The sequence below is a fragment of the Salvelinus fontinalis genome, chromosome 36, assembly GCF_029448725.1.
Source record: "Salvelinus fontinalis isolate EN_2023a chromosome 36, ASM2944872v1, whole genome shotgun sequence".
In the NCBI taxonomy this organism is placed as follows: Eukaryota; Metazoa; Chordata; class Actinopteri; order Salmoniformes; family Salmonidae; genus Salvelinus; species Salvelinus fontinalis.
Window position 1 is genome coordinate 21,869,551 of NC_074700.1, and position 140,831 is coordinate 22,010,381.

The window sequence follows — 140,831 nt, forward strand, 5'->3', positions numbered from 1 at the left end:
CAAGGTCCTTTGCTGTTGTTCTGGGATTGATTTGCACTTTTCGCATCAAAGTACGTTTATCTGTAGGAGACAGAACGCGTCTCCTTCCTGTACGGTATGACAGCTGCGTGGTCCCATGGTGTTTCCACTTGCATACTATTGTTTGTACAGGTGAACGTGGTACCTTCAGGCGTTTGGAAATTGGAGGTCTACAATTTATTTTCTTAGGTCTTGGCTGATTCATTTTGATTTACCATGATGTCAAGAAAAGAGGCACTGAGTTTGAAGGTAGGCCTACATCCACAGGTACACCTCCAATTGACTCAAATTATGTCAATTAGCCTATCAGAAGCTTCTAAAGCCATGACAAAATTTTCTGGAATTTTCCAAACTGTTTAAAGGCACAGTCAACTTAGTGTATGTAAACTTCTGACCCACTGGAATTGTGATACAGTGAATTATAAGTGAAATAATCTGTCTGTAAACAATTGTTGAAAAAATTACTTGTGTCATGCACAAAGTAGAAGTCCTAACCGAATTTCCAAAACTATAGTTTGTTAACAAGAAATGTGTGGAGTGGTTGAAAAACGAGTTTTAATGACTCCAACCAAAGTGTATGTAAACTTCCGACTTCAACTGTAGATGGCTGAGTGGCATTTGGAATCAAGCCAGCAGCTGCAGAATACCAGTGCAGACAAGCCCTACAGGGACAAAAAGGAGTGTGTGTGATCGCAGATAACATTCTACTTTATGGATGTGGTGACACACACAAAGAGGCGATGGCAGATCATGACAGATACCTTACAGCTCTCTTGCAGAGAGCAAGAGATGTCAGCCTGAAGCTGAACAAAAAATAAACTGGTTAAAGCTGCCTAGTGTGACATACATGGGTCATATTCTCACCACAAAGGGTCTTTGTCCTGAACCAGCTAAAATAACAGGTTTGGGCACAGCCCTTCTACAGAAAGGACAACCTCTTGCATTTGCCTCCAAAACATTGACTCAGACAGAACAAGGATATGCACAGATTGAGAAAGAATGTCTCTCCATTGTTTTTGCATGTGACAAGTTTGATCAGTATCTGTCAGAGAGTTCTTCACAATACACAGCGAAAACAAACCGCTTGAGACAATCTTCAAGAAATCCCTACTCACAGCACCCAAGCGACTGCAGAGAATGTTGCTAAGCCTACAAAGATACCAACTCTGCGTGCAATACAATCAATGCAAATAACTACATGTAGCTGACTTCCTGTCCAGAACAGCTCAATCAACCACAGAGCACAGACAAATGCAAACACCAGCCACGGTCTACGCTATGTGTTTAGCCACAACTGACCTGTAACAGGTGGATCACACCAGTGATGTCAACATCTCACCTAAGACAATGGAGTCAATTATTACTTGATTATTACTCGGACTACTGAGAGCTCAACGAGCTGACACCACATCATTGAATGCTGCAAAAAGCAGTTCAGCAGACATGGTGTTGCCCACACTGTTGTTTCTGATAGTGGCCCCACCTTCTCTGGAATGGACTTTCAAAAATGTTCTGATGAGTGGGACTTTAAACATGTGACGTCATCACTGTATCACAGCCAAAGCAATTGCAAAGCTGATTCAACGGTGAAGATTGCCAAAACACAGACCCATGGCTGTGATAGATGGTGAAGACCCATGGCTGTGATGGATGGTGAAGACCCATGGCTGTGATGGATGGTGAAGACCCATGGCTGTGATGCATGGTGAAGACCCATGGCTGTGATGGATGGTGAAGACCCATGATGTGATGGATGGGGAAGACCCATGACTGTGATGGATGGTGAAGACCCGTGGCTGTGATGGATGGTGAAGACCCATGGCTGTGATGGATGGTGAAGACCCATGACTGTGATGGATGGTGAAGACCCATGACTATGATGGATGGTGAAGACCTATGGCTGTGATGGATGGTGAATACCCATGGCTGTGATGGATGGTGAAGACCCATGACTATGATGGATGGTGAAGACCCATGACTATGATGGATGGTGAAGACCCATGGCTGTGATGGATGGTGAAGACCCATGGCTGTGATGGATGGTGAAGACCCATGGCTGTGATGCATGGTGAAGACCCATGGCTGTGATGGATGGTGAAGACCCATGATGTGATGGATGGGGAAGACCCATGACTGTGATGGATGGTGAAAACCCGTGGCTGTGATGGATGGTGAAGACCCATGGCTGTGATGGATGGTGAAGACCCATGACTGTGATGGATGGTGAAGACCCATGACTATGATGGATGGTGAAGACCTATGGCTGTGATGGATGGTGAATACCCATGGCTGTGATGGATGGTGAAGACCCATGACTATGATGGATGGTGAAGACCCATGACTATGATGGATGGTGAAGACCCATGACTGTGATGGATGGTGAAGACCCATCTCCCTTTCCTCCGCTGACACTGACCAAAAAGGGACACCGTCTTGCAGCTGATGGCGAAACTCGAGTCGTACTGTGTTATTTCTGCCTCATGCACAAATTCATGTTGTTACTCTTATGAACAGAGAAAGTGAAACATTCCTTGAAATTAAAAAAGACCCAAGCCCCTAATAATAACAACAACGCAAGCCTATAGATACACATTCCTACTCATTCATTACTGCTGCACTGCTTGTTGTAGCGCTGAGTGGAAATAGGAAGAACACACATTTTATGGCTTATAAAAGTGTTGAGTACAAAGGGTTGACAGTGCTGAGTAAGAACTTAAACATGAACTCAGTCAAACACAGCATCTCTTTGCTGTATTCATTGACAGTTTCTCTCTAGTCGTGGTTTTCAACGTTTTGAAATCTCACAGTATCAACTTTGATGTAGATTTATTTTATGCCTCCTATGTGACTGCAGACAAGGTCATCTGAGCCATCAGATTGGCCAGTGGTTGACCTTAGAGTGCACTTGATTTGTTCTCTGGGCCCACCGGGAAAGCAGAGTTAGTACCTTCAGGCACATGCAATGGTTGAAAATAGCAACAGTTAGTCTACCCGGTGCGTAAGGCAGCTGAATCGGGTGCACCTGCCGCCAACAGCCTATTACGAATAAATCAAAATAGGAGCACAAGGCTTTATCGTTGGGTTTTTACATAAATGTTTAGTGATCGACTAGTAATGCCTTGGAGATCGACCAGTCGGTCGCGATCGTCCGGTAGGTGACCGCTGCTCTAGAAAGTTGAGTGAAGTGTACGCGTGCAGTTTAGATGGAACTTTGATGGGGATGTGTATATCTGAGGTGTATTCACTAAGAAATCAAAAGGAACAAAATGTCCGAAATGGGGAGTGACTAACCTAAACTAACCTGCCAAACGGTTTCAGTTGCAAAACATATTACTACAGTGTGCACTAATGAATAAACCTGTCTATTAAATCTGTCTCTGTCACTCAAACAGACGTGCAGTTGGGAGGAGTGGCCACTCAATCTTTCCTTTGGGATTTATGGTGTAGTCCAAGCAAAGTCATCGATGGAAACCGCAACTCTAACTTTAACAGTGGTGGATCCTGCAGCAGCACTGTGTTTAACACCAACCCCTGGTGGAGAGTGGACCTGCTGTATGTGTACAGAGTGACAGCTGTCAGCATCACCAACAGAGGAGACTGCTGTCCTGAGAGGCTGAATGATGCTGAGATCCGCATCGGTAACTCTCTGGAGAACAATGGCATCAACAACCCCAGGGGAGAAATAGACATCAGTACATTTTTACATCCATACTTCTGTAGCTATTCAGTGGTTATATATTTAACACAATGACTGTATTCTCTACTCTCTCAATTCAATTGAATTTCAATTTAAGAGCTTTATTGGCATGGGAAATATATGTTTACATTGCCAAAGCAAGTGAAATAGACAATAAAAAATTAACAGAAAACATTACACTCACAAGAGATCAAAAAGAATAAAGACATTTAAAATGTCATATTATGTCTTTACACAGTGTAAATGTGCAAATAGTTCAAATAAAAAAGAGAAGATATGTACACATAAATATGGGTTGCATTTACAATGATATCTCTCTCACACCCTTCTCTCTGTTGCCCCACTCCTCTTCTCTTCTCTTCACCCCCTCTCTCTCTCCCTAACCCTCTCTCTCTGTCCCCCCACCCCACCTCTCTCTGTCCCCCCACCCCACCTCTCTCTCTGTCCCCCCACCCCACCTCTCTCTCTGCCCCCCCCCCACCCACCCCATCTCTCTCTGTACAATAATCACGTCCATTGCTCTCTCCCCCATCCCATTCTCTCTCTCTCTCTCTCTCCCACCCCCTTTCGCTCTCTTTTACACCCCACCCCCCTCTCTCTACCCCACCCCCTTCTATCTCTCTCCCCAACCTTCTATCTCTCTACCCACTTTTCTCTCTCTCCCCCTACCCATCCCCCCTCACTCTCTCCCCCCCACCCAACGCTCTCTCTGTCCCTCCACCACCCTCTCTCTCCCCACACAAACTCATTCTGTCCCCCCACTCCCCCTCTCTCTGTCCCCCCACTCCCCCTCTCTCTGTTCTCCAATACCCCTTTCTCTGTCCCCCAACACCCCCCCCTCTCTCTCTCCCGCACTCCCTCACCCTCTCTCCCCCCACCCCCTCTCTCTCTTTCAGATGTGTTGTCATCTCCCACATCCCAGCAGGAGACCAACACGTTCCAGTGTAATGAGACGGAGGGTTGCTATGTTGTTGTGGTCATCCCAGAGCTTTCCACAGAAGGTACTTCTTTCCCGGTACATGTATTTATTGTAAGTGAAGGTATGCCAAATAATAACTTTAATGACCAGAATTTTTATCCTGTCGGACATTTTCACAATGCAAACTACTCCAAATCTGTGTAAAAAATAATGTAATACTCATTATAATCTGTCAGTATGATTTAATAAGAAATGTTTCTTCTTCAACAATGTGCGTTATAAAAATACAACTATGTATGCATTGCTCAGCTTACTAAACTCTAGTAAAACAATCACCTTTTTGTACAGAGCATTGTTAAAGAAATATGTCAGATTAAAGCATACTCTCAGGTGTGTGCGTACTGGTAGCGAAGTCAGGTGCAGGAGAGCAGAGAGTTGTGAACAGGCGCACACTTTATTGAGTCAGGAGAAACCAACAGACGGACGCAACTGCGTCAAAACCTCCAGCCAATAGGCAAAAGTGCAAAACGCGCAAAACAGTCCCAATAATTGATGTTTAACAATAAACATCTTCGTGAACAACACGGTATAAGCAAACCAGTCTGGCGCGTCAACAATTAACACGTAACACAAACAATTCCACACAAAGACATGAGGGGGAACAGAGGAATAAATACATGCAGTGGGATTGGGTAATGAAAACCAGGTGTGCAGGGAACAAGACAAAACAAATGGATCAATGAAAAATGAGCGGAGATGGCTAGAAAGCCGGTGACGTCGACCGCCGAAACGCCGCCCAAACGAGGAGAGGAGCCGACTTCGGCGGAAGTCGTGACACATACAGTCAAGTCCTAATTATTTTGGGGGGTATTTACAGCCTCCAAGTCAAAGAGAACGGTGGTGAAGATGAAGATCCAATCAGATGCTGATCTGACAAACCAGGTGGTCGGTGACCAGCTCCTACAGCAGGTGAGAGAGAGGGAGAGGGAAAGGGAAGGGGGGAGGGAGAGAGAAAGACAGAAATAGAATGTGTCTTTGTTTATGAACATTTGTGCGAAAGAGAGTAATAAAATCAAAATACTTGTGCTTTCATCTAGCTGCATGTAGAATTTCTGAAGCAGGGTGTGTCTTACCTTCAACTGCGCTGGAGGCCTCAACCAGATGGACAGCTAGCTAACTGGCAAGCACAAAACCAGTCAACAACTTTGGGAGTAAAGACCCACGGAAATCGTAATAATTGACTAAAATGTACAGTCAAAGTTGCCCTGCAGAAATGTAGTTAACATAATAAAAAAAATCCCCATCAAAATCAGAGATATGTTTTTTTTTCATGGCCTACGTCTCAATCCACCATATCCGCCAATATCGCCCTTCCGCATCTCACGAAACATCTGTAGCACACTAACGGTTTGGGCCACACACTAATATGACCCCTCTGTGGAAAGCTGATACCATGGTGTTTGCTCTAGGATGCGCACAAGCCTCACGAGACGCGTCTGAAGGTCCCCATTATCAGTAAAAAACATGAATGGAAGTATAATTTAAATAGTTTCCTGATCTTTCTTATATCTCTCAGATATAGGATAGAAACTTCAGAACAAACTCCCTTTATATTTTCTTCAATCTGTTATTCAATGTGTTTCTATTGGGTAACAGCATTGATGCCAAATTCAATGTATGTTCAAATATATATATTTTTTGACACCTTAAAGGGGCTTAAATTCAAAATCAAATAGCTAAATGATCCTTGGTATGACTGTCTTAAAAACAATTCCATATGTTAGCTTAGTAGACCCCCTCCCATTGAATATGAATAAATGCAATAACCTTAGAAATATCACAGTGTATTGTCTGCTCTTGGAAGGTACCTGCTGTATTACAATGGATATTCACTCATTCATTACTGTATTTCAACTGATATTCAGATATTCATGTTTTATTTAAAATTTATTGTATCAGGGAGTCACACTGAGACCAAGGTCTCTTTTAGAGCTGAGCCCTGAATTACATCATCAAGTATAGAAAATACACACATCAAAATGTAAATAGAAAATGTAAACAGGAAGAAAAACAGGGTCATAAAAAACAAACAGATCCGTCAGTAATAACGTCCTCAATCAGCTTTATGAATTTCCCAGAGGCACCAAAACATCAAATGTAAGAACATTTCGAAGATTGTTCCACAAATATGGTTCAAGAAAACGAATAGCTGATTTACCAAGCTAACTCATGAGAGACCAAATTAATTTCCAGAGTTAGACATCCTTGTGGTAACTCCTATGTCTAAAGTTTAGCAAAGACGTTAGTAGCCTACAGTGGGACTTTTTGTAAAAAGGCTTTATAAATGAAAACATAGCAATGTATCAACCTATATGACATCAAAGAAGGCCAACAAACGTTCTGGTAGAGAATACAATGATGAGTACTACAATTCTTGCCCATAATGTTAAAATGTGCTCTTAACATTCCTATTACATCATAATGACTATGATTTAGAAGTTTCCACTTATGTGGAAGTGATGTGAAGATGAAGAGAGGTGGGTTGGGAATGTGAACTTGGCACGTACTGCAGTGTTCTTTCTGTCATACCATTTCCTGGAACATGTACTTCTGCCACAAAATAATATGTAAAACATATTTAGTCATATTAGATGGCTAACCCACTGATCCTGCTTTGTTGTAAACCCCTCAGGTCTAAATTCTGTATGTGCATTTTATACAACAGAATAATTGGTTTGTTAATTTGAATATGTCACAATAGGGGATAATCTTCCAAGTCTATGAAAAACACAGAAAATACAGTATTATAACAAATTGATCAGGGAACCATATTTTGTACCCTTGATATGGCTGTGGAGGAGTCCAGTAAGCTATACAGTCAGGAACTTTCATATCTTCGTTAGAAATACATGTATACCTTCATGCATTTCCTGCGATACTGCTGCACAGTCTACATTTCCTGCGATACTGCTGCACAGTCTACATTTCCTGCGATACTGCTGCACAGTCTACATTTCCTGCGATACTGCTGCACAGTCTACATTTCCTGCGATACTGCTGCACAGTCTACATTTCCTGCGATACTGCTGCACAGTCTACATTTCCTGCGATACTGCTGCACAGTCTACATTTCCTGCGATACTGCTGCACAGTCTATATTTCCTGCGATACTGCTGCACAGTCTACATTTCCTGCGATACTGCTGCACAGTCTACATTTCCTGCGATACTGCTGCACAGTCTACATTTCCTGCGATACTGCTGCACAGTCTACATTTCCTGTGATACTGCTACAGTCTACATTTCCTGTGATACTGCTGCACAGTTTACAGGAAAAAGAAAGAAAGCACCATTTACAACCATCCAACTCGGTATCATTTACAGTGAAATGTAACTTAAGTTAACAATGACATGTTAATCATCACTGGCATCTAATCTGTCCAGTTCATCCAGTTTACCTTGGGAACCGACTGATGCACAGAGTGATGCACAGAGACTAACTACATAGGGGGAAAACATCAACCTGAACCGGTTTGAATGTGGGTGGCTCAACTCAAATTTGACTATAAAAAGGACACTCCCTCCCTCCCTCCCTCCCTCCCTCCCTCCATTCAGGCCTTTAGTGCTGATGTGATTATATCCTGCTGAGAGCTGGCCAGCCATGAAATAACGTGTGTGTTTGTGTGAGTGAATTAGTGCATTTGTGTGTGTGTGAGTGAATTAGTGCATGTGTGTGTGTGAGAGTGAATTAGTGCATGTGTGTGTGTGTGTACATAAAGATGGCTTATGAAAAATGCATGATGTCAGAGCCCACTATGATGTCAGAGCCCACTATGATGTCAGAGCCCACTATGATGTCAAACAGCATAAAGACAGGAGTTATAATGAATAAGTCACATAGTTGACAGGGAGAGGTCAACAATGGAGGGATGGCGAGGAAGAGAGGGGAGGGAAGAGGTGCAGAGAGAGAGAGAGTCAGAGAAGACATGAGAATTAGAGTAGGATAAGCGTAGATAAACTTTGATTTTATACAGGATACTATCCTTTACATCCAAACCAAATCCTTGATTTTTTTGACAAAATTACCTGAATTGACTATTACTACCAAGGACAATCATGAAAAATCTTCTAACAAACCAAAACCTGCAGAAGAAACCTGGAAATACCATCCAACACATCACTGAGTGAGTAATGTTCAGTCTGAAGCTACTTCTGAAGCCAAAAAGTAAAAGACAATCATCTCTAGGTCATTTTGTTATATAAAGTAAATAAGGCTACTAAGCTACCAAGCTTCTAGAACAGAACAGACCTGGCTGCATCTTCAATTAGCACTGAAGTGTGAAGTGAAATGTGTGAACTCTTGAGCCCAACAATAGCAGTAGAGTTTCAATGCCCCCCCACCCAAATACAGAGTAAGCTCCCTGCACCATGGCTTCCCCCTGTGCAGATGTCACCACAGTGCAGATGTCACCACAGTGCAGATGTCATCACATTACATCACATCCCTCTTCTGGCCGTTCTGCCTACACACACACACAACCCATCCTTCCTTTCTTCCTAATGTTCTATCTTTACACAGATCTACTCATTTCTTACAACATTATCATTCATCCTTTTATGTTTCATCCGTTCATTCAATCCCTTTGTTTTTACCTCAAAACAACTCAGTCTTTCTTTATTGACTTAATTCACTTTCTCCTACATAAGCCTAGACTTCTAGGATTTCTACAATATGACGAGACTACTGTCTAATCGGATCAGCTTGTCTTCATATTCTATTCACCCCCCCAATACTGATCTTTACTTCTATTATTAGAGTAGTATTGTGGCGTGACCGACTGAATTACAAAACCCTGTTAGCTAGACAGAACGGTTTTTTATTCGCAGGATTTCTTTTGCATTTGAACGCCGCACAATCGGGCAAACGTTCTAAATATTCATCCGTACAGTCCTCCTTTCAGAGCGTTAACCATGAAATATTTATTTAACTACTGATTTATGTTTTGACCATATAAACTACTTTTGCAGTTGAACGCCGCACAATCGGGCAAACGTTTTTCCTGCGTCCTAAATATTCATAAGCTACTTTTGCAGTTGAACACCGCACAATCGGGCAAACGTTTTTCCTGCGTTCTAAATATTCACCAACAGACCCTTCTGCCGCAAATATTCCACCCAATCAGACCTCTTTAACAATGTTCCTTTTTTTTAAAGAGCGGTATCGTGGCTTCCTAACTACTTATTTACGCAGTTCTCTGTTATCTTTAGAGCCGTTATTCATAATTAACCTGTCCAAGCATTCCTTCTACTAATTTTATTGAAGAGGTATCACAGGATTTTCTACCTACATTATCTGTTTTTACCGTATGGGCTGTCCCACATTATAGCCAGCCATCTCAGCCAGATGGCGCAAACAAGCACATAATTTAAGCTACACATTCGAACGGTCTGATCAGAACGAGCGCATGCTCCGCTAAACACCTAACACAAGCAAAGTTCACATCGCCTATTCACTCATTCTCTATACATGCGCATGCATTTATATTTAATACAATTCCCCAAATTACACATACATGCAAATTTATTTGAATTCAAAAGTTCTTTCGTTTTTACTGGTTTCTTTTTAGGAAATTTGAAAGAGAGACTTACATGGCGCCCCTCTCGCTGAGACAGGATCTCTGAAGCAATCCATACAAACTTTTCAACTATGTAAGAACAAGCTTACCTTTTTATAGTTGTGGCCATAGTGTTTGCAAGATTGTCCAAAGAAACTATCTCCAGCCCTGGACGCCATTCCTCAGTCCCTGTCCCTCCTGGCTCAGCTCGCCAAATCTGTCGTGGAAAATCATCTCAGAAATATAACGCTTTATCAGAACTTGTGAAATCAAAACATGCTTTTATTTACAATTGTATAACCATCTGGAATGTCCCGCGGAACACACATCCTCCCAGAGCACTGGTTCGCTCTTTATACCCAAATAGCATCTAGTGTGTCAAAGCTTTTTCCATACATGCACTTTAAAGCACGTATGACTTTGGCCATCTGCTAATCTTTGGTTTCCTGTATTTACCAGAATGGCAAATGCACTCACATCTGCCTTCTTATACTATTTTCTAGTATACTCCTGTCTATTGTTTAATAGTGTGATATCTACCTACATATGTCAATTACTCCTACAGGATCTGGAGAGTGAGCTGCGTTCAGGGGATCTATGTGTTTGAGAGTGTGAGTTGGAAGCAGATGTTACAGCGCCACTCGGAAGCCATGGTTGCTTCTATTTCAAGTATTTATTCAACCAGGATTATCCTCTCTCCGCAGCACACAAAACGTTAAAACAAATCCGATCAGACACACATAAAACAATATTAATAATAAAACGGAATTGAAAGTATACAGTGTACATAATAATTCTCAGGACATCCTGTCCTTCTGATGGTGACCATTCTGAAGAGCCTTCCGTACGGTATGAAATCCTATCGAAAATGTATGAAATCCAAAACAAGATAGCAATGTATCCAGAATAAACTAAGAATTATCAGAAATGTAAATAACCTTGTGTCAGAAGAAACTGTAGGCTCCATTTCAGTCTTCAGCTATAGTTGTATAGTCTCTCTTTCTCATTCTCTCTCTTTCTTTCTCTCCTTCTCTCTGTCTCTCTGTTAAATCTGTTGTCTCAACAGGAAATAGTCCTGAGATATGTCAATCTACCAAATGTATTTAAAGTGTTTATAGAAGATGCAGATTTTTACTTCAGGATGGAACTACTCCCTAAACTGAAAGGGGTAAATCACACGGGTCCATACAATATGGAAAGGTTAGAATAATATTATCCAGTGATTTGTATACAGTACTCAGATATCATTTCAATGTGTGTTTAAGGTCATACAAGTCATATGTAAAAGGAATAGTCATTTATTTGTTTATTTGCATTGTTTTTGCATAAGTAATTTTTTAACTTATTTTGTACATAATGTTGCCGCTACCATCTCTTATGACCGAAAATATCTTCTGGACATCAGAACTGCGATTGCTCACCACGGACTGGAAGAATCCTGTCCAGTTTTCTAGCAAACATGCAATCTATGGACAATAAAATGATGACTGACGTGGAAGATTAAACTACCAGCAGGACATTCAAAACTGTAATATCTTCTGCTTCACAGAGTCGTGGCTGAATGACGACACTATCAGCATACAGCTTGCTGGTTATACGCTGCACCGGCAGGATAGAACAGTGGCGTATGGTAAGACAAGGGGCGGCGGACTATGTATTTTTGTAAATAACAGCTGGTGCACGATATCTAAGGACGTCTCGAGCTATTGCTCACCTGAGGTGGAGTATCTTATGATAAGCTGTAGACCACACTATCTACCTAGAGAGTTTTCATCTGTATTTTTTGTAGCTGTTTTACGTACCACCACAGTCAGAGGCTGGCACTAAGACAGCATTGAAAGAGCTGTATTCCGCCATAAATCGAATCAAATCAAATCAAATTCTATTAGTCACATGCGCCGAATACAACAGGTGTTGATCTTACAGTGAAAAGCTTACTTACGAGCCCCTAACCAACAATGCAGTTTCCAAAAAAATATGGATAAGAATAAGAGATAAAAGTAACAAGTAATTGAAGAGCAGCAGTAAAGTAACAATAGTGAGACAATATACAGGGGGTACCGGTACAGAGTCAATGTGCGGGGGCAGCGGTTAGTTGAGGTAGAATGTACATGTAGGTAGAGTTATTAAAGTGACTATGCATAGATGACAACAGAGAGTAGCAGTGGTGTAAAGAGGGGGAGAAGGGGTGGGGGGGCAATGCAAATAGTTTGGATAGACAATTGACTAGATGTTCAGGAGTCTTATGGCTTGGGGGTAGAAGCTGTTTAGAAGCCTCTTGGACATAGACTTTGCGCTCCGGTACCGCTTGCCATGCGGTAGCAGAGAGAACAGTCTATAACTGGGGTGGCTGGGGTCTTTGACTATTTTTAGGGCCTTCCTCTGACACCGCCTGGTGTAGATGTCCTGGATGGCAGGCAGCTTAGCCCCAGTGATGTACTGGGTCATACGCATTACCCTCTGTAGTGCCTTGCGGTCGGAGGCCGAGCAATTGCCGTACCAGGCAGTGATGCAACCAGTCAGGATGCTCTCGATGTTGCAGCTGTAGAACCTTTTGAGGATCTCAGGACCCATGCCAAATCTTTTTAGTTTCCTGAGGGCTAGGCTTTGTCGTGCCCTCTTCACGACTGTTTTGGTGTGTTTGGACAATTCTAGTTTGTTGTTGATGTGGACACCAAGGAACTTGAAGCTCTCATCCTGCTCCAATGCAGCCTCGTCGATGAGAATGGGGGTGTGCTCGGTCCTCTTGTGAGCGACGTTCAGAATCAAAACGCCAAACGTATGGTCGCAAACAGAGTTCAATACATGACAGCCAATACAGTGTCACCTGTAAAGCATGTGGCAAACAAAAACACTTTGCCTAAGTTTGTAAACAAGCACAACACAACCTAAACTCAATCTATTAGAGGAAGATAATGAGCCAGATGACCGAACAACAGATGCAATATGTTACATCTCACAGGTTAATTCTGTGGAAGACAAGGCAAAACATTTTTTCATTAACCTTAAGCTAACTCCACTCAGTGATGAGCTATAGACATATGACCCCAGCCATACAATTAAATGTCAACTAAACACAGGATCAACAGCGAATGTCATAAGCTAGCTACACACAGCAAGTCATGGAAGACAGCAATCCAGTTCTCCTACCAAGCAAAGCTACACTCAAGCTAAATGACGGCACACTGATAAAGCCAACAGGTCATGGAGGCATCCCAGCTTCCTCTGCTGACAAGTGTGAAAGACTCAGCCTAATACATGTGAACCCCAGCCACGTGTTACATCACGTCAACACCCCAAGCACCACATCCACTGTGGTCATCATGACAACTGAGGAGATCCTCTCTAAGTACAAGGACATGTTGGATGGGCTTGGCTGCCTTCCTGGAGAGCTACAGCTGGAAGTAGACAATGCAGCCCGGCCTGTGTAGCAGCTACCAAGACGGATACCTATTCCACTGAAGGAAAGGATCACAAATGCCATACATTCAGGGGACAATGCAGACATCATCACGAAAGTCAAATCGGCCAACACCGTGGATTAGCAACGTGGTTGTCATGCATGGACCCCAGTGCACTCAACGAAGCCTTACTGAGATCTCACTTCCAGATGCCCACAATAGAAGAGATTCTACCAGAGATATCCAATGCAAAGGTATTCTCAGTACTCATTGGCAAAGATGGATATTGGCAAGACAAAGCTGATGAAGTGAGCAGCTATCTAACAACTTTCTAGACAGCTGTAGGTAGGTATACAGTTGAAGTCGGAAGTTTACATACACCTTAGCCAAATAGATTTCAACTCAGTTTTTCACACTTCCTGACATTTATTCCTTGTAAAAATTCCCTGTCTTAGGTCAGTTAGGATCACCACTTTATTTTAAGAATGTGAAATGTCAGAATAATAGTAGAGAGAATTATTTATTTCAGGTTTCATTTCTTTCATCACATTCCCAGTGGGTCAGAAGTTTACATACACTCAATTAGTATTTGGTAGCATTGCCTTTAAATTGCTTAACTTAGGTCAAACGTTTCAGGTAGCCTTCCACAAGCTTCCCAAAATAAGTTGGGTGAATTTTGGTTCATTCCTCCTGACAGAGCTGGTGGCTTTGTGATGGCCTCTCCAATACCTTGACTTTGTTGTCCTTAAACCATTTTGCCATAACTTTGGAAGTATGCTTGGGGTCATTGTCCATATGGAAGACCCATTTACGACCAAGCTTTAACTTCCTGACTGATGTCTTGAGATGTTGCTTCAATATATCCACAATTTTTCTTCCTCATAATGCCATCTATTTTGTGAAGTGCACCAGTCCCTCCTGCAGCAAAGCACCCCCACAACATGATGCTGCCACCCCCGTGCTTCACGATTGGGATGGTGTTTTTTGGCTTGCAAACCTCCCCCTTTTTCTTCCAAACATAACGATGGTCATTATGGCCAAACAGCTCTATTTTTGTTTCATCAGACCAGAGGACATTTCTCCAAAAAGTACGATCTTTGTCCCCATGTGCAGTTGCAAACTGTAGTCTGGGTTTTTTATGGCAGTTTTGAGTAGTGGCTTCTTCCTTGCTGAGCGGCCTTTCAGGTTATGTTGATATAGGACTCGTTTTACTGTGGATATAGATACTTTTGTGTCCGTTTCCTCCAGCATCTTCACAAGGTCCTTTGCTGTTGTTCTGGGATTGATTTGCACTTTTCGCATCAAAGTACGTTTATCTGTAGGAGACAGAACACGTCTCCTTCCTGTACGGTATGACAGCTGCGTGGTCCCATGGTGTTTCCACTTGCATACTATTGTTTGTACAGGTGAACGTGGTACCTTCAGGCGTTTGGAAATTGGAGGTCTACAATTTATTTTCTTAGGTCTTGGCTGATTCATTTTGATTTACCATGATGTCAAGAAAAGAGGCACTGAGTTTGAAGGTAGGCCTACATCCACAGGTACACCTCCAATTGACTCAAATTATGTCAATTAGCCTATCAGAAGCTTCTAAAGCCATGACAAAATTTTCTGGAATTTTCCAAACTGTTTAAAGGCACAGTCAACTTAGTGTATGTAAACTTCTGACCCACTGGAATTGTGATACAGTGAATTATAAGTGAAATAATCTGTCTGTAAACAATTGTTGAAAAAATTACTTGTGTCATGCACAAAGTAGAAGTCCTAACCGAATTTCCAAAACTATAGTTTGTTAACAAGAAATGTGTGGAGTGGTTGAAAAACGAGTTTTAATGACTCCAACCAAAGTGTATGTAAACTTCCGACTTCAACTGTAGATGGCTGAGTGGCATTTGGAATCAAGCCAGCAGCTGCAGAATACCAGTGCAGACAAGCCCTTCAGGGACAAAAAGGAGTGTGTGTGATCGCAGATAACATTCTACTTTATGGATGTGGTGACACACACAAAGAGGCGATGGCAGATCATGACAGATACCTTACAGCTCTCTTGCAGAGAGCAAGAGATGTCAGCCTGAAGCTGAACAAAAAATAAACTGGTTAAAGCTGCCTAGTGTGACATACATGGGTCATATTCTCACCACAAAGGGTCTTTGTCCTGAACCAGCTAAAATAACAGGTTTGGGCACAGCCCTTCTACAGAAAGGACAACCTGTTGCATTTGCCTCCAAAACATTGACTCAGACAGAACAAGGATATGCACAGATTGAGAAAGAATGTCTCTCCATTGTTTTTGCATGTGACAAGTTTGATCAGTATCTGTCAGAGAGTTCTTCACAATACACAGCGAAAACAAACCGCTTGAGACAATCTTCAAGAAATCCCTACTCACAGCACCCAAGCGACTGCAGAGAATGTTGCTAAGCCTACAAAGATACCAACTCTGCGTGCAATACAATCAATGCAAATAACTACATGTAGCTGACTTCCTGTCCAGAACAGCTCAATCAACCACAGAGCACAGACAAATGCAAACACCAGCCACGGTCTACGCTATGTGTCTAGCCACAACTGACCTGTAACAGGTGGATCACACCAGTGATGTCAACATCTCACCTAAGACAATGGAGTCAATTATTACTTGATTATTACTCAGACTACTGAGAGCTCAACGAGCTGACACCACATCATTGAATGCTGCAAAAAGCAGTTCAGCAGACATGGTGTTGCCCACACTGTTGTTTCTGATAGTGGCCCCACCTTCTCTGGAATGGACTTTCAAAAATGTTCTGATGAGTGGGACTTTAAACATGTGACGTCATCACTGTATCACAGCCAAAGCAATTGCAAAGCTGATTCAACGGTGAAGATTGCCAAAACACAGACCCATGGCTGTGATAGATGGTGAAGACCCATGGCTGTGATGGATGGTGAAGACCCATGGCTGTGATGGATGGTGAAGACCCATGGCTGTGATGGATGGTGAAGACCCATGGCTGTGATGGATGGTGAAGACCCATGACTATGATGGATGGTGAAGACCCATGACTGTGATGGATGGTGAAGACCCATGACTATGATGGATGGTGAAGACCCATGACTGTGATGGATGGTGAAGACCCATGACTGTGATGGATGGTGAAGACCCATGACTGTGATGGATGGTGAAGACCCATGACTGTGATGGATGGTGAAGACCCATGACTGTGATGGATGGTGAAGACCCATGACTATGATGGATGGTGAAGACCCATGACTGTGATGGATGGTGAAGACCCATGACTGTGATGGATGGTGAAGACCCATGACTGTGATGGATGGTGAAGACCCATGACTGTGATGGATGGTGAAGACCCATGACTGTGATGGATGGTAAAGACCCATGACTGTGATGGATGGTGAAGACCCATGACTGTGATGGATGGTGAAGACCCATGACTGTGATGGATGGTGAAGACCCATGACTGTGATGGATGGTGAAGACCCATGACTGTGATGGATGGTGAAGACCCATGACTATGATGGATGGTGAAGACCCATGACTGTGATGGATGGTGAAGACCCATGACTGTGATGGATGGTGAAGACCCATGACTGTGAAGGATGGTGAAGACCCATGACTGTGATGGATGGTGAAGACCCATGACTGTGATGGATGGTGAAGACCCATGACTATGATGGATGGTGAAGACCCATGACTGTGATGGATGGTGAAGACCCATGACTGTGATGGATGGTGAAGACCCATGACTGTGATGGATGGTGAAGACCCATGACTATGATGGATGGTGAAGACCCATGACTGTGATGGATGGTAAAGACCCATGACTGTGATGGATGGTGAAGACCCATGACTGTGATGGATGGTGAAGACCCATGACTGTGATGGATGGTGAAGACCCATGACTATGATGGATGGTGAAGACCCATGACTATGATGGATGGTGAAGACCCATCTCCCTTTCCTCCGCTGACACTGACCAAAAAGGGACACCGTCTTGCAGCTGATGGCGAAACTCGAGTCGTACTGTGTTATTTCTGCCTCATGCACAAATTCATGTTGTTACTCTTATGAACAGAGAAAGTGAAACATTCCTTGAAATTAAAAAAGACCCAAGCCGTTTATAATAACAACAACGCAAGCCTATAGATACACATTCCTACTCATTCATTACTGCTGCAGTGCTTGTTGTAGCGCTGAGTGGAAATAGGAAGAACACACATTTTATGGCTTATAAAAGTGTTGAGTACAAAGGGTTGACAGTGCTGAGTAAGAACTTAAACATGAACTCAGTCAAACACAGCATCTCTTTGCTGTATTCATTGACAGTTTCTCTCTAGTTGTGGTTTTCAACGTTTTGAAATCTCACAGTATCAACTTTGATGTAGATTTATTTTAATGCCTCCTATGTGACTGCAGACAAGGTCATCTGAGCCATCAGATTGGCCAGTGGTTGACCTTAGAGTGCACTTGATTTGCTCTCTGGGCCCACCGGGAAAGCAGAGTTAGTACCTTCAGGCACATGCAATGGTTGAAAATAGCAACAGTTAGTCTACCCGGTGAGTAAGGCAGCTGAATCGGGTGCACCTGCCGCCAACAGCCTATTACGAATAAATCAAAATAGGAGCACAAGGCTTTATCGTTGGGTTTTTACATAAATGTTTAGTGATCGACTAGTAATGCCTTGGAGATCGACCAGTCGGTCGCGATCGTCCGGTAGGTGACCGCTGCTCTAGAAAGTTGAGTGAAGTGTACGCGTGCAGTTTAGATGGAACTTTGATGGGGATGTGTATATCTGAGGTGTATTCACTAAGAAATCAAAAGGAACAAAATGTCCGAAATGGAGAGTGACTAACCTAAACTAACCTGCCAAACGGTTTTAGTTGCAAAACATATTACTACAGTGTGCACTAATGAATAAACCTGTCTATTAAATCTGTCTCTGTCACTCAAACAGACGTGCAGTTGGGAGGAGTGGCCACTCAATCTTTCCTTTGGGATTTATGGTGTAGTCCAAGCAAAGTCATCGATGGAAACCGCAACTCTAACTTTAACAGTTGTGATTCCTGCAGCAGCACTGAGTTTAACACCAACCCCTGGTGGAGAGTGGACCTGCTGTATGTGTACAGAGTGACAGCTGTCAGCATCACCAACAGAGTAGACTGCTGTCCTGAGAGGCTGAATGATGCTGAGATCCGCATCGGTAACTCTCTGGAGAACAATGGCATCAACAACCCCAGGGGAGAAATAGACATCAGTACATTTTTACATCCATACTTCTGTAGCTATTCAGTGGTTATATATTTAACACAATGACTGTATTCTCTACTCTCTCAATTCAATTGAATTTCAATTTAAGAGCTTTATTGGCATGGGAAATATATGTTTACATTGCCAAAGCAAGTGAAATAGACAATAAAAAATTAACAGAAAACATTACACTCACAAGAGATCAAAAAGAATAAAGACATTTAAAATGTCATATTATGTCTTTACACAGTGTAAATGTGCAAATAGTTCAAATAAAAAAGGGAAGATATGTACACATAAATATGGGTTGCATTTACAATGATATCTCTCACACCCTTCTCTCTGTTGCCCCACTCCTCTTCTCTGTGTCCCCCACCCCTGCTCTCTCTCCCTACCCCTCTCTCTCTGTCCCCCCACCCCACCTCTCTCTCTGCCCCCCCCCCCACCCCATCTCTCTCTGTACAATAATCACGTCCATTGCTCTCTCCCCCATCCCATTCTCTCTCTCTCTCTCTCTCCCTCTCTCTCTCCCACCCCCTTTCGCTCTCTTTTACACCCCACCCCCCCTCTCTCTCTACCCCACCCCCTTCTATCTCTCTCCCCACCCTTCTCTATCTCTCTACCCACTTTTCTCTCCCCCCCTACCCATCCCCCCTCACTCTCTCCCCCCCACCCACTGCTCTCTCTGTCCCTCCACCACCCTCTCTCTCACCCCACACAAACTCATTCTGTCCCCCCACTCCCCCTCTCTCTGTCCCCCCACTCCCCCTCTCTCTGTTCTCCAATACCCCTTTCTCTGTCCCCCAACACCCCCCCCTCTCTCTCTCCCGCACTCCCTCACCCTCTCTCCCCCCACCCCCTCTCTCTCTTTCAGATGTGTTGTCATCTCCCACATCCCAGCAGGAGACCAACACGTTCCAGTGTAATGAGACGGAGGGTTGCTATGTTGTTGTGGTCATCCCAGAGCTTTCCACAGAAGGTACTTCTTTCCCGGTACATGTATTTATTGTAAGTGAAGGTATGCCAAATAATAACTTTAATGACCAGAATTTTTATCCTGTCGGACATTTTCACAATGCAAACTACTCCAAATCTGTGTAAAAAATAATGTAATACTCATTATAATCTGTCAGTATGATTTAATAAGAAATGTTTCTTCTTCAACAATGTGCGTTATAAAAATACAACTATGTATGCATTGCTCAGCTTACTAAACTCTAGTAAAACAATCACCTTTTTGTACAGAGCATTGTTAAAGAAATATGTCAGATTAAAGCATACTCTCAGGTGTGTGCGTACTGGTAGCGAAGTCAGGTGCAGGAGAGCAGAGAGTTGTGAACAGGCGCACACTTTATTGAGTCAGGAGAAACCAACAGACGGACGCAACTGCGTCAAAACCTCCAGCCAATAGGCAAAAGTGCAAAACGCGCAAAACAGTCCCAATAATTGATGTTTAACAATAAACATCTTCGTGAACAACACGGTATAAGCAAACCAGTCTGGCGCGTCAACAATTAACACGTAACACAAACAATTCCACACAAAGACATGAGGGGGAACAGAGGAATAAATACATGCAGTGGGATTGGGTAATGAAAACCAGGTGTGCAGGGAACAAGACAAAACAAATGGATCAATGAAAAATGAGCGGAGATGGCTAGAAAGCCGGTGACGTCGACCGCCGAAACGCCGCCCAAACGAGGAGAGGAGCCGACTTCGGCGGAAGTCGTGACACATACAGTCAAGTCCTAATTATTTTGGGGGGTATTTACAGCCTCCAAGTCAAAGAGAACGGTGGTGAAGATGAAGATCCAATCAGATGCTGATCTGACAAACCAGGTGGTCGGTGACCAGCTCCTACAGCAGGTGAGAGAGAGGGAGAGGGAAAGGGAAGGGGGGAGGGAGAGAGAAAGACAGAAATAGAATGTGTCTTTGTTTATGAACATTTGTGCGAAAGAGAGTAATAAAATCAAAATACTTGTGCTTTCATCTAGCTGCGTGTAGAATTTCTGAAGCAGGGTGTGTCTTACCTTCAACTGCGCTGGAGGCCTCAACCAGATGGACAGCTAGCTAACTGGCAAGCACAAAACCAGTCAACAACTTTGGGAGTAAAGACCCACGGAAATCGTAATAATTGACTAAAATGTACAGTCAAAGTTGCCCTGCAGAAATGTAGTTAACATAATAAAAAAAATCCCCATCAAAATCAGAGATATCTGTTTTTTTTTTTCATGGCCTACGTCTCAATCCACCATATCCGCCAATATCGCCCTTCCGCATCTCACGAAACATCTGGAGCACACTAACGGTTTGGGCCACACACTAATATGACCCCTCTGTGGAAAGCTGAGACCATGGTGTTTGCTCTAGGATGCGCACAAGCCTCACGAGACGCGTCTGAAGGTCCCCATTATCAGTAAAAAACATGAATGGAAGTATAATTTAAATAGTTTCCTGATCTTTCTTATATCTCTCAGATATAGGATAGAAACTTCAGAACAAACTCCCTCGATATTTTCTTCAATCTGTTATTCAATGTGTTTCTATTGGGTAATAGCATTAATGCCAAATTCAATGTATGTTCAAATACATATATTTTTTGACACCTTAAAGGGGCTTAAATTCAAAATCAAATAGCTAAATGATCCTTGGTATGACTGTCTTAAAAACAATTCCATATGTTAGCTTAGTAGACCCCCTCCCATTGAATATGAATAAATGCAATAACCTTAGAAATATCACAGTGTATTGTCTGCTCTTGGAATGTACCTGCTGTATTACAATGGATATTCCCTCATTCATTACTGTATTTCAACTGATATTCAGATATTCATGTTTTATTTAAAATGTATTTTATCAGGGTGTCACGATCGTGTGGCGGATTGATGGACCAAAACGCAGCTTTTGGAAAGTAAGCCATCTTCTTTTATTTTTAAAGATGACGAAAAATAAACACGACACGAAACACTTTAACAAAACGAACAAAACGACCGTGAAGCTAAATAACGTTGTGCACTACACACTCAGGCTACAAACGTTCTGACATAGACAATTACTCACCACCAATGAGAGCCTATGGCTACCCTAAATAAGGCTCCCAATCAGAGACAACCGAAATCAGCTGTCTCTAATTGGGAACTCATTCAGGTAACCATAGACTCTCCTAGATAACTAAACATACATAGACAACGCTAGACATCTGAACTCAACACAAACCCATATACTACACCCCATAACCCCTTTACCATAGAAACACCCAAAACCAACAAAACATAAACATTCCCCATGTCACACCCTGACCTAACTAAAATAATAAAGAAAACAAAGAATACTAAGGCCAGGGCGTGACACAGGGAGTCATACTGAGACTCTCTTTTAGAGCTGAGCCCTGAATTACATCAAGTATAGAAAATACACACATCAAAATGTAAATAGAAAATGCAAACAGGAAGAAAAACAGGGTCATAAAAAACAAACAGATTCATCAGTAATAAGGTCCTCAATCAGCTTTATGAATTTCCCAGAGGCACCAAAACATCAAATGTAAGAACATTTCGAAGATTGTTCCACAAATATGGTTCAAGAAAACAAATAGCTGATTTACCAAGCTAACTCATGAGAGACCAGAGGAATTTCCAGAGTTAGACATCCCTGTGGTAACTCCTATGTCTAAAGTTTAGCAAAGACGTTAGTAGCCTAGTGGAACTTTTTGTAAAAAGGCTTTATAAATGAAAACATAGCAATGTATCAACCTATATGACATCAAAGAAGGCCAACAAACGTTCTGGTAGAGAATACAATGATGAGTACTACAATTCTTGCCCATAATGTTAAAATGTGCTCTTAACATTCCTATTACATCATAATGACTATGATTTATAAGTTTCCACTTATGTGGAAGTGATGTGACGATGAAGAGAGGTGGGTTGGGAATGTGAACTTGGCACGTACTGCAGTGTTCTTTCTGTCACACCATTTCCTGGAACATGTACTTCTGCCACAAAATAATATGTAAAACATATTTAGTCATATTAGCTGGCTAACCCACTGATCCTGTTTGTTGTAAACCCCTCAGGTCTAAAATCTGTATGTGTATTTTATACAACAGAATAATTGGTTTGTTAATTTGAATATGTCACAATAGGGGATAATCTTCCAAGTCTATGAAAAACACAGAAAATACAGTATTATAACAAATTGATCAGGGAACCATATTTTGTACCCTTGATATGGCTGTGGAGGAGTCCAGTAAGCTATACAGTCAGGAACTTTCATATCTTCGTTAGAAATACATGTATACCTTCATGCATTTCCTGCGATACTGCTGCACAGTCTACATTTCCTGCGATACTGCTGCACAGTCTACATTTCCTGCGATACTGCTGCACAGTCTACATTTCCTGCGATACTGCTGCACAGTCTACATTTCCTGCGATACTGCTGCACAGTCTACATTTCCTGCGATACTGCTGCACAGTCTACATTTCCTGTGATACTGCTGCACAGTTTACAGGAAAAAGAAAGAAAGCACCATTTACAACCATCCAACTCGGTATCATTTACAGTGAAATGTAACTTAAGTTAACAATGACATGTTAATCATCACTGGCATCTAATCTGTCCAGTTCATCCAGTTTACCTTGGGAACCGACTGATGCACAGAGTGATGCACAGAGACTAACTACATAGGGGGAAAACATCAACCTGAACCGGTTTGAATGTGGGTGGCTCAACTCAAATTTGACTATAAAAAGGACACATCATCCAGGGTCAGCCATTGCATTACAGGAACCAAGACAGGTAATAAAATAGCAAACTACGATTATTAACCAGAAAATGCATGCAATACAAAGGTTGTACCTTTAGATTAACCTTATTTCAGATAAAAGTAATTGATTCTCTGAAGTTTTACAGATAATGTAACTGTGATATCATGCGTTCCTTTGCAGATTCGGCTGTGATTCCCACAAAAAGGTAGAACCGTCTTCAAACAGACAAAGGTAACGACAATGCCTATATTTTCCATTTTGTATTGGTATATATCTGTATTGCCGAAGTTCAGTGCTATAGCGCACTTGAAATGTAAAGGTCATTTGTGGTTGAGCCGAGTCATGCAGCATTTACTGTGAATGTAGTCTCCACGAACACGGGAACATTGCCTTTAAATTCAAATCATGCTGTAACGCAGAACTTCAGCATTACGGATTGAATTGAGCCATTAGTCGACAACATGCAGAATTATAAGATGATTGATTAACTTTACACTGGAGGGAATTGGCATATATGGACAGGGCCAAACTTCTAACAGAATCAATGTATTTATGTATCAACTAACCCCTACAAGTCTAATGGGAGTTCTGCTAAGCTAACATATGGAATTATTTTAAGATGGTCATACCATAGATCATTTTGCTATTTGATTTGAATTTTTAGGACCCCTGTAGGGGGGGAAAAAAAATGATTTTTATAAAACAATTATTTGATTAAACATTGAATTTGGCCTTAGTCCATAGAAACGCATTGAATAACATGTTCATACATGGCAAACTATACTGAGCAAAAATATAAACACAATATGCAACAATTTTAACGATTTTACTGAGTTACAGTTCAAATAAAGAAATCAGTCAAAATAAATGAATTAGGCCCTAATCTATGGATTTCACATGACTGGGCAGGGGCGCAGCCATGGGTGGGCCTGGGAGGGCATAGGCCTAACCACTTGGGAGCAAGGCCCAACCACTGGGGAGCCAGGCCCAGACATTCAGAATGAGTTTTTCCCCACAAAGGGGGTTTATTACAGACAGAAATACTGTCAGGGTGGCTGGTCTCAGCCACCCTGAAGAAGCCGGACGTGGAGGTCCTGGGCTGGCTTGGTTACAATGCCGGTTGGACGTACTGGCAATTTCTCTAAAATTTTGTTGGAGGCAGTCTATGTTAGATAAAAAAAATGTATTCTCTGGCAACAGCTCTGGTGGACATTCCTGCAGTCAGCATGCCAATTGCACGCTCCCGCAAAACTTCAGACATCTGTGGCATTGTGTTGTATGAAAAAACTGCACATTTAGAGTGGTATTTTAGTGTCCCAAGCACAAGGTGCACCCGTGTAATGATCATGCTGTTTAATCATCTTCTTGATATGCCACACCTGTCAGATGGATGGATTATCTTGGCAAAGGAGAAATGCTCACTAACAAGGATGTAAACAAATTTGAGAGCTAAATTTGAGAGCAATACACTTCTTCTGCGTATGGAACATTTTCTGGGATTTTTTATTTCATCTCATGAAACATGGGACAAATACTTATTTTTCTGTAAAGTGTATTTAGGCCTAATTACCACTAAAATTACATGAAAACGATACAATGACAAATGTAATATTTATGTGGGCTATAGCAGCCTATTGGTAGGTAGCCGAAATTGTGGTTTCTTCCCTGTATTCTTTGTCTATGGCCCTGGCCTGAATGATTTACTGTAGGCGTGTGTGCAGAGGCCCGTCCATTGGAGGCGTGACCAGATAGTCAAAAAACAAACAGGAAATTTGTTTTGAAGTGTCTGAGTGATATAAGAAAGATCAGGAAATTATATAAAACATTTTGTGACCCATATGTCACCCATTTTTTGGCACTAAACTACTTCCATATATACAGTGCATTTGGAAAGTATTCAGACCCCTTGACCTTTTCCACATTTTGTAACGTTACAGCCTTATTACTGTAAAATAGATTCAATAGTTTTTTCCCCTCATCAATCTACACACAATACCCCATAATAAGAAAGCAAAAACAGTTTTTCAGAAATTGTTGCAGATATATAAATCAATTAAATATCCCATTTACATCAGTATTCATCAGGCTGAGCTGGACCCAAGGAAAGAAAGAATAAGTATCCAAAAACAACCCTAAACTAGACTAGCCTATTTCAAAAACAGCTAACTAACTAACCAAAAATACAGTGGGTGGTCCACCCAGTTCTAACTAGTGTATTTAACAAAGTTTACCTACGGGTAGTGTATGCCCATGGGCGAACTGTCTGGTTACCCCCTTTTCCCACTATCAAACAAACACTCAAACACCATAACAAACACAATACTCACAGGTGGGGACAAAGTGACATGTAGATGCTAAACCACACAAGAGCTCTACAGACATATGGCATTTACAGAGAGATTGCTCTAGACAAAGAGATTGAGCTCCAGAGAAAACAACGGACAGGGTTTTTAAACCAAGGGAAGGGGAATGTGATTGGGTAGGAGAAAAGGAGCAGGTGTCTTCTGATTAGCGACTGATTGATGACTGATTGGGTTAATGATGATTGTCACCTGTGAGTAGGGGAGAAGGAGAGAAAAGAAATACACACAGAATACTTGTATCCGTAACAGGCCTGGCCTGTAGTCGGCATTCCAATTCATCCCAAAGGTGTTCAATGGGGTTAAGGTCAGGGCTCTGTGCAGGCCTGTCAAGTTCTTCAACACTGATCGCGACAAATCATTTCTTTATGGACCTCGCTTTGAGCACGGGGGCATTGTCATGCTGAAACAGGAAAGGGCCTTCCCCAAGCTGTTGCCACAAAGCTGAAAGCACAGAATTGTCTAGAATGTCCTCGTATGCTGTAGTGTTATGATTTCCCTTCACTAGAACTAAGGGGCCTGGCCCGAACCATGAAAAACAGCCCTAGACCCTCCACCGAACTATACAGTTTGCACAATGCATTTGGGCAGGTAGCATTCTCCTGGCATCCATCAAACCCAGATTCATTTGTCGGACTGCCCAATGGTGAAACGTGATTCATCACTCCAGATAAGGCGTTTCTGCTCCAGAGTCCAATGGCAGCGAGCTTTACACCACTCCAGCCGATGCTTGGTATTGCGCATGGTGGTCTTAGGCTTGCCCATGGAATCCCATTTCATAAAGCTCCTGACAAACAGTTTGTTGTGCAGACGTTGCTTCCAGAGGCGGTAGTGAGTGTTGCAACTGAGGACAGAATCGATTTTTACGCGCTTCGGCACTTGGCGGTCCCGTTCTGTGAGCTTGTATGGCCTACCACTTTACAGGGTTCAATTCTCGGGCCGACTCTTTTCTCTGTATACATCAATGATGTTGCTCTTGGTTCTGGTGATTCTGTTATCCACCTCTACGCAGACGACACCATTCTGTATACTTCTGGCCCTTGGTTGGACACCGTGTTAACAAACCTCCAGACGAGCTTCAATGCCATACAACACTCCTTCCAACTGCTCTTAAATGCAAGTAAAACTAAATGCATGCTCTTCAACCGATCACTACCCGCACCCGCCCGCCCGTCTAGCATCACTACTATGTACGGTTCTGACTTAGAATTTGTGGACAACTACAAATACCTAGGTGTCTGGTTAGACTGTAAACTCTCCTTCCAGACTCACATTAAGCATCTCCAATCAAAAATTTAATCTAGAATCGGCTTCCAATTTCGCAACAAGGCATCCTTCACTCATGCTGCCAAACATACCCTCGTAAAACTGACTATCCTACCGATCCTTGACTTCAGCGATGTCATTTACAAAATAGCCTCCAACACTCTACTCGGCAAATTGGATGTAGTCTATCACAATGTCATCTGTTTTGTCACCAAAGCCCCATATACTACCCACCACTGCGACCTGTATGCTTTCGTTGGCTGGCCCTCGCTTCATATTCGTCGCCAATCCCACTGGCTCCAGGTCATCTATAAGTCTTTGCTAGGTAAAGACCCACCTTATCTCAGCTCACTGGTCACCATTGCAGCACCCATCTGTAGCACGCGCTCCAGTAGGTATATTTCACTGGTCATCCCCAAAGCCAACTCCTCTTTTGGCCGCCATTCCTTACAGTTCTCTGCTGCCAATGACTGGAATGAATTGCAAAAATCACTGAAGCTGGAATCTTATATCTCCCTAACTAACTTTAAGCATCAGCTGTCAGAGCAGCTTACCGATCATTGCACCTGTACTCAGCCCATCTGTAAATAGCCCACCCAACTACCTCATCCCCATATTATTATTTTTTTTGCTCCTTTGCACCCCAGTATCTCTACTTGCACATTCATCTTCTGCAGATCTGTCACTCCAGTGTTTAGTTGCTAAATTGTAATTATTTTGCCACTATGGCCTATTTATTGCCTTACCTCCCTAATCTTACTACATTTGCACACACTGTATATAGATTTTTCTATTGTGTTATTGACTGTACGTTTGTTTATCCCATGTGTAACTCTGTGTTGTGTCGAACTGCTTTGCTTTGTCTCGGCCAGGTCACAGTTGTAAATGAGAACTTGTTCTCAACTGGCCTAAATAAAGGTGATTTTTTTTTAAGCTGGTTGAGAGAATGCCAAGAGTGTGCAAAGCTATCATCAAGGCAAAGGGTGGCTACTATGAAGAATCTCAAATAAAAAATATATTTTGATTTGTTTAACACTTTTTTGGTAACTAAATGATTCCATATGTGTTATTTCATAGTTTTCATGTCTTCACTATTATTCTACAATGTAGGAAATAGTACAAATAAAGAAAAACACTTGAATGAGTAGGTGTGTCCAAACTTTTGACTGGTACTGTATGCTTGGCCATGTAGTTTAGTTTTAACCATATTATAAGGGTATTTGTTTGTTTACATTTACTTAGTTGACAAACTTTGGAGTAAAACAAGCTTATATTCTGGGTTCTGAAGGAGTATGACAGTTGAACTAAACTCATAATTCATTAAGTCATATTCTTCAAGAATCAATGGGTGTAGATCATTCATTTACAAGTCCAAAACTGTATGTAGCAACTGCTGATTGCCCCTTTAAACATACTTTTTTATTATGATTTAGCCAACTGGCTAGTATTAATCTGTAGACTCTGGGCAGATAGAATAAACATTGAGGAAAGCGTCATAAACATTTAACATAACAAATAATAGAAGTGAAAATAAATATGAAAAATTAAATATAAGCCCCCCCCTCTCAACTTTGAATGAGATTACAACCTATATTCACCCACTCAAAAAGACAACCAACAGTTTATTGAAAACCCAATGTGTTACCACTATGCTATCAACAGTCTATAAACATAAATTCCGATGGGAAAGCAATGTCAGATTTTTGCTCTACCTAAATGTGTTATCACTGCACTTTATACCATTTAAAGGTGTAACAAAGTTCAAATGGGATTACAATGTTGATTGGGACACAGCCATTGTCAGATATTTTGTTTATTTATACAACAACTAAGGGCCAGATTCAATCAGATCCGCTTTAGCCGGCAGCCACATAGCTGATGTTTTGACAGAGGTGGAACTGCTTTAGACCGATGTGAAGCTAGACACAATAAGGATTAGCCACAATTGTGGAATTTGTGGTTCGCCTTCTAAATAAAAGTCACTCATTGAAAGTGATGCAAATGTTTACAAATAGTGGACTCATGCCATATTTTGACTAGTTGTCAGTTGAAATCGCAATGTGGATTAATTAGACTTAAGAAATGCATTGGGGGCATACATATATATTTCACTGTACAGCCTTACCTATGGATTGTGGATCAATGAAATGGGTATCAATCTACTCAGTGTCACACACAGAACAAAATGGTGAGGAGATAACACAAATATTAGCTTCATAGCTCATATTGCGGGACTCTGAAGCCACTGTGAAATGAGCCACATTAAATTACCAGTAAACCTAATATGTGTATTGGACACTGATATTGCAGTGTACAGCCTTAATACGAGCTATTGCACGAGTATTTGTGTAAACTCTTCACAGTTGTGTTGTGTGGGTGTCATTGAGTGGTCTGATACCCCCTTTCATTGATCCATTATCCATAGGTGAGTCTGTATTAGTATGCCCCCAATGCTATTCTAAAAGTCTAATACATCCACAGTGCGGTTTCAACTGATTTGTAACAACATTCCAACTTTGTTTAGCATTATCGAGTCCAAATATGGCATGATTCAATCCACTATTTGTATCCATGTGCCTTTACTGAGGGACTTTCATTTGAGAGAGGCAGAGTTGGACCTTTATTCGTGCCTAAAGTTGACCTTTAAGAGAAATAAATCCTCTTTATTTACTTTATTTCCGTATAGCCTACACTTTCTCGTTCTGAACTTCTAGCAGGAGTGGAACGGGTATGGCTTCGTGACAATGATCACAAGAGCAGCTACTCACCGATTTGACAGCTCCAACGCAGTTCCAAACTCAACATAATACATACACTGCACATTACACTTATCATACACATTGTACACTTCTCATATAGACACATACATAATACTTGACACATTTGCTTATTCTGTCAGTGGCGTACTAACACAGCTTAGCTTTACTGATTGCTGTTTAGGTATTTGATGGAGAATGAGGGAATACTTAAACCTGTTTAGCTTATAACTAGATCTCTACAGACCAATGACGACCTATAAACGCTCTCTTTTAACATGCATGTTTTATAGAAAAGTATAGTTATTGTAACCGCAATTTGGCCATGGATGTGTTACTCATTCTAAGGTTAAATGTTACATTAGTTTTTAAGATAGCCTTGGGAAGCAGAAGCTTCAGGGGGAAGCAGAGGCTAAATGGCGGACTGAACACAGCAGTGTAGATCACCTCAATATCTGTAAGTTCGACTAAATATTAGCACTTCACAAACTGGTTGGTAATAACCTTCCATCTGGATTACAACACACAACAAATCATAAGGCTAGAGCAAGGTTTGTCAACTAGGTTTGGCATTGGGACAAAATACATTCTGAGCCAATAGTTGGCAGACCAGAACATAAGTATATAATATTAACACAATAAAATGGCCTACACTACAAATAGAACATGTTTAACACATCTGATTAGTACATAATACATTCAGTGACATTAAGATAATATGTTGTATCTGATTTGGCTCATAAAATCGCCGTACCTTGATTCAATTATTATTTTAGTCTATTTCTCTGTGCGTTGATTGGTGGGGGAAAACAGGTCTACGTAGCCTACTGTAGGCTACACCACTTTAACGTCAACATTTGTTCAGAACATTTAAAGTGTCGCTCTCAAAAAGTATCAAGAAGAAAGGTGGATAATAAATATGGAAGTTTCAGGGAAGAATGTACAGAGAGATATGCGTTCATCATTCCATCTCTTCCCAATGCCAAGCCAGTGTGTCTTATTTGCAATGAAAATATCGCTGTTTGCAAAATAAATCAATCTCAGACAGCATTATGAATCTAATCATAGAACTTTCAAAGTGGCCTTCCAGCCCCAGACAGAGGCCCGACGCAGAAACATTGAAGCGTTACCTGCAAGCTGCACACACAGCTTTTTTGCGGATATATTCTGTAACTCACATCTGCAGTTACAAGGAAGAGGGAAAACAGTCATGGACATGGTGGCGAAATGTGAGGCCTTTACTAGGAATCTTGAGTTGTTCGATATGGACTTGTCATCTGGAAGGCTGCTACACTTCAGCACACTGAAGAAACGACAGGCAGAGGGACCAGGCCGCAGCGTTGTCACAGAGGTGATGCAAGATATCATCAAGCAGCTGAGGGACAACTTCTCCACCAGATTGGAAGACTACAGCGTGCCCAAGGACATCATTGTGTTTGTACATGATCCTCTCACAGTCCTCCCAGGTGGAGAACTCTCCTTCCTTGCTAAGAAAACGATATTCTCGCTGGATAAGGCCGCAATTCAAACTGAGCTGATTGAATTACAGACATCGAGCCAAATCAGGAATGCGCTCAGGAGTGCCGAGTCCTTGTGTGCGTTTTGGGTGGCATGCTCAGAGGAATACAGCACAATAAAGATACTTGCATGTTATGTGCTAACAATGTTAGATTTGACTTACACCTGCAAGTACTCATTTTCCTCTATGCAGGAACCGGCTTTCACATAAGTCAATCGAGGACTGCCTGCACATCAAAATCAAACCCGACATCCACAAGATTGTGTCCAAGGGGAAATGCAACTTTTCCAATTGCATAAGTAACTTAGTGGCCTATATGACCGTATTTAGTAAATACTAACATTATTGTGAGAGGTTGTCCAGGGATATTTAGGTCTTAAGCTGACAGTATGTTCTGTTTGTTCAGCCGTTACAGGAGCAGACTATCACCATACATACATTCAGACACAGACATCACCTTTTTTTCTTTAAGTAATTGTTTTATGTAGGATGCTACATTTTTGACCAGTTGCAATTGTAAGTAGACCTAATAAAAAAAATGCCACTTCTATTAGGCTGTTAAGGCTGTTAAGGCTCATAGCCTACCTCAGCCAGTTAACTTATTTTATATAGGTCTAGGCCCCAAAGAAATAGACTCCAATTAAGCCCTCTTGTTGTTTGTAAAGTCAAATTAAAGTCCCGGAGCTGCCCCTCAGTCCGGAGCTGCCCCTCAGTCCGGAGCTGCCCCTCCGTCCAGTGGCGCCCTCTAGGATGGTATTCAGTCCGGGACTCGCTGAAAGGGTCCTCGCTCCAGAGGCGCCACCAAAGCGGGTATTGACTATGGTGGAGTGGGGTCCACGTCCCGCCCCCGAGCCGCCGCCGTAAGAAGGCCCACCCGGACCCTCCCCTTCTGTGTCAGGTTTTGCAGCCGAAGTCTGCACCTTTGGGGGGGAGGTACTGTCACGCCCTGGCCTTAGTTATCTTCGTTTTCTTTATTATTTTAGTTAGGTCAGGGTGTGACATGAGGGATGTATGTGTTTTGTATTGTCTAGGGGTTTTTGTATGTTTATGGGGCAGTGTCTAGTCTAGGTGTATGTATGTCTATGGTTGCCTAGATTGGTTCTCAATTAGAGACAGCTGTCTATCGTTGTCTCTGATTGGGAACCATATTTAGGCAGCCATATTCATTGGGTATGTCGTGGGTGATTGTCTATGTCTATGTTGCATGTTAGCACTTAGTTTGTATAGCTTCACGTTCGTCGGTTTGTTGTTTTGTTAGTTTGTAAAGTGTTCTTCGTTTTCGTCTTCAATAAAGAGAAGATGTATTGTTATCACGCTGCGCCTTGGTCCTCCTCTCTTCCACCATACGACGATCGTGACAATATGAGTCCATCCCACATGCAAATGAAGTTCCTTCCCTCAGTCCATCTGCCACCATTATCTTTTAGTTTAAGATTCCTGCTTGTTCATGCCCAATAATGCCCATATCTGCTTTCAGTTAGGTTATAATGGTGGCAGGGCCCCTTCATGTCCTAAAAATAATATATGTCCATCTATCCTATGGGCCTATGTCTTTGGCCTTCGTACTTATATTTAGCTTGGTGTGCTCTTCGGTATGTTTGCCCTTATTAGGACTAGTACACTATGTGTCCCTCTAACATTAGTATGTCCAGCTGTCCTATGCACTTAAGTGTCGCCTTCTCCTCCTGTGGTCTGATGTACACATGTTTTTGCTCTATAGTATTATATCTGTCCCTATATGTGACAAAAACTACCACAGTCTGTACGGATGTGTTGTGATGGAAGGTGTTGTGTGTGTTTTTGTGTTTGGAAAAGTGTGGAGCTAAGTGAGTGAAAAAGGATGAAGGTTGCAAATCCCAGAGCCAATGTGTGTTTGTGAGAAGGGGTTGTGAGAGAGAGCTTTCAATTTTGTGCAGATATGGGATATACATTTGAAAATAAATTATAAATATAGTTTATTAATTTATTGTCCTGTCATGATGGAATGGTCCCCAACCCTATACCCTAGACACCCACCTCAGCGAACCACACACTAAGGAGAAGTCTTATCTGTTTCATGGGCCTACTGTAAGTTGCCTATATGCAGCAAAATCAGAAGGATTAATGTGGTCAGAGACCCACTAAACAGCACCGCCCCTTCAAGATTCTGAGCCTGCCTGGCAGGGTTGGTCCTACAAAGCCAAAGGACCCTGATGGGAGAGCATAATATACAAGGAAATTCTCAAAGCTGCTAATGAGGACCTTGACAACCTTATACCTAGCCGGTAGGGATTCCAGTGGGGTGCCCCCAACCAGGAAATGGCAGTGCTGGCAACACTAGCTGCAGTAACCCATGGGGAGGGGGTCACACTCTGACATTCAGAGAGGGGGCATATTATTGTGGCCCTGGTGGCACAAAATCATCAAAGGTCTGACTGCACAGAGATGCTTGGGGAAATGGTCACAACGGGGACCAGCATGTTTGTGTTTCAGGGGAAGGGGGTGAGTATGATCTCCATCACCTAGGACTTGATAATGGTTTATGAAATCTCCCCATTTTTGCTGAATTTTGCATGCTTTTTCATACAGCTGCAACTGTATATGCATTTGTAAATCAAGTCCTTTCTTGAGTTGGGTTCTGGGATGGAACAACTGTTGAGCATCTGAGTTATAGTTGTTTGTGGGGGAGTGTGTAGGAGTGTTTGTGTGTGTGTGTATGTATCCCACAAATGTTGAATGGGAGTAAAGATGTTCGGGACAATATAAGATTAATCACAATAATTGTTTGCTAAAATAATAATTCTTGCCAAAAATGTAATTTTTGTAATGACAATCCTTGTAAGAAGTACCAATCTTTTGCATGAACTGCCTACATTATTACTATTATTACTACTATTATTATTATTACATTATATTTATATATATATATACATACATTTTTTTTTACTATTTATGATGCAAATCGAGGTGTGGGCTATGGAAAAGCGGCTGATCTGCTTCTGTTCTGTGGGTGGCACTGTGTGCTCTTTTCGAGGGATGGGTCCCAATTTCTCGGGGGACCTGGGATCTGGGGGGACAGGGTTGGTTTGCTGGTCACTGGGATGACAACCCAACTTGGGATGGGGAGGGGTTTTAACAGGTGGAATATTGGGGACCAATTGAAGGTTTACTTAGTAGCAATGCAAATGTCATGGTACAGCTATATGGACACTCAAACACTGTAGTACTTTTTAATGGTGAGTTTACAAACAAATACTATGATAAATAGATTTGAAACTTGTGTTTCATTATGCTAAATGGTGAAATAAGCATAGCCAGTTATAATTGTAATGGCTTAGCAGATAATAAGAAAAGACGGTCAGTATTTACCTGGCAAAAAGAGAAGGAAAATAATATCTATTGTTTACTCATTCAACCATTTTAGACGAAGTTGTGTGGATAAAGGACTGGGGGGGCTTAATATATTTCTCCCATGGGAAAAGAAATTCAAAATATCAAAGTTGTTTTCAATTTCAGTTTAATCCACCAGAAAAGACAGAACAAATAATACAACAAATATTGTAGTTAAACTCAAATATACTAATTTTTTTTATTTTTTTTAAGTATCTTATTTGATCTACTTTTAAAAAAGTATAATTTTTCAAAATTATATCATAAATAGAACTGGTGGAGTAATGTCACACATGCAGCTAACACACATATATGGAAATGTCTGCTCTACCCAAAATTACAACCAACTGATTGCAGCAATACAGCAACAATGGAAGAGGCAAGTGGAAGGGGAAAAAGTAAGGAACTTATCTGTCCTCCCTGCATTAAAGACCAAAATTGGTTGTGATAAATATACCAGTTTCATTTAAGAACCCAATAATTGACAGCTGTGCCATATAGATTGCAAAATAGTTGGGAAGATATTTTCGATGTACCGATTCCATGGCACATGGTTTATGAACTGACACGAAAAACGACGCCGGATTCAAAACGTAGAATTTTTCTATTTAAATTACTATACAAAATTCTTGCAACCAAGACATTGTTATGTATATGGGGGATACAACCTTCCCAGATCATTTATTTTGGTACACTCTATATGTAGCTTGTTTTTGGTCACAGGTCCAGAAATGGTTGAAGAATTGCAACATTTACCTGGAGCTAACGCTGCAGATAGCAATACTGGCTGATTTGAAAAGCCGTAGTCAATCGATCAATAATATAATAATAATTTTAGCAAAAAAGTGTATCTTTGTTCATTTACAATCTGTAGAAACTTTGAGAATAGAAAGGTTCAGAACTTTTGTGAAACATCACAGGACAGTTGAAAAATATATGGCAAATAGAAATCCAATATGGATGGTGTTAAGAGATATATGGGAGGGGTTGAACTAAGCTGAAAGGTCAGACAAATAACAACAAGATAGCAAATGTAAAATATACTGTGTCTGTAAAATGTATATAGGTTCAGAACTTTTGTGAAATAGCACAGTTAAAAGTAAATGGCAAATAGAAATCAAACTGGATGGACATTAGCAATAGATGGGAGAGGTGGAAGTTAGAGGAAGAACAGGACTAAAAACAAACAATATATAACTATTAGAAAATAGATTGTTCAAAAGTTTGGGGTCACTTAGAAATGTCCTTGTTTTTGAAAGAAAAGCTCATTTTTGGTCCATAAAAAATCATCAAATTGATCAGAAATACTGTGTAGACATTGTTAATGTTGTAAATGACTATTGTAGCTCGAAATGGCTTTGTGGAATATCTACATACGCGTACAGATGCCCATTATCAGCAACCATCACTCCTGTGTTCCAATGGCACGTTGTGTTAGCTAATCCAAGTTTATCCTTTTAAAAGGCTAATTGATCATTAGAAAACACTTTTGCAATTATGTTAGCACAGCTGAAAACTGTTGTTCTGATTAAAGAAGCAATAAAACGGGCCTTCTATAGGCTAGTTGAGTTTCTGGAGCATCAGCATTTGTGGATTTGATTACAGGCTCAAAATGGCCACAAACAATGGACTTTCTTCAGAAACTCGTCAGTCTATTCTTGTTCTGTGAAATGAAGCCTATTCCATGCGAGATATTTCCAAGAAACTGAAGATCTGGTACAACACTGTGTACTACTCCCTTCACAGAACAGAGCAAACTTTTGCCCATCTTAATATTTTATTTTTATTGGCCAGTCTGAGATATAGCTTATTCTTTGCAACTCTGCCTAGAAGGCCAGCATCCCGGAGTCGCCTCTCCACTGTTGACGTTGAGACTGGTATGTGCGAAATAATAAAGGAAAATATATTTTAAAAGTGTATATATATATATATATATATATATATATGTATGTGTATAAATGTATATTTATATATGTGGGTATGTGTGTGCATATATATATATATATAAAAGTATTTAGTATTTAGTCAGCCACCAATTGTGCAAGTTCTCCCACTTAAAAAGATGAGAGAGGTCTGTAATTTTCATCATAGGTACACTTCAACTATGACAGACAAATGAGAAAAAAAATCCAGAAAATCACATTGTAGGATTTTTTATTAATTTATTTTCAAATTATGGTGGAAAATAAGTATTTGGTCACCTACAAACAAGCAAGATTTATGGCTCTCACAGACCTGTAACTTCTTCTTTAAGGGGCTCATCTGTCCTCCACTCGTTACTTGTATTAATGGCACCTGTTTGAACTTGTTATCAGTATAAAAGACACCTGTCCACAACCTCAAACAGTCACACTCCAAACTCCACTATGGCCAAGACCAAAGAGCTGTCAAAGGACACCAGAAACAAAATTGTAGACCTGCCCCAGGCTGGGAAGACTGAATCTGCAATAGGTAAGCAGCTTGGTTTGAAGAAATCAACTGTGGGAGCAATTATTAGGAAATGGAAGACATACAAGACCATTGATAATCTCCCTCGATCTGGGGCTCCACGCAAGATCTCACCCAGTTGGGTCAAAATGATCACACGAACGGTGAGCAAAAATCCCAGAACCACACGGGGGGACCTAGTGAATGACCTGCAGAGAGCTGGGACCAAAGTAACAAAGCCTACCATCAGTAACACACTACGCCGCCAGGGACTCAAATCCTGCAGTGCCAGACGTGTTCCCCTGCTTAAGCCAGTACATGTCCAGGCCCGTCTGAAGTTTGCTAGAGAGCATTTGGATGATCCAGAAGAAGATTGGGAGAATGTCATATGGTCAGATGAAACCAAAATATAACTTTTTGGTAAAAACTCAACTCGTCGTGTTTGGAGGACAAAGAATGCTGAGTTGCATCCAAAGAACACCATACCTACTGTGAAGCATGGGGGTGGAAACATCATGCTTTGTGGCTGTTTTTCTGCAAAGGGACCAGGACGACTGATCCGTGTAAAGGAAAGAATGAATGGGGCCATGTATCGTGAGATTTTGAGTGAAAACCTTCTTCCATCAGCAAGGGCATTGAAGATGAAACGTGGCTGGGTCTTTCAGCATGACAATGATCCCAAACACACCGCCCGGGCAACGAAGGAGTGGCTTCGTAAGAAGCATTTCAAGGTCCTGGAGTGGCCTAGCCAGTCTCCAGATCTCAACCCCATAGAAAATCTTTGGAGGGAGTTGAAAGTCTGTGTTGCCCAGCAACAGCCCCAAAACATCACTGCTCGTGAGGAGATCTGCATGGAGGAATGGGCCAAAATACCAGCAAAATACCAGTGTGTGAAAACCTTGTGAAGACTTACAGAAAACGTTTGACCTCTGTCATTGCCAACAAAGGGTATATAACAAAGTATTGAGATAAACTTTTGTTATTGACCAAATACTTATTTTCCACCATAATTTGCAAATAGATGAATTAAAAATCCTACAATGTGATTTTCTGGATTTTTTTCTCTAATTTTGTCTGTCATAGTTGAAGTGTACCTATAATGAAAATTACAGGCCTCTCTCATCTTTTTAAGTGGGAGAACTTGCACAATTGGTGGCTGACTAAATACTTTTTTGCCCCACTGTATATGTATATGTATATATATATATATATATATATATATAAATACTTATATTAACCCCAAAAAGATATGGGGGATTGGAAATGATGCAGACAATTACATTGATGGAAGCTACAATCTATCTGCAATATTAAAGCTGATCTACACCCCAATTTTGATCTGACCTTCATCTAAGTCACAACAATAGACACACACAGTGTGCTAAAACTGATAACACACCAATGATTGTATTTCTCTTGTCTATTTTGAATACATAATTTAAAATGTCACAGTGTACGTTGGAAACCAAAACGCTAATGACTTCTCCAAAGCTAATTGGAGTCAGGAGTCAGCTAACCTGGAGTCCAGTCAATGAGATGATATTGGAGATGTTGGTTAGAGTTGTCCTGCCCTATACAAAACACTCACAAAATTTGAGTTTGCTATTCACAAGCATTGCCTGATGTGAACCATGCCTCGAACAGATCTCAGAAGACCTAAGATTAAGAATTGTTGACTTGCATAAAGCTGGATAGGGTTACAAATGTATCTCTAAAAGCCTTGATGTTCATCAGTCCAATGTAAAACAATTGTCTATAAATGGAGAGAGTTCGGCACTGTTGCTACTCTCCCTAGGACTGGCCGTCCTGCAAAGATGAATGCAAGCGGACAGCGCAGAATGCTCAATGAGGTTAAGAAGAATCCTAGCGTGTCAGCTAAAGACTTACAGAAATCTCTGGAACATGCTAACATCTCTGTTGACGAGTCTACAATACAAAAAACACTAAACAAGAATGGTGTTCATGGGAGGACACCAACGGAAGAAGCCACTGCTGTCCAAAAAACCCATTGCTGCATGTCGGAAGTTCGCAAAAGTGCACCTGGATGTCCCACAGCGCACCTGGCAAAATATTCTGTGGACAGATTAAACTACAGTTGAGGTGTTTGGAAGGAACACACAACACTATGTGTGGAGAGAAAAAAGGCACAGCACACCAACATCAAAACCTCATTCCCACTGTAAAGTATGGTGGAGGGAGCATCATGGTTTGGGTCTGCTTTGCTGCAACAGGGCCTGGACAGCTTGCTATCATCAACGGAAAAATTAATTCCCAAGTTTATCAAGACTTTTGTCAGGAGAATGTAAGGCTACCTGTCCGCCAGTTGAAGGTCAACAGAAGTTGGGTGTTGCAACAGGATAACGACCCAAAACAAAAATACGCCTTCTGGAGTGGCCCAGTCAGAGTCCTGACCTCAACAGGTTAAGATGCAGTGACATGACCTCAAGAGAGAGGTTTACACCAGACATCACAAGAATATTGCTGAACTGAAACAGTTTTCTAAAGTGCAATGGTCCAAAATTCCTCCTGATAATTGTGCAAGTCTGATCTGCAACTACAGAAAATGTTTGGTTGAGGTTATTGCTTCCAAAGGAGGGTCAACCAGTTATTAAATCCAGTTTAAGCACACTGTGTGTGTGACTTAGATGAAGGTCAGATCAAATTTTATGACCAATTTATTCAGATATCCAGGTAATTGCAAAGGGTTCACATACTTTTTCTTGCAACTGTATGGCACGGAGCTAAAGGAGTGGAACTTTAGCACAAAACATGTCTGGATTTCTGGACAGTCACATGGCTGTCAACCCAGCTTTCGTTGGATGTTGGTTTAAGTTCACAACACTTACCCGTTCCTTGGGAGAGTGTGTCCCCATGCTTCCCTATACCACGTCCCTCATGTGTACACGCCCCTCCGATGGCCTCAGGTGCCATCCAACTTCTGACACCAATGCACAGAATTCGGGGGTAGCCCTGCCCGGGACATGACCCCGGGTCCCACAACTTTCAACCCAACACCTTAGCCATTACATGAAGAGATCCAAACCTCTTCACGAGGTCGCTAGGTGTTGGGTTGCTACAATAGATGCCTATTTATTAGAGAGGGTAGCAACAAGAAGCAAAACACAGTCTGTATTTGTCAGCACCATGCAGTGTCAGTAGATAAATCCAACCAATGTCCTGCTTATTTCATTTATTTATTTTATTTCACCTTTATTTAACCAGGTAGGCCAGTTGAGAACAAGTTCTCATTTACAATTGCGACCAGGCCAAGATAAAGCAAAGCAGTTCGACACATACAACAACACAGAGTTACACATGGAGTAAAACAAACATACAGTCAATAATACAGTAGAAAAATAAGTCTATATACAATGTGAGCAAGTGAGGTAAGATAAGGGAGGTGAAGGCAAAAAAAGGCCATGGTGGCGAAGTAAATACAATATAGCAAGTAAAACACTGGAATGGTTGATTTGCAGTGGAAGAATGTGCAAAGTAGAGATAGAAATAATGGGGTGCAAAGGAGCTAAATAAATAAATACAGTAGGGAAAGAGGTAGTTGTTTGGGCTATTTATAGATGGGCTATGTACAGGTGCAGTAATCTGTGAGCTGCTCTGACAGCTGGTGCTTAAAGCTAGTGAGGGAGATAAGTGTTCCCAGTTTCAGAGATTTTTGTAGTTCGTTCCAGTCATTGGCAGCAGAGAACTGGAAGGAGAGGCGGCCAAAGGAAGAATTGGTTTTGGGGGTGACCAGAGAGATATACCTGCTGGAGCGCGTGTTACAGGTGGGTGCTGCTATGGTGACCAGCGAGCTGAGATAAGGGGGGACTTTACCTAGCACTGTCTTGTAGAAGACCTGGAGCCAGTGGGTTTGGCGACGAGTATGAAGCGAGTGCCAGCCAACGAGAGCGTACAGGTCGCAGTGGTGGGTAGTATATGGGGCTTTGGTGACAAAACGGATGGCACTGTGATAGACTGCATCCAATTTATTGAGTAGGGTATTGGAGGATATTTTGTAAATGACATCGCCGAAGTTGAGGATTGGTAGGATGGTCAGTTTTACAAGGGTATGTTTTGCAGCATTAGTGAAGGATGCTTTGTTGCGGAATAGGAAGCCAATTCTAGATTTAACTTTGGATTGGAGATGTTTGATGTGAGTCTGGAAGGAGAGTTTACAGTCTAACCAGACACCTAGGTATTTGTAGTTGTCCACATATTCTAAGTCAGAGCCGTCCAGAGTAGTGATGTTGAACAGGCGGGCAGGTGCAGGCAGCGATCGGTTGAAGAGCATGCATTTAGTTTTACTTGTATTTAAGAGCAATTGGAGGCCACGGAAGGAGAGTTGTATGGCATTGAAGCTCGCCTGGAGTGTTGTTAACACAGTGTCCAAAGAAGGGCCAGAAATATACAGAATGGTGTCGTCTGCGTAGAGGTGGATCAGAGACTCACCAGCAGCAAAGGCGACGTCATTGACGTATACAGAGAAGAGAGTCGGTCCAAGAATTGAACCCTGTGGCACCCCCATAGAGACTGCCAGAGGTCCGGACAACAGACCCTCTGATTTGACACACTGAACTCTATCAGAGAAGTAGTTGATGAACGAGGCGAGGTAATCATTTGAGAAACCAAGGCTGTCTAGTCCTGCCGGTGAGGATGTGGTGATTGACAGAGTCGAAAGCCTTGGCCAGGTCAATGAATACGGCTGCACAGTATTGTTTCTTATCGATGGCGGTTAAGATATCGTTTAGGACCTTGAGCGTGGCTGAGGTGCACCCATGACCAGCTCTGAAACCAGATTGCATAGCGGAGAAGGTATGGTGGGATTCGAAATGGTGGGTAATATGTTTGCTGACTTGGCTTTCGAAGACCTTAGAAAGGCATGGTAGGATAAATATAGGTCTGTAGCAGTTTGGGTCAAGAGTGTCCCCCCCTTTGAAGAGAGAGATGACCGCAGCTGCTTTCCAATCTTTGGGAATCTCAAACGACACGAAAGAGAGGTTGAACAGGCTAGTGATAGGGTTGGCAACAATTTCAGCAGATAATTTAAGAAAGAAAGGGTCCAGATTATCTAGCCCGGCTGATTTGTAGGGGTCCAGATTTTGCCGCTCTTTCAGAACATCAGCTGACTGGATTTGGGAGAAGGAGAAATGGGGAATGCTTGGGCGAGTAGCTGTGGGGGGTGCAGTGCTGTTGACCGGGGTAGGGGTAGCCAGGTGGAAAGCATGGCCAGCCGTAGAAAAATGCTTATGGAAATCCTCAATTATTGTGGATTTATCGGTGGTGACAGTGTTTCCTATCTTCAGTGCAGTGGGCAGCTGGGAGGAGGTGTTCTTATTCTCCATGGACTTTACAGTGTCCCAGAACTTTTTTGAGTTTGTGTTGCAGGAAGCCAATTTCTGCTTGAAAAAGCTAGCCTTGGCTTTTCTAACTGCCTGTGTATATTGGTTTCTAGCTTCCCTGAAAATTTGCATATCACGGGGGCTGTTCGATGCTAATGCAGAACGCCATAGGATGTTTTTGTGTTGGTTAAGAGCAGTCAGGTCTGGAGAGAACCAAGGGCTATATCTGTTCCTGGATCTAAATTTCTTGAATGGGGATATGCTTATTTAAGATGGTGAGGAAGGCATTTAAAAAAATAACCAGGCATCCTCTACTGACGGGATGAGATCAATATCCTTCCAGGATACCCCGGCCAGGTCGATTAGAAAGGCCTGCTCGCTGAAGTGTTTCAGGGAGCGTTTGACAGTGATGAGTGGAGGTCTTTTGTCTGCTGACCCATTACGGATGCAGGCAATGAGGCAGTGATCGCTGAGATCTTGGTTGAAAACAGCAGAGGTGTATTTAGAGGGCAAGTTGGTTAGGATGATATCTATGAGGGTGCCCGTGTTTACGGCTTTGGGGTGGTACCTGGTAGGTTCATTGATAATTTGTGTGAGATTGAGGGCATCAAGCTTAGATTGTAGGATGGCTGGGGTGTTAAGCATGTTCCAGTTCAGGTCGCCTAGCAGCACGAGCTCTGAAGATAGATGGGGGGGGGGAAATCAGTTCACATATGGTGTCCAGAGCACAGCTGGGGGCAGAGGGTGGTCTATAGCAGGCGGCAACGGTGAGAGACTTGTTTTTAGAGAGGTGGATTTTTAAAAGTAGAAGTTCAAATTGTTTGGGTACAGACCTGGATAGTAGGACAGAACTCTGCAGGCTATCTTTGCAGTAGATTGCAACACCGCCCAATTTGGCTGTTCTATCTTGTCGGAAAATGTTGTAGTTAGGGATGAAAATGTCAGAATTTTGGTGGTCTTCCTCAGCCAGGATTCAGACACGGCTATAACATCCGGGTTGGCAGAGTGTGCTAAAGCAGTGAATAAAACAAACTTAGGGAGGAGGCTTCTAATGTTAACATGCATGAAACCAAGGCTATTGCGGTTACAGAAGTCATCAAAAGAGAGCGCCTGGGGAATAGGAGTGGAGCTAGGCACTGCATGGCCTGGATTCACCTCTACACCACCAGAGGAACAGAGGAGGAGTAGGATAAGGGTACGGCTAAAATCTATGAGAATTGGTCGTCTAGAACGTCTGGAACAGAGAGTAAAAGGAGGTTTCTGGGGGCGATAAAATAGCTTCAAGGTATAACGTAAAGACAAAGGTATGGTAGGATGTGAATACAGTGGAGGTAAACCTAGGTATTGAGTGATGATGAGAGAGATATTGTCTCTAGAAACATCATTGAAACCAGGTGATGTCATCGCATGTGTGGGTGGTGGAACTGAAAGGTTGGATAAGGTATAGTGAGCAGTTGAAATACAGTGAAATAAGCCAATAAACACTAACCAGAACAGCAATGGACAAGGCATATTGACATTAAGGAGAGGCATGCTTAGTCGAGTGATCATAAGGGTCCAGTGAGTAGAGGTTGGTTGGGGTCACGGCGATTCAGACAGCTAGCCGGGCCATCGGTAGCAAGCTAGCATAGGATGGATGTCTGTTTTTAGCCATCACGTGCGTTTCCGTCTGTAGATTAGTGGGGTTCCGTGTGGTAGAGGGGATCAATCCAATTGGCAAAATAGATATATTATCAGCTATATAAATGAAAGTCCAACAAAGTCAAAGATATACTGTAATCAGCCTTTTGTTTATAACCATTAATGACCTTCAACAGTCTTACTGAAACATTATTGTCTCCTTTCTCAGAGTCCATACCACCACATGAAGTACAACTAATATACAGAACACTGGTTAAGCTTGGGACCGGAGACAACAAAGATGGCACACAACAAGGGCTCATCCCTGTCCAATGCCCGTGGTCGTGAAATTTATATTGGAAGTCAAATCAGGGATTCCATTTCACTTCTGGATGTTTTGTACGCAAATGCATTTGAAGATGAGGACATAGACTCGGCAGTAGCTAAGAAGACAGAGGTAGATTTTTACAGAGGAGCCCCACCTCAATGGCTTAACTTCTACTGGACTGAAAGGGCAACGTCAGCTGATCAAACAACCCCCTTTATCAAAAGAGACGGGTACACTGAGCTGATACAAATTATTAAGAAACAGTGTAAGGGCGACCTGACTTCTACCATGAATCTGCTGCATCAGCCAGGCAGTGGAGGAACCACTCTGGCAAAGCAGGTGCTCTGGGATATGCGTAAAAAGCTCAGATGTGCTGTTCTAACAAGTCCTACCTCAGATATCACCGCTATCGCCAAGCAGGTGATTCACCTTTTCACTGCAGGCGATCAAGGCCAGCAGAACACTGTGCTCTTACTGCTGGATGATGAGCGTATTCTGGAGAATCTACACGAAGCCATCATCAAAGAGATTGCAGAGAGAAACATTAGGACCAACATGCCTGTGGTCATCATTTTAAACTGTGTGCGTAAGGCAGTTATCAAACAAGAGGACCGTAATAACTCAAGACATATTATTCTCAGGACGAAACTTTCTGAAGTAGAGAAACAACAGTTTGAGGAGAAACAGATTGAGATCAGTCGAAGCTACATTAATGAACACAAACAGTTTCATGGCTTTAACATAATGCAATCTAATTTCAGTGGAGATTATGTTAAAGAAACATGTGCCTTTTTAGATGTCAGGAAAAATAGAAGATCTAAAAATTCCCAGCTTCTTGCATTCTTATCACTGGTAAATGCCTACGTCCCTGGCTCCCACCTTCTGCAGTCTCAATGTCAGGCATTCCTTGGTCCTCCAGATCCCATTTATGGAGGTCCTTCCTTTGAGCAGCGAATGGAGCCTTTCACTCATCTGATAGTGACATTCCCTGCTCGACAGGGACAAGACAAACATGTCTGCATGGCTCACTCACTGATTGCACAGCAGTGTGTTAAGGTACTGGCTATGGCAGGTGTGACCAGGAGTGATACAGCAAGGAACTTTCTGACTGAATTTTGTAGAGAAGAGGTACAACAATTTTTAGTTCAAGACATGTTAACGAAAAGGGAAATTGGAGAAGAGCGAAAAGACACGTTTTCCAGGTTGATTCAAGATATTGAAGGCGAAGAATCCAAAAGCAATGTTGTATCTGTTTTACAATTAGCTTCAGAGATATTCAAGCAAAACCCATTTCTTCCTCAAAATCTTGCTCGTTTTCTTTACATTGAGAGAAAGGCCTATTTTAAAGCGGAGAAGTGGGCAAAAATAGCAAAAGAAAGAGATCCTAACAGTTCATTTGTTGCTGATACACTGGGGCAAGTATACAAGAACCATTTGAAGAGCAAGGTCCGTGATCCTTCCATCTCTGCACAAGACATCTTGGAACTGGCAGAAAAGGCCTTTGAGGCTTTCAAAGATGAGGAAAGGGCTGCTGAAAATGAGCAAGGAGCAGACATGCAAGATGATGGTATGACCAAAGTCACAAACATCTTTAACAACAGAGGACTATTTAGTTATCTACAGGTTGCCAACATTGTTTTTGAATCACTTGTCTCGCTTGATAAAAACTGGCAAAAGGTCCTTACCATGGAAATATCCGCTGACTCCTTCGTATCAATCGGACAGAAAAAGCTCTTCAAGTACAAGCCACTCATCATCAGCCTCAGGGATGAGGTGGAGAGGAAATGTGAGTTTTTTGACAGTTACTTGACTTACTCCAAGCACAGCATAGAGAAAGATGAACCACATTACTTTCAGACTGATGTCAAGAACTGCTACTGCAAATATGTGGGGACATGCACACCTATACACTCAGAGTCTTCAATAGATGTACCCCTCCAGAAGCTCAAAGAGGAAATGCTTCGCTGTCTTGACAAGGGCTATGATAAAATGCACTTTTGGGAGGAAATAAAAAAGGATTGGGAAAAAAAGAAAGATGGTGGTGGTGAGAATAACGCTTCCCAAAACTTAATCCTTGCCAACATCATCTTAAGCGAAGTGGAAACAGCATCTCCAATGCTTACCCCTTTGCCAATCCTAAGAAGCATTCTGGAGAGAAATCTTTTGGCTAATTTTGGTAACCAAACCCCAGAGTTTTACTTCTTAGTCCTTTTGCTGTTTTGGCCCGAGGAGCATAAGAAAATGGATTTCAATATGGACCTCAACAAATGTGTTATGGAGATGCAAGACTCCTACAAAAATACATACAAGAAGCATCTTCGCTTAAGGTACCTTCGCCCCCTTATTTTCCTGGGACGGGGTGAGGGTTTGAGCAGACTGGTTCATAGATCAAAAATAGACAACCTATTGGTAGAGGAGAGTGGTGAGGTGTGGAGAGAACCCAGTGTCCAGGACCTTCTTCTTCCAGTCAATGGAGTGGTTAGACAGCACAGGGTGTTTGCGCACGTTGATGGCAAGGAGATTGAAGTTTCTGCCGAAGAACAAAGCAAAGTTTGGAAGTCCGGAGGCGTCTGCTTCTACCTTGGCTTCACCATTAGAGGTCCTGTGGCCTACGGCATCCACTACCCATCCCATTCAGATAGGATTAAAGAGGAGGAGCCTCGTAAAATGTTGGAAGTACCGGACATCAAATTGATTAAAGACGGTAAGACAGTTCTTTTTCAAATGTGTATCTCTATATTCTCTCACTCATGTTCAAGTTCTTGATATTTTAATGTGCTAATACACAATATAATGACACGGGACGTCCAAACCCACCAATCTACACAGGGGAAACAGTGACGCTGGGAGTATTTGTGACTCATCTCATGGAGATCCTTATTAGCACTAAATATAATTGTTATGATATTTGTGATATCATTGATTTTAAAATGTTTTGTCTACCAGGAAATAAAGCCCACTGTATTATCACTGAGGTTAATGCTTGGTGTGGTTGATTTTCTGATTGATGTGTCTTTCCCCAGAGCCTGTGAGAAGTTGCCCAACATGTGATGCCAATGTGATGGTGAGCTAATGTTTGTTACAGTATTCATAGAGTGTATAATAGTAGTAGATAGGTTTTTGACAAATGAAACGTTTTACCACTAACTATGTTGACTGTGCTCTTTATTCATGAATATAACATAGTTTCCATGACAATAAAGAAATATGTTGGGGAAATTGTACATTTTATCTATTTTCACATGGAATTACCCAGCTGGCAGCTGCCCTCTTAGAAAAAATGATTACAAAAGCTTGCTTTGCAGAGGGATAGGGTTCTACCAAGAACCTTTTTCATCTGAAGAACCCTTTTTGGTAGACAAGGACTCTTTATAAGGCAAAGGGTTCTACCTAGAACCTTTAACATGCTTAGAACTGTTTTTGGAAGAAAAGTTTTTTGTTGTTGTTTTTTTTAAGGCAAGAAGGATTCTTTGGAAGGCAAGAAGCTTCTGAATCTGAATAAGCATATTTATTGTAATTTCTATAATTTACATAGTGCTTGAGCATTTGTGTTTAACTCAGTGTTTAAACTTTAACATCAGGAGTTTGAGTAATCTGAAAAGTTAAAAGAGATAGGTGAGCAAACCTATATGGGAATATTTGTGCATATATATATCTGGTATTCCCATAATAATTTTACATGTAACTGACATAGTGGTGTAAAATAACTCCAGTGTTGATATTAATAACCAGAGTGTGGTTGTCATTTTTACTCTATGTAGAGTATAACATTCAAAACCACGCCAATCATAATCATATTTCCCAGTATGCTCTATTGCAGGTTGATTTTCAGAATTGTTTGTTTAAATATCTGTGTTTTTGCATGTACATTGATTGGTTGATTAATCTTATGCTACACAAAGATTAATAACGTACATTTTCCTAAACTAATCCAATCTGTTAGTAGTTGGATTTATTGCACTCATTACTGGGATGGTTGTTAAAGTTTAGATTTAGATTTAGTCTCATTTATCAATCTTCACTACCTTTGATGTCATTCTGAATGCAGGTTGCAAGTGATAAAAATTATAATTGTTGGATATCCTCACTCTGGCTGGATTCCAATAAGAATTACACATCACTTTGAAAGTGAGCATAATGTGACTTGCAGGCCTAACGTGGCCTGTAAACCAGGAGTTTCCTACCACTATTCTAGGCCCTCAAAGAAAAGCCTTATGATATATGAAAAGGGTTCTTAGTAGATCCGTTCATAGAGGGTTCTAGGTAGAACCATTTACAGGGGGTTCTATGAAGAACCCTACAACACTACACTCTATGCAAAGGATTCTACCTATGACAAAAAAGGGTTCCCTTATGGGGACCAACCAAAGAACCCTATATGGTTTTACTTAGCAATTTTTTTTCTAACCAGAAACCATTCTTCATTAAATTGCAAATTAATGTATAGAATAAGCAGGTTTAAAAAAGTGTGAAGGCAAGTAAGGCAAAGAAACCCTTCAAAGTGCAAAGTACAACCTTCACACTACGATGTTTTAAAAAATGATGTCATAAATACAGTTTGATAATCTGTGATAATCAGAGATCAATGTTCCCTTATTCAGGAATCTACCAACTGGGTTCAGGTTGAACCTGCGGTCTTCACTGAAGAAGGCCCAATGTTCAGGTACACTCCTGGATTGGATTAGTCCCTCACCATATATCTATCGTATGATAAAAGCTTTAAGTTTTGCTACCCAACAATTCTATCTTAGGATAACAGTAACTAGATGGAATAAACCTCCGATCCATTATCCAGTAAGTCTGACTTCATAGCGTTTGTTGAACTACTTGTAAAAACTTAGGAAATACAGTATGTGAGGATCTACAGAAAAGTTTAACAAAGTAAAGTAACCATTATGATGTTTGTCAACTGCTGATAAACAATTAAATACATGACTTACTTACTAAATCCATTCTGTCTTCTTATCATGGCATCTCTAGCATGTCTCGCCTGGGGCGCTACGAGTGCAGAGTATCAGGGCTCCGGTGGGTATGTAAAGACCATGTCAATCTGAAGTATCAATTCAGCTCCTGGGAGCCTCACAGGGCAATGATGAAAAGCTTGGGGTACAAGCAAGGAGGCCCCCTATTGGACGTCACAGTCATTTCAGGAGAACTGGAAGAAGTGCAGCTGCCACATTTTGCCTGTTTCGGTATGGGCGTATATGTTTATAATTCAAATATAACTGATGCAAACTACTTTTAAAAAGCCCTGTTGTTGATGTCAACCTGATGTTTATGCAAATGTGCCTGTTTTTATCTCTGCAGGCGATGATCCCTCCTTTAAAGAGAAAGTGAGAGTTCTACATGTAGAAGACTGTGGTGTGTCCGTAAAACAAGTGGATGAAGTCACCCGCTTCCACGTCAAGATCCTCCATCCAACCTTCTCTCCAAAAGGAGTTCTCGTGAGATCTGGCTTTCCGGTGAAAGCCCACTGTGACTTGCTGCTCTACCAGGCCAAGGCAGCATTCCTCACTCTACATGCATATCTGGTGCCCTGTGATTCTTCTGTAGAACAGGTTATTTCCACTTATTGTTCTCCTCTGTGGTTAAATCATCTCTCAATGTTATCAATGCAGATAATACCAGTGGATTTAGAAAATTGACATTTAATATACAGTGTAGCCAAGCTCCTATTCAGTGTTTGACTTGTAAGGAGCTCACCGGAGCTGACTACCAGCACATCAAATGTTCTACTATTGAGATCCTGTTGCTCTTATAGAATATTAGCTCAAAAGTATTGTGGAGCTCCTGCACCTAAATACTGACTGTACCGGAACCCAAAATGAGTAAAGCACTGCCTATACAGTTCCTACAGGTGGAAAAACAGCTGTTTATTTTCCATCCAAAAGCAGGGAAATTTGGTTGACTTGTGGTGTTAGGAAACCTTAGGGGTAAGAGTCCGATATGGTGTTGCTGTGTCAACATCTCCCAGCAGTTCTTCTCGGGGTAGCTGGGTACTTTAGTTTACAATGTTATATAATTCATTCATTGAAATCTCTTTCAAACAACAAAATCTAACAAAATGTCATGTGTGAATGGTTTTGACAAGGACATGTTGGCTTATGCTTCTTCAGGCAATGAAGAAAAAGGAGCAGTCTTATGGATACAGGAGTATCAGAAAGCCGCAACCAGTCAAGTCCCTTCGGATGAAGGATTGGTTCAGCCTCACAACGTCGTCTCCTTCTGCTGAAGTTAAACCTCCTGTATGGTTTGAGCTCCCACAGAATGTTAATCTAATTAAAAAAGCAATAGCAATTTTAATATACTAACAAAAACTACCAAAAAAAACAACTCTCTCTCATCTACTGCCTCCACAGAATATGAAGCTGAGATATGACAACACTACACCAAACTTCTTTGAGGTGTTCATAAAAGATGCAGATGTTGACTTCAGTATGAAGCTAATCAGTGACGTGGAGGGGGAAATCGTTTGGGATCACACAATACGAAGAGGTCAGAAAAATATTATGCCAAAAAGATCAGTGTCTCAACATTGACTAAACATGCACCATGTCAGTTAAAGTCAAAGATAATAAAACATTTTAAATCCCCAGCCGACTACAGAGACGAAAGGACTCAATTCACAAAGTAAGCATTTTGTGGACCTCCACCGGACAGACCTGATCCAGAGACTGAGCGAGGTAGACCCCATCTTGGACAGACTCCTGAAGAGTGGAGTCATCACTGACAATGGCTACAATGACGTGAGATCTGAAAGAACCAAACAGAAGAAGATGAGGGAGCTCTTTGATGGGCCCCTGACAGGATGTGGCCCCAAAGGCAAAGATATTTTCTTAGAGATCCTGAAAGAGCAGGAGCCATTTCTAATCAGAGAATTGAAGGGTGAATGAGAAGCTGGGGAGGTGAATACATTTGAAGTTTAATTTTAGGGGAAAGGACATGGATGACAGACTCCTAGAGGGGAGTCATTGCTGACGAGGGCTATGATAAGTTTAGGGCTAAATGCACCACCCAGGACCAGATGAGGGCGCTCTACTCGGGACCAACAACGTCAAGGAGCACCAAAGACACTTTCTATGTCATCCTGGAGGTGCTGGCGTCATCCCTGATCGATGAACTATTCATGGACAAAACACCTATAATCAATGATAGCTGAATGAAGGGAGGGGGGGCGAAGTGTTTCTAAAAAGGGGCAGAAAACTTTCTCTTTGTTTCTTTGTGTGTTCATGACTTTGTGAAAATAATCACACATGTTTCAAATAAAACACATTGTTTTATGGAGGGTTGGAGTTTGATTAGAATTTTATTTATTTATTTAGAGACAAGAAAATATATAAAGGATAGATTTTTAAGAAAATACAATGAAAAGACGATAAAGAAAAATGTAATGACTTAATTTAGGCAACTATGTGAATGACAAGTCAGTGATGGTAAGGAATACCAGTGGTCAGCATGTCAATCAAAATACAAATATATAACATTGTAAAGCTTTATTCAACAGCTTAATGAAACGTTTGTATACAGTACCAATGTTGACAATCTCTTTTGTGATAGCAACAAATAAATGCACAAAACGCATTTATTAAAACAATGTATAAAGTATTACATAACACTTTGAAGTCTTTCTAAGGAAAGAAAAGAAAGGGAATAGATCCATGACAAAATCTGGACATGTTAAACAGTTGACAGCTGTATGCATAGAGAGACATAAGATATTATATGCTTTGTTATAATACATTATGAAGGCTCATAAATGCTTATAAGTTATAAAACATTGTTTCTGTCATCCGTACTGGGCAGGCATGTCCTCCCAAGCATCAATATGACTAACTCTTACGAGTGACTTTGTTAGTGTCTTGTAAAGTATTGCATTAAGGCAAACCCCCTGCCACACCTGTTGCATACAAACTTCATTTATTTCTGATGCCCTTTAATGTTACTTAGCTGGGTGAAATATTTCCTGCATATGTCACAATGGTATGGTTTCTCCCCTGTGTGAATTCTCTGATGGACTTCCAGCTCCACTTCAAATAAAAAAGGACTCCCAACACTCGTCACATTAGTGAGGCTTCACCCGTGTCTCTTCTCGTGGGTTCTGAGTGACAATTTGTCCACGGATCTGCAATCACACATGCAACACGCAAACGGTTTCTCTTCCATGTGAGTCAGAAAATGTCTCCGCAAACTCAACTCTTGACTGAATTGTTAACTGCGGTCAGGGAAACGTCAAAGCGCACGGCTTCTCCTTGATGTGTGTTTGCAGATGTGTTTTCATGTTACTTAGCTGGGCGAAATCTTTCCCGCATATGTCACAATGGTATGGCTTCTCCCCTGTGTGGATTCTCTGATGGATATTAAGCTCGTTTGGTACTAAAAAGGACTTTCCACACTCATCACAGTAGTAAGGTTTCACCCCAGTGTGTCTCTTCTCGTGGGTTCTGAGTAACGATTTGTCCGCGGCTCTGTAATCACATGTGGAACAAGCAAATGGTTTCTCTCCTGTATGAGTACGAACATGTCTTTGCAAACTCAATGCATGACTGAACCGTTTACCACAGTCGGGTAAACTGCAAGTGTATGGTTTCTCCTTGGTGTGAGTTCGCTGGTGCGTCTTCAAGGTGCCCGGACATCGGAACCTCAGCCCGCATTGCGAGCATTCCTGCGGTTTGTTGCCCGTGTGGATCTGTTTCTGTCTGGACCAGGTGGTGTAGTTGGAGAACTTGCTGCCACATACATTGCAGGAGAAGGGTTTGGCGCCCGTGTGAACCCGTTGGTGATCTTTCAGATGTGATTGGAGTCGGAAGCTTTTCCCGCACTCGGAGCAGCAGTGTGGTTTCAGTCTGGAATGAAGGAGCTTGTGAACATTTAACTCTGTAAGACTCATGAAGCCTCGGTCGCACGTGGTGCATCGGTGAGGTTTCCCTGCACCATCAGTGCTATGGAAGGCCATCATGTGTTTTTTTAAGTTGCCGGTCTGACTGAAGGCCTGGCCACATTGAGAACAAGGGTACGGCTTTTCACCTGTGCGTTCGCTGGTGGATCTGGCAGGATTTTGAGTCGATAAATGTTTTCCCACATATAGGACATGAAAATGGCTTCAGTCCTGTGTGTCTGCGCATGTGGGTGTTTAAATGAGATGACTGGGTGAACCGTTTCCCACAGAGTTTACAACCGTGTGGCCTCTCTCCCGTGTGCGTCAAGATGTGTAATTTTAAGTAAGTGGATTTCGTGAACGTTTTCCCACATGTGTCACATTTGTGTCTCCCTCGCATTCTAGTTTGCTGTTGTATTTTCAAAATGTCCGCCTTGCTTAGTCTTTTCCCACACTGGACATAACACCGGGGCATATCTCTGATAAATGGATGAGCGTTTGACCGCATAACACTCTCCTTGCCATATCTACCTGTACATTTCCTTTGACTTTGGTTACGTGACTGCTCCATTCTGACCCGCTTGTCCAGTTCAACAATCACAAGGCTGCTTTTGGTAACAACTGACTCACTTGAGTCACTCTGTTGTTGGTCAGTTCTTGCACAGTGTTCTCTGGAAGGTTTTATATTCACACGTTCACGATTGGACTTAGTGCTGCAGTTCCCATACTGGGTCAGGTCAGGACCCCATGTGGGCTTCTGTGTCTTAGGGCTTGTGTCCCCTCTACTGGTCCCTGTCTCTGAAGTGGAGACACTGTTGGAGACGCACTCGACGTCCGACAGCGATTCAGAATTATGTGGTTGGTCTTCAAGAAGATCCAATCCAGCGTCCTCCTCCTCTGGCATATTGATGCAAATGTCCAGAGATTTCCCAAACATTCCATCTTGGCGTTTTTGGTTTGTGAGGTACTCCTGCAGAAAACAATCCCATTCCGTTTCGCCATCCTCTGTTTTAACCACTAAACCTAATTGGTCACAGGTTATCTGCCCAGTATCCACCGTAGCAACAAGGGGTTCTGGTCCAGAGGCTCTGGGAGAATCCATCTCAGTGTCAGTGTGGGGTAGTTTACAGTGTAGATATTCTGCAAATACAAATGATCAACATATCAGAACAGAAACGACTGCTTATAGTAGAAAATGGACATCCATTTCTCAGGCAACAGCTCTGGTGGACATTCCTGCAGTCAGCATGTCAATTGCGTGCTCCCTCAAAACTTGAGACATCTGTGGCATTGTGTTGTGTGACAAAACGGCACATTTTACAGTGTACTTTTATTCTCTCCAGCACAAGGTGCATCTGTGTAATAATCATGCTTTTTAATCACCTTCTTGATATGCCACACCTGTCAGGTGGATGGATTATCTTGGCAAAGAAGAAATACTTACTAATATGGATGTATACGAATTTGTGCCCCAAATTTGAGAGAAAAAATTAAAATAAAATGTTTGCACATAGAACATTTTTGGGGGCTTTTATTTCTGCTCAAGAAACATGGGACCAACACTTAACATGTTGTGTTTCTATTTTTGTTCCGTGTATTTAGGCCTAATTAGCAATAAAATTAATTCCATGAAAACGATAGAATGACAAACGTAATAAGTATGTAGGCTATAGCAGCCTATTTGTAGATATCCTAAATCGTGTTTTCCCCCTGTATTCTTTCTCTATGGCTGTGGCACGAATGATTTACATGAGGCGTGTGTGCAGAGGCCGATAGAACGAAGTGAACCTCACCGATGCACCACGTGCAACCGAGGCTTGATGAGACTTAGAGTTAAATGTTCACAAGCTCCTTCATTCCGGACTGAAGCCAGACTGCTGCTCCGAGTGCGGGAAAAGCTTCCGACTCCAATCACATCAGACAGATCACCAACGGAACCACTTTGAGTGGGCCGAAAACAGTCTTGCACTCGCCCTACTGTCCGAGTGGTTGTCTTACAGAAACGTACCACTTCTATTGCATATGCAGACAAACCGATCCACCGCATGAACCTTATCATCAAATACATGATCACACCAACGATATTTACTATTCAAATGTACTGCGTGTCTGTCATGATGATCATTAAACTCCACGGACCCCCTCCCTCAGTGGAACCCAGAACGATACGTGACCACCGCTGTCCTTTCAGCACCACGATTCGAAGGGCGCTCAAATTGGTAAAAAAAGAGAAAGCTCGTCAAGATGTTGCCTACTAGTAGTTCTACGCATTATTTATTATTACAAATAGAAGATTATCACGTCTCGCAATGGTGTTCGTTTAGTAAAGTATGAATTAATGTCTTGCAAGATCACATAATGATTCATTAGTATTTTACATAGCAGATCAGAATGTAATAATCATACTGCAGCATAGTATGCCTTTAACATGTTACACTAAAAACACCTCAGTCATTTTTTATCTGAAGCTGAATAGTCAAATATTTTCAAAACACAACAGCGTGCGCGAAGGCTATGCTTTGATTGTAGAAGAAATATGCCTACAAGAAATGCCAATAGTTTGTTAACAGCACCTGCTTTAATTCGCCCGCAAAACAGGTTTTCAAGAACATCTGAATGCATATTCCCATGAAACTGATTAAGATCAAATGATTGGCATTCAGACGCAGTTTGGACATTTTACCGGTAAAATGTGAAGAATTGTCATTAACGATTGACAGTGAGGGTTCGGGAATAAATAATAAAAACTCCGGTTCACAGTTTTTTACATTTAATTTAACTAGGCAAGTCAGTTAATTAAGAACAACTTCTTATTTCAAATGACGGCCTACCCTGGCCAAACCCGGACGACGCTGGACCAATTGTGCGCCACCCTATGGGACTCCCAATCACGGCCGGTTGTGATACAGTCTGGAACCGAACCAAGGGCTGTAGTGACGCCTCTAGCACTGAGATGCAGTGCCAGACCGCTGCGCCATTCGGGAGCCCAAACTCATCTTCAAGCTCTCCCTCTCAAACCGAACAGGACATCAGTAGGCCTAGTCCGCCTGCACAGATATAGATTATTTGGGACAAATTGACTCGACTCCTGAAGTGCCACCGTACACAGCACAGTCTTTGATTAGGCAGCAGAAAGGGGCTTCCATCAGCAAGAGCAGGGTAGGCCGGGGTTCAGGATAAGGAACGCCTATCCGTTGCAGCGTGTAATGAAGTGTGGCCTAGTTTTATATAGCCTACACCATCAGTGCGCCGCAATCACTCGGAAAGGAAGTACATTTTCTTAGAAATATAACTTTGCCCTGTGTTTCTCTGAGCATGCGCCTTGCATAGCCTAGGCCGATAGCAGGGGTATTCAACTCTTACACTACGAGGTCCGGAGCTGGCTGGTTTTCTGTTGTATTTTGATAATTAATTGCACCCACCAGGTGTCCCAGGTCTAAATCAGTCCCTGAGTAAAGGGGACAACGAAAAATGGAGCGGAACTGGCTTCGAGGTTCAGGTTTGAGGGGCCTATAGCATAGGCTATGCATCATTTTATGGAGACCACACTAGGCGCAATTGATATTGTGCGCCCAGCAGATAATCAGGGGTGAGTGGCATAATCCGGCACACAGGAGATACTATAATAAGCCACTCATTCTCAAATGAGAAATATGACATTTAATCGATTACAAATTACATTACCCTCCCCTGGACTAAAAAATACAATAAAAATAAGAAACCCTCCCCTTGGCTGAAAATGAAAACGCATGACCCTGTCCTATTTTACTCGTGGTAAGTATTGTGCACATGTCGAGCTCTCCTTTACAAAGGTGCACATGGTTCAACTACAATGTAAGGTGGTAATAGGCACGTGCGTCTGGCAAACTGTATCCTAGAGTAGATTCGCTCCAGCGGCCGATATATTCCAGTCAACTCAACAGTTCGGAGGTTTTGATGACACAATTCAGTTGTAGGCTACTGACTAGTTTTAGCAAATAACGCAGAAAATCTACTTCCTCTGACTTACCATGCGAAACTTTCTCCATGTATCAGACCTCTATATTTCCTTCGCTTCTCACAAAAGACGTGTCTTTCTGTAAACTGAAAGAGGAAAGTCCCCTGGTTGCGCAGCCCAACCCAAAGTAGCTAAATATCCACCGATTATAAAAGATTATAATAAACACCACAGAAACGGAATTGGTGCTCGCTAGCTCTGCAAATGCAGCTAGTGTGGGAAGCCAGCAAATATAAAATGACAACATAAACTATATTAAAATTACAAAAGGTTGCAGTTTACGTTGTGTAAATGGTGAACTCATACAGCTGTCAACCATTGTTACAGCAATCCGTTCACATTTGCTAGCTGACCAGCTAGCTTCCTTGTAGATCGAAGCCCATTATAGAATGATAGAAGCTAATAGATGATAGAAGCCCATCTCCTACTGTAAATAACCTACACACTATGTGTGTATCCAGCCAGCCAGCCAGGTAGAAAAATGACAGAAAAAAGACGGACATCAGAGCATTTTTCAGTACACCAAAACGCAAGGTAAGAACCCTAGTAGCCTAATATCTCAAAGACTAGTTGATAAAATTTTCATAAGAAGTGAAATCCTAATGGAAATGTTTCACAATGATGTCATTAGGCAGAGCAGGCAACAGATGGCACACAGACAGCAGAGCTGGGGACAGATCGGCAGGGACAGACTGGCAGAGACAGTCTCAGGTAAGTTTGTTGAGTCTTTGTTTGGCAACATAATGAAAGGTTCTCTCTTTTTTAGACCTGTAAAATAGGGACATAATTGGAAAATACCATGGATACCCCCACTCAACTTAAACTGGTGACTGAACTAAGATGTGTTTAAGGCAATGGTATTACTATTGTGATTAATTGTGTAGTTTTGGGTACCGGTAGTTAGGAGTATGGCAAACACCTTATTTATTTTCTAGGAGACAGACAGTGAGAGTGGTGAAAGAGCCAGGGAGAGAGACTTCAGAGGACAGTGTCACAGCCATTGCAGGACCAGGTGTCACCCTTGTTGCCAGCAGCACCAGTATGGGGAACAGTGGCACAGCATTGTCCAGTTACCACAGTGATGGCACAAAACCATATCAATTTATAGAACCGCAAACTCTTGCCAACAGTGTTGATGTTTCAAGAGAAATGGTTTTGCGATTTCCCCTGGCTACACTATAATCCATCAGTAAAAGGAGTGTTGTGTTTTCACTGTAGCCAAGGGTTTTCAAGCCAGCCATCTTTTGACCAAAGAGAGGATGCTGCCTTCATTAGTGCAGGATTTAGGAACTGGAGAAAAGCCATTGAAAAATTCACAGCACATCAAAACTGCCAAACCCACCGCCACTTTGTAACTGTATCAGCACACCAGCTAAATCCAATCAGTGTCCAGTTATCCAGCGCGTGGGGTAAACAGCAGGACGACGCAAGGCATTGCTTGATGAAAATTGTTTGTTCGGTGTGTCGTAGAAATATTTGCTCAATAATATTTCTCAGATACCGGAACTTGTGAATTCAAATAGACTTTATTACAAAGTGACAAGCCAAACTGGTCCATGGATCAACTGTCTTCCCAGCTTCGGCACACACTTTTTATACAGTTCTCATCCTTACGTCACACACATTATCTCCTCTTTATGTTAATGATTCATCACCTCTGGTACTGGCCACTCATTTTAGCTTAGTTTCCTCATTCTTATTGGCACAGACATTAGGGCATAGATTCTATTGGTGGCGTAACCATAGCAATGACAGAAATAAACAGACATGCACAATCCTAATGCAGGTGCATGTCTAATGGTGCTTAAGCAATACAAACATTTACATTTACATTTACAATACAAACCCATGCTCTTCATGCACGTACATGTCTTATGGTGCTTGTAAATGATTAACTAATGATTATGTACAATGGCCTTCACAAGACCAGGCATGACCCAGAATCGTTAGGCCAGTGTTCATCCAGCTTTGCACATTCACATGGATTCTGCTTCCGCATGTCTAATGGTTAACCCTTATATTGATTCTGCTTACCAGCTTTACACATTCACATGGATTCTGCTTACGCATGTCTAATGGTTAACCCTTATATTGATTCTGCGTACCAGCTTTGCACATTCACATGGATTCTGGTTACGCATGTCTAATGGTTAACCCTTATATTGATTCTGCTTACCAGCTTTGCACATTCACATGGATTCTGCTTACGCATGTCTAATGGTTAACCCTTATATTGATTCTGCGTACCAGCTTTGCACATTCACATGGATTCTGGTTACGCATGTCTAATGGTTAACCCTTATATTGATTCTGCGTACCAGCTTTGCACATTCACATGGATTCTGCTTACGCATGTCTAATGGTTAACCCTTATATTGATTCTGCGTACCAGCTTTGCACATTCACATGGATTCTGCTTACGCATGTCTAATGGTTAACCCTTATATTGATTCTGCGTACCAGCTTTGCACATTCACATGGATTCTGCTTACCCTAAGATGCATAACATGTACTGGAATATCCCCAATAGGTGCGGCATGTAGTAAGACAGGGACAAGCCTTTAGATGCCACATGGATGACAGTGGGAATTTATACCAGCTTTTGAAACTTAGGGCAGAAGAGGATGATCCCATTTTACTTAAGTGGTTAACATAGCATACCACAATGTACACAGGCCCCAAAGCACAGAATGAAATTCTGAACATCATGGCCAATACAGTCATTCGAGGCATTGCAGCTGAGGTTAGGTCTCTTCCGATTGCACAATTTTCAGTAATTGTTGATGGTACTCAAGATGTCTCTGGTGCTGAACAGGAGAGTGTCTGTCTGCATTATGTTGACCATGACCTTGTCCCTCACGAGGAGTTTATTGGGCTATAGAGGGTTTCGGAGACAACAGGCGAGGGCATTGCGAAAGTGGCAACTGATGTGTTGATGAGGCTCAATTTGCCCATGTCTGACTTACTTGGGCAGAGTTACGATAGTGCCTCAAACATGGCAGGAAAATACACAGGTGCACAGGCAATTGTGAGGAGGCAGCAGCCATTAGCCCTCTATGTGCATTGTGGAGCACACTGTAAATCTGATTACACAGTCTGGCTGCTCAGCCTCTCCACTGATCCGGGATTCCCTTTCTTGGGTCCATCAGTTAGGTGTCCTCTATGGCCAGTCAGGAAAGTTTAAGAGCATGTTGGAATCAATTGCCACGTCCGGAGATACACATCTGACCACCCTGAAACCCCTATGTCCAACAAGGTGGACTGTGCGGAATACTGCTATTAGAGCTGTGCTAGGGCAGTATGAGCGGGTACTAAGCAGCCTAGAGGAGATGGCAAAATCTGCATCAAAGACAGCTTCAACTGTCAGTGGCTTATTTGAGCACTTCAGCAAAGGCAGACTGTGTTGGGCCTCACACTTGCCTCTGCTGTTCTTGGAGAACTTGAATGCTTAAACATTTCACTGCAGAAGAAAACTCAGACTGTCTCTGGTATGCAGGCTCCAGTCGAGTGTGTGCGGTCATCTCTTAGGGTTAAGAGAAATTACGAAAGCTACCTTTGATTGTATGAGAAAGCAACACCATTGATTGAATCCATTGAGACACACTCAAGATGATTTCCTCAGGAGACTTCCAGTGGAGGTGCGGGGATGTTTGACCAAGTTGAGGTGCTGATCAGAATTTTGTTTGTGGTGCCAGTGTCTTCATGTGAGGCTGAGAGGAGTTTCAGTGCACTCCGCGGGTTAAGACTTGGCTACGGGCTAGCATGGACCAAGAGAGACTGAACGGCGTAGTTGTCTGTAATGTACATAAAGACAGGCTGGACAGTCTGGAGGGAATATATCTGCCAGAAATTTGTTGGATCCATTGAAAACCGCAAACATGTTTGGTTCTTTTGTTCATTAGTTCAGTTGTGTGTGTGTGTATAGCAGTGGTTCTCAACTTTTGGGGGGTACTGGTACCCCTGCATATTTTGAGGCAAGGCAGGCAAGGTTTTGAGCGGTCCTCAGGGACCCCCACCCCCTCTATATTATATGTTACTGGAAACCTTGTGGTGCTGACTACGTTCATTACACTTTTTTATTTCACTGACCCCTTGCAATCACACCAGGGACCCCTAGGGGTCCACTGACCCCTGTTTGAGAACCCCTGGTGTATAGTATGATATTTGTTTTTTTCTTTAGTAGTTTTTAGTACATGACAGTACACTTACTAATTATTTATTTTATGTTATTTTATTTAAAATTGCATACTTTGTGTGACATACTTGTCCATAGCTGTTGTTTGAAGAGTTGAGACACTGACTGAACAATAAATACGTATTTTTGAAGGATATTTTGGTTGATTTATTTGGGTTATTCATTGAAGTAGTTCTTTCGCTTTTAGAACTGTACTTATTTTAAGCTTTTTGTTCTTGTAAAGATGTTGTAGTAGACTCAGGCCAGTGGCACATATTTAATACCTATATAAATGTATCAGAAAAAGGTACAAAGGTACAAATACCTACATACATACTGGACTGATAAGGAGCACTGCTATAACTATTATTAGTTGAAGTATTATAATGATTTGACAAGTTGGGACAACCCTTCAGTTAACTACTGTACCTATTAATTACCCAGTAATAGTAATTATGGTTCCTCAATATACATTTAACATATTACAACGTAGGCTATGTGTTACAGCACTACTTTTGGTGTCCCCCTCAGGAATTGCTCTTGAGAAAATGTCATGTAATTGTCCCCTCCAAAGTTGATATCAGATTTTCACCCCTGATCTAAACGTGAATCCATTCTCAAATGCGGTACGGTTCTGGAAACAGAAATCCCTCCACTTTCATATCACATCAAAATCATTTCACAAACGCAACAATTACTGTAGGCTACGCTGTTTTAACCGGTTTTAACAGTTGCAGCTAACAGTAGGCTATTTTACAATAACAACACATTTGTGGCGTCTTTCTTCCGTTTATACACGTGTTCAGAGATGCAGAGGAAGAGACAGGCCCAACTCTGCAAAAAATCTGTCTCCCTCCAGCAGGTGACTTTTTTGATGTTGTTGTGCCCAACAAGCAAGGAATTTTGTATGGAGGTCAATGAGTGGCGAATTTGGTTAACGAAAAAATGCATGGCTTATTTGCTACTTAATGCTTAAGTTATGAGTGTACTGATATAAGTAGCACATGTGACATCTGGGCAACTTTCAGAAAAATACTTTATAGGCCGATCAGAGTTGTCTTGAGATGGCTATGCATTTTCATACGTTTCATATGGCATGTAATAATTTGTGGATGTCCATCATACATTTCATGTGATATGTTACAAATTATGCTGAACAAAAATATAAACACAACATGCAACAATTTCTAAGGTTTACTGAGTTACAGTTCATATAAGGAAATCAATTCATTAGGCCCTAATCTATGGATTTCACATGACTGGGAGTAGAGAAATGCATATGTTCATCACAGATACCTTAAAAGAAAAAAGTAGGGGCGTGGATCAGAAAACCTGTCAGTATCTGGTGTGACCACCATTTGCCTCATGCAGTGCAACACATCTCCTTCAGATATAGTTGATCAGGCTGTTGATTGTGGCCTGTGGAATGTTGTCCCACTCCTCTTCAATGGCTGTGCAATGTTTCTGGATATTGGTGTGAACTGGAACACGCTGTCGTACACGTCGATCAGCTTCCAGGAATTGTGTACAGATCCTTGTGACCGTGCATTATCATGCTGAAACATAAGGTGATGGCAGCAGATGAATGGCACGACAACGTGCCATTCTCATCTCATCACAGTATATCTGCATTCAAATTGCCGTCGATAAAATTCAATTGTGTTCGTTGTCCGTAGTTTATGCCTACCCATACCATAACCCCACCCCCACCATTGGGCACTCTGTTCACAATGTTGACACCAGCAAACCGCTCGCCCACACGATGCCATACACATGGTCTGCAGTTGTGAGGCTGGTTGGACGTACTGTCAAATTCTCTAAAATGACAATGGAGGCAGCTTATGGTAGAGAAATGGACACTAAATTCTCTAGCAACAGCTCTGGTGAATATTCCTGCAGTCAGCATGCCAATTGCACACTCCCTCAAAACTTGCACATTTCAGAGTGTCCCCTTCCTGTGTAATGATCATCCTGTTTAATCAGATTCTTGATATGCCACTTTGTTGTGGCTAATGTTAGCTTGGTGGCTAGCGTTAGCTGGGTTAAGATTAAGGTTAGGGGTTAGGTTTAGGGGTTAGGTTCAGAACTGAAAAAGCGTGTGCGAGCAAGGAGGCCAACAAACCTGACTTAGTTACACCAGCTCTGTCAGGAGGAATGGGCCAAAAATTCACCCAACTTATTGTGAGAAGCTTGTGGAAGGCTACCTGAAACGTTTGACCCAAGTTAAACAATTTAAAGGCAATGCTACCAAATACTAATTGAGTGTATGTAAACTTCTGACCCACTGGGAATGTGATGAAATAAATAAAAGCTGAAATAATCATTCTCTCTACTATTATTCTGACATTTCACATTCTTAAATAAAGTGGTGATCCTAACTGACCTAAGACAGTGAATTTTTACTAGGATTAAATGTCAGGAATTGTGAAAAACTGAGTTTTAATGTATTTGGCTAAGGTGTATGTAAACTCCCGACTTCAACTGTATAAAACACAGGGAAAACACATTTTTGACTGTACTGGGCCTTTAGGTAACCTTCTTTCTTATGTAACCATACCAAACATAACATATTATACAAATAGAGTACCACAGTATGAGTCATAATACCCATAAAACCTAACGGTCAAACAGGGAAATGGTTCCAATCGTATTTCCACCATTCAAATACCATAGGGGATTTTAGAAACACTTAAATAAGGGCTGTGTATCATGTAGGCTTAGCCTGGTGTGATGTTTTGATAACCATGTAAATCTCTCTACGACAAGGTGATGTTTATTTTCCCTATTTACCCCCCAAAAATGAAATGCTAATTACCTGCTAATGTGGCTCTCATAAAGAACTACAAATTGATCTGGACGAGACTGCCGAATCGGGGCAAAAGTAAGAATCTCTGGATTAACTATCAACTGTTAGTTAAATGTAGTAATGGATAATTTGGCTGCATTTCTTTAAATGGACAATTCTGGGAACTGTCTTGTGCAAGTTTTAAATTGACACAATACCTGTTAGGTGTCAGCTAGAGATGACGTGCAGGAGCTTGCAGGGATTTGTTGTTTTACATGATGTCTACGCCGATGTGAATTAGCATTTTAGAATCTGAGAGTAAATAGAGCCGACTATATTGATAAAATTAATCTTGTCGGCGAAAGATTGACAACGTTACACCAAGGTAAGCCTACATGAAATACAGCCCTTATTGTGTTTCTAAAAATCCTTTATGGGAAAAAAGAACAGTGGAAAAACTGTTTCCCTGTTTAACCGCTAGGTTTAATGGGTATTATTTTTTAATTTAACCTTTTGTGTCACAGATTTGCATTTACTATGTTACATCTTTGAGGCCAGGCTGACATATTAGACATTTCTTGGAATTATAGTTTCAAGAATTCATAAAAGTGAAAAGAGGAAAATAATTAATAATGTAAAAGAATGTGGGGGTCTGAAAGAAGCCACTGAAATGTTATATGAATGCAATGTGCTATTATAATAACATTCATGCTGAGTTTATTGGCTGGATAGAATGACAATTTCACATTCAGAATCACCAGTATGAAAATCCCCCAAAATATTATAGATTTTTCAGATCACATTTTTTTAAATCCCTTGCAGGACAAAAAAAGCAATTTTTCACTATGTTCTTTGCAGAACTGTGCAAATTGATAACGATACAAAACATGTCTAAAGTAACAAGTTATCTATTGCTACAACCACTAGAAGTAGGCCTTCAAATATTTCTCAGAACTACAAGTCATGAGACATGGGTTGTGTTCATTAGTGCACACCGTTTCCAAACGGAAAAGGACAACAAGGGCTACTTATAGGACCAGTGCTGGTAGATCTCTCTCTGTTTCAGTCTGTTCCCCCCCCCATTTGGTGCCTAATGAATACAACCCAGGTATGCAACTGATGAAACATAATACCATAAGAACAATTAATTATTAAACGATAGACTGATAAACATATAGCTCACCAACTTTTACATAAATTTCAAACAGCTTTTGAAAAACACACCCACAAGTCTTCTATCATCTAACTTTCATTGGTATAAAATTCACATCAAACAGAATTAAGTCAGGATATGCACTCACATTTGTCTGGTTACACATCAACACCTAAATGCTAGCCTGGTCCCAGATCCATTTCTGCTGTCTTGCCAACTCTGATGGTCATTCATATTGGAGCTGGCAAGACAGCACAAACAGATCTGGGACCATGCTAACTAAATGCACTAATGGTGTATAATTAGTCAGGTAGCCCATTGTAGTTTATGAAGACATACATTTCTGCAAGTGGTCAGTGCAATACCTTTCAATTATTTATATTATGTATAATTATTTATCAAAGTGCCATCAAATAATAAACACCTTATAATACATCTTCCTGAGAATCAAAATAAATACTTAAGATGTGGCTTTCCCTGGATGTATAATACCTGGGTTCACCTGGGTTCAAATACTAGGTGAAATTATTACAAATACTTCTAGCAGTGCTTGATCAAGCTTGCCTGGCTTAATGGAAGCAATAGAATAGATCCAAAACTATATTACATTACAAAGCAAACGCAGAAAAGTATTTGAAAAAAATTATAATAATATTAATAAATCAAATACTATTTGAACCCAGGTCTACAAAAGAGAGGTTGGGCACAAAGTGCTTTAGTCAACAACAAAAAACGTATGAGGTTAGAATGAGAAGCCCAGTTTCAAGTGTTTAGTTATTACAGTATAATCTTGAACAACAACAAAAATTGTCTACGTTCCAAATGACACCCTATTGCCTATATAGGGCCCTGGTCGAAAGTAGTGCACTATATAAGAAATAGGGTGCCATATGCACTCAAACAGCTCATCTTCTAAAGATTGATGTATAATATTTAAAAGGTTTCCCAAAATGGTCATTTTGGTAATTGATGGAAAAATCCAAAGTATCCTTTTCACACATTCTCCCACTGACATCAATGCATGACCTTTTGACTGAAAATCAGACTTAAATGGAAGTAATTTCATCAGTCTGAATGAATCTCCTCTTCTTCCTCCTCTTCTTCTTCCTCCTTGTCTTCCTGCCCTTCGGGACTGTAAAGTTCGTCTGCTGACTCACTCTGGTCGTGTACAGCCTCCTCTTCCTCACTCCTCATCTCCTCCTCAGCTTCTTCTTGCTCATCTCCATCACTGCTTTCGTCATCATCTTCGTCCTCCTCCTCTCCTCCGTTGTCCTCCTCTTCCCGGACTACGGGACCTGGTAGAAGACAAAACTGTTAAAGGTAGAATCCACATTTGGTGAAACTGTGCCACTGTTCGCCTCAGCGCCTCTTGTTATTGGTTTTGTTGATGAAACAGAGGAGCGTCCGACATCGTAGTTGAAGACATGTTGCAGTACATATTCTGCTGTTCTATCATGCATGCAATCAAGTCTGAGGAGAAAAGTGTTTGTGGTTCAAGTACATTCTTTAGGTTGGTTTATTTGTTGAACACACAAAAAAAGACAACTAAAAGACAAACAGTTCAGATAGAAAAAAACAATGTAAAAATAAATGTACATGTGAACCTGGAAACCCAAAGGGCTTTTGTAAAACCCAAGCAAAAATACAATTACATTTACATTTAAGTCATTTAGCAGACGCTCTTATCCAGAGCGACTTACAAATTGGTGCATTCACCTTATGACATCGAATTGAAGTCGGAAGTTTACATATACCTTAGCCAAATACATTTAAACTCAGTTTTTCACAATTCCTGACATTTAATCCAATTAAAATCCCCTGTTTTATGTCAGTTAGGATCACCACTTTATTTTAAGAATGTAAAATGTCAGAATAATAGTAGAGTGATTTATTTCAGCTTTTATTTATTTCATCACATTCCCAGTGGGTCAGAAGTTTACATACACTCAGTTAGTATTTGGTAGCATTGCCTTTCAAATGTTTAACTTGCGTCAAACGTTTCTTGTAGCCTTCCACAAGCTTCCCACAATAAGTTGGGTGAATTTTTGGCCCATTCCTCGTGACAGAGCTGGTGTAACTGAGTCAGGTTTGTAGGCCTCCTTGCTCACACACACTTTTTCAGTTCTGCCCACAAATTTTCTGTAGGATTGAGGTCATGGCTTTGTGATGGCCACTCCAATAACTTGACTTTGTTGTCCTTAAGCCATTTTGCCACAACTTTGGAATTATGCTTGGGGTCATTGTCCATTTGGAAGAACCATTTGCGACCAAGCGTTAATGTCACGCCTTAGAGAGACGTTTTATGTCTCTATTTGGTTAGGTCAGGGTGTGATTAGGGTGGGCATTCTATGTTTCCTATTTCTTTGTTTTTGGCCGAGTGTGGTTCCCAATCAGAGGCAGCTGTCTATCGTTGTCTCTGATTGGGAATCATGCTTAGGTAGCCTTTTTCCCACCTGTGTTTTGTGGGTAGTTATTTTCTGTTTAGTCTCTGTTACCTGACAGAACTGTTCGCTTTCGTTTTGTTACTTTGTTCAAGTGTTTTTTGATAATAAATAAAATCATGAGCACTTTTCACGCTGCGCTTTGGTCCACTCCTTCCGACGACAGGCGTAACAGTTAACTTCCTGACTGATGTCTTGATGTTGCTTCAATATATCCACATAATTTTCCATCCTCATGATGCCATGTATTTTGTGAAGTGCACCAGTCCCTCCTGCAGCAAAGCACCCCCACATGAATGCTTCTCGGTTGGGATGGTGTTCTTCAGCTTGCAAGCTTCCCCCTTTTTCCTCCAAAAATAATGATGGTCATTATGGCCAAACAGTTCTATTTTTGTTTCATCAGACCAGAGGACATTTCTCCAAAAAGTACGATCTTTATCCCCATGTGCAGTTGCAAATCGTAGTCTGGCTTTTTTTTTGCGGTTTTGGAGCAGTGGCTTCTTCCGTGCTGAGCTGCTTTTCAGGTTATGTTGATGTAGGACTCGTTTTACTGTGGATATAGATACTTTGTACCTGTTTCCTCCAGCATCTTCACAAAGTCCTTTGTTGTTGTTCCGGGATTGATTTGCACTTTTCGCACCAAAGTATGTTCATCTCTAGGAGACAGAACGCGTCTCCTTCCTGAGCGGTATGACGGCTGCGTGGTCCCATGGTGTTTATACTAGCGTACTATTGTTTGTACATGTGGACGTTGTACCTTCAGGCGTTTGGAAATTGCTCCCAAGAATTAACCAGACTTTTGGAGGTCTACAATTTTTTTTCTGAGGTCTTGGCTGATTTCTTTGGATTTTCCCATGATGTCATGCAAAGAGGCACTGAGTTTGAAGGTAGGCCTTGAAATACATCCACAGGTACACCTCCAATTGACTCAAATTATGTTAAGTAGCCTATCAGAAGCTTCTAAAGCCATGACATAATTTTATGACATTTTCCAAGCTGTTTAAAGGCACAGTCAACTTCGTGTATGTAAACTTCTGACCCACTGGAATTGTGATACAGTGGATTTTAAGTAAAATAATCTGTCTGTAAACAATTGTTGGAAAAATTACTTGTGTAATGCACAAAAGTAGATGTCCTAACCGACTTGCCAAAACTATAGTTTGTTAACAATAAATTTGTGGAGTGGTTGAAAAACGAGTTTTAATGACACCAACTTCAACTGTACATACATATGTGAACATGATACATTATCATTTCTGTGTGCCTTTGCCCACAAATTCAAAATCTATTCAAATTATTCAACACACCCTAGTTCCCTCTACCCTTTCTCACACACACCAGTCTGTTACTTACAGAGCTCGTTGATGAGGTGAGAGACGTGAGAGTGTACTTCAGTGAGGAAGTCTTCCTGTTTAGCCTCCATGGACTCGGCCAGGCCGTCTGAGTCCACGCAAGCGCATTCTGGGTGGAACAGAGGCTTCTTCAACTGCCTGCAGAAACTGGGACAAACACACACAAACACACTCGCATTAGCAATGGCACATCACCCATAGACAGGTGGAGAGAGACACACGCATTACAAATTAAATATCACCCATAGACAAAGCTCACACACACGGAAACGCGCACACACACGCACAAACACACTGCAAATGGTGCAACACCCATAGACAGTTGGAAACACACACACAACCCACTTACTTTTTGCTTGATGACTTGTACGCCTAAACAGCAAATCAGAGAAGCAAAGAATAACATCACCATCATTATTTTTGTGGGGGGGTTTTTTTGGGGGGGGTGTAGATCAGCTTTACTATTGCAGGGATTGTAGCTTCCATCAATGTAATTTTCTGCATCTTTTCCAATCCCCATCAAAAAAATTATAACATTTAGTTCATGAAAATAATCAAATAAAGCTACTTAGGAACAGCAGGAAGGTTTTAAAAAGAATGTTAAAGGCACATCCATTTGTCCATGTATATCAATTAATCCGCACACTGACCTCCAGGAAGCGGAAGGGGTCGTTCTCCTGGGCGAGGGTCTGGATGCCACTGTGGACATCCTGCAGACGGGACTGGTCCTGGACCGCCTTGGCTATGTTCCGCTGGATGCTAGGGCCACACTTGACCCCGTGGGAGCAGGAACATTCCCTGAGGGAGGTGAGGAAGCCCTCCAGGTGGACCTGTAACACCTCCCCCAAGGCTGTGACCCGCTGGTCTGAGTCCTCCAGGAACCTCTGCACAGAGAGAGGGAGAGGGTTGAGAGGTAGGTGTGTGTTTAACCAAAAACGAACTAATCAGTGATCAAAAGTTTCTTCTCATCTTCAGACATGAAAATGGATTATAAATATATATTTTTTAATACAACAAATTTAAATATACAGCTCTGTAAACAATACAAATACATGACATCTTACATTATGGAAAGGAGTGCTGATCAAGGATCAGGTGCGAACACCTGTCCATAATCATGTTCATTACAATCTTAAATGCAAAACTGATCCTAGACTGATCCTAGATAGGGCTGTTACGGTGAGCATATTACCGCCACATGGGTGGTCACAACTCTGTTGTTGCTGATGGTCATTAGTAGCCTACTAAACTTGCCAACTGCCTGATACTCAGCACTCTACTGTCCCTCTAATCACTCTGACATCAATGCAAATGTAATCGAAAATCTTTTCAAACACACTGAGCTCATGTTGCGCAACATTTCTATAGGCTATGCAATTGCGTGAGAACAGAGTGATGACCTCCATCAAAAATAGCAGGATCCCATCAGCTTTCTATAGGCTAGGCATACTATATTTATTTCTCAACTTTCCTAATATTAAGCACATTGCTTATATTTACAACAGGAGTATAGCTTACCTGGCTGGCATGAAAATGAACCACGTGAAAAGCGTCTTCCATTTGCTATTTAAGAGCATAGATGACATGTCTTTTTCCCCGCTGCCCCCATTTCGAGACAGGTGCATGATAATGGTCCATTCTAAATCAAAACTAATTTCACACTTATATGATTTAGTATATGTAAAGACAAGATTAAATCAAGAATAGTCTGCCAAAAAGTAAATGTGGACAGTTATTCTAATGTCTTCAATATGCACCTAGCCTGTGAGAAAGACCCGATCACGTGACGGGCATTGGCTAATAAGAATTGAGCAATCTGAGAGAGCCATGTGAGTGAGGTGCTTTGGAGCATGAAGCCTGGAGAAGGGAATTATAAATATTATATTCAGCACGAGGGCACAACGGCCCAAAAAGGCATGGGGGGGGGGTTAAATTTTTGGGGGGGGCATTACGGCCACACAAAGAGGATGCGGCCGGGAAATTTGAGGCATTATCAAGTGCTTGTTAAATTGTGAATGAGAGGCTGATTAAGTGTGTACAGCCTGAGCAATAAACAAAGCAGAGCTCATGCCTTTGATGCGACTTAGATTGTATTAAAAATCAAAACATATAGCCCAACGTTTGTAGAACAACTAAAGTTGCATAAATAATTCTAAATGAAGCATATAGGAGGAACGGTTTCTTTGTTAACCGCTCAACACAGAATAGCCCCATGTGCACACTCCTATTTTATTCAGCTATGTTCAACTGTATTTTTCACACTATAAAATAATGCCACGGAATTCTAAACAAATCTTGTCTGCTAAATGAACTAGTGTAGCCCACAGCCATATGGCATAGCCAGATCACGGCCTAACATAAAAACAACTCAGATTATGTTCTTCTGAAATAGACTTCATTTTCTTCAAAATCATTTTTCTTTAGACTAAAATAAATAATGGGTTTATTGTGATGGTGTAGGCTATATTAACTTTTTATGTAGATGTTCCAAAGTTCTGCATCATTGGCTTATAGGCTAAGCGTGGAAGCCAAGAGATGGGAAATGTGTTTATGTTAATTAACGGTCAATTACCGTGAGACCGGCAGTTATTTGCGTGACAACCTCAGGCTGCCCTCGTCCTAGACCAGCAATATCACCTTGTTCAGTCGTTCTTGTTCTTTCTGCTTCTGGAGATTTTTCTCTGCTTTGTTCAGCTTCCTGTCCACCTTCTGTAGCTGGTTCTCCAGAGAGCCCTGAGAACAGAGAGGGAGAGTGGGAGTTTGGGAGAGAGAGAGAAACAGAGGGAGAGAGTGGGTTTGAGGGAGGGGAGAGAGATTACATTCACTATGACAACAAGACTATAGTGAGGGTAAATGGTGAACTCAACTGGAAACGTCTCCCTTTTTCACATTGGTTCAGGCAAGTCACTTCAGGAAGCAGCTTGAACAATTCATTCAAACAGTGAGATCACATCATGTTTTGTCTCAGTCCCGAATGGCACCCTATTCCCATTATAGTGCATTACTTTTGACCAGAGCCCTATGGGATCTCTCTTCCCACTATTTAGGTTATAGGGTGACATTTGGGACTCACTCATTGTCTCTCATTCGCTCAACCATGTCAGACAACAGCAGTGACAATGACATTCACCTGTGTTCTAGACTCATCAATTGCCATTCTGTGGAGGCCTCGTCTAGAGTATAGAGGTGTGTTCTTTGTGTGTGTACCTTTTGTTTGATCGAAAGTGATAGGGAGTACATACTTCTTGTGTGCGAGTGTGTTCTAAGTGAGGGTCTTTCATTTTTAGAGTGCTTCATTTAGTCCTGTACATCCCCCTCCTGACCAGTAGACCAACAAACAGAGACCTCTTAACTCTACCACTCTTCCATAACGATATATAACCTAAACCAGGGGTGCAATTTTGGTTTTAGAAGTGGGGGTATGCAGTCAGGTAAACACTCCAACACGCTCAGAGGCGTCCGCATGGTCCTAAAGCACACATTTGCCTCAGACAAAAATGTGTGGGGTGGGGGCATGTCACCCCTGTCCCCAGTGAAAGTTGTGCCCGTGACTTAAACACACAGTGATTAACCTATTCACTGTTTTATAGGTTTTATAACTTTAGAGCTGTTTACCTTCAGATCTTTCATAGTGTTCTTCAGGGTCTTGATGGTGTGTCCGGCGTGGCCCCCCTCAATGGTACAGGCGTTGCAGACACACACCCGGTCGTCCATGCAGTAGTAGCGGTACATCTCATCGTGTTCGGGACACTTCCTCTTCCTCAGGTCCCCCAGGGGTTCAGTCAGGGGGTGCTCCCTAAACGCAGGCAGCTCCAGGTGGGGCTTCACGTGCTCCTGAAATGGACAAAATGAAGAAAAAGTTCATGTTTGTCTTGACTTACCTGCTGATTGAAAATGTAAAATAAAAACAAAGCTTAAAAATGTAAAAAAGACAGTGTTATGCACATCCAACACTTGAATGTGTTGAGAATACTGGTGCTGTGCAAAAAGAGTGCTTAGATAACGGAATAAGAATATTGGAACATTTCTGCTCCATAGTGCTTTACCATGGGTGAATTTGGAATTATGGATGCTGAAATTATGGATGCCTCCCAGATCTTTACCTGACACATGGACACCTCGCATTTCAGACACGTCTTGACCGCTACCTCTACCACCACTCCAGCCCCAGGTTCCCCTTTCCCTGCCTCGCTAGTGTCCCCTGGAGAGCAGTAGTCACACGGCACGGACACGGGGGTCTCGGCTGTTGTCGGGCTGCCGTCTGGTTGTTGTTGTCTTGACGATACTGCCTGGACATCATAGAGAAAGGAAGAGGAAGAGAGGTAGCGTGTTTGTTGGGTGGGGCCTATAGGCTATTAATCAGTAGAGCAGGCTATTGTAGAGATGAATACTCCTTAAACTAAGGTCATCAGAGTGATAGGCCTTAAAATTCATATAAACTTTTCTTTAGTTCTTTTAGCTACCGCTCCACAGCTAATGTGACCAGGGACCGTGTGTATCAAGCATCTCAGAGTAGGAGTGCTGATCTAGGATCAGGGCCCTCCTGTCCATGTAAAAGGCTAAACTTATCCTAAATCAATACTCCTCCACTGAGACACTTCATGAATACAGCCCCCAGACAGCACATACCTGTCCCCTGCAGCGGAAGTCGTCTGCGATGTTGGCGAGCTTAACGTTCTTCTGGGAGGCCGCGGAAATACACACATCGAAATGTAAATACAAAATGTAAGCAGAAAGAAAAACGGGGTCATAAAAAACAAACAGATTCATCAGTAATAAGGTCCTCAATCAGCTTTCTGAATTTCCCAGAGGCACCAAAACATCAAATGTAAGAACATTTCGAAGATTGTTCCACAAATATGGTTCAAGAAAACGAATAGCTGATTTACCAAGCTAACTCATGAGAGACCAAAGGAATTTCCAGAGTTAGACATCCCTGTGGTAACTCCTATGTCTAAAGTTTAGCAAGGAGGTTAGTAGCCAACAGTGGGACTTTTTGTTAAAAATACTTTATAAATGAAAACATAGCAATGTATCAACCTATATGACATCAAAGAAGGCCAACAAACGTTCTGGTAGAGAATACAATGATGAGTACTACAATTCTTGTCCATAATGTTAAAATGTGCTCTTAACATTCCTATTACATCATAATGACTATGATTTATAAGTTTCCACTATTGTAGAAGTGATGTGAAGATGAAGAGAGGTGGGTTGGGAATGCGAACTTGGCACGTACTGCAGTGTTCTTTCTGTCACACTATTTCCTGGAACATGTACATCTGCCACAAAATAATATGTAAAACATATTTAGTCATAGTAGATGGCTAACCCACTGATCCTGCTTTGTTGTAAACCCCTCAGGTCTAAATTCTGTATGTGTATTTTATACAACAGAATAATTGGTTTGTTCATTTGAATATGTCACAATGGGGGATAATCTTCCAAGTCTATGAAAAACATAGAAAATACAGTATTATAACAAATTGATCAGGGAACCATATTTTGTACCCTTGATATGGCTGTGGAGGAGTCCAGTAAGCTATACAGTCAGGAACTTTCATATTTTCGTTAGAAATACATGTATACCTTAATGCATTTACTGTGATACTGCTGCACAGTCTATATTTACTGTGATACTGCTGCACAGTTTACAGGAAAAAGGAACAAGGCACCATTTACAACCCTCCAACTCGGTTTCATTTACAGTGAAATGTAACTTAAGTTAACAATGACATGTTAATCATCACTTGCATCTAATCTGTCCAGGTCATCCAGTTTACCTTGGGAACCTGGCACAGAGACTAACTACATAGGGAAGAAAACATCAACCTGAACCGGTTTGAATGTGGGTGGCTCAACTGAAATTTGACTATAAAAAGGACACATCATCCAGGGTCAGCCATTGCATTACACGTACCAAGACAGGTAATAAAATAACAACCTACAATTATTAACCAGAAAATTCATGCAATACAAAGGTTGTACCTTTAGATTAACCTTATTTCAGATAAAAGTCATTGATTCTCTGAAGTTTTACAGATAATGTAACTGTGATATCATGCGTTCCAGATTCGGCTGGGAAAACATAGAACCGTCTTCAAACAGACAAAGGTAACGACAATGCCTATATTTTCCATTTTGTATTGGTATACATTTGTTTTGCCGAACTTCAGTGCTATAGCGCACTTGAAATGTAAAGGTAATTTGTGGTTGAGCGGACACATGCAGCATTTACTGTGAATGTAGTCTCCACGAACACGGGAACATTGCCTTTAAATTCAAATCATGCTGTAACGCAGAACTTCAGCATGACGGATTGAATTGAGCCATTAGTCAACAACATGCAGAATTATAAGATGATTGATTAACTTTACACTTGAGGTTATTGGCCTATATGGACAGGGCCAAATTTCTAACAGAATCAATGTATTTATTTATTTGAGATGGACAATGCACATCAATGCAAATCAATGAACTTTTCTGTAAATGTTCAAGATTTTTTCAGCTGGCTAGTTTTCAACTGTAGTCCCTGGGGATATATATATATAAACATTTAAGAAAGCTTCCTAAACATTTCACATAAACCCCCCCACAAAAATCCAGTCCTTAGATCATGGGTTCTCAAAGTAGGGTCCGAGGACCCCCAGGAGGTACTGCCTGGGTTCGGGCCAGATAGCAAGCATATAAAATATTTAAAAACATTTCTCTGCCCAATGACAAAATGTGTAGAATGGCAGGAAATTAGCTTGAAAACGGCAACATTTTCTCCCCAATGGCAAGAGGCAGGCCTTTAAAATGTTCCTTGCCTGGGCCCTAAAACATGGTTCGTCCGGCCATGCTCCTCCAAAGTCATATTAAAACTTCTTGTTAAAAAAGTTTAATTATATGTGAAAAAGAAAATACAAGAAAACAAAAAACCAAATAGAAAAAACAACAAACAAGCCAAAAAGTTAACAAGTATCTACAAACCTGCTACAAAGAACATTTTGTTGTCATTCTAAATATCCTGAATAATGGAAAGGAATATAGCGTTGTGTCTTGCGCAATAACATGTCGGACCGCTTATCTATGTGCTCAGTTGTAGACTCATGTCTAGCTACATTTCTCCAGTCCCATCCCTCAGCAGTTTACCAAAACAGCGGGAAGGTGAACGCTTTGTTGTTCAAACTCCAGGTTGTCCCTTTAATTGTAAAATTCTTAATATATGATGTAACGACAAACACAGCGATTACTGGATGGAAATAAAAGTAGTGTCTCACGATCCTTTACAAATCCATCAAGACAGCAACCATGAGAAAGTGTTTAAAGTTTTAAATAAACTCTTGAATTTGATTGAATGTATTTATGTTCCCCTGTTATATCTTAATGTAATAGCAATACAATGTTCAGATTATCATCAATGACTCACCAACAGCTCTAACAAGTTGTCCACCACAGGACATCCTGTATGCATAACCATGGTAACAATTGAAAGGGAACACTTTGGGGATTATGGGGAAATTATCAGAACAAAGGTGAGAACACAACAGATCACCTGAATCCAAACTTTACACTTTTGACTTTGTGCAGTTTACATTTACTGGTTCGTAGGGTTGGTTCCTGCATGTATCATCAAGTATCAATTTAGTTAAAACATATTTCTCAGAAAGTGATTAGCTCAATTGATAGCGAGTCACCGATTAGATTACTTCCCAATCAAAGTTTTAATAAAAAGTATTCTTGAATTAAGGTCAGAACTCAGCTTCTGAATGTCATGGAGACAAACCAAAATATACATAGTGGTAAGTGCATGGAAGGATTGCCTCATCAATTTCATGTAAAAATTATATGCATTAAAATCCCAGCTTTCTCATTTACAGCTTGTTTCTAGCCTAAAGCGTTTCCCACGGGGGACCAGTATGAACATTTATGCAATCACTACTGTAAGTCGCTCAGGATAAGAGCGTCTGCTAAATGACTGACATGTAAATGTAAAGGCCTCTGAGTTACGCATCGTTATAGATCGCTTTATATAAACAGGATCTTGAACAAGGGGTACGGCATAACCCCTCAATTCATCTTTCAGAACACATTGCATCCTATTGATTTACACAATTCCTCTCACACAGACACCAAATCTGCAAAAGTAACCCACATGGCTGGAAGAATAGGGGCATCTTCTTGTTGCTGAGGCGCTCCTGCATAAAACTTCTGTCAAATATATCCCATTAATAATTGTAAAGCGGAGACCAAGAACTTGTATAGTATGTTACAGTTCAGCCCCTGCCTTCCAATTTAGTGCTTATCAGTAACCAAACCTGCCATTTTGATCTTGTTTGAGTGTAAAGGGTTAATTAGTAGTAGTACTCAATGTGTCAGCAACTGTATCAGTTATACTGTGCAGATGAAGGACAAATGGAATATAAACAGTAGTTCTTTATACTGGTCATGTTTATGTATCTAAATCAGTTCAGATAGTACATACAGATCTGTACTATTAACCTGTTGGGCTATGTTCCTATTCTTTCCTACCATTTGCATTGAAAACTGAAGCAAAGCTAGTTAAGACCATGTTGAATATCTTGAATGAAAGCTCAACAGTTTTAATGAAACATCAAATACATTTCTAACAAACTCTTAATTTTCATTATAAATGTATATGATGTCAATCAGACATTTCAGCATAGATGAATGCAATATGAAGTAATTACTAATGGACACTTGAATAGCTGGATAGAGTAATAAAAAAATGCAATCCTTCTCTTCTCTACAGGATCTATCCACATTCACTTTTATTACAACTCCCGAATCTACAAACTACACAAAACTGGCATAGAAGAAAAACAGGCATCTACATTTTAAGCTGGGATAAAAACATTGTCATGGCCACCAGTAGAACACCAACCCTGCCTAATGCCTATGGTGGTAAAATTCCATACCAATGTGACTCCCTGTCACTTTTGGATGTCTTGTGGGAGAATGAGTTTGAGGGGGACACAATCAACCAAACAGATGCAGCCATGGCAGAGGTCAACTTTTACAAGGGAGCGCCACCTCAATGGCTGAACTTCTACCTGGCTGAACAAGAAGCAGCTGTGGATTCAACCTTCATAAAGAGGGATGGATACCATTCCTTAAAAAGGCTGATTCAAAGTAAGCGAAAAAGTCCTCGCAGCACTGCCATTGTCAAGCTTTTGCACCAGCCAAGCAGTGGGGGATCCACCCTAGCCATGCAGGTGCTCTGGGACCTGAGGAAAAAGCATAGGTGTGCAGTCTTAAAAGAGTCAACGGGGGCAAACAGCACCGCTATCGCCGGCCAAGTAATAACCCTTTTCAAGGCAGGAGATTCACAAAACACTGTGCTCCTCCTGCTTGAGGATGAGAACATGGCGGATTGCCTGATGAGAGAAATTGCAGAGAGAAAGATTACGTCAAAAGTTCCTGTACTCATCATGTTAAACTGTGTGCGTAAGTCTTTTATCGCGGAACAAGACGATCTAACAACCAGAACTTCAGTGATCCTTAGAAGACAGCTCTCTGAAGAAGAGAAAGACAAATTCATCAATAAGCTAGATGCGATCCGTAAGCGCTATGCAAACCAGCATACCAAGTTCCATGGTTTCAACATAATGTGTGGACATTTCAGTAAAACATACATCCAGGATAGTGTTAAGGCTTGTGTTAATAAACATTTGTTGAAGCCCCAAAACCTGCTCCTTCCATTTTTAGCATTGCTAAATTTCTACGTCCCTGGATCCTACCTTCTAGAGTCTGAATGTGCAGAATTCCCTGATGCAAGGTCTCAAGACTTTGGGAGTGGATTGCACCCTTTCAATGACCTCATAGTCACGTTCTCCGGACAAGAGAAAGACGATAAACGTGTCCGGATGAAGCATCCAATGATTGCTGATCAGTGTGTTAAGTTACTGGCTAAGTTCCGTGTGACCAGGGGTGGCACAACAAGAAACTTCTTGAAGTACTTTTTTAAGGCAGAGGTGCCGCAACATTTGGTGCCCGTCATCAAAGACATGCTAACTAAGAGGGAAATCACAGAAGCACTAGTGGACGAACAGCAGAACGCAGAAGAGGAAACACAGGATCCCTTTTCCAAACTGATTCAAGATATAAAGGAGTATGAAGGATTAGACATGTGTGAACACATTCTGAAAGAAGCAGTGGATAAATTTGGAACAAATCCTTTTTTCCCTCAAGCTCTAGCACGCCTCTACTACACTGAAATTAAAGACTACAAAAAAGCTGAAGATTGTGCTTTAAAGGCTAAAGAGAGGGCTCCCAACAATTCCTTCATCGCAGATACTCTTGGGCAAGTTCACAAGGGCAATTTAAGGAAGAAAATAGGACACACACCGTGTCCATCTACATGTGAGATTTTGGAAATAGCAGGAAAGGCTCTAATCGCTTTCAAAGAAGAGGAGAAGGCTGCAGAAAATGAACTGGAACTAGAATCAACTAATTTCAATGACAGGGGAAGCTTTGGCTATCTACAAGTGGCTAACTATCTTTTTGATGCACTCACAATGCGTGATAATAGGTGGAAAGACATTCTCACAGGGAAAAACAAAACTCCCTACGTAGTTGATGAGTTTCCCGGAGGAAAACTCAATAAGTATTTGTGTTTCATTGCACAACTCAAAGACGGAGTGAAGAAAAGGTATGAGTTCTTTGAAAAGTACCTGACTTACTCAAAGCCCAAAATAGGAAAAGAGGAACCAGGGTACTTCCATGATGATGTTATCAGTTGCTACCAGAAATACACTGGAATGATGCCAATCAGCTTTCCTGGACTGCTCTCGTGTCTTGATCGAAAGAAAATTGATCCTAACCTGCAGTGGATGGAACAGCACTACAGAACAATCAATGGTGAAAAAAGGTCAGATGCCCAAGCTACTCAAAACTACATTCTTGTCAACATCATCCTGAGCCAAAAGGGAGTAAGACGTGAAACGAGAACCATCCTTCTACAAACCTTACGAGACATGCTAAAGAGATATGTCAGGGAACAACAGATTGACCAACCCACTGAATTTCATCTCTTGGCTCTAATGTTGTTTTGGCCTGAGGGTGGGGCCACCCACGACTTTCCCTATGAACAAACAGTTGATCTCCTGAGAGGGTCCTTTGAGTGGGACCTCAGTAAGTACTTCCGCTTCAGGTACCTTGTTCCATTGTTCCTACTCGGAAAGGGTCAGGGTTTAAGCAGACTGGTCCACAAATCAAGAGTGGATATTCTGATCATGAATAACCTTTCCCCAAAGCAGAAGAACAGAAAACTGGGTAAACTGTGGAGCAGTGGAGAGATATGGGAACTTGAAGCAATCAAGAAATGTCTACTTAGGATCAGTGGGGTGGTCGAACAGTATGAAATATTCCTGAACGTTGCAGACAACAGAATCAAGATTTTCCCAGATCAAATGTCCAGCATTCGGAATCCTGGACCTGTTTCTTTCTTCCTTGGCTTCAACATCGGGGGACCAGTGGCCTTCAACATCAAGTATGAGGCCAAGTGAAACATTAACTTCTGAGAAAACCTCAAAGTCAGTCTTCCATGTTAGACATCCAAACAGTAGAGAGTCTAACCCACTGTATATATTTCAGCATCAACAAAATGGTGTAGAGATCTTTCCTGATTATACTTTGTTTACTTATTATACCTGTAACAAGCATGTGGCAGCATTTTGGTATTGTGAGACCAATGAGTCAAGACAAAATAAATAAAGTATGAGGAAGTTGTGAACAACGTGTTATTGTAATGTCTATGAAATGTTGACATGAATGTGTTTATACTGTATTATGTGATAACTATAGCACATGTAAAGCACTGCATTGAAAAAAAAGAAAAGGGCCAGTAGGTAGCCTAGGTATCTGCAGGGCTGCGGCTTTCAGATCCTGACAACAATTCCCCACTGCTGGGCCCTTGAGCAAGGCCCTAACCCCACTACATCCTCTCTACGTAGAAACACTGCACTCCAACTGTGTGTGTGTGTGTGTGTATGAGATGTGTCCTATCTGAGGGAGTTGAGCAATCAGAGGACAAATGTTCACTGCACCTTGAACAATAAAGTTGTATTGGATGTGTAATCAATCACAGCATAGACCCACCATTTGATTTAATGTGTAAAAGAACAATGTACGGTTTGATATGAAAAGCTGAAGTGACACTCATAGTCATGAAGTAAGATACTAATAATATTACCAATAAAAGTAAAGTACTTCTATTAAATAAACCAGTTATTTTGCATACTTTACTCCAATATCTGATGGCCATGGCGCAACAAAACAACACAATTACACAAGTCCATATACAGTGCATTGCAAAAGTATTCAGACCACTTGGATTGTCACATTTTATTGCTAATATTTTATCAATTATTTATTATTTAAAAAAAAAATTACACTGACAGATTGTGTAGATTGTTGACCCCCCCCCCCCCCCCCCAAAAAATACGAATCTATTTTTAGTCCACTTTGTAACACAATGTGATGAAATTGAAGGGGTCTGAATACTTTTGCAAGGCACTGTACCACGCATGAATCTGTGGGGAAAACAAAATAATAGCAAATGATAACAGAATAATTATGATCAAATGAAAGTAAAAACAGGAGGATGTTTGGACACTGACTGACAGAACATTTAAATATTACTCCAAGAACTTCTTCCACCAAAGAGTACACATGAACACATGTATTTAGCTTTAATCATTTCAACAGAAAACATTGGCATGCGCAGATGGTGTTATAGTGTATTTGTCTCAAAAGGAGACATTTAGTATGCTAGCTAGTAACTAGACTACAGTATAGTACCATATGATCTGCCTAGGGACAGGAATGCTTCCTGAACATGTGGTTTGACCAGAAGAGTATAATACAAAGTAGGATCAATGCCAGCTAACTTTGATAAAACCAGAAATAACTATTTTATCATTCATAAAGAAAGCTAAACTTAGATATGCATTTTTGGTTGTCGAGTTAAGTAGACCATACCCTACCATACATTTCAAGCTTATCTTTACATTTTTTTTTTGTTATTTCAGAATATTTAGGCAAGTTAGCAGGTTAACTCCTAAGGCCTGCAGTGTAGTATAGCCCTCTGGACAACTAGGGCCCAGAATCTTTTCCTGGTCAGGAAAAGTACTTAAGGGGAATGTAAATGTCATACTCCTCGAGTACGCCGTAACAAAACCAATTGTAGGAGAAGGTCAGAGTGGAGGGACCAATGGATCCAATGGATTTTGAGAAGGAGGCAGAGAGAGGACGCAAGGAATATGGAATTGAGAATCTCACATTGTGTTCTATAATATTATCAGTGTATGAGTACACCGAGGTGTGTTATCCATTGTAGTAAGGACCATAGTTATGTCAGCCATCTTAGGAAGAGGCATGCAAAACACTAGTTTCTAATGGTGCGTTCAAGACAACTGGGAACAAGGTCAAATCATGACGTCAGTGATCTTAAGGTCGGTTCTAGAAAGAAGACCCGGGTTCCCGACTTGGAATTCCGAGTTGGATGACCGTTAAAAAACTGACAGGGAAAATGTGTTTTGATCACAAGTTCCCAGTTGTCTTGAACGCACTGATGTCTGAGATTTCCGATCTCCCAATCGGCATAAGGCTCAGAGTATGCAACAGCCAGGCAGGAAAGTCCTTTTCTAAACAAGCTGGCTCATCATTCACTGTGTCAACAGAATCTAGCTTTAACCTTTATCTCTCACACACACACTTCGTTTTCAAAGTCTGTCAGCAAGTGGTTTTCCTGTGTACAATATGAAACATCTAAATGGATCTAACATGTTTTGAAGGATGGATCTACAACGTATTGAAGGATTATACACATGGTCATAGCTTTAGACATACAGTTCTAGTCGGAAGTTTACATCCAACCTAAGAGGTTGGAGTCATTAAAACTTGTTTTTCAACCACTCCACAAATTTCTTGTTAACAAACTAGCGTTTGGCAAGTTAGTTAGGACATCTACTTTGTGCATGACAAGTAATTTTCCCAACAATTGTTTACAAACGTATAATTCACTGTATCACAATTCCAGTGGGTCAGAAGTTTACATACACTAAGTTGACTGTGCCTTTAAAAAGCTTGGAAAATTCCAGAAAATGATGTTATGGCTTTAGAAGCTTCTGATAGGCTAATTGACATCATGAGTCAATTGAAGGTGCACCTGTGGATGCATTTCAAGGCCTACCTTCAGACTCAGTGCCTCTTTGCTTGACACCATGGGAAAATCAAAAGAAAATCAGCCAAGACCTCAGGAATTATTTTTTTTAGACCTCCACATGTCTGGTTCATTCTTGGGAGCAATTTTCAAACGCCTGACAGTACCACGTTCATCTGTACAAACAATAGTACGCAAGTATAAACACCATGGGACCACGCAGCCATCATACCGCTCAGGAAGGAGATGAACGTACTTTGAAAAAAGTGCAAATCAATCCCAGAACAACAGCAAAGGACCTTGTGAAAATGCTGGAGGAAACCGGTGCAAAAGCATCTATATCCACAGTAAAACAAGTCCTATATTGACATAACCTGAAAGGCCGTTCAGCAAGGAAAAAGTCACTGCTCCAAAACCACCATAAAAAAAGCCAGACTACGGTTTGCAACTGATCGTACACTTTGGAGAAATGTCCTCTGGTCTGATTAAACAAAAATAGGACAGTTTGAACATAATGACCATTGTTATCTTTGGAGGAAAAAGGGAGGCTTGCAAACCGAAGAACACCATTCCAACCGTGAAGCACAGGGGGTGACAGCATCATGTTGAGGGGGTGCGTTGCAGCAGCAGGGACTGGTGCACTTCACAAAATAGATGGCATCATGAGGCAGGAACATTATGTGGATATATTGAAGCAACAGCAAGACAGTCAGGAAGTTAAAGCTTGGTTGCAAATGGGTCTTCCAAATGGACAGTGACCCCAAGCATACTTCCAAATTTGAGGCAAAATGGCTTAAGATAACAACGTCAAGGTATTGGAGTGGCCATCACAAAGCCCTGACCTCAATCCTATAGAAAATGTGTGGCCAGAACTGAAAAATTGTGTGCGAGCAAGGAGTCCTAAAAACCTGACTCAGTTACACCAGCTCTGTCAGGAGGAATGGGCCAAAATTCACCCAACTTATTGTGGGAAGCTAGTGGAAGGCTACCCGAAACGTTGACCCAAGTTGAACAATTTAAAGGCAATGCTACCAAATACTAATTGAGTGTATTTAAACTTCTGACCCACTGGGATTGTGATAAAATAAATAAAAGCTGAAATATTTCACTCTACTATTATTCTGACATTTCACATTCTTAAAATAAAAGTGGTGATCCTAACTGACCTAAGACAGGGAATTTTTTACTAGGATTAAATCTCAGGAATTGTGAAAAACTGAGTTGAAATGTATTTGGTTAAGGTGTATGTAAACTTCCGACTTCAACAGTAGTTGTAGATCTCTAGATAACACGAAGGCCGCCTACACTGCATCCCACTCAAGTATTCTATCCAGAATCTTCTACTATTCAGTCTTTCACTGTCTTGGTGTGGTCTTTCACCTCGATGTCATGTGTCAAGTTCTTCCGCACCCTGTTCCCAGAGGGAGCAATATAAGACAAAAGTAGTGTACTACAAAAGGGAATAGGGTACCATTTTGGACTTGTTCTAACGGTTAAGACATCAGCCAGGGTGTGGGTTGGCGTGCGGGTGTGCGGTGGCCATGTGTGTCTCTAAGTTCTTTAGCACCCTGTATTTTTTCCTACAGAGGGTGCAGCCAAAGGGTTTCTCCCCTGTGTGAAACCTCATGTGGGTCGTCAGTTTCCCGTTGCAATGGAACTGCTTCCCGCAGTCTTTACAGTGGTACGGTTTCTCCCCTGTGTGGGCCCTCTGGTGGTGCTTCAGGTTCTTCCGGAGCGAGAACGCCCGGTGACACAGGGAGCAGCAGTACGGTTTCTCTCCGGTGTGGATTAAACGGCGGTGCCACCTCAGCTTCCGTTTCCGGTAGAAGATCTTGCCACAGTCCCAGCAGATGCGCAGGCGACGGTGGCAGTGTCCCACCAGCCGCATGTCCTCGAGTATCACTGGAGAGAATGAGATAAAATAGGATTATGAATGCAAGACTCCAGTAATTTTCCACAACTACCAGAAAAGTGGAAAACCTGGAAAATTTGGGAAAGTTACCAGAATTTTGCACAACTGGATAAGATAAGACAGAACAAACTATCCACTGGGGTAAAACTGGGGCGGCAGGTAGCCTTGTGGTTTACTTATTGTCAATACGGGGGTGCTGTTTTCACTTTGGAAAAAATCGTGCCCAAATGAAACGGCCTCGTACTCTGTTCTAGATCATACAATATGCATATTATTATTACTATTGGATAGAAAACACTCAAGTTTCTAAAACTGTTTGAATTATATCTGTGAGTAAAACAACTAATTTGGCAGCAAACTTCCACATAGGAAGTGAAAAATCTAAAAACGAGGCTCTGTTTCAGGGCCTGCCTATTCAACTGGCTTTTATTTATCGATATGTATGCACTTCATACGCCTTCCACTAGATGTCAACAGGCAGTGGAAGGTGGAATGGGGTGTCTAGCTTGATCTGAGGCCGAACAAGAGCTTTTGGAGTGACAGGTCCGGTATTTTCTTTGTCTTCGACGGCGCGCGAGGGACCTCGACATTGTCTTCTGAAAAGCGTTCGGTATACACGGCGAATATCTCCGGCTCTGATTTTATTTGATACATATGATAATAGCATCATAAAGTAGGTTTTTTCAACCAAGTTTTATCAGTTTATTCAACGTTTATTGGGACTTTTGGAGTTTTCCGTGCTTTGCGCCAAGAGAGGATGGGAATGTTAGCAACCTTGGCTAGCATTGTGGCGCGAATTCGACAGAAGAAATGGACATTCTAAAACCAAACAACAATTTATTCTGGAAATAGGACTCCTTGTACAACATTCTGATGGAAGCTCAGCAAAAGACAGACAACATTTATGATGTTATTTCGTATTTCTGTGTAATATGTTGATGCCTATTCTCCATCGTGTTGGTGAGCGCTGTCTCACAATAACGCATGCTGTATGTTGTGGTAAAGTTATTTTAAAAAATCTAACACAGCGTTTGCATTAAGAACCAGTGTATCTTTCATTTGCCATACAACAAGTATTTTTATGTAAAGTTTATGAGTTCTTTGGTCAGATTAGGTGAGTGTCCAAAATATCTCCGGGCATTCTGGGGAAATGTTGCTACATATTCACAATGTATAACCACGATTTGCAGCTCTAAATATGCACATTTTCGAGCAAAACATAAATGTATTGTACACTGCTCAAAAAAATAAAGGGAACACTTAAACAACACAATGTAACTCCAAGTCAATCACACTTCTATGAAATCAAACTGTCCACTTAGGAAGCAACACTGATTGACAATAAATTTCACATGCTGTTGTGCAAATGGAATAGACAAAAGGTGGAAATTATAGGCAATTAGCAAGACACCCCCAAAAAAGGAGTGATTCTGCAGGTGGTGACCACAGACCACTTCTCAGTTCCTATGCTTCCTGGCTGATGTTTTGGTCACTTTTGAATGCTGGCGGTGCTCTCACTCCAGTGGTAGCATGAGACGGAGTCTACAACCCACACAAGTGGCTCAGGTAGTGCAGTTCATCCAGCACATCAATGCGAGCAGTGTCAAAAAGGTTTGCTGTGTCTGTCAGCGTAGTGTCCAGAGCATGGAGGCGCTACCAGGAGACAGGACAGTACATCAGGAGACGTGGAGGAGGCCGTAGGAGGGCAACAACCCAGCAGCAGGACCGCTACCTCCGCCTTTGTGCAAGGAGGTGCACTGCCAGAGCCCTGCAAAATGACCTCCAGCAGGCCACAAATGTGCATGTGTCAGCATATGGTCTCACAAGGGGTCTGAGGATCTCGTCTCGGTACCTAATGGCAGTCAGGCTACCTCTGGCGAGCACATGGAGGGCTGTGCGGCCCCACAAAGAAATGCCACCCCACACCATGACTGACCCACCACCAAACCGGTCATGCTGGAGGATGTTGCAGGCAGCAGAACGTTCTCCACGGCGTCTCCAGACTCTGTCACGTCTGTCACATGTGCTCATGTGCTCAGTGTGAACCTGCTTTCATCTGTGAAGAGCACAGGGCGCCAGTGGCGAATTTGCCAGTCTTGGTGTTCTCTGGCAAATGCCAAACGTCCTGCACGGTGCTGGGCTGTAAGCACAACCCCCACCTGTGGACGTCGGGCCCTCATACCACCCTCATGGAGTCTGTTTCTGACCGTTTGAGCAGACACATGCACATTTGTGGCCTGCTGTAGGTCATTTTGCAGGGCTCTGGCAGTGCACCTCCTTGCACAAAGGCGGAGGTAGCGGCCCTGCTGCTGGGTTGTTGCCCTCCTACGGCCTCCTCCACGTCTCCTGATGTACTGGCCTGTCTCCTGGTAGCGCCTCCATGCTCTGGACACTACGCTGACAGACACAGCAAACCTTCTTGCCACAGCGCGCATTGATGTGCCATCCTGGATGAGCTGCACTACCTGAGCCACTTGTGTGGGTTGTAGACTCCGCCTCGTGCTACCACTAGAGTGAGAGCACCGCCAGCATTCAAAAGTGACCAAAACATCAGCCAGGAAGCATAGGAACTGAGAAGTGGTCTGTGGTCAGCACCTGCAGAATCACTCCTTTATTGGGGGTGTCTGGCTAATTGCCTATAATTTCCACCTTTTGTCTATTCCATTTGCACAACAGCATGTGAAATTTATTGTCAATCAGTGTTGCTTCCTAAGTGGACAGTTTGATTTCACAGAAGTGTGATTGACTTGGAGTTACATTGTGTTGTTTAAGTGTTCCCTTTATTTTTTTGAGCAGTGTATAACATAAGACTGTCATCTGATGAAGTTGTCCAAAGGTTAGTGACTAATTTTATATCTATTGATGGTTTTTGCGAAAGCTACCTTTGCGGTGAATAAATACGTTTGTGTGTTTGGCTATTGCGGTAAGCTAATATAATTCTATATTGTGTTTTCGCTGTAAAACATTTATTTTTATTTTTATCGGAAATATTGGCTGGATTCACAAGATGTTTATCTTTCATTTGCTCTACACCATGTATTTTTCATAAATGTTTTATGATGAGTATTTATGTATTTCACGTTGCTCTCTAATTATTCTGGCTGCTTTGGTGCTATTTTTGATGGTGGCTGCAATGTAAAACTATGATTTATACCTCAAATATGCACATTTTCGAACAAAACATAAATGTATTGTATAACATGTTATAAGACTATCATCTGATGAAGTTGTTTCTTGGTTAGTGACTAATTTTATCTCTATTTTGTCGGTTTTGTGAAAGCTACCTATGCGGTGGAAACATGGTGAAAATATGCAGTTGTGTGTTTGGCTATTGTGGTTAGCTAATAGAAATACATAGTGTTTTCGCTGTAAAACATTTTAAAAATCGGAAATGATGGCTGGATTCACAAAATTTTTATCTTTCATTTGCTGTATTGGACTTGTGATTTCATGAAAATTATATTATATGGATATCCCTGTCCCGCTAGGCTATGCTAGTCAGCTTTTTTGATGAGGAGGATCCCGGATCCGGGAGGGTGATGAAGTAGAGGTTAACTTCTTTGGGATACCCCCCCCCCCCCCCCTTCTCTCAATTTCCACCTGAAGACATACCTAAATCTAACTGTCTGTAGCTCAGGCCCAGAAGCAAGGATAGGCATATTCTTGGTATCATTTGAAAGGAAACACTCTGAAATTTGTGGAAATGTGAATTGAATGTAGGAGAATATAACACCATAGATCTGGTAGAAGAAAATAAACATATGTTTCCTGTTTTTATTGTTGTTGCATCATCTTTCAACTGAACAAGAACAGGCAAACATTCAGATATGATGCTAGGGATAATTTTGATGAGGAACATAAAGAGGGCAACAGTATTTGAAAAAAGTTTCAAGAAGATATCTTCAGGAACGAGTGAGCTACATGACATTGAGCATGTAGTCACCCAGGTGTCCCACACAAGTTGCCCAAATGACCAAATTGGTAGAGTGATACATTTTGAAGTAAATGACTATATACAAAATACTAAAATGCTATTCTAACAACCCTCCCCAAAAATAAATAAAATAAAAATACAAAATTCGAAAAGAAATGTAATAACAAGGGTAACTATTTACACACATTCAATGTATAATATTAAATATTGTGAAGACCCTCAGTCCTCTACATAATATTGTTCTGCTGATGCCATGCCCAATAACAGTCTTTCTGCTGTAAAGCAGAGGGTTACTGAACAAGTGGTGCAGGTGATGGGGCATTTCCTGTGACAAAGCACACGTCGACACCTCCCCACTGTGCCCTTTTTGCCCTGAGGTACATTCATGCCTGCAGAGATGAATCTGGGCAGGTGAACAGCACTGGTTGGAGCAGAGGTAGAGGGGACAGAAGAAGAAACTTGAGTGTTTTCTATCCAATACTAATAATAATATGCATATATTAGTAACTGGGACTGAGGAGCAGGCCGTTTACTCTGGGCACCTTTCATCCACGCTACTCAATACTGCCCCTGCAGCAGTTAACAACAAGATTACCTTTAAAACGGTATAAGATACATGTATGTTTGAGGAATTTTAATTATGAGATTTCTGTTGTTTTGAATTTGGCGCCCTGCACTTACACTGGATGTTGTCATATCGATCCCGTTAACGAGATTGCAGCCCTAAGAAGTTAACCTCTTGAGAATACAGGGGGTGCTGTTTCAACTTCGACATTTTGCGTTCCCAAATTAAACTGCCTCGTACTCAATTCTTGCTCGTACAATATGCATATTATTATTACTATTGGATAGAAAACAATCTCTAGTTTCTAAAACCGTTTGAATTATGTCTGTGGGTGAACCAGAACTCTTTATGCAGCAAAAATCATGACAGGAACTGCGAAGGTCTGAAAACTAGGCTCTGATCTCGGATCAGTTTAAAGCTCTGTATGTGTCCTATGGGTCGAAATGAACTGCACCCGCCTTCCCCTGGATGTCAGTAACCAATGAGAAGTGGAATGGAGTCTCTACGTATTTCTCAGACTTTATAAAAGGCCATGGAGTGAAAGGTCCGTTATTTTGGACGCTCGTCAAGACGCAAGAGAGGACATCAGAATGGCATGCTCAAAAGCTCTCGTTATCGGCCTAAGATATATCCGTCTGTGATTTAATTCGATATAGGTGTTAGAAACATCATAACGAAGTTATTTTAAACTGATTTATATCAGTTTATGCGAGTATATTGCTATTTTCGGAATTTTCGTAGTATTGCGTTTGGAGGATTTGGACATGTGTGTGCCACGTAGCTATTGTTAGCTGCTAATTCCGAAGTTGAAGAGGACGTTTTACAACAAAGCAACGATTCTTTTGGACAAAGGACACCTTGCCCAAGATTCTGATGGAAGCTCGTCCAAAAGTAAGAGCTATTTATGATTTTATTCCGTATTTATGTGGAAAAATGTAAACGCATTTGTCGGCCATTATTGCGGCACTAGTCTGGCTGTAACGCACACTGTATGTCTAGTAACGTTAATTTTAAAAATCTAACTCAGCGGTTGCATTAATAACTAATGCATCTTTCATTAGCTGTCCAACCTGTATTTTTTTTGTCAATCTAATCGATAAATATTCGTAAACTTAGCTGCCTTTCCAAGATGGCGCCGGCCAGAATGCATGACCTGTTGCCACTGATCACATTGAATAACAACGATTTGTACTGCTAAATATGCACATTTTCGAACAAAACCCTATATGCATTGTGTAATATGATGTTACAGGACTGTCATCTGATGAAGTATATCAAGGCTAGTAAAAAATTATATATCTTTTGCTGTATTGTTACGATCGCTAACCTGTGCTGCTGGTAAATTGCTTGTGTTTCTGGCTATGGTGGTAAGCTAATATAATGCTATATTGTGTTTTCGCTGTAAAACACTTGAAAAATCTGAAATATTGGCTGGATTCACAAGATGTTGGTCTTTCATTTGCTGTATGCTGTGTATTTTTCAGAAATGTTTTAGGATGAGTATTTTGGTAATTAACGTCGGTCTCTGTAATTATTCCGGCTGCTTCCAACGCTATTTCAGATTGCAGCTGCAATGTAGAACTGTGATTTATACCTGAAAAATGCACATTTTTCTAAAAAAAACATATGCTATACCATAAATATGTTATCAGACTGTCATCTTATGAAGTTGTTTCTTGGTTAGTGGCAATATATATCTTTATTTAGTCGAATTAGTGATAGCTACTGATGGAGTAAAAAACTGGTGGAGTAAAAAAAGTGGTGTCTTTTGCTAACGTGGTTAGCTAATAGATTTACATAGTGTCTTCCCTGTAAAACATTTAAAAAATCAGAAATGGCTGGATTCACAAGATCTGTATCTTTCATCTGGTGTCTTGGACTTGTGATTTAATGATATTTAGATGCTAGTATTTACTTGTGACGCTATGCTAGGCTATGCTAGTCAGCTTTTTTACTGTGGGGGGTGCCCCCGGATCCGGGTTTGGTAGCAAGTAGAAGTTAACTTCTCTAGGGTAGGGGGCAGCATTCGGAATTTTGGATGAAAAGCATGCCCAAATTAAACAGCATGCTACTCGGGCCCAGAAGATATGATATGCATATAACTGGTAGATTTGAACTGATTTGGCAGGCGAAAACCTGAGAAAAATCCATTCAGGAAGTAGTTCTGTTGGTTTTGTAGTTTTCTATTCAATGCCATGACAGTATCCATTGACTTAGTACTCAACTTGCAGTTCCTATGCCTTCCACTAGACGTCAACAGTCTTTAGAAATTGTTTCAGGCTTGTATTCTGATAAATGAGGGAGTAAGACCAGTCTGAATGAGTGGACCCTATCGTGTCACAGAGCTTTTTCATACGCAATCCCGAGAGAGTGCCTTTCTTGCTTACCTTTTTATATTGACGACGCTATTGTCCGGTTGAAATATTATAGATCATTTAGGCTAAAAACAACCTGAGGATTGAATATAAACATCGTTTGACATGTTTCTATGAACTTTACGGATACAATATGGATTTTGTCTGCTTTTGAGCCTGTGGATTTCTGAAGAAAACGCGAACAAAACGGAGGTTTTTGGATATAGACTTTATTGAACAAAAGGAACATTTGAGTAAATTAATATCTTCTGAGTGCCACCATATGGAAATCATCAAAGGTAAGGGATTAATTTTCTCTATTTCTGACTTGTGTAACTCTTCTACTTGGCTGGTTACTGTTTGTAATGATTTGTCTGTTGGGCTATGTTCTCAAATAATCGTAAGGTATGCTTTCGCCGTGAAGCATTTTTTAAATCTGACACATTGGTTTGATTCACAAGAAGTTAATCTTTAAACCTATGTAAAATATGTTTTGTTTTGTGAATTTTTTCTGAGTATTTCTGTATTTGGCGCTCTGCTATCTCACTGGATGTTGGCCACATACCCTAGAGAGGTTAAACGTATCTTTCTAAAAAATCTTAAACATGTCCACCTTAACATCGAAATCGTTACACTGAGTTAACCCTTTATTAAGCAAGGAGACTTGGGCAGGGCTCTTATCTTTCTTGATAAATTAAAGACACTCAGTCCCATGGGTTCTGGGACCATGTGAACGGTCCCCTCTGTCTCTGGTAGTCGTTTCTTCTTACCCGGTCGGGTAAGGGATCTCCTCGGTACAGGTGACCGCGGCCACCTCTACGCTTCTGTCGGTCCAGTCTCTCGTTGGTTAAAAACAACTGCCACTGGAAGCGGACGAGGCGCTGGTTGTAGAGCGTTGGTCAGACGGGGTGGATAGAAGCGGCCTCCCTCCTGCATCTGTCGTGGAGAGGAGGAGCAGGACCTCTTTTATCAGGGTTTCTCCAGAAGTAGACTATGACCTCGGTCTTGGCTTTTTGTCTTGGTTGAATTTCTTGATTTAAAAAAACAAATTTAAGCTCCTTTTTTATTTCTGTAGACAACTTGAGAGCTTAGTTAGTTTTCATCAGTTCATTGAATATGCTATCATCGTTAACAGCTCCTTGCAGAGTTGTGCGTTTCTCTTCAATCGTTTTATTAATTTCACTAAAATTATTTTCCAGCTGGTCAACATTTTGTTATTAAACCAATAGAACATGTATTCAAAGTTTGCAGTTCTTGACGCAAACCGGTGCACCTGGCACCTACTGCCATACCCTGTTCAAACGCACTGATGTCTTGTCTTGCCCATTCACCCTCTGATCAACACACATGCACAATACATGTCTAGATACTTTAAAATAATTATTTAACCTCTCTTCCCCTTTATCTACACTGACTTGAAGTGGATTTAACAAATGACATCAATAAGGGATCGTAGTATTCACCTGGTTAGTCTGTCATGGAAAGAGCAGTTTAATGGTTTGTATGCTCCGTGCCATCAAAGCATTCACACCCATTGACTTATTCCACATTTTGTTGTTACAGCATGAATTTTAAATCTATTAAGTAGATTAGACTTTAAAAAAAAAGTGATTTCCAAATGAGAAGCTGAAATATCTTGAGTCAAGTATTTAAGGGAATGCTTTAGCTCCCCTAAATGGGATATTTCTACTGAATGTGTAAGTTGCTCACCTGCACATACTCTGACTCCTTTTAGAAGTAAGCATTACTTTGTACCTCCAGCCAAATCACAAGCACTGATGAAAAACAATCTTTGCTTGATTTACAAGCTGATACCTCAGTCCTTATTCGTCCTGCTGATAAGGGTGGGTCGGTTGTACTCATGGATACGACAGCTTATGTAAAATATTGTCATAGACGACTGCTTGACCTTTTACAAGAAACACAGAAGTAACCCCACTTCCCAATTTCAGAACACTATCTACACAGTCCTAGATAGGTAAGTTCTGGTCAAATCACCAAAATAGGAACACAACCTTTTGGCCATTCAACACCCCAAAATTGCCACTTTCTATACTTTGCCGAAATTACACAAGAATGTTATAAAACCTCCAGGGAGCCCTATTGTAGCGGGCTTTGATGCAGTAATGGCTCCTTTATCAATTTTTTTTATTAGACCACTCACAGAACAGCTACCCTCCTTTGTAAATGACACTAGTAGTATGATCTCTATTATTGAATCTCTTGATCCTCTCTATGATAACACTTTGTTAGTTACTTTTTGATGTTGAGTCGTTATACACAAATATTCCACACGAGGGCAGTATTGAAGCGATGGAACATTTTCTTCTGCCACGTGACTAATGAAATACCTGCCAGTGAATGCACTGTAACATTGGCTGAAATAGTACTCACACACACTCAAACACTTCATGTTTCTAAAGGATTTCTTTATTCAGACGAAGGGTACTGCTATGGGACCCCATATGGCTCCTAACTACGCTAATTTGTATGTGGGTTACATGGAAACAGTCCATTTTCAATCCCTTCAAAAATATCAACGTACCGTTTCCAAATAATAATGTTAGAAATTAGAACATTTTTGTTCTATGGAGGGGTGATGCTAAACAGATCCAGGCATTCCATGCTTTTCTTAACTCTTGATCTGCGCACTTGATATTTACTATGCAATCTGACACACGTCAAATCAGTTTCCTTGATCTTCTGATTTTGTGTGACAATGTTCTATACACGTATCTTTACAGGAAACCTACTGATCATAACAGTTTGCTGAGGGCTGATAGTTGTCACACGCTTCCCCTTGGAAAACAGTTTGCCCTACAGTCAATTGTCGAATCAAAAGAATTTGCAATAGAACTGTCAGATTGCGACAGAAATACAGCTGAGACGCAAAGAAAACTCAAGGAGAGGGGGTACAAAAACCGTCAGATTAATACTGACATTGAGAAAATTCTAAACAAAGAGACATCTTTCAAGGATAGTATCGCAAAAACAAGCATTCTAACTACCAATTCAATGTGTGCTCTGAAAAGTTAAGGGAATTGTTCAAACATTGGCACATTCTAAGATCCGATGACAGTATCCGTAATGTGTTTTCGGACCCTCCCTTGGTTGGAATCTCACAGGGCAGAATCTCAGATCAATTGGTAAACTGATTTACCACCCCCAAAATATCCCTTCACAACGTCTATTTGCACCTCTACCGGATAAACTAAAAGTGTAATAGCTACACTCAATGCAATGGCACTTACAAATGTCGATCCTGCAAACACCCAAACAGGAAAATAGATCCCAATGAAAGGTGTTATCACGTGTTCCACTAAGGCAGTATTTTTGTACATAATGCTTCTGCAACCGTATCTTACGGCAGAAAAGAGCTTCTGGATATCAGGACAGCGATCACTCACCTCGGATTAGACAAAGATTTTTTCTACAACAACCAAGACGCACAGGACATTCTCCAAACACACGGCAAGCCCGACATCCCCGTTATTTGCAAGAGGAAGCGACGCAGGTACAGAGGACAAAGAGCCGGATGCCTCGTCAGGACCCGCAGAAGGCGAGTGGGAAAGCTGCACCACATCAGTCACTGGCTTTATCAATAAGTGCATCAAGGACGTCGTCCCCACAGTGACTGTACGTACATACCCCAACCAGAAGCCATGGATTACGGGCAACATTCGCACTGAGCTAAATGGTAGAGCTACTGCTTTCAAGGTGCGGGACCCTAACCCGGAAGCTTACAAGAAATCCTGCTATGCCCTGCGACAAACCATCAAACAGGCAAAGCGTCAATACAGGGCTAACATTGAATCATACTACACTGGCTCTGACACTCGTCTTGTGGCAGGGCTTGCTAACTATTACAGCATACAAAAGAGGGAAGCACAGCCACGAGCTGCCCAGTGACACGAGCCTAACAGACGAGCTAAATCACTTTATGCTCGCTTCGAGGCAAGCAATACTGCGGCATGCATGAGAGCATCAGCTGTTCCGGACGACTGTGATCACGCTCTCCGTAGCCGACGTGAGAAAGGCCTTTAAACAAGTCAACATACACAAGGCTGTGGGACCAGACGGATGACCAGGACTTGTGCTGACCAACTGGCAGGTGTCTTCACTGACATTTTCAACATGTCCCTGATTGAGTCTGTAATACCAACATGTTTCAAGCAGACCACCATAGTCCCTTTGCCCAAGAACCCAAAGGCAACCTGCCTAAATGACCACAGACCCGTAGCACTCACGTCCTTAGCCATGAAGTGCTTTGAAAGGTTGGTAATGGCTCACATCAACACCATTATCCCAGAAACCCTAGACCCACTCCAATTTGCATACCACCCAAACAGATCCACAGATGATGTTGCACTCCACACTGCCCTTTCCCACCTGGACAAAAGGGACACTTATGTGAGAATGCTATTCATTGACTACAGCTCAGCGTTCAACACCATAGTACCCTCAAAGCTCATCGCTAAGGATCCTGGGACTAAACTCATCCCTCTGCAACTGGATCCAGGAGTTCCTGACGGGCTGCCCCCAGGTGGTGAGGGTAGATAGCAACACATCTGCCATGCTGATCCTCAAAACTGGAGCTCCCCAGGGGTGCGTGCTCAGTCCCCTCCTGTACTCCCTGTTCACCCATGACTGCATGGCCAGGCACGACCCCAACACCATCATTAAGTTTGCAGACGACACAGTGGTAGGCCTGATCACCGACAACGACGAGACAACCTATAAGGAAGGAGGTCAGAGACCTGGCCGGGTTGTGCCAGAATAACAACCTATCCCTCAACGTAACCAAGACTAAGGAGATGATTGTGGACTACAGGAAAAGGAGGACCGAGCACGCCCCCATTCTCATCGACAGGGCTGTAGTGAAGCAGGTTGAGAGTTTCAAGTTCCTTGGTGTCCACATCAACAAACTAGAATGGTCCAAACACAACAAGACAGTCGTGAAGAGGGCACGACAAAGAGTATTCCCCCTCAGGAAGGTAAAAAGATTTGGCATGGGTCCTGAGATCCTCAAAAGGTTCAACAGCTGCACCATCGAGAGCATCCTGACCGGTTGCGTTACTGCCTGGTACGGCAATTGCTCGGCCTCCGACCGCAAGGCACTACAGGAGGGTAGTGCGTACGGCCCAGGCTAAGCTGCCTGTCATAAAGGACCTCTACACCAGGCGGTGTCAGAGGAAGGCCCTAAAAATTGTCAAAGACCCCAGCCATAGACTGTTCTCTACTACCACATGGCAAGCAGTACCGGAGTGCCAAGTCTAGGAAAAAAGTATCCTCAACAGTTTTTACCCCCAAGCAATAAGACTCCTGAACAGGTAATCAAATGGCTACCCGGACTATTTGCATTGTGTGACCCCCCCAACCCATCTTTTACGCTGCTGCTACTCTCCGTTTATCATATATGCATAGTCACTTTAACCATATCTACATACTACCTCAGCCTGACTTACCTATTGTTCACCAAATACCTTTTTTGCACTATTAGTTAGAGCCTGAAAGTAAGCATTTCACTGTAAGGTCTACACCTGTTGCATTAGGCGCACATGACAAAAACTTTGATTTGTTTATTTTATCTCTTAACTTGTCCTTGTGGTAAAAATGTTGTGTAAAACAAAGTGCAAAATAAAAGTACGAATCTCAGACCATCATAAGGTGCAAAAACACGACTTACCCACTTTTCAGAAGCGAATCACATTCGACTTCGTCACCACGTTATAACGGCATTGAACTTGTTACCCTCCCTAGGAGAGGGAGAGACCTCGACAATTTATTGTTAAAACAAGAGGCTGCCTGGATCTTTAATTTAAAGACCCTTGCTCCCTTCGGTCTCAACGTAGACTTTGATCTGAAGCCATTCTTGTGATTTTTCTATTCATTGTTAATGTTTGTAGGCCTATGTAGCCAAATTGTATCTATGATCGTATGATATCCATTCATGTTTTTGTATGTTCTTATATCTGAGAATTAACCAATAATGTCAGTCTACCCGGCAATGATTACAGACACCTCGGTGTGTCCTTTGACACTTTATAAACTAGTGACCCACAGTGTTTGTCATGATACCCTGATGAAGACCGCTTGTCTGTTGAAACGTTGGTTATTACATTATTGCATCTAGTCTCCTAGAGTGTGCAGCTCTGTTTCTTTTTCAAAAACTGCAAACACAGTAGCGTTCACGCTCAGTTTCCTGTGTGTATCAAGAATGGTCCACCATCAAAAGGACATCCAGACAATTTGACAACTGTGGGAAACAAGAGTCAACATGGGCCAGCATCCCTGTGGAACGCTTTCGACGCCTTGTAGAGTCCATGCCCCAACAAATTGAGGCTGTTCTGAGGGCAAAAGGGGGTGCAAAACAATATTAGGATTGTGTTCCTAACATTTGGTATACTCAGTGTATATTGCACAAATGAGAAGGGAGTGCTCTTTCTCAATTCCTTGCATCCTCACCGCCTTCTCAAAACTCATTGGAAAAAAAGGTCAGGAGGCTTGGACTTCCTCCTCCAATAAGGTTGAGAAGGCGAGGAGATCCGATTCAAGGAATTGAGAGTTACAGCATGGGTAAATACCTGAACAGCGTCTCATCTGCTTCTCCAGGTCATGGGGTAGTAGTGGTGGAGTGGAGGGGGTGAGGGGAGAGCGGTGAGGTGATATGGAGGTGGGTTGAAGTGCTGTGGAAGTGGTGTCACAGCCTTTTCTGCTTCTGGTCCCGCTCAACACTGGTCCTCCTCGGTCTCGCTGCTCTTCCTTTGCTGCTGGGTTTAATATAATGCTTGCTTGTGTGGCCACGTGTACATTGGGGTTTCCTTGGGTGAGAATGGGCTCTTGTAGCGTACTTAGTTGTGTTGTTGCTATAATGTCATTGTACCGTTGTGTACTTGGTTGTGCAGTATGCCGGACCAGCTCAATCTCCTCCTTGAGTTCCAGTTGTCCAGAGCTTCCTAGTGGCTCTTCTTTGACAGCAGCACCAGTGATGTCATAGTCAGTGAGTGTTTCCAGGTGTCCCACAGGTGTTCTAAGCATGGGTTCTGTATCTATAGTTCTAAGGGTGTAGGCTGGCTGTTGTTCCGAATCCACCGGCGTGCTGATGGCGATGGGAACAGGCTCCAGTTTCCCCACTAGCTTTCCCCTTTCTAATTCCACTTCTTTTACTGGGCTGACTGAGATAGGAAGAGGAAATAGAAGCCATTTAAGGGGCACTGGATGTGGGGCCTGGGAAGAACCCACCTGCGCCTCCTGTTCAGTCAGTCTGTCTGTCGGGGAGTTTAACAATACGTTGTCATTTGAACACAGTGACAGGGTGGTGGTGGTGGCAGCACTGTCTTCAGTGTGTATGCAGTGGGGGTCCCAGACCTCTGAGGATGTCGATGGTTCAAACGCCAATTCAGAGACAAGACATTCATACTCTTGACTCTCTGGAACAAACAAAGAAACATACTGTTGGCCTCGTAACATTCATCTTTTTCATATCAGTGAGAAACAAAGCACTAATATTGCCCTCCAAATGCACTTGATACAGAAGCCTATACAGTGCATTCAGAAAGTATTCAGACTCCTTGACTTTTTCCAAATTTTGTTACGTTACAGCCTTATTTCAAGATGAATTACATTTATATTAAATTACATTTACATAAGTATGACGCTACAAGCTTGGCACACCTGTATTTAGGGAGTTTCTCCCATTCTTCTCTGCAGGTCTCTCAAGCTCTGACAGGTTGGATGGGGTGCTTTGCAGTACATGTTCAATTGGGTTTAAGTCCGGGCTCTGGCTGTGCCACTCAAGGATATTCAGAGATATGTCCCGAAGCCACTCCTGCTTTGTCTTGGCTGTGTGGTTAGGGTCATTGTCCTGTTGGAAGGTGAACTTTTGCCCCAGTCTGAAGTCCTTAGCGCTCTGGAGCAGATTCATCAAGGATCTCTGTACTTTGCTCCATTCATCTTTCCCTTGAACCTGGCTAGTCTCCCAGTCTCTGCCACAAAAAAAAGCATGATGCTGCCACCACCGAAGCCTCGCCGTAGGGATGGTGCAAGGATTCCTCCAGACGTACTGCTTGTCATTCAGGAAAAATAATTCAATCTTGGCTTCATCAGACCAGAGAATCTTGTCTCATGGTCTGACAGTCCTGTAGGTGCCTTTTGGCAAACTCCAAGCAGGCTGTCATATGCCTTTTACTGAGGAGTGGCGTCAGTCTGGCCACTACCATAAAAGACTGATTGGTGGAGTGGTGCAGAGGTTGTTGTCCTTCTGGAAGGTTCTCCCATCTCCACAGAGGAACTCTGGAGCTCTGTCAGAGTGACCATCAGGTTTTGGTCAAGACCCCCCCCCCCCCCCGATTGGCCAGCTCTAGGAATAGTCTTGGTGGTTCCAAACTTCTTCCATTTAAAAATGGTGGAGGCCACTGTTTTCCTGGGCACCCTTCCCCAGATCGGTGCCTCAGCACAATCCTGTCTCGGAGCACTACGGACAATTCCTTCGACCTCATGGCTTGGTTTTTGCTCTGACATGCAATGTCAACTGTGGGACCTTATATAGACAGGTGTGTGCCTTTCCAAATCATGTCCAGTCAATTGAATTTACCACAGGTGGACTCCGATCGAGTTGTAGAAACAGCTCAAGGATGATCAATGGAAACAGGATGCACCGGAGCGCAATTTCAAGTCTCATAGCAAAGGGTCTGAATACTTATGTAAATAATGTTTTTCATTTATGAGAAATAGATTGAGGGAAAATATTAATTTAATACATTTTAGAATAAGGCTGTAACGTAACAAAATGTGGAAAAAGTCAAGGGGTCTGAATCCTTTCCGAATGCACTGTAGATGATTGTTGTTTCACCCTGACTGCACTACGGATGTCCCAGTGGCGAACATGCATGAAGATGGAAGAACTCAGATATGTCGTCATCGTTTTAGCACGATCCACTGAGTTGGTAAACTACGTTGCGTGACATGGTTCAATAAATATCTGAATAATCTACCTTTGCGGCAATTAGGAAAAAAAACTCAAGATAGAAATTGGGATCATGTATACGGTGCTAATGAACATACAAATAAATTATAAGGAGTGTGATGTACACTACGGCAAACTTAGCCAAACGAGTCGTTTGTGGTAAGTGCATGAGGACGGACCATCATCTTTATGTATCTCTACTACTGGGACAATAAAGGCATGACTTAAATTCTCTTTCCATCCACTACTCCACATCATTTCAATAACTCAAATTCAATTTTATAAAGCCCTTTTTACATCAGCAGTTGTCACAAAGTGCTTTACGGTTACCCAGCCTAAAACCCCAAAGCAATCCACTTATCTGGTCCACTTACTGTGCATGCTGTTCCCAATACTGTCACCCTCCTCAAAGACACCAACCTTCACCACCTCCCAGTCCATGTCCAATCTCTACAGGCATAACAATGGATATACTGTTTACCTACATTAGCATTTAGATACTGCTACAGAAGGAAACAAAACTGACACTGAACATTACAGGGGCCTTTAAGTCAAATGGTCCACTAAAAGAGTGGCTGTGTTTCACACACACACAACCCAGAGCATTCTAACCACAGAACTAGAATGTGCAGAACGGATTCCCCATTCACGTCAATGACGCTGTTCGTTTTATTCATTCCATCTTTTATTTTAACCATCTCACCTCATATTTAAGATTAATGTGCATGTCTTCACCATCATCACGCCTTGGCATAGCAACAGAGCCACTGGGGGCCTCACCACCATCATGTTGAGTTGCTAGGGTCAACACAACAGAAGATGAACCACACACACACACAGAGAGAACAAAAAAATGACAAATAAACTTACTTTTCCGTTAAGGAAAGGCCTGGAATACTAAGGAGGCAACAAATAATTAGTCTACATACTGGAATTCAAAGGGAACAGAAGTTCGAACTAGCTAGAGATGTAACACCTGTTGTAGCTGCAGGGCCAGTCCTTGCTGTTCTGCAGCCCTAGCTGAGACCCCCAAAAATGCTAAACTAGCATAGTCCCAGTAAGCAAAATTACGTTGAAAAGACACTTAAAAAACATAATCCCCAGACATTGACGTTATGTTAAATTTAGGTTCTGAGTGGCATTTTCCAGGATGTTGCAATCAGGGTCATTTTTGGTTCTTAATGAAAGTTGAAAATACTATGTTAGGGCCAAATCAAGGCTGGTCCACACAGGACACAATCTGAATAAAACAGTCGTCTATGATTGGTTCAGATTTGGTCTGGACCTGCCCAGAAATTAAGGCCGGTCCAGACTGCACCATAAAAAAAGTCAAGTGCGTCAAAGTGTTACTTCAAATTGCATTTTATGAACGCCCATCTATGTGTTAAGCCCAGTGTTGCCAACTCCCCAGTAAGGACAGTAGATAAATGACGGCATCACCTAATTTGCATAATCGGCCATGTGCAAGTAATTGTGATGGACACTGTAGGAGAGAGAAAAAGTGAGTAAAAAACACCCTAAATATGTTTAGAACTACTATGTCACAATTCCAACCCTCCTTTATCTGGGCTTGGGACCGGCAAAAGTGACCCAAAAGAGAGACTGCCAGAGTTACTTCGTTTTTTTTATTTTATTTTTCTTAATTTGTTTTTAACCTTATGATCCACTTAGGAGCCTACAACAAGTCACAGTAAAACATGAACTTATTTTTTACATTTTTTTGTATTTTTGAACATTTGTCGCTAGAGGGATCTAAATACTCGCTAAATATAGCGACAAAGTCGCTAAATTGGCAACACTGGTTAAGCCTACCGTTTGTAAAACACACAAAAAGACGTCTGGTCTGTACCACGTGCAGCCTTATTCTACAGCCCATTAATTCAACTAACGCTGAGACTTCCTGACAATGTTACATTAGGCCTACTTTAAAATAATTTATGATAAAGTTACTCACCACGTGGTGTCACTTCAGTGGTTTCCCGTGTGTATGTGCATATTGCCATCTCCAATGCATTCTTCAGTCTGCATGCCTGCACGGCCTCTATGGCGTGGTCTCCGGCACAAAGAGCAACGGGTAATACTGTATTCTGGATAGTAGCGTTACCCGAAGTGCCTTGGAAAATATGTGTTATCTCCGATACGGCGACATTTAACAGAATATCCAAAATCATCTTAACCTGTGTTTTAAAAATGTTCACGAAGTCTTCGCGTTCCTCCATAACTGACCAGCTAGTGGAGTTTGGATTACAACTGGGAAGAAATTCTGCGCGCGCATTTCTTTGACGTCATCCCAGGTGTCACGAGGTTACGGATTGAGCCCACCTGCCGTTCCCCGGCATGAATGGTCAAACAACAATTGTAAGTGCCTGAATCGTGTTCGCCTGAGATTTCGCTGACCAAGAACCAGAGAGAAGTTGTAAAATACGGTGTCTTCTGAGATCTAGGTAAGGGACCAATGTTTGTAAATAAGTTACCGTTAGTTGTCAACTGTAGCTAGTTAGCTCCACAAGGTGCGCTCGGGCTGCTATTATGCCACGGACTTGGCTAGAAGGGATCCAGCTTTTGTAAAGTCAACGTCAGGCTTTACATTTCATAGCAGGTTAGAATAATTTACGCAGCAGGTTAGTATAATTATGTTAAGGTTAGGAAAAGGGTTGGTGTTAGCTGAAATGCCCAAAATTTACTTTTGAATTAAATTTGACAAAAGATGGATCCCGTCTAGCCATGACCTTATCCCACCTTCTAAACTAGAGCAGCTAGTTAATTAATTCGATTCTCAGCCCTCTAAACTGGAACATGCCACCCATGTAGGTCAGCGTAATCTATTTAAAATATAAATACGTTTCAATTCAACTACGGTTATTTAGAAGCATTGCACTTGCATACAACACATACCCTAAACCCACTGCTATTTTTGCAGTGTTTTGAAAAAGATATATATATATATATATATATATATATATTGGTTATGGTGATTTACAGTGGTGTAAAAATACAGATTTTTTGGGGGGGGGTATTTGTACTTTACTATTTATATTTTTGACTACTTTTACTTCACTACATTCCTAAAGAAAATATTCGATACATTTTCCCTGACATCCAAAAGTACTCCTTACATTTGAATGCTTAGCAGGACCGGAAAATTGTCTAATTCACACTTATCAAGAGAACATCACTGGTCATCCCTACTGCCTCTGATCTGGGTGTGGCGGAGGTGCCCCTGGCTATCTATAAATGTTTGCTTAATATAAGGAATACTTTTACCTTTGATACTTAAGTATGTTTTAGCAATTACATTTAATTTTGATACTTAAGCATATTTAAAATCAAATACTTTTAGACTTTTACTCAAGTAATATTTTACTGGGTGACTTTCACTTTTATGAGTCATTTTCTAATAAGGTATCTTTACTTTTACTCAAGAATGACAATTTGGTACCTTTTTCCACCACTGGTGATTTATGAGGCTACTATTGCAATTTAAATTGGCCTATTAGCAGTCATGCAACTATGGCCACACATTACCTTTTGAACTTTAGGTTTAGGTCAGCAAGTTCAGAGCTGGTCCAACATCAACATTGTTGATAGGAAAGGGGAAGTGAAAAGTTTAAAACTAGTTTTGTTTTAAACTGCCACATTGGTTACTTCTTAGATGATCACGTTATTATTTGGGCTTTTAGGTTTGTCATTGTTTTACTACTCTGCATATCACAAGAAGGAAAAGGGGCAATAGAATGCCTATTTTACATTTTGATATACGTTTGTTGCAAATTGTTGGTCTATGAGTCAAGATAGTGTAGACATTTTTTATTATTCACAGTGTACAAAACATTCCTAATACTGCTATGCACCCCCCTCCTTTTGTCCTCAGAACAGCCTCAATATTTTATCTTGCCCGTTCACACTCTGAATGGCACACATACATAATCCATGTCTCAACTGTCTCAAGGCCTCCCCTTCATCTACTGTACACTGATTTGAAGTGAATTTAACAAGTGGCATCAATAAGGGATCATAGCTTTCAGCTGGATTCACCTGGTCACTGTCATGGAAAGAGCAGGTGGTCCTAATGTTTTGTATGCTCAGTGTATAATACTTTTAGATCTTTAACATCTAATCTCAAATGTTTTGTGTGTCTACTACTCTACAGCTACTGCGACCAAACCACACATACCTTGGAACTCCCCCCCCCACAACATCAGCTTTCCCCTTCCCATCATCAGCTCTCCCCTTCCCATCATGGCTACCTCTATGGACCAGTCCACTCTTCTAGAAGACGAGCTCACCTGTCCCGTGTGCTTGGACCTGTTCAGGGACCCCCACCTGCTGCCCTGCGGCCACAACTTCTGCCTGCTGTGCGTCCGCCGGCTCAAACGCCAAGCGGAGCGAGGCCGCTTCCGTTGCCCCGAGTGCCGAGAGAGCCACCGCTGCTCCACGGCCTCCCAGAAGAACTTTAAGCTCGCCAACATCGCAGACGACTTCCGCTGCAGGGGACGGGTATGTGCTGTCTGGGGGCTGTATTCATGAAGTGTCTCAGTGGAGGAGTATTGATTTAGGATAAGTTTAGCCTGTTACATGGACAGGAGGGCCCTGATCCTAGATCAGCACTCCTACTCTGAGATGCTTGATACACACGGTCCCTGGTCACATTAGCTGTGGAGCGGTAGCTAAAAGCACCAAAGAAAAGTTTATATGAATTTTAAGGCCTATCACTCTGATGACCTTAGTTTAAGGAGTATTCATCTCTACAATAGCCTGCTCTACTGATTAATAGCCTATAGGCCCCACCCAACAAACACGCTACCTCTCTTCCTCTTCCTTTCTCTATGATGTCCAGGCAGTATCGTCAAGACCACAACAACCAGACGGCAGCCCGACAACAGCCAAGACCCCCGTGTCCGTGCCGTGTGACTACTGCTCTCCAGGGGACACTAGCGAGGCGGGGAAAGGGGAACCTGGGGCTGGAGTGGTGGTAGAGGTAGCGGTCAAGACGTGTCTGAAATGCGAGGTGTCCATGTGTCAGGTAAAGATCTGAGAGGCATCCATAATTTTAGCATCCATAATTCCAAATGCACCCATGGTAAAGCACTATGGAGCAGAAATATTCCAATATTCTTATTCCGTTATCTAAGCACTCTTTTTGCACAGCACCAGTATTCTCAACACATTCTAGTGTTGGATGTGCATAACACTTTTTTTATTTTTTAAAGCTTTGTTTTATTTTACATTTTCAATCAGCAGGTAAGTCAAGACAAACATGAACTTTTTCTTCATTTTGTCCATTTCAGGAGCACGTGAAGCCCCACCTGGAGCTGCCTGCGTTTAGGGAGCACCCCCTGACTGAACCCCTGGGGGACCTGAGGAAGAGGAAGTGTCCCGAACACGATGAGATGTACCGCTACTACTGCATGGACGACCGGGTGTGTGTCTGCAACGCCTGTACCATCGAGGGGAGCCACGCCGGACACACCATCAAGACCCTGAAGAACACTATGAAGGATCTGAAGGTAACAGCTCTAAAGTTATAAAACCTATGAAACAGTGAATAGGTTAATCACTGTGTGTTTAAGTCACGGGCACAACTTTCACTGGGGACAGGGGTGACATGCCCCCACCCCACACATTCTGAAATTGCATTTTTGTCAGGCAAATGTGTGCTTTAGGACCATGTGGACACCTCTGAGCGTGTTGGAGTGTTTATCTGACTGGATACCCCCACTTCTAAAACCAAAATTGCACCCCTGGTTTAGGTTACATATCGTTATGGAAGAGTGGTAGAGTTAAGAGGTCTCTGTTTGTTGGTCTACTGGTCAGGAGGGGGATGTACAGGACTAAATGAAGCACTCTAAAAATGAAAGACCCTCACTTAGAACACACTCGCACACAAGAAGTATGTACTCCCTATCACTTTCGATCAAACAAAAGGTACACACACAAAGAACACACCTCTATACTCTAGACGAGGCCTCCACAGAATGGCAATTGATGAGTCTAGAACACAGGTGAATGTCATTGTCACTGCTGTTGTCTGACATGGTTGAGCGAATGAGAGACAATGAGTGAGTCCCAAATGTCACCCTATAACCTAAATAGTGGGAAGAGAGAGATCCCATAGGGCTCTGGTCAAAAGTAATGCACTATAACGGGAATAGGGTGCCATTCGGGACTGAGACAAAACATGATGTGATCTCACTGTTTGAATGAATTGTTCAAGCTGCTTCCTGAAGTGACTTGTCTGAACCAATGTGAAAAAGGGAGACATTTCCAGTTGAGTTCACCATTTACCCTCACTATAGTCTTGTTGTCATAGTGAATGTAATCTCTCTTCCCTCCCTCAAACCCACTCTCTCCCTCTTTCTCTCCCTCTGTTTTGCTCCCTTTCTCCCAAACTCCCACTCTCCCTCTCTGTTCTCAGGGCTCTCTGGAGAACCAGCTACAGAAGGTGGACAGGAAGCTGAACAAAGCAGAGAAAAATCTCCAGGAGCAGAAAGAACAAGAACGACTGAACAAGGTGATATTGCTGGTCTAGGATGAGGGCAGCCGGTGATTGTCACACAAATAACTGCCGGTCTCACGGTAATTGACCGTTAATTAACATAAACACATTTCCCATCTCTTGGCTATATAGCCTATAAGCCAATGATGCAGAACTTTGGAACATCTACATAAAAAGTTAATATAGCCTACACCATCACAATAAATACATTATTTATTTTAGTCTAAAGAAAAATGATATGAAGAAAATGAAGTCTATTTCAGAAGAACAGAAGAGCATAATCTGAGTTGTCTTTATGTTAGGCCGTGATCTGGCTATGCCATATGGCTGTGGGCTACACTAGTTCATTTAGCAGACAAGATTTGTTTAGAATTCCGTGGCATTATTTTATAGTGTGAAAAATACAGTTGAACATTGCTGAATAAAATAGGAGTGCGCACATGGGGCTATTCTGTGTTGAGCGGTTAACAAAGAAACCGTTCCTCCTATATGCTTCATTTAGAATTATTTATGCAACTTTAGTTGTTCTACAAACGTTGGGCTATATGTTTTGATTTTTAATACATTCTAAGTCGCATCAAAGGCATGAGCTCTGCTTTGTTTATTGCTCAGGCTGTACACACTTAATCAGTCTCTCATTCACAATTTAACAAGCACTTGATAATGCCCCGAATTTCCCGGCCGCATCCTCTTTGTGTGGCTGTAATGCCCCCCCAAAAAATGTATACTAATGATTTAGTATATGATTTACATATACTAAATCATATAAGTGTGAAATTAGTTTTGATTTAGAATGGACCATTATCATGCACCTGTCTCGAAACAGGGTCAGCGGTAAAAAATACATGTCATCTATGCTCTTAAATAGCAAGTGGAGGACGCTTTTCATGTGGTTCATTTTCATGCCAGCCAGGTAAGCTATACTCCTGTTGTAAATATAAGCAATGTGCTTAATAAATAATAGTAATAATAGGAAAGTTGAGAAATAAATATAGTATGCCTAGCCTATAGAAAGCTGATGGGATCCTGCTCTTTTTAATAGAGGTCATCACTCTGTTCTCACTCATAGAAATGTTGCGCAACATGAGCTCAGTGTGTTTGAAAAGATTTTCGATTACATTTGCATTGATGTCAGAGTGATTAGAGGGACGTAGAGTGCTGAGTATCAGGCAGTTGGCAAGTTTGGTAGGCTACTAATGACCATCAGCAACAACAGAGTTTGGAGAAGCCTAATTACAGTGACTAAACTGTCACATGGAATTTGACTGCCATCATGACTTGTGACCACCCGTGTGGCGGTAATATGCTCACCGTAACAGCCCTATCTAGGATCAGTTTTGCATTTAAGATTGTAATGAACATGATTATGGACAGGTGTTCGCACCTGATCCTTGATCAGCACTCCTTTCCATAATGTAAGATGTCATGTATTTGTATTGTTTACAGAGCTGTATATATTTTTTAATTTGTTGTATTAAAAAATATATATATTTCATGTCTGAAGATGAGTCAACTTTTGATCACTGATTAGTTAGTTTTTGGTTAAACACACACCTACCTCTTAACCCTCTCCCTCTCTCTGTGCAGAGGTTCCTGGAGGACTCAGACCAGCGGGTCACAGCCTTGGGGGAGGTGTTACAGGTCCACCTGGAGGGCTTCCTCACCTCCCTCAGGGACTGTTCCTGCTCCCACGGGGTCGAGTGTGGCCCCAGCATCCAGCGGAACATAGCCAAGGCGGTCCAGGACCAGTCCCGTCTGCAGGATGTCCACAGTGGCATCCAGACCCTCGCCCAGGAGAACGACCCCTTCCGCTTCCTGGAGGTCAGTGTGCGGATTAATTGATATACATGGACAAATGGATGTGCCTTTAACATTCTTTTTAAAACCGTCCTGCTGTTCCTAAGTAGCTTTATTGTTTTATTTTCATTAACTAAATGTTATTATTTTTTTGATGGGGATTGGAAAAGATGCAGAAAATTACATTGATGGAAGCCACAACCCCTGCAATAGTAAAGCTGATCTACCCCCCCCCCCCCCCCCAAAAATAAAAAGAATAATGAATGATGTTATTCTTTGCTTCTCTGATTTGCTGTTTAGGCGTACAAGTCATCAAGCAAAAAGTAAGTGGGTTGTGTGTGTGTGTGTGTGTGTGTGTGTGTGTGTGTGTGTGTGTGTGTGTGTGTCTCCAACTGTCTGGGTGTTGGACCATTTGCAGTGTGTTTGTGCGTGTGTGAGCTATGTCATGGGTGACATTTCATTTGTAATGTGTGTCTTTCTCTCTCCACCTGTCTATGGGTGATGTGCCATTGCTAATGCGAGTGTGTTTGTGTGTGTTTGTCCCAGTTTCTGCAGGCAGTTGAAGAAGCCTCTGTTCCACCCAGAATGCGCTTGCGTGGACTCAGACGGCCTGGCCGAGTCCATGGAGGCTAAACAGGAAGATTTCCTCACTGAAGTACACTCTCACGTCTCTCACCTCATCAACGAGCTCTGTAAGTAACAGACTGGTGTGTGTGAGAAAGGGTAGAGGGAACTAGAGTGTGTTGAATAATTTGAATACCTTTTGAATTTGTGGGCACAGGCACACAGAAATGATAATGTATCATGTTCACATATGTATGTACAGTTGAAGTTGGAAGTTTACATGCACTTAGGTTGGAGTCATTAAAACTCGTTTTTCAACCACTCCACAAATTTCTTGTTAACAAACTATAGTTTGTACAACAATAGTACGCTAGTATAAACACTCAGGAAGGAGACGCGTTCTGTCTCCTAGAGATTAATGTACTTTGTTGCGAAAAGTGCACATCAATCCCAGAACAACAGCAAAGGACTTTGTGAAGATGCTGGAGGAAACGGGTACAAAAGTATCTATATCCACAGTAAAACGAGTCCTATATCGATATAACATGAAAGGCCGCTCAGCAAGGAAGAAGCCACTGCTCCAAAACAGCCATAAAAAAAGACAGACTACAATTTGCAACTGCACATCGGGACAAAGATCGTACTTTTTGGAGAAATGTCCTCTGGTCTGATGAAACAAAAATAGAACTGTTTGGCCATAATGACCATCATTATTTTTGGAGGAAAAGGGGGGATGCTTGCAAGCTGAAGAACACCATCCCAAACGAGAAGCACGGGGGTGGCAGCATCATGTTGTGGGGGTGCTTTGCTGCAGGAGGGACTGGTCCACTTCACAAAAGAGATGGCATCACGAGGCAGGAAAATTATGTGGATATATTGAAGCCACATCAAGACATCAGTCAGGAAGTTGAAGCTTGGTCGCAAATGGGTCTTCCAAATGGACAATGACCCCAAGCATACTTCCAAAGTTGTGGCAAAATGGCTTAAGGACAACAAAGTCAAGGTATTGGAGTGGCCATCACAAAGCCCTGACCTCAATCCTATAGAAAATGTGTGGGCAGAACTGAAAAAGTGTGTGGGAGCAAGGAGGCCTACAAACCCGACTCAGTTATACCAGCTCTGTCAGGAGGAATGGGCCAAAATTCACCCAACTTATTGTGGGAAGCTTGTGGAAGGCTACAAGAAACGTTTGACGCAAGTTAAACATTTGAAAGGCAATGCTACCAAATACTAATTGAGTGTATGTAAACTTCTGACCCACTGGGAATGTGATGAAAGAAATAAAAGCTGAAATAAATCACTCTACTATTATTCTGACATTTTACATTCTTAAAATAAAGTGGTGATCTTAACTGACCTAAGACAGGGGATTTTTACTTGGATTAAATGTCAGGAATGTCAGGAGTTTAAATGTATTTGGCTAAGGTATTTGGCTAAACTTCCGACTTCAATTGTATTTTTGCTTGTCTTTTTTTGTGTGTTTGACAAATAAACCAACCTAAAGAATGTACTTGAACCACAAACACTTTTCTCCTCAGACTTGATTGCATGCATGATAGAACAGCAGAATATGTACTGCAACATGTCTTCAACAACACTGTCGGACGCTCCTCTCCTCTGTTTCATCAACAAAACCAATAACAAGAGGCGCTGAGGCGAACAGTGGCACAGTTTCACCAAATGTGGATTCTACCTTTAACAGTTTTGTCTTCTACCAGGTCCCGTAGTCCGGGAAGAGGAGGACAGCGGAGGAGAGGAGGAGGAGGAGGAGGATGAAGATGATGACGACAGCAGTGATGGAGATGAGCAAGAAGAAGCCGAGGAGGAGATGAGGAGTGAGGAAGAGGAGGCTGTACACGACCAGAGTGAGTCAGCAGACGAACTTTACAGTCCCGAAGGGCAGGAAGACGAGGAGGAAGAAGAAGAGGAGGAAGAAGAAGAGGAGATTCATTCAGACTGATGAAATTACTTCCATTTAAGTCTGATTTTCAGTCAAAGGGTCATGCATTGATGTCAGTGGGAGAATGTGTGAAAAGGCTACTTTGGATTTTTCCATAAATTACCAAAAGAACAATTTTGGGAAACCTTTTAAATATTATACATCAATCTTTAGAAGATGAGCTGTTTGAGTGCATATGGCACCCTATTTCTTATATAGTGCACTACTTTCGACCAGGGCCTCTTTAGGCAATAGGGTGTCATTTGGAACGTAGACAATTTTTTGTTGTTGTTCAAGATTATACTGTAATAACTAAACACTTGAAACTGGGCTTCTCATTCTAACCTCATACGTTTTTTGTTGTTGACTAAAGCACTTTGTGCCCAACCTCTCATTTGTAGACCTGGGTTCAAATAGTATTTGATTTATTATTATTTATTATTTTTTCAAATACTTTTCTGCGTTTGCTTTGTAATGTAATATAGTTTTGGATCTATTCTATTGCTTCCATTAAGCCAGGCAAGCTTGATCAAGCACTGCTAGAAGTATTTGTAATAATTTCACCTAGTATTTGAACCCAGGTGTGGGCTGTATTATACATCCAGGGAAAGCCACATCTTAAGTATTTATTTTGATTCTCAGGAAGATGTATTATAAGGTGTTTATTATTTGATGGCACTTTGATAAATACTATTGAAAGGTATTGCACTGACCACTTGCAGAAATGTATGTCTTCCTAAACTACAATGGGCTACCTGACTAATTATACACCATTAGTGCATTTAGTTAGCATGGTCCCAGATCTGTTTATGCTGTCTTGCCAGCTCCAATATGAATGACCATCATAGTTGACAAGACAGCAGAAATGGATCTGGGTCCAGGCTAGCATTTAGGTGTTCATGTGTAACCAGACAAATGTGAGTGCATATCCTGACTTAATTCTGTTTGATGTGAATTTTATACCAATGAAAGTTAGATGATAGAAGACTTGTGGATGAGTGTGTGAAGCGTGGGTGTGTTTTTCAAAAGCTGTTTGAAATTTATGTAAAAGTTGGTGAGCTATATGTTTATCAGTCTATCGTTTAATAATTAATTGTTCTTATGGTATTATGTTTCATCAGTTGCATACCTGGGTTGTATTCATTAGGCACCAAATGGGGGGGGGGGGGGGGGTTCAACAGACTGAAACAGAGAGATCTACCAGCACTGGTCCAATAAGTAGCCCTTGTTGTCCTTTTCCGTTTGGAAACGGTGTGCACTAATGAACACAACCCATGTCTCATGACTTGTAGTTCTGAGAAATATTTGAAGGCCTACTTCTAGTGGTTGTAGCAATAGATAACTTGTTACTTTAGACATGTTTTGTATCGTTATCAATTTGCACAGTTCTGCAAAGAACATAGTGAAAAATAACTTTTTTGTCCTGCAAGGGATTTAAAAAAAAATGTGATCTGAAAAATCTATAATATTTTGGGGGATTTTCATACTGGTGATTTTGAATGTGGTAAAATTGTCATTCTATCCAGCCAATAAACTCAGCATGAATGTTATTATAATAGCACATTGCATTCATATAACATTTCATTGGCTTCTTTCAGACCCCCACATTCTTTTACATTATTAATTATTTTTCTCCTTTCACTTTTATGAATTCTTGAAACTATAATTCCAAGAAATGTCTAATATGTCAGCCTGGCCTCAAAGATGTAACATAGTAAATGCAATCTGTGACAAAGGTTAAATTAAAAAATAATACCCATTAAACCTAGCGGTTAAACAGGGAAACAGTTTTTCCACCGTTCTATTTTCCCATAAGGGATTTTAGAAACACTAAGGGCTGTATTTCATGTAGGCTTACCTTGGTGTAACGTTTTGATAACAATGTCAATCTTTCGCGGACAAGATGAATTTTATCAATATATTCAGCTCTATTTACTCTCAGATTCTAAAATGCTAATTCACATCGGAGTAGACATCATGTAAAAACAACAAATCCCTGCAAGCTCCTGCACGTCATCTCTAGCTGACACCTAACAGGTATTGTGTCAATTTAAAACTTGCACAAGACAGTTCACAGAATTGTCCATTAAAGAAATGCAGCCAAATTATCCATTACTACATTTAACTAATATTTGATATTTAATCCAGAGATTCTTACTTTTGCCCCGATTCGGCAGTCTCGTCCAGATCAATTTGTAGTTCTTTATGATAGCCACATTAGCAGGTAATTAGCATTTCATTTTTGGGGGGTAAATACGGAAAATAAACATCACCTTGTCGTAGAGAGATTTACATGGTTATCAAAACATCACACCAGGCTAAGCCTAAATGATACACAGCCCTTATTTAAGTGTTTCTAAAATCCCCTATGGTATTTGAATGGTGGAAATACGATTGGAACCATTTCCCTGTTTGACCGTTAGGTTTTATGGGTATTATGACTCATACTGTGGTACTCTATTTGTATAATATGTTATGTTTGGTATGGTTACATAAGAAAGAAGGTTACCTAAAGGCCCAGTACAGTCAAAAATGTGTTTTCCCTGTGTTTTATACAGTTGAAGTCGGGAGTTTACATACACCTTAGCCAAATACATTTCAACTCAGTTTTTCACAATTCCTGACATTTAATCCTAGTAAAAATTCACTGTCTTAGGTCAGTTAGGATCACCGCTTTATTTAAGAATGTGAAATGTCAGAATAATAGTAGAGAGAATGATTATTTCAGCTTTTATTTATTTCATCACATTCCCAGTGGGTCAGAAGTTTACATACACTCAATTAGTATTTGGTAGCATTTCCTTTAAATTGTTTAACTTGGGTCAAACGTTTCGGGTAGCCTTCCACAAGCTTCCCACAATAAGTTGGGTGAATATTTGGCCCATTCCTCCTGACAGAGCTGGTGTAACTAAGTCAGGTTTGTTGGCCTCCTTGCTCGCACACGCTTTTTCAGTTCTGAACCTAACCCCTAACCTTAATCTTAACCCAGCTAACGCTAGCCACCAAGCTAACATTAGCCACAACAAAGTGGCATATCAAGAATCTGATTAAACAGGATGATCATTACACAGGTGCACCTTGTGCTGGGGACAATAAAAGGCCACTCTGAAATGTGCAAGTTTTGAGGGAGTGTGCAATTGGCATGCTGACTGCAGGAATATTCACCAGAGCTGTTGCCAGAGAATTTAGTGTCCATTTCTCTACCATAAGCTTCCTCCATTGTCATTTTAGAGAATTTGACAGTACGTCCAACCAGCCTCACAACTGCAGACCATGTGTATGGCATCGTGTGGGCGAGCGGTTTGCTGGTGTCAACATTGTGAACAGAGTGCCCAATGGTGAGGGTGGGGTTATGGTATGGGCAGGCATAAACTACGGACAACGAACACAATTGCATTTTATCGACGGCAATTTGAATGCAGATATACTGTGATGAGATTGACCGTTGTCGTGCCATTCATCTGCTGCCATCACCTTATGTTTCAGCATGATAATGCACGGTCACAAGGATCTGTACACAATTCCTGGAAGCTGATCGACGTGTAAGACAGCGTGTTCCAGTTCACACCAATATCCAGAAACATTGCACAGCCATTGAAGAGGAGTGGGACAACATTCCACAGGCCACAATCAACAGCCTGATCAACTTAGTCTGAAGGAGATGTGTTGCACTGCATGAGGCAAATGGTGGTCACACCAGATACTGACAGGTTTTCTGATCCACGCCCCTACTTTTTTCTTTTAAGGTATCTGTGTCGAACAGATGCATATCTCTACTCCCAGTCATGTGAAATCCATAGATTAGGGCCTAATGAATTGATTTCCTTATATGAACTGTAACTCAGTAAACCTTAGAAATTGTTGCATGTTGTGTTTATATTTTTGTTCAGTATAATTTGTAACATATCACATGAAATGTATGATGGACATCCACAAATTATTACATTCCATATGAAACGTATGAAAATGCATAGCCATTTCAAGACAACTCTGATCGGCCTATAAAGTATTTTTCTCAAAGTTGCCCGGATGTCACATGTGCTACTTATATCAGTACACTCATAACTTAAGCATTAAGTAGCAAATAAGCCATGCATTTTTTCGTTAACCAAATTCGCCACTCATTGACCTCCATACAAAATTCCTTGCTTGTTGGGCACAACAACATCAAAAAAGTCACCTGCTGGAGGGAGACAGATTTTGCGCAGAGTTGGGCCTGTCTCTTCCTCTTTGTCTGCATCTCTGAACACGTGTATAAACGGAAGAAAGACGCCACAAACGTGTTGTCACTGTAAAATAGCCTACTGTTGGCGGCAACTGTTAAAACCGGTTAAAACAGCGTAGCCTACAGTAATTGTTGCGTTTGTGAAATGATTTTGATGTGATATGAAAGTGGAGGGATTTCTGTTTCCAGAACCGTACCGCTTTTGAGAATGGATTCACGTTTAGATCAGGGGTGAAAATCTGATATCAACTTTGGAGGGGACAATTACATGACATTTTCTCAAGAGCAATTCCTGAGGGGGACACCAAAAGTAGTGCTGTAACACATAGCCTACGTTGTAATATGTTAAATGTATATTGAGGAACCATAATTACTACAACTGGATAATTGATAGGTACCGCAGTTAACTGAAGGGTTGTCCCAACTTGTTCAAATGTTTAAATTATTATAATACTACTACTGGATAATAGTTATAGCAGTGTTCCTTATCAGTCCAGCATGTATGCAGGTATTTGTATTTACAACCAGCAATACGAAGAAAGGTCAGTAGGTGACAATGGTACTGTACACTGTATGGGTGCAGTTTTCATAAATACAATGAACATGGTGTGATCTCATCTAAAATTATCTCATTGAGAACCATCAAAAAATTGGCCTTTTTATTTTACTTTTTCTGATATTTATATAGTCATTAAATATGTCTACTACAATAGCTTTACAAGAACAAAAAGCTCAAAATAAGTAGTTCTAAAAGTGAAAGAACTACTTCAATGAATAACCCAAATAAATCAACCAAAATATCCTTCAAAAATACTTATGTATTGTTCAGTCAGTGTCTCAACTCTTAAAACAACAGCTATGGACAAGTATGTCACACAAAGTATGCCATTTTAAATAAAATAACAAAATAAATAATTAGTAAGTGTACTGTCATGTACTAAAAACTGAAAACTACTAAACAAAATAACAAATATCATACTATACACCAGGGGTTCTCAAACAGGGGTCAGTGGACCCCTAGGGGTCCCTGGTGTAATTGCAAGGGGTCAGTGAAAAAGAAAAGTGTAAAGAACATATTCAGCACCACAAGGTTTCCAGTAACTTTATATATACATAGTACTGAACATAAGAACCAAACATGTTTGCGGGTTTCAATGGATCCAACAAATTGCTGGCAGATATATTCCCTCCAGACTGTCCAGCCTGTCTTTATGTACATTACAGACAAGTACGCTGTTCTGTCTCTTTTGGCTCATGCTAGCCCGTAGCCAAGTCTAACCCGCGGAGTGCACTGAAACTCCTCTCAGCCTTTATGTGACATGAAGACACTGGCACCACAAACAAAATTCTGATCAGCACCTCAACTTGGTCAAACAACCCCCGCACCTCCACTGGAAGCCTCCTGAGGACCTCTGCTGCCTCTCCACTGCTGCTACAGGGGTATTTGTTGTGAAATAGAGGCAACTGCACTGAAAGAGAATCTATGTTCAGCTCAGGTTACTGATCTAGAGACTCATCCAACTCCCCCGTGAGAAGCGCTCTTTCCAACTTGTGCAGGACGTTTAGACCGTCCTGGTCAAAACGGTCGCCAAACTGAACCTCCACACCATCCAACACTTTAAAAAATTCTGCCCTATAGTGATCCACACTTTGCCAGCAAATCATCTTGAGTGTGTCTCAATGGATTCAATCAATGATGTTGCTTTCTCATACAGTGCAAGGTAGCTTTCGTCATTTCTCTTGCACCTAAGAGATGACCGCACACACTCGACTGCAGCCTGCACACCAGAGACAATCCAAGTTTTTTTCTGCAGTAAAATGTTTAGGCATTCAAGTTCTCCAAGAACAGCAGAGGCAAGTGTGAGGCCCAACACACTCTTGCCTTTGCTGAAGTGCTCAAATAAGCCACTGGCAGTTGAAGCTGTCTTGGATGCAGTTTTTGCCATCTCCTCTAGGCTGCTTAGTACCCGCTCATACTGCCCTAGCACAGCTCTATTAGCAGTATTCCGCACAGTCCACCTTGTTGGACATTAGGGGTTTCATGGTGGTCAGATGTGTATCTTTGGACGTGGCAATTGATTCCAACATGCTCTTAAACTTTCCTAACTGATGGACCCAAGAAAGGGAATCCCGGATCAGTGGGGAGGCTGAGCAGACAGACTGTGTAATCAGATTTACAGTGTGCTCCACAATGGACATAGAGGGCTAATGGCTGCTGCCTCCTCACAATTGCCTGTGCACCTGTGTATTTTCCTGCCATGTTTGAGGCACTATCGTGACTCTGCCCACGTAAGTCAGACATGGGCAAATTGAGCTTCAACAACACATCATTTGCCACCTTCGCAATGCCCTCGCCTGTTGTCACCGACACCCTGTATAGCCCAATAAACTCCTTGTGAGGGACAAGGTCATGGTCAACATAATGTAGTCAGACACTCTCCTGTTCAGCACCAGAAACATCTTCAGTACCATCAACAATTACTGAAAATTGTACAATCGGAAGAGACCTAACCTCAGCTGCAATGCCTCGAATGACTGTATTAGCCATGATGTTCAGAATTTCATTCTGTGCTTTGGGGCCTGTATACATTGTGGTATGCTCTGTTAACCACTTCAGTAAAATGGGATCCTCCTCTTCTGCCCTAAGCTTCAAAATCTGGTAGAAGTTCCCACTGTCATCCGTGTGGCATCTAAAGGCTAGTCCCTGTCTTACTACATGCCGCACCTATTGGGGATATTCCAGTACATGTTATGCATCTTAGGGTAAGCAGAATCCATGTGAATGTGCAAAGCTGGTACGCAGAATCAATATAAGGGTTAACCATTAGACATGCGTAAGCAGAATCCATGTGAATGTCCAAAGCTGGTACGCAGAATCAATATAAGGGTTAACCATTAGACATGCGTAAGCAGAATCCATGTGAATGTCCAAAGCTGGTAAGCAGAATCAATATAAGGGTTAACCATTAGACATGCGTAAGCAGAATCCATGTGAATGTGCAAAGCTGGATCAACACTGGCCTAACGATTCTGGGTCATGCCTGGTCTTGTGAAGGCCATTGTACATACATATTAGTTAATCATTTACAAGCACCATAAGACATGTACGTGCATGAAGAGCATGGGTTTGTATTGCTTAAGCACCATTAGACATGCACCTGCATTAGGAGTGTGCATGTCTGTTTATTTCTGTCATTGCTATGGTTACGCCACCAATAGAATCTATGCCCTAATGTCTTTGCCAATAAGAATGAGGAAACTAAGCTAAAATGAGTGCAAGGCAAAAAGATAATGGTGGCCAGTACCAGAGGTGATGAATCATTAACATAAAGAGGAGATAATGTGTGTGACGTAAGGATGAGAACTGTATAAAAAGTGTGTGCCGAAGCTGGGAAGACAGTTGATCCATGGACCAACTTGGCTTGTCACTTTGTAATAAAGTCTATTTGAATTCACAAGTTCCGGTATCTGAGAAATATTATTGAGCAAATATTTCTACGACACACCGAACTAACAATTTTCATCAAGCAATGCCTTGTGTCCTCCTGCTGTTTACCCCACGCGCTGGATAACTGGACACTGATTGGATTTAGCTGGTGTGCTGTTACAATTACAAAGTGGCGGTGGGTTTGGCAGTTTTGATGTGCTGTGAATTTTTCAATGGCTTTTCTCCTGTTCCTAAATCCTGCACTAATGAAGGCAGCATCCTCTCTTTGGCCAAAAGATGGCTGGCTTGAAAATACTTGGCTACAGTGAAAACACAACACTCATTTTACTGATGGATTATAATGTAGCCAGGGGAAATCGCAAAACCATTTCTCTTGAAACATCAACACACTGTTGGCAAGAGTTTGCGGTTCTATAAATTGATATGGTTTTGTGCCATCACTGAGGTAACTGGACAATGCTGTGCCACTGTTTCCCATACTGGTGCTGCTGGCAACAAGGTTGACACCTGGTCCTGCTATGGCTGTGACACTGTCCTCTGAAGTCTCTCTCCCTGGCTCTTTCACTTTCACCACCCTCACAGTCTGTCTCCTAGAAAATAAATATGGTGTTTGCCATACTCCTAACTACCGGTACCCAAAACTACACAATTAATCACAACAGCAATACCATTGCCTTAAACAAATCTTAGTTCAGTCACCAGTTTAAGTTGAGTGGGGGTATCCATGGCATTTTCCAATTATGTCCCTATTTTACAGGTCTAAAAAAGAGAGAACCTTTCATTATGTTGCCAAACAAAGACTCAACAAACTTACCTGAGACTGTCTCTGCCAGTCTGTCTCTGCCAGTCTGTCTCTGCAGATCTGTCCCCAGCTCTGCTGTCTGTGTGCCATCTGTTGCCTGCTCTGGCTAATGACATCATTGTGAAACATTTCCATTAGGATTTCACTTCTTATGAAAATTTTATCAACTAGTCTTTGAGATATTAGGCTACTAGGGTTCTTACCTTGCGTTTTGGTGTACTGAAAAATGCTCTGATGTCCGTCTTTTTTCTGTCATTTTTCTACCTGGCTGGCTGGCTACACACATAGTGTGTAGGTTATTTACAGTAGGAGATGGGCTTCTATCATCTATTAGCTTCTATCATTCTATAATGGGCTTCGATCTACAAGGAAGCTAGCTGGTCAGCTAGCAAATGTGAACGGATTGCTGTAACAAGGGTTGACAGCTGTATGAGTTCACCATTTACACAACGTAAGCTGCAACCTTTTGTAATTTTAATATAGTTTATGTTGTCATTTTATATTTGCTGGCTTCCCACACTAGCTGCATTTGCAGAGCTAGCGAGCACCAATTCCGTTTCTGTGGTGTTTATTATAATCTTTGCTATCGTCAGTTTACTCCAAGATCGGCACACAGGTGCTTCAAATTCCCCCAGCGACAATTTAGCTTTTGCAACGAGACCATTTAAAGACATTTAAGACAATGGTAGAAGAGAGCGTAGTTCTGTTCAGTTTATCGCTAACCTTATCACAGGGACTTAGAAGCACTACAGCTGCATGCTGATCTTGGATCAAACCATTGTGAGGCAAAGGGTGAGGGTCGCAATTTTTTAACGTAAAAACGCGCTATTAAGTGTCTATAATCAGCACAAGTGCTTTCATTGCGTATTATTAATATTATTGAAATGAAATAGTTATGTTTACAGTGATATATTGGGGGGGACAAATCATATTTTTCCGCAGGATGGGGAGAGTCGTGCCCCCCCCCCGTAAAATCCTATGGTTTAGATGCAGAATTTGGCTGGGCCAATTCGATTCCCGTTAAATGACAGTATTTATCAAGAGTCAACTCGCCTGTAAACAGACCATTACGTTAGGCTCGTTTAACTTCCATTATTGGGCTACAATAACGTATACTTGGACATTTGTGGAACCTGGCCTGGGGAACCCGTCCGTAAAACGCTTCTTGGTAGAGTGTGCGCATAGAATGACATAGAACTTTAACGTACCTCTTAGGGGGTGGGGTGGGGTGGGGCGGTGGATATTTAGCTACTTTGGGTTGGGCTGCGCAACCAGGGGACTTTCCTCTTTCAGTTTACAGAAAGACACGTCTTTTGTGAGAAGCGAAGGAAATATAGAGGTCTGATACATGGAGAAAGTTTCGCATGGTAAGTCAGAGGAAGTAGATTTTCTGCGTTATTTGCTAAAACTAGTCAGTAGTCTACAACTGAATTGTGTCATCAAAACCTCCGAACTGTTGAGTTGACTGGAATATATCGGCCGCTGGAGCGAATCTACTCTAGGATACAGTTTGCCAGACGCACGTGCCTATTACCACCTTACATTGTAGTTGAACCATGTGCACCTTTGTAAAGGAGAGCTCGACATGTACACAATACTTACCACGAGTAAAATAGGACAGGGTCATGCGTTTTCATTTTCAGCCAGGGGGAGGGTTTCTTATTTTTATTATATTTTTTAGTCCAGGGGAGGGTAATGTAATTTGTAATCGATTAAATGTCATATTGCTCATTTTAGAATGAGTGTCTTATTATAGTATCTCATGTGTGCCGGATTATGCCACTCACCCCTGATTATCTGCTGGGCGCACAATATCAAGTGCGCCTAGTGTGGTCTCCATACAATGATGCATAGCCTATGCTATAGGCCCCTCAAACCTCAACCTCGAAGCCAGTTCCGCTGCATTTTTCATTGTCCCCTTTACTCAGGGACCGATTTAGACCTGGGACACCTGGTGGGTGCAATTAATTATCAAAATACAACAGAAAACCAGCCAGCTCCGGACCTCGTAGTGTAAGAGTTGAATACCCCTGCTATCGGCCTAGGCTATGCAAGGCGCATGCTCAGAGAAACACAGGGCAAAGTTATATTTCTAAGAAAATGTACTTCCTTTCCGAGTGATTGCGGCGCACTGATGGTGTAGGCTATATAAAACTAGGCCACACTTCATTACACGCTGCAACGGATAGGCGTTCCTTATCCTGAACCCCGGCCTACCCTGCTCTTGCTGATGGAAGCCCCTTTCTGCTGCCTAATCAAAGACTGTGCTGTGTACGGTGGCACTTCAGGAGTCGAGTCAATTTGTCCCAAATAATCTATATCTGTGCACGCGGACTAGGCCTACTGATGTTCGGTTTGAGAGGGAGAGCTTGAAGATGAGTTTGGGCTCCCGAGTGGCGCAGCGGTCTGGCACTGCATCTCAGTGCTAGAGGCGTCACTAGAGACCTTGGTTCGGTTCCAGACTGTATCACAACTGGCCGTGATTTGGAGTCCCATAGGGCGGCGCACAATTGGCCCAGCGTCGTCCGGGTTTGGCCAGGGTAGGCCGTCATTTGAAATAAGAAGTTGTTCTTAATTAACTCACTTGCCTAGTTAAATAAAATAAAAAAATGAGGACCGGAGTTTATTATTTATTCCGGAACCCTAGTAGTTGCTGCCAAGTCAGCAGCTACTCTTCCTGGGGTTCAAAGCTTGCTACTGATATAATATATTTTATTAAAAATCAAATGAACCTGATTTATATAAAACTATGTATTACGACGCTTTAGTCCGCAATACGTTATGCTAAAAACAAGCTGTAAAATGCCAGGGAAAGACGAGTCTCCGATGCATATGGGATTGGGATATCTTTGGTTTGTCCCTATGACATTCAGATGAAGCGTTACGACTTCTATTGAGCTATTTTTATGAGAGGGAGCGCAAAAAAAGTTTTAAATTACAATACTTTCTCAAAGTTTGTAAGGACAGATTGAATATCGTTACAATATGAAATGCATCCTTCAATTGCAACGTCTGCCTATATGCCCACACATCTTGTCTAAAAAAAATGTTATATTTTTAATAGGCCTACCCTCAAGCACCAAGTTGGGCATACTAATTTCAAAGTAGACCATTATCACTGTCAATCGTGAATGATAATTCTTCACATTTTACCGGTAAAATGTCCAAACTGCGTCTGAATGGCAATCATTTGATCTCAATCAGTTTCATGGGAATATGCATTCAGATGTTCTTGAAAAACTGTTTTGCGGGCGAATTAAAGCAGGTGCTGTTATACTATGCTGCAGTATGATTATTACATTCTGATCTGCTATGTAAAATACTAATGAATCATTATGTGATCTTGCAAGACATTAATTCATACTTTACTAAACGAGCACCATTGCGAGACGTGATAATCTTCTATTTGTAGTAATAAATAATGCGCAGAACTACTAGTAGGCAACATCTTGATGAGCTTTCTTTTTTTTACCAATTTGAGCGCCCTTCGAATCGTGGTGCTGAAAGGACAGCGGTGGTCACGTATCGTTCTGGGTTCCACTGAGGGAGGGGGTCCGTGGAGTTTAATGATCCTCATGACAGACACGCAGTACATTTGAATAGTAAATATCGTTGGTGTGATCATGTATTTGATGATAAGGTTCATGCGGTGGATCGGTTTGTCTGCATATGCAATAGAAGTGGTACGTTTCTGTAAGATAACCACTCGGACAGTAGGGCGAGTGCAAGACTGTTTTCGGCCCACTCAAAGTGGTCCCGTTGGTGATCTTTCAGACGTGATTGGAGTCGGAAGCTTTTCCCGCACTCGGAGCAGCAGTCTGGTTTCAGTCCGGAATGAAGGAGCTTGTGAACATTTAACTCTCATCAATCCTCGGTCGCACGTGGTGCATCGGTGAGGTATCCCTGCACCATCAGTGCTATGGAAGGCCATCATGTGTTTTTTTAAGTTGCCGGTCTGACTGAAGGCCTGGCCACATTGAGAACAAGGGTACGGCTTTTCACCTGTGTGCGTTCGCTGGTGGTTCTGGCAGGATTTTGAGTCGATACAAACACATCAGCAAACACACATCAAGGAGAAGCCGTTACGCTTGCAGTTTCCCAGACCGCAGTTAACAGTTCAGTCAAGAGTTGAGTCCTTTTTTATTTGAAGTGGAGCTGAAAGTCCATCAGAGAATCCACACAGGGGAGAAGCCATACCATTGTGACATATGCAGGAAATATTTCACCCAGCTAAGTAACATTAAAGGGCATCAGAAATAAATGAAGTTAGTATGCAACAGGTGTGGCAGGGGGTTTGCTTTAATGCAATACTTTACAAGACAAACAAAGCCACTCGTAAGAGTTAGTCATATTGATGCTTGGGAGGACATGCCTGCCCAGTACGGATGATAGAAGCAATGTTTTATAAATTATAAGCTGTTATATGCCGTTGAATAAAGCTTTACAATGTTATATATTTGTATTTTGATTGACATGCTGACCACTGGTATTCCTTACCATCACTGACTTGTCATTCACATAGTTGCCTAAATCAAGTCATTACATTTTTCTTTGCATCGTCTTTAAATTGTATTTTCAAAAAAACATCATCAAATCTTTCCTTTTTATATATTTTCTTGTCTCATAAATAAATTACATTCTAATCAAACTCCAACCCTCTGTAAAAAAAAAAATGTTTTCTTTTAAACATTTGTGAGTATTTTCACAGTCATGAACACAAAGAAACAAAGAGAAAGATTTGTGCCCATTTTTTAGAAACACTTCGCCCTCCCTTCATTCACCTATCATTGATTATACGTGATTTGTCCATGAATAGTTCATTGATCAGGGATGACGCCAGCTCCTCCAGGATCACTCAAATCAAATCATATTGGTCACATACCCATGGTTAGCAGATGTTAATGTGAGTGTAGCGAAATGCTTCTGCTTCTAGTTACGACAGTGCAGTAATATCGAACAATTCTACAACAACTACCTAATACACACATCTAAAGGGCTGAATGAGAATATGTACATAAATATAAATGCATAGGAAGTGTATATGGTGCCCCTTGACGTTGGCGGTCCCGAGTAGAGCGCCTCATCTGGTCCTGGGTGGTGCATTTAGCCCTCAACTTATCATAGCCCTTGTCAGCGATAATTCCCCTCTAGGAGTCTGTCATTCATGCCCTTTCCCCTAAAATTAAACTTCAAATTCATTCACCTCCCCAGCTTCTCATTCACCCTTCAATTCTCTGATTAGAAATGGCTCCTGCTCCTTCAGGATCTCCCATCAAGGGGCCCATCAAAGAGCTCCCTCATCTTCTTCTGTTTGGTTCTTTCAGATCTCATGTCACTGTAGCCATTGGCAGAGATGACTCCACTCTTCAGGAGTCTTTCCAAGATGGGGTCCACCTGGCTCACTCTGTCGATCAGGTCTGTCCGGTGGAGTTCCACAAAGTGCTTACTTTGTCGCTGTTGTCGGCTGGGGAAAAAAATGTAAATTGAATGATTATTATCTTTGACTTTAACTGACATGGTGCATGTTTAGTCAATGTTGAGACACTGATGTTTTTGGCATAATATTTTTCTGACCTCTTCGTATTGTGTGATCCCATACGATTTCCCCCTCCACGTCACTGATTAGCTTTATACTGAAGTCAACATCTGCATCTTTTATGAACACTTCAAAGTTTGGTGTAACGTTGTGTGAAGGTTGTACTTTGCACTCTGAAGGGTTTCTTTGCCTTACTTTCCTTCACACTTTTGTAAACCTGCTTATTCTATACATTAATTTGCAATTTAATGAAGATTGGTTTCTGATTAGAAAAAAAGTTGCTAAGTATAAACCATATAGGGTTCTTTGGTTGGTCCCCATAAGGGAACCCTTTTTTTGTGATAGGTAGAATCCTTTGCAGAGGGTTCTACCTAAAACCCTCTATGTAGGGTTCTTCATAGAACCCTCCCTGTAAATGGTTCTACCTAGAACCCTCTATGAACGGATCTACTAAGAACCCTTTTCATATATCATAAGACTTTTATTTGAGGGCCTAGAATAGTGGTAGGAAACTCCTGGTTTACAGGCCACGTTAGGCCTGCCAGTCACATTATGCTTGCTTTCAAAGTGATGTGTAATTCCTATTGGAATCCAGCCAGAGTGAGGATATCCAACAATTATAATTTGTTGTCACTTGCAACCTGCATTCAGAATGACTTCCAGGGTAGTGAAGATTGATAAATGAGACTAAATCTAAACTTGAACAACCATCCCAGTAATGAGTGCAATAAATCCAACTACTAACAGATTGGAATAGTTATTAATAGTTATGTTATTAATCTTTGTGCAGTATAAGATTAATCAACCAATCAATGTACATGCAAAAACACAGATATTAAAATAAACAATTCTGAAAATCTACCTGCAATAGAGCATACTGGGAAATATGATTATGATTGGCGTGGTTTTGAATGTTATACTCTACATAGAGTAAAAATGACAACCACACTCTGGTTATTAATATCAACACTGGAGTTATTTTACACCACTATGTCAGTTACATATAAAATGATTATGGGAATACCAGATATATATATATATATATATATGCACAAATATTCCCATATAGGTTTGCTCACTTATCTATTTTTACTTTTCAGATTACTCAAACTCCTGATGTTAAAGTTTAAACACTGAGTTAAACACAAATGCTCAAGTACTATGTAAAATAAAGAAATTACAATAAATATGCTTATTCAGATTCAGAAGCTTCTTGCCTTAAAAAAAGAATAATAACCTTTTCTTCCAAAAGAGTTCTTACCATGTTAAAGGTTCTAGGTAGAACCCTTTGCCTTATCAAGAACCCTTGTCTCCCAAAAAGGGTTCTTCAGATGAAAAGGGTTCTTGGTAGAACCTTATCCCTCTGCAAAGATCGCTTTTGTAATACTTTTTTCTAGAGGGCAGCTGCCAGCTGGGTAATTCCATGTGAAAATGGAACAAAATGTAGACTTTCCCCGACATATTTGTATTGTCGTGAAAACTATGTTATATTCATGAATAAAGAGCACAGTCAACATAGGTTGTGGTAAAAAGTTTCATTTGTCAAAAACCTATCTATTACTATTGTACACTCTATGAATACTGTAATTAACTCACCATCACATTGGCACATGTTGTGCCACTTCTCAGAGACCCTGGGGACAGACACATCAATCAGAAAATCAACCACACCAAGCATTAACCTCAGTGATAATACAGTGGTCTTAATTTCCTGGTATACAAAGCATTTTAAAATCAATAATATCACAAATACAATAACAATGATATTTAGTGCAAATAATGATCTCCATGAGATGAGTCACAAATGCTCCCAGCGTCACTGTCTCCCCTGTGTAGATTGGTGGGTTTGGACGTCCCGTGTGAATATATTGTGTATTTACAGATTAATCGATCAAGAACTTGAACATAAGAGAGAGAATATAGAGATACAAATTTGAAAAATAACTGTCTTACCGTCTTTAATCATTTTGATGTCCGGTACTTCCAACATTTTACGAGGCTCCTCCTCTTTAATCCTATCTGAATGGGATGGGTAGTGGATGCCGTAGGCCACAGGACCTCTAATGGTGAAGCCAAGGTAGAAGCGGACGTCTCCGGACTTCCAAACTTTTCTTTCTTGTTCGGCACAAACTTTAATCTCCTTGCCATCAACGCGCGCAAACACCCTGCGCTGTCTAACCACTCCAATGACTGGAAGAAGAAGATCCTGGACACTGGGTTCTCTCCACACCTCACCACTCTCCTCTACCAATAGGTTGTCTATTTTTGATCTATGAACCAGTCTGCTCAAACCCTCACCCTTTCCCAGGAAAATAAGGGGGCGAAGGTACCTTGAGCGAAGATGCTTCTTGTATGTGTTTTTGTAGGAGTCTTGCATCTCCAGAACACACTTGTTGAGGTCAATATTGAAATCTATTTTCTTATGCTCCTCGGGCCAAAACAGCAAAAGGACTAAGAAGTAAAACTCTGGGGTTTGGTTACCGAGATTAGCCAAAGGATTTCTCTCCAGAATGCTTCTTAGGATTGGCAAAGGGGTAGGCATTGGAGATGCTGCTTCAACTTTGCTTAAGATGATGTTGGCAAGGATGAAGTTTTGGGAAGCTTTATTCTCACCACCACCATCTTTCTTTTTTTCCCATTCTTTTCTTATTTCCTCCCACAAGATTGTTATTCGACGCAAGTGAGTTTTATCATAGCCCTTATCAAGACAGCAAAGCAGTCCAGGGAAGGCATTGGCCATTTCTTCTTTGAGCTTCTGGAGGGGTACATCTATTGCAGACTCTGAGTGTTTAGGTGTGCATGTCCCCACGTATTTGCAGTAGCAGTTCTTGACATCAGTCTGAAAGTAATGTGGTTCATCTTTTTTCATGCTGGGCTTGGAGTACGTCAAGTAACTGTCAAAAAACTCACATTTCCTCTCCACCTCATCCCTAAGGCTGCTGATGAGTGGCTTGTACTTGGAGAGCTTTTTCTGTCCGATTGATACGAAGGAGTCAGCGGATATTTCCATGGTAAGGACCTTTTGCCAGTTTTTATCAAGCGAGACAAGTGAGACAAAAACAATGTTGGCAACCTGTAGATAACCAAATAGTCCTCTGTTGTTAAAGATGTTTGAGACTTTGGTCATACCATCATCTTGCATGTCTGCTCCTTGCTCATTTTCAGCAGCCCTTTCCTCATCTTTGAAAGCCTCAAAGGCCTTTTCTGCCAGTTCCAAGATGTCTTGTGCAGAGATGGAAGGATCATGGACCCTGCTCTTCAAATGGTTCTTGTATACTTGCCCCAGTGTATCAGCAACAAATGAACTGTTAGGATCTCTGTCTTTTGCTATTTTTGCCCACTGTTCCGCTTCAACATATTCCCTCATCCTAATGTAAAAGAAACGAGCAAGAGCTTGAGGAAAAAATGGGTTTCGCGTGATTTTCTCTGAAGCTAATCGCAAAACATATACACAATTTCTTTTGGATTCTTTGGCTTCAATATCGTGAATCAACCTGGAAAACGTGTCTGTCCTCTCTTCTCCCATTTCCCTTTTTGTTAGCTTGTTTTGTAAAGTAAATTTTGGGGAAAACAGATCCTGTGTTTCATTTCCTGTATTCTGCTGATGGTCCACTGTGATTTCCCTCTTAGTTAGCATGTCTTTGATGACAGGCATCAAATGTTGCTGCACCTCTTCTCCACAAAAGTCTGTCAGAAAGTTCCTTGCTGTATCACTCCTGGTCACACCTGCCGTAGCCAGTAACTCAACACACTGCTGTGCAATCAGTGAGTGAGCCATGCGGACATGTTTGTCTTGTCCCTGTCGTGCAGGGAATGTCACTATCAGATAAGTGAAAGGCTCCATTCGCTGCTCAAAGGAAGGACCTCCATAAATGGGATCTGGAGGACCAAGGAATGCCTGACATTGAGACTGCAGAAGGTGGGATCCAGGGACGTAGGCATTCACCAGTGATAAGAATGCAAGAAGCTGGGAATTTTCAGGACTTCCTTTTTTCCTGACATTTAAAAAGGCACACGTTTCTTTAACATAATCTCCACTGAAATTTTCTCGCATTATGTTAAAGCCATGAAACTGTTTGTGTTCATTGCTGTAGCTTCGACTGATCTCAATCTGTTTCTCCTCAAACTGTTTTTTCTCTGCTTCAGAAAGTTCCGTCCTGAGAATAACATTTCTTGAGTTGTTACGGTCCTCTTGTTTGATAACTGCCTTACGCACACAGTTTAAAATGATGACCACAGGCCTGTGGGTCGTAATGTTTGTCTCTGCAATCTCTTTCCTGATGGCATCCTGCAGATTCTCCAGAATACGCTCATCTTCCAGCAGTAAGAGCACAGTGTTCTCCTGGCCTTGACCGCCTGCAGTGAAAAGTTTAATCACCTGCCGGGCGATAGCGGTGATATCTGAGGTAGCACCTGTTAGAACAGCACATCTCAGTGTTTTCCTCATATCCCAGAGCACCTGCTTGGCCAGAGTGGTTCCTCCGCTGCCTGGCTGATGCAGAAGATTCAGGGTAGAAGTCAGATCACCCTGAAGTTGTTTCTTAATATTTTGTATCAGCTCAGTGTACCTGTCTCTTTTGATAAAGGGGGTTGTTTTATTAGCTGACGTTGCCCTTTCAGCCCAGCAGAAGTTAAGCCATTGAGGTGGGGCTCCTCTGTAAAAATGTACCTCTGTCTTCTTAGCTACTGCAGAGTCTATGTCCTCTTCTTCAAATGCATTTGAGTACAAAACATCCAGAAGTGAAATGGAATCCCTGATTTGACTTCCAACAAAACTTTCACGACCACGGGCATTGAACAGGGATGATCCTTTGTTGTGTGCCATCTTTGTTGTCTCCGGTCCAAAGCTTAACCAGTGTTCTGAATATTAGTTGTACTTCATGTGGTGGTATGGACTCTGAGAAAGGAGATGTTGAAGGTCATTAATGGTTATAAACAAAAGGCTGATTACAGTATATCTTTGAATTTGTTGGAGTTTCATTTATATAGCTGATAAGTTGGACATTGGTTGGATTTATCTACTGACACTGCATGGCGCTGACAAATACAGACTATGTTTTGCTTCTTGTTGCTACTCTCTCTAATAAATAGGCATCTATTGTAGCAACCCAACACCTAGCGACCTCGTGAAGAGGTTTGGATCTCTTCATGTAATGGCTAAGGTGTTGGGTTGAATGTCGTGGGACCCGAGGTTATGTCCCGGGCAGGGCTACCCCCGAACTCAGTGCATTGGTGTCAGAAGTTGGATGGCACCTGAGGCCATCGGAGGGGCATGTACACATGAGGGACGTGGTATAGGGAAGCATGGGGACACACTGTCCCAAGGAACGGGTAAGTGTTGTGAACTTAAACCAACATCTAACGATGGCTGGGTTGACAGTTATGTGACTGTCTGGAAATCCAGACATGTTTTGTGCTAAAGTTCCACTCCTTGAGCTCCGTGTCGTACATTAGCAAGAAAAAGTATGTGAACCCTTTGGAATTACCAGGATTTCTGCATAAATTGGTAATAAAATTTGACATTCATCTAAGTCACAACAATAGACACACACAGTGTGTTTAAACTAATAGCACACAAACTATTTTAAGTTTTCATGTCTTTATTGAACACACCATGTAAACACGCACAGTGCAGGGTGGAAAAAGTATGTGAACCCTTGGATTTAATAACTGGTTGACCCTCCTTTGGAAGCAATAACCTCAACCAAACATTTTCTGTAGTTGCAGATCAGACTTGCACAACGGTCAGGAGGAATATTGGACCATTACTCTTTACAAAACTGTTTCAGTTCAGCAATATTCTTGTGATGTCTGGTGTGAACCTCTCTCTTGAGGTCATGTCACTGCATCTCAATCGGGTTGAGGTCGGGACTCTGACTGGGCCACTCCAGAAGGTGTATTTTTGATTTGGGTCATTGTCCTGTTGCAACACACAAATTCTGTTGAAATTCAACTGGCGGACAGATAGCCTTACATTCTCCTGCCAAAAGTCTTGATAAACTTGGGAATTCATTTTTTTGTCGATGATAGCATGCTGTCCAGGCCCTGTTGCAGCAAAGCAGCTTCAAACCATGATGCTCCCTCCACCATACTTTACAGTGGGAATGAGGTTTTGATGTTGGTGTGCTGTGCCTTTTTTTCTCCACACATAGTGCTGTGTGTTCCTTCCAAACAACTCAACTTTAGTTTAATCTGTCCACAGAATATTTTGCCAGTGGCGCTGTGGAACATCCAGGTGCTCTTTTACGAACTTCAGATGTGCAGCAATGGTTTTTTTGGACAGCAGTGGCTTCTTCCGTGGTGTCCTCCCATGAACACCATTCTTGTTTAGTGTTTTACGTATCGTAGACTCGTCAACAGAGATGTTAGCATGTTCTAGAGATTTCTGTAAGTCTTTAGCTGACACTGTAGGATTCTTCCTAACCTCATTGAGCATTCTGCACTGTGCGCTTGCAGTCATCTTTGCAGGACGGCCAGTCCTAGGGAGAGTAGCAACAGTGCTGAACTCTCTCCATTTATAGACAATTGTTTTACAGTGGACTGATGAACATCAAGGCTTTTAAGAGACACTTTTGTAACTTTTCCAGCGTTATGCAAGTCAACAATTCTTGATCTTAGGTCTTCTGAGGTCTGTTTTGTTCGAGGCATGGTTCACATCAGGCAACGCTTGTGCATAGCAAACTCAAATTTTGTGAGTGTTTTGTATAGGGCACGGCAACTCTAACCAACATCTCCAATCTCATCTCATTGATTGGACTCCAGGTTAGCTGACTCCTGACTCCAGTTAGCTTTTGGAAAAGTCATTAGCCTTGGGGTTTCCAACCTACACTGTGAAAATTTAACTGATGTATTCAAAATAGACAAGAGGAATACACTCATTTGTGTGTTATTAGTTTTAGCACACTGTGTGTGTCTATTGTTGTGACTTAGATGAAGGTCAGATCAAATTTTACGACCAATTTATGCAGAAATCCAGGTAATTCCAAAGGGTTCACATACTTTTTCTCGCCACTGTATGTCAAACATTTGTTAAGACAAGTAGTGGAATGTTGGCACAAACAGACTGGTCCCTTAGCTAGATCTGAGGGATGATCTAAATTAATAAAACACATAATCTTGTTTAGCAGGTCTTAACCCTCTCTATGAAATGTTACACTTCATGGGTAGGGCCTTCCCAATTTGCAGAAACTGGTTCAGTCAATCCTGTTTAAATGTAATTTTTCAATGTATTGTGACGTGGAATGTATGTGTAAAATACATTGGATTTGCAAGTCATCAACATTGTTTTGAGCATAACATTTTCACTACAGGATTATGTCATTATTGTAACCAATTTTCAACATAGGTAAGTAAACCTTGTATAAAATATGTTGACTTTGAACCTTTGAAAAAACGTCAGATCTTCAAAGTCATATCCACTATCGTAAATCCAACATATAAATGATTACGTTATAGACAAACTGAAATTAAATCCAGACTCAGTGGAGCAGATGGAACTATCAAAGCAGAAGATACAGTACGTGTCTTTGAAATGTTGATATTTGGTTGTGTTGACAACCAAACATAATTCAGTATCACTTTTGCAATAAAGTAAATAGCCTATTAACTTGTTGACAAGTTAACAAATGATATGTTGGATTCACATCTCCAACTGAACAACATTTTTTTTTTTTATTATCCAAGCAGTAGATACATCTCCTTCAAATGTTGATAATTGGTTACGTCAATAGTTTTTTTTATTTGTTATTTTTTATAGGGGGTAGATCAGCTTTAATATTGCAGATAGATTGTAGCTTCCATCAATGTAATTGTCTGCATCATTTCCAATCCCCCATATATTTTTGGGGTAAATATAAATATTTATATATATATATACACATACCCACATACAGTGGGGCAAAAAAGTATTTAGTCAGCCACCAATTGTGCAAGTTCTCCCACTTAAAAAGATGAGAGAGGCCTGTAATTTTCATCATAGGTACACTTCAACTATGACAGACAAAATGAGGGAAAAAAATCCTGAAAATCACATTGTAGGATTTTTTATTAATTTATTTGCAAATTATGGTGGAAAATAAGTATTTGGTCAATAAAAAAAGTTTCTCAATACTTTGTTATATACCCTTTGTTGGCAATGACAGAGGTCAAACGTTTTCTGTAAGTCTTCACAAGGTTTTCACACACTGTTGCTGGTATTTTGGCCCATTCCTCCATGCAGATCTCCTCTAGAGCAGTGATGTTTTGGGACTGTTGCTGGGCAACACGGACTTTCAACTCCCTCCAAAGATTTTCTATGGGGTTGAGATCTGGAGACCGGCTAGGCCACTCCAGGACCTTGAAATGCTTCTTACGAAGCCACTCCTTCGTTGCCCGTGCGGTGTGTTTGGTATCATTGTCATGCTGAAAGACCCAGCCACGTTTCATCTTCAATGCCCTTGCTGATGGAAGGAGGATTTCACTCAATCTCATGAAACATGGCCCCATTCATTCTTTTCTTTACACGGATCAGTCGTCCTGGACCCTTTGCAGAAAAACAGCCCCAAAGCATGATGTTTCCACCCCCATGCTTCACAGTAGGTATGGTGTTCTTTGGATGCAACTCAGCATTCTTTGTCCTCCAAACACGACGAGTTGAGTTTTTACCAAAAAGTTCTATTTTGGTTTCATCTGACCATATGACATTCTCCCAATCTTCTTCTGGATCATCCAAATGCTCTCCAGCAAACTTCAGACGGGCCTGGACATGTACTGGCTTAAGCAGGGGGACACGTCTGGCACTGCAGGATTTGAGTCCCTGGCGGCGTAGTGTGTTACTGATGGTAGGCTTTGTTACTTTGGTCCCAGCTCTCTGCAGGTCATTCACTAGGTCCCCCCGTGTGGTTCTGGGATTTTTGCTCACCGTTCTTGTGATCATTTTGACCCCACGGGGTGAGATCTTGCGTGGAGCCCCAGATTGAGGGAGATTATCAGTGGTCTTGTATGTCTTCCATTTCCTAATAATTGCTCCCACAGTTGATTTCTTCAAACCAAGCTGCTTACCTATTGCAGATTCAGTCTTCCCAGCCTGGTGCAGGTCTACAATTTTGTTTCTGGTGTCCTTTGACAGCTCTTTGGTCTTGGCCATAGTGGAGTTTGGAGTGTGACTGTTTGAGGTTGTGGACAGGTGTCTTTTATACTGATAACAAGTTCAAACAGGTGCCATTAATACAGGTAACGAGTGGAGGACAGAGGAGCCTCTTAAAGAAGAAGTTACAGGTCTGTGAGAGCCAGAAATCTTGCTTGTTTGTAGGTGACCAAATACTTATTTTCCACCATAATTTGCAAATAAATTCATAAAAAATCCTACAATGTGATTTTCTGGATTTTTTTTTCTAATTTTGTCTGTCATAGTTGAAGTGTACCGATGATGAAAATTACAGGCCTCTCTCATCTTTTTAAGTGGGAGAACTTGCACAATTGGTGGCTGACTAAATACTTTTTTGCCCCACTGTATATATAAATATACATATATACACATACATATATATTTACTTTAAAAATATATTTTCCTTTATTATTTTGCACAAACCTGTCTCAACATCAACAGTGAAGAAGCGACTCCGGGATGCTGGTCTTCTAGGCAGAGATGCAAAGAAAAAGCCATATCTCAGACTGGCCAATAAAAAGAAAAGATTAAGATGGGCAAAAGAACACAGACACTGGACAGAGGAACTCTGCCTAGAATTCCAGCATCCCGGTGTTGCCTCTTCACTGTTGACGTTGAGACTGGTGTTTTGCGGGTACAATTTAATGAAGCTGCCAGTTGAGGACTGCCAAGCATCGGCTGGAGTGGTGTAAAGCTCGCCGCCATTGGACTCTGGAGCAGTGGAAACGCCTTATCTGGAGTAATGAATCACGTTTCACCATCGGGCATTCCGAAGAACGAATTTGGGTTTGGCGGATGCCAGGAGAATGCTACCTGCCCGAATGCATTGTGCCAACTGTAAAGTGTGGTGGAGGGTCTAGGGCTGTTTTTCATGGTTCGGGCTAGGCCCCTTAGTTCTAGTGAAGGGAAATCTTAACACTACATCATAGACGATTCTGTGCTTCCAGCTTTTGTGGCAACAGCTTGGGGAAGGCCCTTTCCCGTTTCAGCATGACAATGCATGACAATGCCCCCGTGCTCAAAGCGAGGTCCAAACAGAAATAGTTTGTCGTGATCAGTGTAGAAAAACTTGACTGGCCTGCACAGAGCCCTGACCTTAACCCCATTGAACACCTTTGGGATGAATTGGAATGCCGACTACAGGCCAGGCCTATTCGCCCAACATCAGTGCCCAACCTCATCAATGCTCTTTTGGCTAAATAGAAGCAGCAATTGTCCGAAATCTAGTGGAAAGCCTTCCCAGAAGAGTTGAGGCTGTTATAGCAGCAAAGGGGGGTCAACTCCATATTAATGCCCACAGAGCTACAGAAGTGTTTGTCAGACCAGGAGACATCTGAAAATTGGTCTTCGAAATCGTCTGTAGTGTCCGAATAGTTTGATAATAATATGACCCCACCATCGAAAGGTGAGACTCTCATGAACACGTACGTTGGTTGTTTTGCTCTAGGATGCCCTAGAGCCTCATAAGACTCGTCTGAAAGTAGCCAGGTACCAGTTAAAAAAATGAATGGAAGTACATTGCATTCGGAAAGTATTCAGACCCCTTTTTCCACATTTTACTACTTTACAGCCTTATTCTAAACTGGATTAAATAAGTAAACTTCCTCATCAATCTACACACAATAACCCATAATGACAAAGTGAAAACAGGTTAAGAAATGTTTGCAAATTGATTAAAAATAAAACGTATATAAATACGTATTTACATTAGTAGCAAAGGGTCTCAATACTTGACTTGAAATTGATCTCAGGTGCATCCTGTTTCCATTGATCATCCTTGAGATGGTTGTACAACTTGATTGGAGACCATCTGTGGCAAATTCAATTGATTGGACATGACTTGGAAAGGCACACACCTGTCTATATAAGGTCCCACAGTTGACAGTGCATGTCAGAGACAAAACCAAGCCACGAGGTGGAAGGAATTGTCCGTAGAGCTCCGAAACAGGATTGTGTCAAGGCACAGATCTTGGGAAGGGTACCAACAATTGTCTGCAGCATTGAAGGGCCCCAAGAACATATTGGCCTCCATCATTCTTAAATGGAAGAAGTTTGGAACCACCAAGACACTTCCTAGAGCTGGCCAAACTGAGCAATCGGGGGAGAAGGTCCTTGGTCAGGGAGGTGACCAAGTACCCGATGGTCACTCTGACAGGGCTCTAGAGTTCCTTTGTGGAGATGGGAGAACCTTACAGAAGGACAACCGTCTCTTCAGCACCACACTTCAGGTCTTTATGATAGTGACCAGATGGAAGCCACTTCTCAGTTAAAGGCACATGGCAGCTCGCTTGGATTTTGCCTAAAGGCACGTAAAGGACTCTCAGACCATGAGAAACATAATTATTTGGCCTGAATGCCAAGCGTCACGTACTTGATGAAAACCTGCTCCAAAGCGCTCAGGACCTCAGACTGGGGCGAAGGTTCACCTTCCAACATGAAAATGACCTTAAGCAAACAGCCAAGACAACGCAGGAGTGGCTTTGGGACAAGTCTCTTGTCCCTGGCCCAACCAGAGCAAGGACTCAAACCCGATCGAACTTCTCTGGAGAAACTTGAAAATAGCTGTGCATCGACGCTCCCCATCCAACCTGACAGAGCTTGACAGGATCTGCAGATTAGAATGAGCTAAACTCCCCAAATACAGGTGTGCCAAGCTTGTAGCATCATACCCAAGAAGACTCAAGGCTGTAATCACTGCCAAAGGTGCTTCAACAAAGTACTGAGTAAAGAGTCTGAATACTGATGTAAATGGGATATTCATTTATTTAGTTATTTATACATCTGCAACAATTCTGAAAACCTGTTTTTGCTTTGTTATTATGGGGTATTGTGTGTAGATTGATGAGGGGAAAAAACTATTGAATCTATTTTAGAGTAAGGCTGTAACGTTACAAAATGTGGAAAAAGTCAAGGGGTCTGAATACTTTCCAAATGCACTGTATATATGGAAGTAGTTTAGTGCCAAAAAATGGGTGACATATGGGTCACAAAATGTTTTATATAATTTCCTGATCTTTCTTATATCACTCAGACACTTCAAAACAAATTTCCTGTTTGTTTTTTGACTATCTGGTCACGCCTCCAATGGACGGGCCTCTGCACACATGCCTACAGTCATTCAGGCCAGCGCCATAGACAAAGAATACAGGGAAGAAACCACAATTTCGGCTACCTACCAATAGGCTGCTATAGCCCACATAAATATTACGTTTGTCATTCTATCGTTTTCATGGAATTTTAGTGGTAATTAGGCCTAAATACACTGAACAGAAATATAAGTATTTGTCCCATGTTTCATGAGATGAAATAAAAAATCCCAGAAAATGTTCCATACGCAGAAGTGTATCGCTCTCAAATTTTGTGAACAAATTTGTTTACATCCTTGTTAGTGAGCATTTCTCCTTTGCCAAGATAATCCATCCACCTGACAGGTGTGGCATATCAAGAAGCTGATTAAACAGCATGATCATTACACAGGTGCACCTTGTGCTTGGGACACTAAAATACCACTCTAAATGTGCAGTTTTTTCATACAACACAATGCCACAGATGTCTGAAATTTTGCGGGAGCGTGTAATTGGCATGCTGACTGCAGGAATTTCCACCAGAGCTGTTGCCAGAGAATACATTTTTATTTATCTAACATAGACTGCCTCCAACAAAATGTTTGAGAAATTGGCAGTACGTCCAACCGGCATTGTAACCAAGCCAGCCCAGGACCTCCACATCCGGCTTCTTCACCTGCAGGACCGTCTGAGACCAGCCACCCTGACAGTATTTCTGTCTGTAATAAACCCCCTTTGTGGGGAAAAACTCATTCTGAATGTCTGGGCCTGGCTCCCCAGTGGTTGGGCCTTGCTCCCAAGTGGTTAGGCCTATGCCCTCCCAGGCCCACCCATGGCTGCGCCCCTGCCCAGTCATGTGAAATACATAGATTAGGGCCTAATGAATTCATTTCAATTGACTGATTTCGTTATACGAACTGTAACTCAGTAAAATCGTTGAAATGGTTGCATATTGTGTTTATATTTTTGTTTAGTATAGTTTGCCATGTATGAACATGTTATTCAATGCGTTTCTATGGACTAAGGCCAAATTCAATGTTTAATCAAATAATTGTTTTATAAAAATCACAATTTTTCTTCCCTACAGGGGTCCTAAAAATCCAAATCAAATAGCAAAATGATCCATGGTATGACCATCTTAAAATAATTCCATATGTTAGCTTAGCAGAACTCCCATTAGACTTGTAGGGGTTAGTTGATACATAAATACATTGATTCTGTTAGAAGTTTGGCCCTGTCCATATATGCCAATTCCCTCCAGTGTCAAGTTAATCAATCATCTTATAATTCTGCATGTTGTTGACTAATGGCTCAATTCAATCCGTCATGCTGAAGTTCTGCGTTACAGCATGATTTGAATTTAAAGGCAATGTTCCCGTGTTCGTGGAGACTACATTCACAGTAAATGCTGCATGTGTCCGCTCAACCACAAATTACCTTTACATTTCAAGTGCGCTATAGCACTGAAGTTCGGCAAAACAAATGTATACCAATACAAAATGGAAAATATAGGCATTGTCGTTACCTTTGTCTGTTTGAAGACGGTTCTATCTTTTCACAGCCGAATCTGCAAAGGAACGCATGATATCACAGTTACATTATCTGTAAAACTTCAGAGAATCAATTACTTTTATCTGAAATAAGGTTAATCTAAAGGTACAACCTTTGTATTGCATGAATTTTCTGGTTAATAATTGTAGGTTGTTATTTTATTACCTGTCTTGGTACGTGTAATGCAATGGCTGACCCTGGATGATGTGTCCTTTTTATAGTCAAATTTGTGTTGAGCCACCCACATTCAAACCGGTTCAGGTTGTTGTTTTCTTCCCTATGTAGTTAGTCTCTATGCATTAGTCTGTGCATCAGTCGGTTCCCAAGGTAAACTGGATGAACTGGACAGATTAGATGCCAGTGATGATTACGCTCATTGTTAACTTTAGTTATATTTCACTGTAAATGATACAGAGTTGGATGGTTGTAAATGGTGCTTTGTTTCTTTTTCCTGTAAACTGTGCAGCAGTATCACAGTAAAAGCATGAAGGTATACATGTATTTCTAACGAAAATATGAAAGTTCCTGACTGTATAGCTTACTGGACTCCTCCACAGCCATATCAAGGGTACAAAATATGGTTCCCTGATCAATTTGTTATAATACTGTATTTTCTATGCTTTTCATGGACTTGGAAGATTATCCCCCATTGTGACATATTCAAATAAACAAACCAATTATTCTGTTGGATAAAATACACATACAGATTTTAGACCTGAGGGGTTTACAACAAAGCAGGATCAGTGGGTTAGACATCTACTATGACTAAATATGTTTTACATATTATTTTGTGGCAGATGTACATGTTCCAGGAAATGGTGTGACAGAAAGAACACTGCAGTACGTGCCAAGTTCACATTCCCAACCCACCTCTTTTCATCTTCACATGACTTCTACATAAGTGGAAACTTATGAATCATAGTCATTATGATGTAATTGTCA

General features: G+C 41.5%; 5 protein-coding genes and 2 long non-coding RNA genes across 8 annotated transcripts; 4 read left to right on the top strand and 3 right to left on the bottom strand.

Annotated features, from left to right (window-relative positions):
* The first annotated feature begins 23,595 nt into the window (after nucleotides 1-23,595).
* Nucleotides 23,596-44,869, top strand: LOC129835737 (uncharacterized). The gene is made up of 3 exons (XR_008756496.1): nucleotides 23,596-23,697; nucleotides 23,847-23,897; nucleotides 44,549-44,869. It is a non-coding gene; the product is annotated as an uncharacterized LOC129835737 (long non-coding RNA).
* Nucleotides 44,870-49,253: 4,384 nt separating this feature from the next.
* On the top strand, nucleotides 49,254-51,331 carry LOC129835713 (NACHT, LRR and PYD domains-containing protein 1 homolog). 2 transcript variants are annotated; one of them, XM_055901477.1, is made up of 6 exons: nucleotides 49,254-49,310; nucleotides 49,628-49,839; nucleotides 49,955-50,205; nucleotides 50,764-50,892; nucleotides 51,007-51,142; nucleotides 51,244-51,331. In XM_055901477.1, the coding sequence occupies exons 1-6, from the start codon at nucleotides 49,303-49,305 to the stop codon at nucleotides 51,279-51,281; spliced, it is 774 nt and encodes a 257-aa protein (XP_055757452.1). In that variant the 5' UTR covers nucleotides 49,254-49,302; the 3' UTR covers nucleotides 51,282-51,331. The 2 variants fall into 2 exon arrangements, with proteins under 2 accessions (XP_055757452.1, XP_055757451.1); XM_055901476.1 differs by having other exon boundaries at nucleotides 51,007-51,315.
* Nucleotides 51,332-64,945: 13,614 nt separating this feature from the next.
* LOC129835481 (E3 ubiquitin/ISG15 ligase TRIM25-like) lies at nucleotides 64,946-76,886 on the bottom strand. Its single transcript, XM_055901119.1, has 9 exons — nucleotides 76,836-76,886; nucleotides 74,054-74,104; nucleotides 73,528-73,713; nucleotides 73,040-73,258; nucleotides 72,062-72,157; nucleotides 70,075-70,308; nucleotides 69,774-69,796; nucleotides 69,426-69,571; nucleotides 64,946-66,926 (listed from the first exon to the last, which is right to left on the bottom strand). The coding sequence occupies exons 1-9, from the start codon at nucleotides 76,884-76,886 to the stop codon at nucleotides 66,697-66,699; spliced, it is 1,236 nt and encodes a 411-aa protein (XP_055757094.1). The 3' UTR covers nucleotides 64,946-66,696.
* Nucleotides 76,887-78,288: 1,402 nt separating this feature from the next.
* On the top strand, nucleotides 78,289-81,144 carry LOC129835482 (sterile alpha motif domain-containing protein 9-like). Its single transcript, XM_055901120.1, has one exon. It carries the CDS (start codon nucleotides 78,289-78,291, stop codon nucleotides 80,932-80,934), a length of 2,646 nt encoding a protein of 881 aa, XP_055757095.1. The 3' UTR covers nucleotides 80,935-81,144.
* A 725-nt stretch (nucleotides 81,145-81,869) lies between these two features.
* On the bottom strand, nucleotides 81,870-103,540 carry LOC129835694 (zinc finger and SCAN domain-containing protein 21-like). The gene is made up of 5 exons (XM_055901432.1): nucleotides 103,276-103,540; nucleotides 102,025-102,119; nucleotides 101,696-101,771; nucleotides 98,941-99,786; nucleotides 81,870-85,493 (listed from the first exon to the last, which is right to left on the bottom strand). Exons 1-5 carry the CDS (start codon nucleotides 103,538-103,540, stop codon nucleotides 85,093-85,095), a joined length of 1,683 nt encoding a protein of 560 aa, XP_055757407.1. The 3' UTR covers nucleotides 81,870-85,092.
* A 136-nt stretch (nucleotides 103,541-103,676) lies between these two features.
* zgc:92594 (uncharacterized protein LOC436996 homolog) lies at nucleotides 103,677-112,395 on the top strand. The gene is made up of 9 exons (XM_055901446.1): nucleotides 103,677-103,765; nucleotides 105,472-105,818; nucleotides 106,159-106,344; nucleotides 106,610-106,828; nucleotides 107,737-107,832; nucleotides 109,405-109,638; nucleotides 109,915-109,937; nucleotides 110,161-110,306; nucleotides 111,897-112,395. The coding sequence occupies exons 2-9, from the start codon at nucleotides 105,561-105,563 to the stop codon at nucleotides 112,136-112,138; spliced, it is 1,404 nt and encodes a 467-aa protein (XP_055757421.1). The 5' UTR covers nucleotides 103,677-103,765; nucleotides 105,472-105,560; the 3' UTR covers nucleotides 112,139-112,395.
* On the bottom strand, nucleotides 109,496-121,367 carry LOC129835739 (uncharacterized). The gene is made up of 3 exons (XR_008756498.1): nucleotides 120,796-121,367; nucleotides 120,605-120,698; nucleotides 109,496-109,632 (listed from the first exon to the last, which is right to left on the bottom strand). It is a non-coding gene; the product is annotated as an uncharacterized LOC129835739 (long non-coding RNA).
* Between the last annotated feature and the right edge of the window lie 19,464 nt (nucleotides 121,368-140,831).

Coding starts and splice junctions, on each gene's coding strand:
- LOC129835713 (XM_055901476.1), top strand. Junction 49,840..49,954: donor GCCACATTTTGCCTGTTTCG/GTATGGGCGTAT, acceptor TTATCTCTGCAG/GCGATGATCCCTCCTTTAAA. Junction 50,206..50,763: donor GTGATTCTTCTGTAGAACAG/GTTATTTCCACT, acceptor ATGCTTCTTCAG/GCAATGAAGAAAAAGGAGCA.
- LOC129835481 (XM_055901119.1), bottom strand. CDS start 76,886: ATGGTTATGCATACAGGATGTCCTGTGGTGGACAACTTGTTAGAGCTG. Junction 73,259..73,527: donor GCGAGGTGTCCATGTGTCAG/GTAAAGATCTGG, acceptor TGTCCATTTCAG/GAGCACGTGAAGCCCCACCT. Junction 72,158..73,039: donor ACACTATGAAAGATCTGAAG/GTAAACAGCTCT, acceptor CTCTGTTCTCAG/GGCTCTCTGGAGAACCAGCT.
- LOC129835482 (XM_055901120.1), top strand. CDS start 78,289: ATGGCCACCAGTAGAACACCAACCCTGCCTAATGCCTATGGTGGTAAA.
- LOC129835694 (XM_055901432.1), bottom strand. CDS start 103,540: ATGGAGGAACGCGAAGACTTCGTGAACATTTTTAAAACACAGGTTAAG. Junction 101,772..102,024: donor ACATTAATCTTAAATATGAG/GTGAGATGGTTA, acceptor TTATGCCTGTAG/AGATTGGACATGGACTGGGA. Junction 85,494..98,940: donor GCAGATGAGACGCTGTTCAG/GTATTTACCCAT, acceptor CATTCTCTCCAG/TGATACTCGAGGACATGCGG.
- zgc:92594 (XM_055901446.1), top strand. CDS start 105,561: ATGGCTACCTCTATGGACCAGTCCACTCTTCTAGAAGACGAGCTCACC. Junction 109,639..109,914: donor ACCCCTTCCGCTTCCTGGAG/GTCAGTGTGCGG, acceptor TTTGCTGTTTAG/GCGTACAAGTCATCAAGCAA. Junction 109,938..110,160: donor TACAAGTCATCAAGCAAAAA/GTAAGTGGGTTG, acceptor TGTTTGTCCCAG/TTTCTGCAGGCAGTTGAAGA.